This window comes from Salvia miltiorrhiza, chromosome 4 (assembly GCF_028751815.1).
Source record: "Salvia miltiorrhiza cultivar Shanhuang (shh) chromosome 4, IMPLAD_Smil_shh, whole genome shotgun sequence".
NCBI classification, from domain to species: Eukaryota; Viridiplantae; Streptophyta; class Magnoliopsida; order Lamiales; family Lamiaceae; genus Salvia; species Salvia miltiorrhiza.
Genome location: NC_080390.1, coordinates 49,343,507 through 49,484,035, shown reverse-complemented (window position 1 = coordinate 49,484,035; position 140,529 = coordinate 49,343,507). Strand labels below are relative to the sequence as shown.

Genomic DNA, 140,529 nt, shown 5'->3' with positions numbered 1-140,529 from the left:
GTGAAAAATGGAGCTGCTGGAAGTTACGCTCCGGGGTACTGTTCATCTACAGTTCAAACTGTTCATCTACAGTTGCATACTGTTCATAAACAGTTGCATCTGTCTGTTTGACTCATATAGAAATGAAAGAGCAGAAATCTCAAAGTAGGAAGTGTCGATTTTGCCCTGAATTGTATTTGCGTATGATTGGGACTATACAAAAGTAGGAATTTAATTTGGGGCTATGGTTTATAAGGTAAAATAGTAAATTTATAATTATTTTTTATTATTATTTTATATGAGAACTATAGTGAGTAAAATGGGGATAGTGAATAGAATTATCCATGTATTAATTGTGCAATAAACCCAATTATATGAACTTATGGCCCATCGTGAAACCGAAAATTTTAGAATTTTATACATATGTTCACAGTCAATAACACACCCAAATGCAACTAGACTCTAGACCCCAGTTTCTTGTTTCATTCAAAGTTTTATTAATTTATTGATGATCAAATAATTTTAAAAATATCATATAAATAAACTCGAATTTGAGATTTTAACCTTACGTTATAATCAGTTTATTACTAGATTAACATACCGTTTATCCAAAGTTTTATATCTTTTAAATGTTTATATCCATTTTTTTTATATCTTTTAAACGACTATATCCATATATTCAACTATCACATTTTACATATTCATATATTTACAGAATAACATATCAAAATTTAATAGTACTTCTCATTTTTATACATAATGCATTATCAATAAGTTTAATCCGAGAACTGAAAAAAATAATTGTCCCCTAAAAAAAATTAACAATTCAAAAAGGAAATATAGAAACATAAGTACAATCTCTTCATTAAATTTATTCCAGCTGTAAATGCCCTTTTTGTCATTAAACAGAAACACAACAAAATAAAATACTCCAAATTATTGTATACTATCGAAACTTTAGATACTAGAATTTCTTTTGCAACGCATGAGCAGGAAAACAATTCACTGTCACCTCTCACTCAAACAAAATCCCATCTAAATTCTCAATATCTCTTCTCATCTTCCAAAAAACTAATCCATCTTGAACCAAACAAAATCCCATTTACAATTTTACGAAAAGACAAGTTTTTTCGTAATGCAAAATCAACGAGAGAATATATGCCCCAAAAATTCACCTAACTTTTTTTGTGTCTACTCTGTATATACATATGTTATATATCCTGGGTCAGAAGTTAGGTGTCTATCAGCAGCTAACGGAGGAAACGGAGAGGGCGTAACGGAAGGTGTTGGCATACTGGAAAGAGAGTGTCCGGCCGTTACGGAGCGGCTTGCCGTCGTTGAGGAGGCAGTCGTCGAAGCGGAGGCGCTTGAAGACGTGTGGGTTGACGAGGCGGGCGGAGCTGAACCAGCCGCAGCTGAGGTGGATGGCGGAGATGTCGCAGCCGGAGATGCAGGTGTTGATGATCTCCACCGTGTACGTCGGAATCCCGTTTGGCAGCGGCTCCGTGGCGCCTTGGCTGATAACTATGTCTGATTTCGAGCAGTTATCACTCCATATTCTGTTTGGCTCGACACCATTTTCACTATCATGTCTCTTTCGCTTTTCTGCAAACAAGGCTCAGTTCAGTGCAAAGCAAGAATTTCACATATTAAATGTTTCTTTTTTATGGTTCCTGTCACAGTATATGATAAAAATCACTACGAAGCTCCCTGCTATTGATTACTTAGGGGGATTAATCTCAATTACCAGTATTCAGCAGCTTGCGATGAGTTATCAGAGAGATAACCATGTTCTGGCCAGTGATTAAGTTCGAGCTTTTCTTCTCGGATAAAACTGACCCGAATTCCACGAATATTTTATCTGTAACACAGTAGTCCGAGTTTTAAATGCAAATAATAATAAATACACATATATCGTATTGCAAAAACTCACAAAAACGTCTTTGCAACATCACCCAGAAATTTATTGTTCGAGCAGTATTACAGAAAATCAACAAAAAATGATTTCGGATCAAATTAAAAGACGAGAAAAGTCGCATAGATGTATTATATTAAGTAACAAAACAAGTACGGGAGAGCGTTGTCGCCGAACAAATCACAAATTCCACAGAGTTTCCAATATTAAACTCAACTCGGAAACGCTGAAATACATATATTATAATACACGCACACGAACCTGTAGTATAGATTCCAATGATTAGCAGCAAGGATGTGACCGCGAATACAGCCGTAAATGAAGAAAGCCTTCGGCGCCCCAATGATGGTGATTGTGATTCGCGATTCATTTTTCTATGATCACCAAAATCTGAACACGGCGTTGTGTTCCAGTAATGAAGAATAAGAAGAGAGTTACGTAGGGAACCGAGTCCGGCTGAGTTGACTCGGAGCTAGCTAGGCTAGCCTAAGAACAGCAGGGAGCTACCAAATCACCGCCAAAGGAAACTGTAAAATATGCACGGACAAAAACCAACTCAGCTTTACATATATGCTTCGATTAATCTTTGACCGGGAAACGCAGAGAGAGAAAAGGAGAAAATAAAGCTTTGATATGACTTGACAGCTTTGATTTTACAAGTAAAAAATTGCTGAAAAAACGATTTCATAAGCCAGAATCTCGCATCATGCACACGAATAATCCAAATCGAAAAAACGAATGATATTTTTTGTTCAAAACTTCAATTAATAATCAGTGTACTTACTGGAAAAGAAGAGTCTAGCTAGAGTTTTGACTTTGAAAAAATCATGTAGCATAAGAAAAATGGGTACTCTGATGAAAGTTGATAGAATTTTATCAGAATTTAAGCATCAATAAAGGAAAGCTTCCCGACATTGCTTTTAAGATAATCCCGGGAAAAGAGCCCCACAGCCGAATTTTTTTGCCGAACACTGCTTTCCGATTCCCAATTAATGCAACCACAAACAAAATACGAGTTCAGAAAGTAAAATATCTTTCACAAAACCGATGATAAAGTAACAAAAATCTCCAATTCCTACCAAATGTATGAAATAAAAACATTTATACAGTTATGTGAGGATGGCGACAGAGCATCGAAAACAGAACGGAAGCACAAATAGAGATTGCAGAGCTGAGACAAAAAAGGAGAAGCAGAAAATGTGAATCAGCTGGTCGCTATATGCAACTCTGATGTCTGCCTTTTTACCTTTGATTTTGGAGTTTTTCGGGGAGAGATAGAGAGAGACGAGTGTGAACAATCAGTTCCGAGAAGCGTGCATGATTCTGTATATTCGTTCATAATGCTAGTATATAGAATTTATATGAGAGACAGAGAGAGACTGAGATATGAAGAAATTGTAGAGAGAGAAAAGGTAGGGTTTTGGGGAGGGAAGGAATCGTGGGTCGTGGATGAAAATTCTTGATGATAAATGGCGAATTTAACCGCGGTAAGAAGATGTGCACGTGCTGCTCATTCACTTTTACCGGCTGTCATTATCCCCTCTTCTTTTGATTTTGATGCTAACTATATTATTCATTCATCCCTATAAACAGATTTTTATTTTTGCCTTCGTCGAGTTTAAAGTAAAATCATTGACAATTTGTGCAATTCCCGTTCTACCCTTCCCTCCACTCCTGAATATTTTATATAGCTGGTTGTGGTTTTGCAAGGTTAATAGGGGTAAGAATTTGTTCTACCAAGAGAAGAAGGTTGTTCTGGACATAAATTCCATAATTACTTTTGTTAATACACTTCATGTTCTTGCCTTATATTTTATCGTATATTTTATTATTTGAGAATCCTTTATTTTTTTATTTTTTACACCAGGCATTATTAATATTTCTCAACTGACATTTTACATAATGTATCATAAATATTAAATAGTGAGCTACGTTGCATCTCTAAATTAAAAAAAAAAAAACAACAACAACAACTTTCATAGTTTCAAATCAAAAGTTTGGACCCACCAAATTTAATAAACATATTTTTACAACAATAAACTTAGAAAAGTTAACTACACAATCGATTCTACCATATTACTACTCCTTCCGTCCCACAAAGTATGACCCAATTTTTTTTTTAGTTTGTTCCGCGAAACTTGGCCTATTTCTAAAAATGACAAAAAAATTATCCTTTATTCACCTTTTCACCTACCACACTTAACACACAAAATACTAATTTCTTAATTCTCGTGCCGAAAAGAAATGGGTCATGCTTCATGGGACGGAGGGAGTACTATTTACTCTAACTTGATTCATGTGTGTGTGTGTATATTTATGTATGTATTTAATCTAATTTAATTTAATATTATATTTAATGCATTTAATTTATGTATTAAATTGTATATATTTTTTTCAACAAGTATCCATTTAATATTGGTTTTTTTCTAGAAATTGTTTGAATTAAAAAAAAAGATTAAAAAAGGAAATTTTAGAAACTATGAAAAGAAAATAATAAAAAGTGAAATATAGATCTCAAAAAAAGAAGACAAGAGAAACATTTTAAATTTCAACTTTAAGCTAGCATAACTTATACTCTTCCATAAGAGAGTATTACTTGGGGGATGACACGAATTTTAAGAAATATTTTCTTCGTCCCTCACAAATATGCATAATTGACCACGACACGAATTTTAATAAAAAATTATTTAAAGTATTGATACTTGTTAGTGAAGAAATGGTCTTACATTCAAAGTATTATTAAGTAGATTGTAGATAAATAGTGTAAGTTATAAGGGTAAAATTGTGAAAATTGTGAGTCAGTGTCCAAAAATATAGTATACAAAAATTTGAGAAACGTACCAAAAATGAAAGATATGCATAATTATGAGAGACGGAAAGAGTATTTAGTAGATAATATGATGAATAGAGAAAGAGACCCAAAAAAAAAAAAAACGTGATAATGTATGGTAGATTATGTGTGAGGTCATGTCCCAAAAATAAAGTGGATAAACAAAAATGAGAAAAAATGATACTTCATTTGTTCCGCTAAAAGTGGCGGGCTACTTTGTTGCACGTAAAATAAGGAGGATATGTAAACATATTTTTATGAGTTAAATATTTGCTACTTATGAAAACAAACCCCTTATAATGGAACAACTAAAATGTAATACAAAACACTTTTAATGGGACATAGGAAATACTTTTTTATAGGACGTAAGAAGTATAGTTTAAATTCATTTTTATATTTATATATTAAATTAAAGATATTTTCATGATTTTTAATTTGATGTGCATATTAAATATTTTATAATTAGTTAAAATTTATAAAATCAAGAAAAAATAATGACAAAATAAAAGAATAAAATAAATATTACTCCCTCTGTCCAACTATAAGCGCCTCAAAAAATTTCGGCACGAAAAATAAAGAAAAAGTGTAAATTGATTAAAAACAGTAGGACCTATATTTTTTTAAGGGATAAATTTTCCATTTTTGAAAACATGACACTTATAATAAAACGATTCAAAATGAAATAAAGACCATTTTTCGTGGGGCATAGTGAGTAAAAGAATAAAGTCATAATTGTTGTCTTACACGCGCCAATAGCATGCAGGCAACACACACAAGGTTGGGACGCACACGACACGATTTTGTTAAAAGTTAGGTTCTATTTTTAGTCCATATTTGGTTGGGTGTTTTTGAAGGTTAGAAAGAGATTCAATTAATTAAATCTATTACTTGTTGTTTGGTTTGAGTTAATCATAATCCTTACTTGAGGATAATACAATCACTCAAAATAGAGGGGAAACAAAAGAAAGAGAATCTCGTACTAATGATTCATTTTCATTGTTAAACCAAACACTTAATAAAAGTAATTGTTATTGTTACCATTCCACTCTTTATTTAGTTTCATTCAATTTTTATTTCTCTACTTGAACCAAACGAGCACTTATTAGTACTTATCTTCTAACTTGATTTTTGGAGAGAAAAGTTTGCATTGCATGGTAACGATTGAGTATTTTTATTTTTATAATGTAGAATTTTATTAATTCAATTCTTTTAATAAGATAATAATTCAATAAAATTAGCTTACTCACCTTTTCATAATAAGTGTTCGTGGTATAATGAAATAGTAAAAAAAAAGTGATGAAAGCCACTTTTATTTTGTGAAAGAAATTGAATTAAAGTGGAGATAATTAAAATGTAAAAAGTAGTGGAGCACATTTTTTATTTTAGAAATGGGACATTTGTTGTGGGACAACTTAAAAAGAAAAGTATGAGACACTTGTTATGAGAAAGAGAAAGTAAAATTAATCAAGATTTTGGAATACTCGAAATTTAAATCCATCAAAGTAAATAAAGAATTAACTTTACTATTTTTTAAAACAATGAGTAAATCAATACTAATTTTACGAATAAATCATTATAAATCCACGAATAAATTGCTTATAATGATTGAATGATCGTTTAAATATAGGTTCAAATTATGAAAAGGAAAAAAAATATCTTAATATTAATTGAATACATTATTCGTGCATTATAATAAATTTATTGAATTTGACAATTCATGTTTCATATAAAGTCTGAATGCTTTTTGAGATGAATATACTTTAAAAAAAATAAGATTTTATTTTTCCAATCTATTAATTTTCGAAATACGAAATGAGGCATAAATATCACGTCCACTTTTAGTGCTCGTTTGGTTCAAGTAGAGGAATGAAAAAGGAATGAAATCAAATAAAGGAGTGGAATGGTAACAATAATCATTATTTTTATTGAGTGTTTGGTTTAACAATGAAAATGAATCATTAGTAAGGATTCCCTTTCTTTTGTTTCCCCTCTATTTTGAGGGGTAACAAATTGGGTGATTGGGTTACCCTCAAGTAAGGGTAATGACTTAATCATTACCCAAATCAAACAATAAGTAATGGATCTCTTTCTAACCTCTAAAAACACCCAACCAAACGTTGGCTTAGTGTACCATTTCATAATCCAGCACAACCGCTGGCCCAACACTTTGAGATCACATAGCCACTTTTTGATACTCTATTCATTTTTATTCTTTTTCTTTTAAAAGATAAATCTATGGTACTGACTACTGTGGTTTAATTTTACAAATATTAATAGGATTCAAAAGTCTTTCTCAAAAAAAAAAAGGATTCATAAGCTAACTCACAAACTCTCTCAACAAACTAACGAAGCAATAAGGTGATCTTGGGTACAAGGTTGTGCTCAAATTTTTGTGCGAAGACAAATTTTATCGAAGTTTTACAAACTTCACTATACGAGCTTCATCGGAATTGAACTCCAAAATAGCTCACATATCATAGACAGACCTAGTTCAAACTAAACTCAAATTAAATTTTTCGAACTCGGAAAAGATTTAGAAGCGAAATACATAGACAAAACTTAACAGTATAATCATGTATTGGAAATATTTACAATAGAGAAAAACACATCGTGCATAAGATTGGAAGAAATTCTACAATATACTGAAATTGATCAAATAATATTCCGAGTAACCAATCTTCATCACTATCTGATTGTTGACGAGGGTTCTCATTCTAGCTGAAAGCCTGCACAAAAGAGAATTTCACCATTTGACACAAAAGAGAATTTCATAATTTCTCCTTCCTTATTTTCACTTGAAGGATGGAAATAAGGAATGAAAAATACTTTTGTGTCAAATATTGGAAAAAAAAAATGAGACATTTAAAGACATAAATTTTTGTTATCCATCAATAAATTTATCCATCAAAGTAAACGCAGCCTGAATGTTAATTTGGTTGTAAATCTAAATTTCTTCTACAAAATGATTCATGTTGATTTTGAAAGCTTGCGTCATTCTTAGCCCATCATGCTTTATTTCTTCTCCATTAAATGGTTTGGTTGTAAATCGAGATTTCTCTACAAAATTATTTATTTTGATGTTCATTGAGGAATATTATTTGAAACTTGTAACAATTTGAAGCTCTCATCATTTTTAATCGTTCTCTCACAACTATATTGCAATTTATTAATATTCTTAACTGGAGGCTATGAGAATAAGATAGTAAAATATTAAATAATTTTAATATTTTTTTAAATAGAGAGGCTATGAAGAGTAAATTGGGGGTTGTGAATATAATTACCCTTTTAAAAAAATAAGATTTTATTTTTCGAATCTATTAATTCTCGAAACACGAAACGAGGCATAAATATTAGTTCCAATTTACCAGAAAGGAAATATCACGTCCACTTTTAGTGTCCCATTTCATAATCCAGCACAGCCGCTGGCCTAGCACTTTGAGGTCACATAGTGATACTCTATTCATTTTTATTTTTATTCTTCTTTAAAAAGATAAATCTATGGTACTGTGGTTTAATTTTTACAAATATTAATAGGATTCAAAAGTCTTTCTCAAAAAAAAAAAAAAAAGATTCATAAGCTAACTCACAAATTCGTTCAGCAAACTAACGAAGCAATGAAGTGGTCTTAGGTATAACCGTAGTACCCAAGTTTTTGTGTGAACGCAAATTTTATCGAGGTTTTACAAACTTCACTATACGAACTTCATTGGAATTGAACTCCAAATAGCTCACATATCATATACAGACCTAGTTCAAACTAAACTCAAATTAAACTTTTCGAACACAGAAAAGAATGTAGAAGCGAAATACATAGACAAACTTAACAGTATAATCATGTATTGGAAGTGTTCACAATAGAGAAAAACACATCGTGCATAAGATTGGAAGAAGTTCTACAATATACTGAAATCGATCAAATAATATTCTGAGCAACCAATCTTCATCACTATCTGATTGTTGACGAGGGTTCTCATTCTAGCTGAAAGCCTGCACAATAAAAGTTGTCATTAGTGAAACTAATCTTATACACAGCCTAATAATATCATAACTGCAAAGCTAACATAAGTTTGAATTCTGAAGTAGAATGCGCGAAAATCACATAATTGTTGTAAGAGAGCTTAGTTAGTGAGTGATAAGCAACGAATAAAAAAAATCCACATAATTTGTTAACAGCATTACCATCAGTATGAGTTCTTTGTATTGTGAGCTCAAGAAAAAGAAAAATGTGAAAATAAAAAATCCTTTCACCAACATACATTATGATTTTCCTCACTGCACAAGATAAACAATCTTCTAGCTGTTCTTTAATTACTTTTCTTTCATATAATTGATATCCAAAGTTCAAATGCAGCTTTAGAGCAAACCAAGGCAAAAAATATGAGAAATTTGCTTCAAATACGTTTATTCCTCACTGACATAACATTTGAAGTTTCTTCTCTGGCTTATAGAATTGTCAATATACTAACCAAACCTTAGTATCTTACACCATTCAAATCAAGCAAGAAAGATACTTCACCCCACCCCAGTTAGTCTATTTCAAGATAAGAAATAAAGGGGGATATAACCCTTCTTCTCTTCAAGAGATTTATTGTTGATGTGAAGTAGATTCGAAAATCACCACATCATAATCAAGAATAGATTTTCACTCTGCGATGTGAGCATTGAGATTATGCATGCATAATGTAACAATTGACTAATAATTCATTAAAGAAAAGTAAGGTCTCTGAACTCCCTCCTAAACACTATGAAAATATAGCTAAAAGGGCGAAAAGGGCCCTTCCAACATTTAAAGAATGAGAAAGCTCCCCAAGTCAAATGTGTCAAAAGTCAAAACAGGTCCGCCGTGGAGATATGAATTCTGCGTAGGTCAGCACTCTTAAACTATATACAAATACTAAACCAGACATGGAGTAATATTTCCACTTCATTATTATGATCTACATTGACAGTTCATAGAATTTCTGACACTTTAAGCAACTGTAAACCTTAAAGCTCTGTAGCTGGCACATGATTTTTGCCTGTTACATAGCAAGCACAAGAACTAGACAAACTTCAGCACATATATTATAAAAAGATACGAATTGATTGATATATAGTTCATGGTGTAACACACTCTAAATTTGCAGGACAATGTATTCATTTTTCACTCATTCTAAATAATCACACTCCGCCCCTATTTAGTTCATGGTATAACACAACCGACGACAACAGAAACCAGCAAACAGCTAATATTCAAAACGAAAGAGGCCGCAACTAATGTTGAAGCCATACTAATATACATGAAATAAGTAAAAAGCCACAATTAAACAAAGGAACTGTACCTAGGAAAAAACTCAAGCAGCGCCCACAATAATATTGTTGATCGGAATGAAAATTAACTTGACGAAGAAACCAACAAATCCCATCACGACGAACCCGATGGCTGTCCGAGTGGCTACCTTCGTGAACTCTACTCGCAAATATCAAATTTCAAAAAGTTAGGTAACGTCCTCGTTCTTTCATTCATCAAATTTCAAAAAATTAGCTAACATCAAGATAAGAGGAATCTTACCTTTGCGATCAGGCTTGTGGCATCGCTTGACGAGACGAACGCTGTCCTTGGCGAAATCTCTGAGTGGATCGAAAACTGAATCTAGAGCATCCATTTCCTTCTTCAATTCGATTTCTTTATTTCTTGGCCTAGATCTGAAATTGATGCGAATTAGGGCACGAAGTGGGGTTTTATATTGGGGATTAAAGGAAGGAAAATATTTGTCGACGAGTTATACGTATGCGGGGTTTGCAGATTGGTTGAAGTCAAACAAGTATGACGATAACTGATATCCCTTATATACCCCTGAAAAATAATAGATACTGCGGATTGGTTGGAAGTCAAAGTAGTAATTTACGCTACTACTCGTTTTCATGTTTGAAATTGCGCATTTGGAGCCCAGGATTAAATAGATTTTTTTAGATTCAATGATTAAATAGATTAATCTTTTAATTATTCTGTAAACATATACTGTCTAGCTCTAGCTTTTCTTTTTCTGCTTATAATGATATTCTACTCAAATAAATTATCGTTTTTTCTTAATAGAAAAAGGAATATATTAATCAACCCAAATACTCAGTTACAATATGTGAGAGAGCTAGAGATTTTCACTAAATAAGTATAAACAAATAATATTTTTATACAATTAAAAGGTCTAGTACAGTATAAATAACTTAAGAAATAAATATTTGACAAACTAATTGTTTATATTAAAGAAACCAATGACAATTTTCCCTCTCAAAAAAAAAAATCAATAACAATTAATTTCGATGTATACTCATTGATTGAAAAGGTTACAAAATCTTTTATTCCTATGAATTATTAAAAAAATATATTGTCAATGTACATTAATAATCTTTCTTCTATTAATTAAAAAAAATAAGTTTAGCCCACTCTAGCCTCCATATAGCTATGCCACGGATTACAATCTCCTGTAGCCAAATAGGGGAAGTATCAATCCAACACATAGGCTGGTCAAGATAAGTAGCAAATAGAGCTAAGCTGTGAGTACCTCTCGAATTTCACAAACATCGTCAAATAAAAGCTTCTTATCATCCTCTGAATTAGCCATCGTCAGTGCAACTCAAATTCTTATTTTGCAAAGTTCTATAAAATCGCAACAGCAATGCCCATTAAACCCAGCCCCTCATCTTAAAGTAGCACCAAGTAGAAACGATATTTTTTAGAATCTCTCTCGACTCATCAGCCTTATATATATAAGGTAATGCTCTGTTGAATCTTATTTGTCCATGCACCGCCGACAAATGACGTCCACTAGTACAATCATCTTCTCAAATTAACCACCATGGGATCAAATTCCATAGTACTATTAAAAATAACAAGCGTGTTCGGTTGCTCGAGATTGAATTGTTTAGTTGCCGGAGATTTGAAATTGAATTGGATCGAAATTATTTTTGTCAGAATGAATACGCCAAGAGTCATAAATCATTATCAATCATACATGTCATGACCTCAAAATTAAGTATTGAATTGTATTTACACAATTGAACAAAATATTACAAAACTAATTATATTTAATCCGATAAATTAATTTGATAAATAAAAATATAAGTTATATTTAGTGAAAACTAAGTTTTTAAATATTTTTTTAAAAAAAAAATATACTCCACCTGTGTTATAAAAATATGAGCATTTGTAAGTGACACGAATTTTAAAAAATATTCGATAGAAGCTTATTGTGACTGAAAAATAGAGATAAAAAGTAAAGAGATTGTGGCAGAATATTATACAAAAATAGAAATATTCATATTTTTATGAGACGATCATGTATGATAAAATATTATTTTTTGTGAGGCGAATGGGGTATACTTTTTAAGAGAACGTATCACCCCACACTTTTGCTTCTAGCTCGGCTTGCATCATCGAGCTTCCAGGCACGGCAGTGTGGTGGGACTCGCCGAGGGCCGGCTCGAGGCTCTCGGTCGACCCCGCTGGAGGCTCTCATGTGCAATGACCCACTACTCTCATCACCAATTAACCGCCACCACATAAAGTTGAGGTTGTTGAGAAACAACATAATTTGTTGATTAGGGGCATTTTCCGCCATTGGCGCCTCGATAAGATTTTGCCCCGCAAATCTAACGTACCTCCTTCTACTCCCCTAAGGAAAACCCTAAATACTACTAATAAACCCGCCGTCGCCGCTGCCCCACCGCCGAAATGGCGGCCTCCGCTCCGACCCCCACGTCCTTCAAACCCTCCCAGGAGCCTTCTGTGTCCAATTCGCCGAAGCTTCTTTCCAGATTCACCCTCCCTTTCCCTCACAATCCCCAAAAGCCGCCAGCCGCCCCCGCCATTTCCCTCCGCCGGCCCCTCCAAAATTTGAATGTGTTAACTTCTCCCGACAAACAAGTTCTCCAAGAGGAGGAGACGTTCGTCTCCCGGTTCGCTCCAGATGAACCTCGAAAGGGCTGCGACGTTTTGGTAGAGGCGCTAGAGCGAGAAGGGGTCACCGACGTCTTCGCCTACCCCGGCGGCGCGTCTATGGAGATCCACCAAGCGCTCACCCGTTCCAACACCATCCGGAACGTGCTCCCCCGCCACGAACAGGGCGGTGTCTTCGCCGCCGAGGGCTACGCCCGCGCTTCCGGCCGCCCGGGCGTCTGCATCGCCACCTCCGGCCCCGGAGCCACCAATCTGGTCTCTGGTCTGGCGGATGCTCTCCTCGACAGTGTCCCGTTGGTGGCGATCACAGGGCAAGTGCCGCGGCGCATGATCGGCACCGATGCCTTCCAGGAAACCCCCATTGTTGAGGTAACTAGGTCGATCACCAAACATAACTATCTTGTTTTAGACGTTGAAGATATTCCGAGAATTGTGAGAGAAGCATTTTTCATTGCGCGGTCGGGTAGGCCTGGTCCGGTTCTGATTGATGTGCCCAAGGATATTCAGCAGCAAATGGTGGTTCCGAATTGGGATCAGCCGATGAGGTTGGGTGGTTACTTATGTAGATTGCCTAAGCCCCCGAGTGAAGCGTTGCTCGAACAGATAGTTAGATTGATATTTGAGTCGAACAGGCCTGTTCTTTATGTAGGTGGTGGGTGTTTGAATTCGAGCCAAGAGCTGAGGAGATTTGTGGAGCTCACCGGGATTCCTGTTGCTAGCACACTCATGGGTCTCGGCTCTTATCCTTGTTCGGATGAAAAGTGTTCATTGCAAATGCTCGGAATGCATGGTACAGTCTACGCAAATTATTCAGTGGACAAGAGTGATTTGTTACTTGCTTTCGGTGTCAGGTTTGATGACCGTGTGACTGGAAAGTTGGAAGCCTTTGCAAGTAGAGCCAAGATTGTCCACATTGACATCGATTCTGCCGAGATTGGGAAGAACAAGCTGCCACATGTGTCTATTTGCGCTGACATTAAATTGGCTCTGCAAGGCTTGAATTTGATATTGGAAGAGAAAGGGAAAGAGGGCGAGGTTAATCCTCTCGACTTTTCAGCCTGGAGGCAAGAGCTTAAAGAGCAGAAGTCGAAATTTCCGTTGAGCTATAAGACATTCGGTGATGCCATTCCTCCTCAGTATGCAATCCAGGTTCTTGATGAACTCACCGGAGGGAATGCAATTATCAGCACCGGTGTTGGGCAGCATCAGATGTGGGCCGCACAGTTCTATAAGTACAATAAGCCACGACAGTGGTTGACATCAGGTGGTTTAGGGGCGATGGGTTTTGGACTCCCAGCTGCAATGGGAGCTGCTGTTGCAAGGCCGGATGCAGTTGTAGTGGACATAGACGGTGATGGTAGCTTTATAATGAACGTGCAAGAGTTGGCTACTATCCGGGTGGAGAACCTTCCCATTAAGATTATGTTGTTGAATAACCAGCATCTTGGTATGGTGGTCCAGTGGGAAGATCGCTTCTACAAGTCCAACCGAGCTCATACTTATCTTGGAAACCCTTCCAAAGAGTCGGAGATTTTCCCTGATATGTTGAAGTTTGCAGAGGCTTGTGATGTACCTGCTGCTCGTGTGACAAAGAAGGACGATGTCAGGGCCGCAATTCAGAAAATGTTGGAGACTCCCGGGCCGTATCTCTTGGATGTCATTGTACCACATCAAGAGCATGTCTTGCCCATGATCCCTAGTGGTGGAGCTTTCAAAGATGTGATAACAGAGGGTGATGGAAGAGCTAAATATTGATGAATGTGTAGCGAAAATTAGACCATCAGTAATGGATCCATGTTACGAGTTGGCTTGTAATGTAAGTTAGTTGTTAGTATTTTGAGTTTTGGTTCAATTTGTTGTCATCATCTTCCGTTGAATAGCACGTTAACTTTTGGTGACTGATTGAATTTGCAATACGTGGGATTGAGTATTTGAAGGATTACATAATCCAACAAGTCTGAAATTGCTTAAGTAACTAGTAATATTGTGTTCAATAATTGTTATTTTGGGGGGCCATCGCCATTTGGAGAATTTCCCACATGCTGTTGGCGTCACTTAATAATTGTTAGCCTACAATTTAATAATTAGCAGAACCACATCTAAGGGATGAATGAATTGCATCGACAAACTTATCAAGACTCCAGTTAGGCAATACACACAAAGAAACCTTCAAAGCTGAAATCGACTCTGTATGCAGATCTACCTTGGAGCTAAGGTAACACAACATTGCGTATTTTTAGTTGCTTATAATTTTCTAAAGTTATTATATGTTAGTATGGGAATTAAGATCTCTAGAGGAAATTTCTTCTGATAAAAGAATGCTAACTGTACTACTGGTTGTTCAAAGGTCCAGCTCTTTAACAGCTGAATATCTTATTCCTGCCATGAAGAAGTTTTCTAACCTTATGCATAAAGTGAGAATGTTGCTTTGAGTTACCTCAACAAAAACAAAAAAAGAAGAAGAGAATGTTGCTTTGAGCAAGTCAAGAGGATTATTTTTTCATCGTGAAAATGTCTACTTGACGCTCTCTGACTTGGTAGCTAAACTTTAATGTTCTCACAGGTTTATACAGAATAACTTCACTCATTCGCTGCTGCAGAGGAGGCTGACATGTCGAAGGATTTTCTTCTTACCAAGAGGGAGGTAACCTTTGAAGAATGAGCATGTGTATTATCGGGACTGCATAGCACAAAATCTGGCCTATAGAGTGCAAGATTCAGCTGATCTTCTCCCACAACCAATGCTGTAGCGTCAAGCAGAACATGCCATGAGTTTCTATGAGCTTCTGAAATCCAATGCATGGAGTATCGCGTCCCATTTACTTCAACCGGGTAGGAAAACAGCCCTTTGGGAGTGTGCTTGCATTTCCTTCTGAAATAATGACTAAGTTGTGAACCCTTAATCCTCAAATCCAACCAAGATTCCGGTGCCGCAATCACTCTTGATTCCTTGTAGGTTGCAAATTCTTTCACATAATCGGCCTCTTCCCCAATAATCGTCAGGTAATAGTTCCCCTTGAAAAAGGGGTAGCTTTCTCCAACCAACATCATTGCATCCTTATAGTTCTGAGTGAAGAGAACAAGATATTCCTCATCAGGTAATCCACAGTGTTTCAAAACCTTGTTTCTAGCTTGAATTTCAGGAATTGAGACGAAACTCCCTACAAAAGAGGACTTTTTGGTGAGTATGCTGAGTAATCTTGATGGCTCCAGCTGTGTATTCTCAAGATCAGGGAGGCTGCTTCCAAATGTATCTCTGGAAAATCCTCTTGGTGATTTCCGCTTGTCGTCTGGTTGGGGTTCTTCGAGTTTTTCTGTGACACAAAGATCATACAGATCAGTTTTTTCTCCTCCTTCCACGAGGGCGTTGGAGTACTCTGGGTACTTGGCCACGACATATTGTTCCACGTATTGCATTTCACTCGGAGTTATCGGTCCTGACCACCTGAGGTCCAGACCGTGGAGCGTGGATATGGCTTCAGCAACTATATGAGCCGGTATTACTCTATGAGCTTTCTGTTTCAATTTCCCAAGTACAAGTGAAATCAGATTTGTTTCTGAGATAATTTTATTGATGAACAAGGTTAAAAAAAAAAAAAGTTGTTGGTCTTACCTTAAAAACCATGCTGCTTGGTCTGCCACTTTCAGTTGGTGATTTTGCTGCACTGAATAAGGATTTTCTCATGTCTTCATCTTTGGCTACCTGAATTTCAAGAAAATAAGAGTTTTCAGAATATCAAACATGGAATAGTTTTCAAAAAGTGATGATGTTCTTACCTTGATTCCTGGAGATATAACTGCATGTTTCTCGTTATTCTTTTCCATGGTTGTGGCTGATCTTTCCCTGCCCATAAACTGATTTAGGTCAAAAGGTGGAGAGAGAAAGAGAAGAAAAGTCCGTACTGGAAAGTAGGAGATGAAACCAAAGTGAATACAGAAGATGCTGCTCTATTTTGATAAAATCATCGTCAACAACAAAGAGGGCTGGAAATATGGGAGATGCAACGATAGATGATGGATGGTGTTGCAGAGTAAGTCAAGAGCAAGATATGAAGAGTGGCAACAAAATGTAGCTGTTGTGGTGATGGGGTTCAGAGTTTTAAAATAAGAGCAGAGGCAATCTAGAGAAGGTAGAGAGTTGTATTATGCATCATTTTGTTTGCAAAATAGACATGATTCCGTCACTGGTGTTTTGGATTTTTGTTAGGATCAATGATTATATACATTAACGACGCGGGTTGCTCGAATCTTCCTAGTAGGATTGTAGTAAAATATTTAGAATCTGAAAGGGACATGCTTTGATTGAATTTTGTTTGGTTTTAAAATGTGGAGCAGAAAGGGAGTGATGGAAGGCCAGTTGAGATTGTTTACTATTGATTGAGCATTGAATGTACCAAACAACTAGGAATATTCCCAGTTCAAGTGTGAAAATTATTATACAAATACCTGTTTGTGTTTCTGATTGAATAATCAAAGTAGACCTTACATCATCAAGACCAAGTCAAGATCAACAGAGCCATGAATCTCTCTCTCTCTCTCTCTCAATGAATTGACCCAGCAATCATTTTCATCAGTAGTGTAGGCAGACAATTTCATGGCAACTACTTTTGAAAATCTTACATGACCAATCAACCTATGTTTGTGAAATATAACAAACTTTGACATGAAGATATGTGACTGACTGACTTGGTAAACGTTGAGAGAGAGAAGGAATAAAGAGAGCGAGCAATTGAGAAGACTAGCAGCTATGTACAAAATTAGCTGTTTGAGTAGAGAAACAAAGCGTTAGTCGAGTAGAATCAAGAATTGGTTGAATTCTATATGTCACATATGTTAGAGTATTTCTATACTCTATTTTTTAGTTGTCATTGTGTAGACTAAAGTGAGTCTCTTCAGGAGTTTCTCGGACTATTTCTACCAGAGTTGCTTCTTCAGTCTCTTGTCTGACAGTTTTTCTCTCTCCACGGGTTTTTAGTTTGAGATAGGCTTGGACCTTCAAGTTTGCTAAGGAGGCTTTATTCCTAGGGCTTTTATGAACCCTATTCAATGCCGCCTCAAGTAATCCCTTCGATGAGCCGCCGTCTGGAGCCTGCAGCCCGCCAAGAGCCCATACTTCCAAGAGCCCAAACTTCTTCTAGGGTTTGGCTATTTATTGGTGATGAAGAGATTTCGAACAGGCGGCTGCTTTCTTTGTTATTCTCATTATTTTGAGAGAGTATTTTCGTGCAGTAGGAGAGCATACAGTTCGTGTGTGAGTGTGCTGTTGATTCCTGCTAGTTTTCTTTGGAAGCGTGAGTTGGTTTTATGTTCGTTCATCTGTACTCCAGCTTGTTGGAGTGTTTATTGTTGTTGGTTTGAACGTGGATTGAGGTGTAGTCACGTTCTGTGAGTAAGTTCTATCTTGCTCTTATTTTGTTCACGTAGGTGAAGGTTTGGGAAGAAATAGAGGCTAGGAAGATTGAGTCTTCGCGTGTAAGTCCTTTGTATTTCTTATCTTCACTAGTGAACTGTTGGAACTGGGCGTGGCCCCCCAAACGTAGGTGTGTTATCACCGAACTGGGTAATCATTGTTGGTGTGTTGTGTTCTTTACTTTCCGCTTGATTTTCTTTTAGTATCACTGCTTACTCTATTTGTGTGTGGCCGAGACAATTGATTGTTGGATAGGTACAATTTCAACATATATATTCGACATTTGGGCAATGTATATGGTTCCTAACACTGTTTGTAACCCTACATAAATTAGATAAGGTCGAGTCTAAGAAAATGTTTGCACGTCAAAATATCAAATGCTTGTATAATAGTAAGTTTTTTTCTCTCTAAAATGATCAATGGTTCCACATACTCTCTAGGAGCGGATCCAAGTTATTAGGATTAAATTATAGTGATGATACTATTTTTCGTAAGAAAATGTAAATAATGAATAAGTCAGTATATAGTGTTGAATAATGGTTTCACTTCCTTCAGGCTTTGAATCCTGGTAAAAGTTCACTCTATCCAGGCAAACATCAATCATAAGATTTGAAAATCTTAGCTTTTTAGATTCATTCACATTCCTCACCACATTTGTCCATTTTCATTGGATCATTTCTCTTTCTCATCTTCCAATATATATGTGAGCAAGCATGTTGATCTGAGGTTCGAAATTTAAAGGGGGCGACATTTTATTGATTTATTCATATAATTATTCATTTATTTATTATTCTCATTTCTCACAAAAAATTAAAATTCTCAATAGAACCTAACCTTGGATATATAATCAAAAAATGTTAGAACTTTTATAATTAGAAAAACAGTTTGAAACTTGGCGTAACAGAGTAGTTGTGTAGCATTATTTTTTGAAAGAAACGGAAACAGCGTAGTATTATAGAATGAGATGCAAGATTTAGAGAGTAGCTTCACAACACACCGGCCACCAACCATTCCATCGCATATCCTCCCTTTTTGGACTATATCTTGATTTTACTCCCACTAATCATCACCCACCTTAACTAAGCATTTGACCATATTATTGCCCTATTTAATAGTAACATTATTATTACTATTTCTTTTTTCTTTTTTTGAGGCATATTATTATCATTATTATAAATAAATGTATTTGATGTGAATATCGACAAGCGCTGTCGAAAATGACTTTCTAACTTCTCGCTATGTCCGTCTCAGAGAAATAAATTCAGTCTCTTATCTCCAATAAATAAATATTATGAAAGAAAGATTATACAATGATCTATTTTCCAGATTGAGTTTACACACTATGATAAAAATATATTTCTACCTGATCATGGCCCCCCACAGACACAAGATGGTGGACGATACATAAATAAATAGAGAAAACAAAGTTTGGAATATGAGCTCACTTTTGTAGCAAATCCATAAATAATTAGGTAAATGGCACAATTCAACTGATTGATAGACTCCCTCCAACAAACCTTAACAGCACACCACAATCTATCTTGCACCAAAAAATGGCTTACAAAATAGAAAGAGTGATCACAAACCCATAACCCTATATCATATATATATCTACCAAAGATGTGAATGAGTCCCAACCAAAATCTGCACAAAACAAAGCCATGCTTCAAAACAAAGCAAACAAAAAGCATCCCTTCTCCCTCACTCAACACAATTCCCAACCCACCAATATATTATTGACCCTCACAACAAGACCACCAACAAAGAAAAACTATAATGAGGTGACATTGTAGCAAGCAGTGGTGCCAAAGGATAAAAAACAAAATGCCACCAGAAGTAGCACATTATCACCATCCTAGCCTCACTCCCAAAACTCCCCTGCTCGCCCGCCTCAAGCATCGCCAGCAGGGGAGGATGAAATTCGCGAAGAAGAAGATCATCCCGCTTCTACTTTTCATCTTGTGCAGTGCTTCCATCTTCCGGTTTCTGAACACCAGCACCATCTTCGCCAACTTCTCCGCATCTCTACCTTCCCAGCCCTACCCACGGGCTCCCTCCACAGACGACGACAGCAGTTTAACAGAGAAGGAGACGCGGTTCATCTTGCGCCTCCTGTCCCGGAGAGTCCCTTGCAATCTGCTGGTTTTTGGAAGTGCAGATGAGTATTCAAGCATGGCTTCTCTAAACAGCGGTGGACTCACCATCTTTGTGGAGGATTATGGCGAGAAGACGAGCAAAGAGAACAGCAACGCACGAGTTCACAAGATCGTGTACGACACAAAAGCATCAGAGGCTTACCAGCTGCTCAGAGATGCAAGAGGGAATCCAGACTGCTTGCCAGAGTCACACATGAGGTGCAGGCTGGCACTGCGGAACCTCCCACGGGAAGTGTACGACACGACGTGGGACGTGGTGGTGGTGGACGGGCCGGGTGGGGGTACGGCGGAGTCACCGGGCAGAATGGGGTCGATCTACACGGCGGGCCTACTCGCAAGAAGAGGAGGAAACAGTAGTGAAGTTATAGTGCATGATGTGGATAGAATGATTGAGAAGTGGTTCTCGTGGGAGTTCTTGTGTGAGGACAACTTGGTTTCATCCAAGGGCAGATTCTGGCATTTCCAATTACTCCCAAAAACTAATGCAACCAAATCATGAATTCGTTTTCAGAATTTAAGGGTAGGATATTGGAACATATCTTCATCAGAGTTAGTTAGCAGAGAAGGTTCAATCAATATATAAGAATATAATGTACAAGCAGGGGAAACGATTATTTTTCTTATCACAAATAATTTTTGTAATTTTGCAGCATGGATGTAAAACATAATTGGCAGCATGGATGTATATGAGACGGCAGCATGGATGTAAAACATAATTGGAAAACGGAATGGTATATATATGAAAGGATTAAGAGAGATTGTGAAGCCAGAACCAGGTACAACAAGAGAAGAACACAGTTTCTGATATTAAAATACTAATCTGTAAAGGAAGAAAATTAAAATATAAATTTACATTTATCTTAAGAAATAGTACATGTATATACAATATACAAGGGAACAAGGAAGAACCATGGTGCAACGCTGCAACTTATAATATATTTCAAATTTACCTACACCAAGAAATATCAGCATATACAGGATAAATGTACTTGAGTGGATGTAGTCAGTAGAAACAATAAATAAATTTGACACTAATATAAGGGACGAAGGATTAAATTGTTTATGTCTATGAATAAATTAGAGGCGGAGATAAATTATCTTAGTTGTAAGGAGATAAGGAAGGAATAAATCTATATGAGGCATCTATTATTGATAATTTAGTGTTAGTCTTGTTTAATTTAAATGATGAATATTCCTTCCTCCCAGCTAGCTTGATAATTTTCTTTTCGGTACCAATTTTAAAAAATTGGTGTGTTAAATGTGATAGGTGAAAAAATAAAAAGATGAATAAAGAAAAATTTTAGTAAATAAAGAAATTTAAAGATTGCGGGACGAAGGACTCGAACCCAAGACCTCAGGTCTTAAATATTAACCTTCTATCGCTAGGCCAACACACGCATATTAAAAGGAAACACTTTTGCCATATAAGAAAAGTGATCAAGTTAATTGAGACGCCCGAAAAAAATACTGATCAAGTTAGTTGGGATAGACTATAGAGGGAGTAAGATATGTGATTGAATATTTTTATCTTTCATATTAGAATTTCTTCAATCTCATCCTTTAATTTGTTTTTTTTTTTTAGAAATACCCTTTAAATAAAATATAAATGAATTAAAACTAGCTCAAATGATAGAAATTATTAAAGACATATCCCAAAGTTGAAATTCACCAACGTAAACGAATGCCTTATTGTTTTTATTAATAAAGGCTAATCCTCACAAGTGAACACTCTCACATATAAACTAGTTTTGCTTGATTGATACCCAATTGCAAGGCTAGTATTGAAGATTAAAATACTTAATCATGCAAAGTAAATATCTCCTAAATAAATAAAAATATATAGGCTAATTCATTATTTGAACTAACTTACTTGATTCAAATCTCATTAAAAAAGCTATATTGGAGAAATCCTAATAACAATGATAAATACCCAATCATATATTATCGATCGTAAAACAAACGCTCTCTAAAAATAATCTATATTCCATATTCTATTAACAATAAAAACAATTAAGCTGGATTTATAATATAATTATATTACTACAATAATCTTATAGAAATATTTTTTACAGTGCATCAACGATTCTCATATAATTACAATAAAATAGGATGAGATGAAGTCATTTATTACTCCATTATATATATCCGCACGTCACAAATGTGATTCTTGAAAAACAAAATGGCAAAGTGGGCCGGGCCCTCTTACAAATTTTGGTATTTCCCGTTCTAGGCCCAAGGTTCGTGTTCCAGTTTATCCGTACCCATTTAATTTCCAATAATTTGGACAAACGAAACGTAACAGCAAAAATCCTCACCCTTCCGTTTCTCACGCGGGTATTCTTCCTCATTTATCCTCCCAAAATCCACGCCAAAAATCCTCATTTTACCTCATTCAACTGCCATTCTTTCCCGATTGGTATGCTGTAATAACGCCACTTACTTTCATGATTGATGCTTTACTTGACTGAAACAGCTATAATTTTTGAGCTTCTGCTGTGGATCATTGTTTTTGGTTCAATTTTCGATGTGTGTATATTGATTTGTGATAGGTCTATAGCTGCTGAACTTTTCTGATCGTGCAGAAGATGGCGTCGGCAGCTCCAGGGGGATCATCAACTAGGAGAAGCGTGACGTTGACCAGGAAGAAACCTGCTGCTGAGAACGGCGGCGGCGATGGAGTAGTTGGGATTCCTCCCTCGCACCCCCGCAAATCTATATCCGTCTCCCGTTCCATGTACGCTATCCATGTCCTTCTAAGCATCAACTGGAAAATGTCCCTATTCCGCAATCGTGTGAATGAATTTTCTATCTAGATAATTTTCCATGAAGTTCTTTTAGCAGATTCCTTTAGTGTGGTGGATGGCATTAAATGGAATATTTGCGTGCTTGTGTTTTCGTTTATTTTTGTTGTGGAACTGTTATGAAACGATTCTAAACTGAATGCCGTAAAGCATATGGAAATTTATTCCGCGCCGACAAGTAAAGAACAAGTAGTTTATTGACCAGCTCATAATTGCTGAAAGCAAGAGATATCTACGTTCTAGTCAAAACATTTTCGCTCTTCCTCCTCACGATCAGGCTGAGCCTATCCGTAAAAACTGAAGTAGAGTTACTTCTACAGTTTTTAGGAGCTTGAATTTGCTCTATTTTATATATATATAAATTAATGAATTCTTCTATTTCAGCTTCAATAGTAATTACAGAAAATCCTCATGCCTTTTTAACTACCCTGGCCTTCTTGTTATCAATCCTCAATGTTGTTGTAAATATTGGCCTTTTTTTTGATAAATTACATATGTAAATAAAGAAATTTAATGACCGCACGACGGTGGACTCGAACCGAGGACCTTAGACCTTGGGCATTAACCACCTATCGCTGGGCCAACACACGCACACATATTGGCCTAATTCTTGCTCTCATTGATTGAGGCACAAGTTCTGGAAAGAGCCCGTTTCCAGAAGCTGCTTGCTCAAATTGAGCTGCCCTCTTCTTTGCTCTCTGTTATTAGAGGATAAGTTGTGCTATTGAAATTGGGAACTCTAGAGAGGTGCTAGGAAGAAAGTAAGAACTAATAGAATTATCAAAGGATGAAGAGTGGGTTTCGAACTTAAGTACAAGGAAATAAATTAAATTAAATTTTAATTAAAAAGTAGATCTATGACTTTGCAGTTGAAAGTTGAAACTATGGTGTCATCAAGCATCAAGCCGCTTCACTGATAATAAATACTGAATTTGAGCCAAATACCTATATTTTCAGGACACATGTATCCAAAGGTTCCAAATGTTCAGTTTTGTCCTCAAATTTTGGTTTTGGTCATTTAGGCTGATTTGTAAGTTATGCAAATTTTTGGGTTTGTAGAGTGGCCTTTATTTAATTGTGAAAGTTAAAGTTAAAGTGCATGGCAGTTTTATTTATGTTATAACAGTATGAAGATTAATATCACTCGGATCCAATCTCAAATAAATGACATAATAGCTTTGATTGGGTTTCTATCAATTGTGTAAACCATATACCTAAGGAATTGAGAGCTTCCACAGTACACGAGGACTGGCTGGGGTTTAATGTTAATAGTAGTAATCTAAAACATTTACTCTGAAGTCTGAACAACAGTGTAGTAGTTAGTAGCCTAGTAGGTAATCATTATGCTTTACTTATACAAATGAGGGAATTTCTGCATTTCAAGAGCTTGAAAAACCAAAGCTGTTCTTGATACTATTTGTCTTGCTTTCAACTGCCCAAGTTTTGATTTTCGAAGGTTGTGTCAGTATAGCTGCTGTGCACTTAACCAGCTGCTGTGTCAGTACATGCTGTTTCAATTTTCACTTTTCGTGTTTCATTTTGTTTCTTAGTGGTGAGCATTATGTGCAAAGACATGGCTGAAAATTGAGAGTTGAAGGATAATTTATTCACTGTTTGTTGAGTAAGTTAGCTTATTTATTCTAAAATACGGAAGGAGTGCGCATTTATGTATACATCCTAGATATGTTCTTTATCCGTATGATCATATTTCAGTAATTAAATTAATTTGTGTGCCATTGTGGAAGACGCATCAAACATGGATGTCTGCAACTAACTCCTCATGTCAAGATGTATTTCCATGATATTTGAGAGTTATTGTTCTTCAAATTTGCATCAGGGGACTGACAGGAGAGCGAACTGTGAAGCGGTTGAGGCTATCTAAAGCCTTGACAGTACCTGAAACTACCACTATAATTGAAGCTTGTCGCCGGATGGCTGCCCGTAGGGTTGATGCTTTATTGCTAACTGATTCAAATGCATTACTGTGTGGAATCCTGACAGATAAGGTAGGACATACATGCAACTGGAAGCTAGTTTAGTCTTTTTACAAGCCCATACATTGCTTGTTCTCATTTCTTTCCATGGAAGTAATGACATTTTCCATCTTTTCACTGAAGGATATAGCTATGAAAGTCATTGCTCAAGAGCTGAATCTTGAGGATACTCCTGTGTCTAAGGTTATGACTAGGAACCCAGTATTTGTGCTTTCTGATTCTCTTGCTGTTGAAGCCTTGCAAAAAATGGTTCAAGGTCTCTTTCATCTCAAGCTTCATGCTTCAACACTCTATGAATCTCGTTTTAGAACCTAAATTGGTTTGGCCTCTGCATAATATTCTTTTCCACAGGAAAGTTTAGACATTTACCAGTTGTTGAAAAGGGAGAGGTAATTGCCTTACTTGACATAGCAAAATGCTTGTATGACGCTATTGCTCGTTTGGAGAGGGCTGCTGAGAAGGGAAAGGCGATTGCAGCTGCTGTTGAAGGCGTGGAGAAACATTGGGGGACAACAGTTTCTGGTTGGTGCATCATTAAATGTTCTCTCCTTTTTCTTGCAGATTTTACTTTTGCATTTCTTGTCTTTGTTTTTCTTTTCTTTTCCAGTGGCCTTTGGTTATCTTTCATGTTATAATTATCAGTCTCTGGCCATTTTGTATGTTATAAAGAATTATGATTATTCATCTGGCAATTGCTACTGATTCAATTTTAACATGTTGATATATAGGTCCAAACACATTCATTGAGACACTTCGAGAGCGAATGTTTACACCCTCCGTGTCCACTATAATATCTGAGAACTCAAAGTAGGTAATATCTTCAATTTGCTGTTATCTCTATCCATAGCATGCATCTAATGACTATAGCAAGAGATTACAGCCGTTAAATTTTTTAACTAACCTTGTGGTTTGTTAGGATTGCTACTGTAGATCCAAGTGACACTGTGCTAGAGGCTGCAAAGAAGATGCTTGAAGTTCAAGCAAGCTCTGCCATTGTAACTGTAGAAAACAAACCACGAGGAATACTTACGTGAGTTTTCCCTTCTTTTAGAAAATGCATATTTGAATGACAAGTGCTGCATGCACAATCTACAAAATTTTGTTTCTTAAAATTTGACTACTCACTTATGTACAATACTTGTTTTAGTTCGAAAGACATGCTGATGAGGGTCATAGCTCAAGATCTTCCTCCAGGATCTACTTTAGTGGAGAAGGTAAACTTTGCCCTTCTTTCCTCTTCTTTGGTTTTTGCACCCAATATCTATTGCCTTAGCTGCTCAACCTCAGGAGTTCTTTTGCTGGAATTATTTTCTGGATTAAGGATAATTCACAATAACCCTGTTTAGTAATTTTTGTCAACGGATGGTATGTTGACATCACTCATATTTTCCTCTCCCTAAAACAATTCTCCAGGTGATGACACCTAATCCAGAGTGTGTTACAGTTGATACACCTATTGTTGATGCACTTCATACCATGCATGATGGGAAATTTTTGCACCTTCCAGTTGTTGATAAAGGTATATCTCAGCATAATATGTCGTAGAAGATTTTTGAGGATTATCAATTCCTGACCTAATATTTTACGGCAATGATACAGAAGGAGTGGCCGTAGCTGTTCTTGATGTGCTTCATATAACTCATGCTGCGATAGCCACAGTAAGTCAATCTGAATCATCCTTTCACGGATGATGTAATTAGAGATCAAATGATTTGAACTAAGAAACAGGCTGGACCTACTGAAGCTATGTCATTAGATAAAAACATAAATTTCTTTATATTTTCAACTAAAGATTATACTGCTTTGATAATCAGTGTTTCATTCATTTTGAAATTTCATTATTATTTTGAATGTTTGCTTGTAGTTTAGAAGAAGAAATTGAGTTTAGCAATCTAAACATTTTATATCATTTTTTTTTGTTATCATTGAAATCCACGTCAACTTTACTGTTGCATGAGCTTATGTTCTGATGCATTGGATAAAGTGAGAATGGTTGTCTCTGCATATTTGTTTCATCACTAGAACTAAGACAATTCACACTCGCGGTTTTATTTTGAGATCTTCAATGTGCTGCTTTTACTAAAATGCTAAAGGGTATGCAGTGGGTTAGGAACTATGAGCAGTTCCAACTATTTTAATGCTTATACTGTTGCATTATGTACTTCTGAAGATTTCATGTTCTGATTGGTTTCTTTTTCCAGGCTGGGAGTACCGCAGCAGTCAATGGTGAAGCCACAAACACCATGTTGCAGAAGTTCTGGGATTCTGCTATGGAATTAACTCCAGATGATGATGATGAAACCCACAGGTTGTGTGCTTTACTGTCGATTTACATTCTTGGTTGTTTCTAGTTTCTTACAATTTCTGATGATATTTCAGTGAGAATTCCTTGAAGATGCCTTCTGATGGAGGAGAAGTCGGTCGATCTGTTGCTTATTCTACTTCCAACTCCAGCATGTTTGCTTTCAAGATTCAAGATGGAAAAGGAAGGATGCATAGATTTTTATGTGGTATTTTTTCAATCTGTTTTCTTTTAGGGTGCATTCTCTTTGATGGAAAAAGGTGGAAAACTTTTATGTTTCACCCTTTTTCCACTCTTTTCACATGTTCTGTATGGTGGATAATGTTCCCCAAAAAGGATGGAAAAAGAATCCGCACAGCCCCTTTTTCCACTCTTTTCACATGTTCTGTATGGTTGATAATTTCCCCGGGTAGGATGGAAAAAGAATCCGTGCAGCCCATTTTCCCTCATTTCACTCCAATTCATGATAATACTATCAGGGGTAGTGATATGATAATATTTTCCTCCCTAGAGTACATGAGATGAAAAAAAGTGTTGTGATAAAATTTCCCCTCATTTTCTCATGATAAATTTACAACCAAAGAGAAATACGCCCTTAGTGTGAAAAATAGTCTTGATATCCTAGTATAGTTTTAGGTTCTCATTGTTACAACTTCAAGTTTTGCGCTCCAATAAGAATACACCACATTATATGTATATACTATATCTAGATCTTATTCACATGTTTCTTATGTATGGAGATTTCATCTATTGACACCAAATCAGTTCAAATGATTGAAAATTGTGTCTTGTACTTTTATCATCTCTATTATATATTGCACAGATACTTTTTGCATCACTTTTTGTCGCTATTTTGTGTTAGGTGCACAGAGTTTGACTGACCTTATAGCAGCAATCCTTCAGAGATTAGGAGATGAAATTGACCGTGACAACCTTCCACATATCCTGGTAGGATGTGCTCTTGACTTAACTCTGCCTGGCTGTTTTTTCTTTTTTTCTGTATTTCGAAGTCTTATGTTTTTGGATGGCCATCATTTTGTAGTATGAAGATGAAGACAAGGACAAGGTTGTACTTGCATCCGATAATGATCTTCAAGCAGCTGTAGATCATGCCAGGCTAGCTGGTTGGAAGGTCAGTTTTTATACTCTTTGATTTTGAAAGGTCAGTTTTTATACTTAAAAGGTAACTTTTGCTATCTGTATCTGGCAAAGAATTTGCATCCATCTGTGAAGTTCTCTTTTAAGCTTGTCCTTCCTGGTTTATCTGCGTGTTTGGTCCCCCTTGTGATAAACGCATGCTGTGCGTGGTCATTTGAAAAAGTAAATGATAAATTGACCAAGTAGCGTGAACAGGGATTGAAATTGCATTTAGAGTATTCCGGCACAACACGGCCTCGGATGGGATCAAAGTCAAAAAGTATGGAATATGCTCAAGCAGATGCTTGGGCTTCGGCATACAGCACTGTGGCAGCTGGGGCTGCCTTGGTTGCTGGTATAGGCGTTTTGGCATTTTTGAGGCGACCTGGAAATTGATTCCGTATACACTTTGCTCGGAGAGTTTGAAGACGAAAGGGATGAGAGTGTGTTTGTGGTAGTATACTTTAACTTAACAAGAAAAATTTGATTGTGTTTTACAATAAGCGAGGGTGATGATGACGAAGAATCGGTTGCTGTTCTTGGGGTGCATCTTGCAGCTACGAAGCTGATGGTATGTATCTTCATTTAGAAACTGGATATGTAAATGTTGCAACTGGAACTGCATACATACAGGATATATGCAACTTTTTATTTGTGCAATTCGTTGGATTGGAAAAAATAATGGATTTTTTTTACCACCACATTTGTATGCAGAGTCTGAGACTCCTTTGATAATCTGATTGATGCATTATACATGTTCTCTTCTAATATAAATTAGTAGTTGTTAGGCAGAATGTAAACTTGTAAATGACTTTGGATCTTTGTTAAAAAATACGTGAAGAAAAATACTGAAACTTGAGAAATAAAATTATCAATATTTTTTTGGTAATATACTAGCATAACAAGAGTTGATAGGCTAACAAATTTTTATGTTAATTTTTTCAATGGGAGGGTGCGTTGCACCGACCGGCAACCTCCCCTGTAATCCGTCTGTTTCTGGGGAACATAGCGACAAAATTGAAACTAAAAGTCTGAAGTGCAGCACATTTAAAATAAAATAAAATAAAATAAATATCTATGGTCACGGATCAAATATTCCCTACTGTCTTTGCGCTTAGACTTTCCACAGCATGGAGTAATATATTATAGGATTAATTAATTGTATGTAAAATATTGAATTTTCACCGATTTTTTATTTTGTATACGAACTTTAAAAAAATACCATAATAATTATTGAATTATTCATTTAATATAATTTTGCTACCAATCAAGATTCCGACTAAATTTTAACATAGTTAATAGAATAATTCGACTTTGCACAATTTTGAATAGTGGTTGTGATGTGTCATTACATACATCGTTTCATTCACTCGTCGTTTATACCACGTTATTATTCAGTTAGTCATGTCAATATTAATTTGGCCGAAATTTCGATTGATAGTAAAATTAGATTAAATCAATAATTTAATAATTATTTATAGTTCGATAAAATTAAATTAAATCAATAGCTCAGTATTTTTTGTACAATTAATCCTAAATTATAATGGTATTTGACTAAGCAATACAATGCAATAATTCATTACTGTTCCCATTTTTTTTTACCTATTTACCTACTTCTGCTTCTAGCTTCATTTTAGTGTTAAAGATAGATTGTGATTGTAGGCAATTAAATTTGTCGTCGAATTAAATCGTACAACGTGTAAATTCATGAATTAAATATTCAATTATATTTTCTATTTTATTAAATGGGATTTTATTCCTAAATTAAATAGATATATAATTAATATTTAATATAAATGAATTAATGGGCTCATGGACACCTAAAGCCCTAAGGCCCATGCATGAAGGCCCAAAGCCCATAAAGCCCATGAAGCCCATCTCTAAAATCTATAAATAGAGGTGTTGGGAGCTCATAAATGAGGACGTGAAGGAACGGAAGATCGAAGAGTATAAAGAATCCTCTCTAGTATCACAAGTTGAAGTGGAAGATTGAGGAGTTCAAAGAATTCTATCAAGTATCAAGTGAAGTCTTGCAAGAATTGAAGAGCTTCAAGCATCTTCAAGAATTCTATTCAAAGCTTCAAGTATTCTTCAAGTGTCTTCAAGAATTCTATCAAAGCTTCAAGTATCTTCAAGTGATCAAACCTTCAAATCTTCAAGTGATCAAGATCTTCAAATCTCCAAGATCGAAAGCTTCAAGGTGTTCTTACAAAATTCTAAGGACGTTCTTCTCAACTCAAATCAAATCAAGTTCAACGTTCAATCCAAAATCATGACTTAAGTCCTTTGGATTGGCGTCATCAAAACAAGTATTTCAAGAACCTTCGAGTTTGTTCAAGAATCAAATGGAAGAGAAGAATCAGAGGATTAACTAGAGATTGCAACTCGCATAAATCTATCTTCAAATCTATCAAATTATCTTTGTAACGCGTTTTGTATTTTATCAAATTGAAATACAAAAATTTGTGTTAACAAATTTTGGCACGCCCGGTGGGACCTCTCTACCTCTCATCTCTACTCTTCACCAAAAATCTTGAACAATGTCAATTCAACCAAATACAACTGCTCCAACTTCATCTAAAGGTTCTTCGGAAGGCATCGGTATGATCACGCGGAGCAAAGCAAAATTGATGCAAGAGGTGTCCAAGTCGACCTCCCGCCTTCCATCTATACATGAAGAAGATGACAACTCTGAGAGAAGCTTCATGTTTCCCACTGAAAATTATCAACTCCTTGCAAGTGTCATGATGACAAACACTTCCACCATGGAGGAACAACTCTTGAACTTGACAAAGATGGTTGAATCTCTAACCAAGCACATCCAAGAGCAAGATGCCCAGATTGCAAAGCTCAAAGGAGAAAAGGGATAAAAAGGAGATTCAAGCCACGCCAACAACGATAGGGAAGGCGAAGAAAGCGAAGAAGATGGAGAGAATAACGATGAAGAAATCTCCAAAGACAAGCCAAAGAGTGATGGAAAAAAGCCCTCAGGAAATGACACTCTCTTCTCGTCTGGTGGCCTCATTCCCATCAACCAACTCAAAGAGTTCATCGAAGCAACAATGAAGAATAACTCCGGTGGAAGCTCCAAGTCATCATTGACCTACTCCAAGCCATATACTCGGCGGATCGACGACTTGAGGATGCCTCTTGGTTATCAGCCCCCCAAATTCCAACAATTTGATGGCCAAGGAAATCCGAGACAACATGTGGCTCATTTCATTGAAACATGCAACAACGCTGGTACTTATGGAGATCATTTGGTCAAACAGTTTGTTCGCTCATTGAAAGGTAATGCCTTTGATTGGTACACCGACTTAGAATCAAACTCAATTGATAGTTGGGAACAACTGGAGCATGAGTTCCTCAACCGCTTCTATAGCACTAGAAGAACTGTCAGCATGGTGGAGCTCACAAGTTCGCGTCAATTCAAAGAAGAGCCAGTCATTGATTACATCAACCGATGGAGAAACCTTTGTCTCAACTGCAAGGACCGATTGTCTGAATCATCTGCCATCGAAATGTGTATTCAAGGGATGCATTGGGGCTTGCAATACATCTTGCGAGGAATCCAGCCAAGAACATTCGAGGAACTAGCCACTAGAGCTCATGATATGGAGTTGAGCATGATGGCAAGCGGGATCGAAGGACCACCAATCCAGGAGTCTAGCAAATTCAAGCCAGAATTCAAGAAAGGAGGAAAACCATATGACAAAGCACCAAAGAAGGAATCTATGGCGATTAAGGCAACTTCGGTGAAATTTCTAAAGAAAGAAGCTAATCAAGAAAGCAACCAGAACACTTCACGAGACAATCAGAACTCTTCCCGAGACATGGGGCAAAGAAGATCTACCTTGAAAGAAATGCAACAAAAGCAATACCCTTTCTTAGACTCTGATGTTTCAGGAATTTTTGATGACCTGCTCAAAGAAAAGCTTATCGAGTTGCCAGAAATGAAGCGACCAAATGAAGCAGGGAGGACAGATGATCCAAGTTACTGCAAATACCATCGTCTGGTTGGGCACCCCATACATGATTGCTTCATCTTTAAAGACAGGGTCATGCGTTTAGCTCGAGAAGGGAAAATATCTCTTGAAGAAGACGCTACTGCTGTAAATATGGTCTCCACCGACTTGAATGACATAATAGAAGGTATTGGAGCTCTGTATGATACATCCAATCAAGTAAATGAAGAACCTGAGCTAAATTTGGATGAAGATGATGATGCATTGGCAATCACATTCTCCAATGAAGACTTGCAGCTTGGATCTGAACCTCATAACAAGCCATTGTTCGTGAGTTGTTATACACAGGAGCAGAAAGTCAATCGAATTCTCATCGATGGAGGCTCAGCGGTCAATATTTTGCCACTAAGGACTTTGAAGCAATTGGGAATCCAAGTAGATGAGCTGTCAAAAAGTCGATTGATGATCCAAGGTTTCAATCATGAAGGGCAAAGAGCTCTTGGAACTATAAGGTTGCGATTGCTGATGCAGGACATGGATTCGACGGCGTTGCTTCATGTTATCGATGCCAAGACGTCCTATAATATGCTTCTGGGTCGACCATGGCTTCATGAAAATGGTGTTGTTCCTTCTACATTGCACCAATGCTTCAAGTACTATCAAAATGGCGCCGTAAGAAAAGTGGTTGGTGATCAAAAGCCGTTTACGGAAGCAGAATCACATTTTGCTGATGCTAAGTTCTATTTGGAAAGAACCAAAGTCTCAATGGTGAAAGATAATACATCACATGACGAGTTGAGATCTTGCCAGGAGAAAAAGAAGGAAGAATCTTTTCTAAAGATGGAAGGATTCACCATGCCTTTAACGAAGATTGATGCCAAGAAGCCAATTCTCCAACCATTTGAAGGGTTTGTCCAACCAAAGCAAAGTGGCGTCACAGAGCATGAAGATCTCTCAAACAAAGAACTCTCAAAGCACTTTGGTCCGAAGGCATATAAACTCCTCGTGAATGCTGGATACAATCCTCAAGAAAGCTCTATGTCAAGGTCTCATTTGGAAAAGACTGATAACGCAGGCCAAAACTCCAAAGCAGGTTTGGGATATACAGTGCAGAGTCCCGTTCGTATCGCCATCAAAAGAGCTGCCACTAACTATACTAGCACCCAACAAACCCTGGAATCTTCAAACATTCAAACGGTTTCTGTTTTCAAAATGATGGGTAGAAGAGAAGCTCAACGAGTATCTGTCTTTAAAAGACTTGGCAAAGGTACATCATGGAAACGAAGCAAGACAAAAGGGAGTGATGAATTGCACATAACAGAGAAATGGAGAAGTTTGATCACTCCTCGAATGAAGAGATACACCACTTTGATTATGTCATGTGGGAAAGAAATGAAAGCTCGAATGAAGACCACCATCTTCACACGAGATGCCATAGATCAAGAAGATAGAGAAAGTGTGGCTTCCTCTTACTACACTACTAATAGTGCTAGTAATCCAGTTCCTCTTCCTCATACTACTCAAAGTCAAGTGCGCCGTGAAATTGCAAGTCTCGTTAGAAGTGGCGTTATCACAACAGACGTCGCAGAGAATATAGCCTTCATACGCCAGAGAAATGAAAGCATAAAGAAGTGTTTTGATTGCAAAGATCATCGCCGAAAAGATGAAGACATTGTCACAGCAAACCATATCACCTCCTGCGAGAAAATGGTCGTTGGAGAAGAGAATTCGCACTTGAGCCCCAAAGAACTGGAAACTCTGGATGAAGAGAGACTAGAAGTCCAGCAAAAATTGGAATACTATCAAGCTCTTCCTTCAAGATCCTTCAACAAAGCAGTGCGAGCGCCATCTTTTCAAATTGGAGACATGGCCCTCGCTGCAAGGAGGCCAATTGTTATCACTCTCAACGGAAAGTTCTTGAAGTACTACTATCCTTGAAGGGTGGTAGAAGTTGAAGCATGTATATATGTGTATAGTTATTTAAAAAAAAAAAAGCCAAAAAATAGAAAAACAGAAAAAAAAAAATAGAAAAGCAGAAAAGCAAAAAAAAAAAAAAATGAAAAGCAGAAAAGCCGAAAAGATGAGTCAGATGAGAAACCAGAAATGAAGAAAAACAACAAAATGAAGCGTATGATGACAGCTCCTTGACGCACGAGCCTAAACTGCATGTTACTCCTGGCCCGCATGAGTATAAACTGTGCACGGCACCCAATCTCAAACACATGTTGATCATATGAACTACGTTTTGACTTGATCCCTTTCAAAAGGGTACGTAGGCAGCTTAGATAATTTCTAGGTTCAGTCATAAGTTGTGTTTGACTCTTTTCAATTTATATCATCAAGTTATGATTTAAGTTGATTATGTGAAGCCGAATATGTCTCAAATTGGGAAGAAAATCAAGCCATCAAAAGAAGCACAAGCATTTGGAGAAGATGTCAAAATATCCATCACAAACCAAATAAGAATCATCAAGAGAGAAATGATAGAAACTGCGGTTTGCACCAATACTAAGCAAATGGGTCTTGATCCTCCAAAGTTCTCTGAGCAGAGATCAAAAGTGACTCTGAAGTCTTCAAAATTCCGCATCATTTCCTCATCAACATGTGCAACTTTATGTTTGTCAAACTCTCTTTTGAATTATGGGATTGCACCTCGGGCAATATGAAAGGAGGCACTATCTTGCTTGAAGAACAACGTCATCTCCATCTCCCACATCTCTATCATAGCAAGCTCTTCCTTGATCAAAGCAATTCTGACGATGGCTTCATTCTCCTTGGCTTAAGCATCAAGAAGAGAAGACTCAATCTTCTCGAGTCACTGTATTCTCCCAACTTCGTGAGATGCCAAACATGACAACCTCACTCAAACCAGACTCGAACAATCCCAGGTCCGAGCGCACCCAAGACCTATCAAAGAATTGAGTCATTTGGCGTTGAGGTCATGATTTATGCTTAATTTACACTATTTTTAGGGGTTTGTATGTGCGTGTTTTAGGATAATCTTCTGGAATTTGGTGCGTTTTATGGTGTATTCTATGCTTTGCAGGAGATTTAGGCTTACCAGATGAAAAAATGCAATTTTGGATAATTTTGGATTAATTAGGCGTTTTCTAAGTGTTCTGGAATGCCAGAGCAGAAGAATCAAAAGCCAGTTCAGAGAAGCGGAGCCGACATCTCCAGAGCAGAAAAATCACCGTTCATATGCACATCAGAGAAATCAACTCGCCAGAGGAGTCTCTAGCCAGAGGAGTCGCGAGGCCAGAGATATCAATGCCAGAGGCGAGACCATTTCTCTGGCGAAGTCAGAGAAGTCATATCCAGCGAAGTCACAACCCAGATCAGAGAAGTCAATGTCAGAGGAGTCGCTTCCCCCGCTGACCATAGGAATCGAGAAGCCAGAGCAGAGGAATCACCTATTCCTCTGCCGAGAAGTGCCAGCGTCAGAGAAGTCTAAAGTCCAGAGCAGAGAGGCGCCAGCGGAGTCCCCGATGCCAGAGAAGTCAAGTCCTCAATTCCAGAGGGGTCACCATTTCTCTGGAGAAGGCCACCATTCCGCTGGCGACCCATTCCGCTGATGAAGTACCAGAGATATCACTCTTTCCTCTGGCGATACCAATCCTCTGGCGAGAGCCGCGAATTCGGCAAGAGTAGGAGATTTTACGGAGCGAGCGTCCAGCTGGAGAGTTGCCTTATTTCACACGATTCTATTACCTTTGGAATTCTATTTCCATTAGAATCCTACTTTGCATGGCAACTTCCATAGTGATCCGGAGGAAATCTGAAGCTTATAAATAGGTCCTCTTTTGACCTAAGACAGGACATCATCAGACGGCAGACACCCGAAAACCTTAGCATTCATACTTTAGTTTTTAGCTTTAGAATTTTATTGCTTTCTAGTTTTTAAGGCTTGGATCAAGATTGAAGATTCAAGTCGCTACTTCAGTTTTTATTCGATTTTTATTCAATTCAGTTTTTACAATTGCTTTCTTTTTAATTGTGTTTATGTTTTATTTCAATATGTCTAGCTAGTTTCCTTTAGCTGATTCTAGGGTTTGTAAATAGTTGATTGAATTTATGTGATTTATTTGTTAATACCTTTGTGCCTTCCAGTTTATGATTCATAATTCCTGGTGCTTAATTTCTTGTGAATTATCTGATCAATAGTTTGCATGTGTAGCTATTCGGTTTGAGACCTAGCGGAGATAACTGTTTAGCGGATTCAGGAATGTATGATATGATTTTAACCTTGAGACCTAGCGGAGATAGGTGGATCATAGGGAGCTATTCTTAGGAACTTTTGGGAGTTAGTAGATTTTCTTGAGACCTAGCGGAGATAGAGAATTTACTAATCTACGATCGTTGCTGCTCTAGCGAGAGTAATTGATTAATTAAGTGATCTCTCATCATAACTGGATTAAACTGGTACATAGGATTAATAGATTTATTGCGTAGATTTAATTAATGAATTTACTACCCTAGGATCAGTTGTCTTTCATATTTGATTTTTCCTACGATCTTTTAATTATTGCTATTTGCGTTTTAGTTTAAGTTAATTAAACCTTCATTCTTTCGTTTGCCTGAATATTACTGGAGTTTAATCAGGATTACTTAGAGTGATTCGTTATAATAGTCCCTGTGGATACGATACTCGGTTACTGATTATTTGCTACAATTGCATCGTGTTAGTTGCGATATTTGTTGCTAAGAAATTAGTGATCAACTTTTTGGCGCCGTTGCCGGGGACTATTTAGAATTGACTTTAATATTTCTGATTAGACTTAAGCATTATTTCAGGCGTTATAAATTTTTATTTTATTTTTAGTTTTTAAAATTTCTTTTCTTGTTTGTTGTCTCAGGCGTGTATGATCACGAGATCCAAAGGAAAGGAACATCTAGTACCTTTGAACTTGGAAATCGAAAAGCAATACAAAAGAGACAACCGCGAAAAGAAGAAGCAAGCAATGGCAGAACAACAGAATAACATGGACCTTCAAACTCTTGTGGAAGTCGTGACAAACCTTCAGAGGCAACTAGATGAAGAAAGAGAGCGCAACCGGGCTCCTCCATCAGAGCCACCACTGAATCACATGTATCAGCCTCGAGTTGATCAATTTCAAGGAGGCAAATGGGGACCAACTGTGCAAGCCAACACATTCGAGCTGAAGCCGGGATTGATAAACATGGTGCAAGCTGAACAGTTTAGTGGAGCGGCTTCTGAAAATCCGCATGCTCACATTACCCAGTTCCTAGATATCTGCGACACTATTAAGCAGAATGGAGTGCCACCTGATGCCATCAGAATGAAGATGTTTGGATTCTCTCTCAGGGACAGAGCGAAGGAGTGGTTCAAGAGTCTGGACAGAGGTGCTATTACTGGATGGGAGGATTTGTGTAGAGCTTTCTTAGCAAAATACTTTCCTGCCTCTAAGGCTCAGAAAATCATTGCAGAGATTTCTCACTTTTCCCAGCTAGGAGATGAGACCATTCATGATGCCTGGGAAAGATTTCGCGAGCTGCTCAGGAACTGCCCGCAACATGGTTTCACAGAGGATCAGCAAATCATTCACTTTTATAATGGTTTGACTGGTCTGACAAAAAGTATGGTGGATGCCACTGCAGGTGGATGTCTTCTCCATAGAAATACAAAGGAGGCATATCGTGTGATAGAAGAGATGGCCTCCAACAGTTATCAATGGCCGAATGACAGAAATTCCACAAGAAGAATTGCAGCTGTGAATGAGGAGAGAAATGATTTTAAGGAGAAATATGAAGCTCTTCAAAAGCAGTACGAGATGGAGAGAAAGACACTACTAGCTAAAATTCCTCAGCAGCCAAGTTTACCTGATGTGTCGCAACTGGAAGACGCTAATTATGTCCAGCGGCAGTACCAATTTAATAGATCAAACTATCAAGGACATCAGGGCGGCAATCCACCGTATCATCCAAATAATAGAAACCATCCGAATTTTTCCTATTCAAATCCCAACAATGCTTTGCAACCTCCACCTGGATTTTCTGTTTCTAGTGGGGGAGTCATCAATGAGCCAAAGAAAGATTCAATGGAAGAAATGATGAAGCAAGTATTGGTGAAGGTCACCGGGATGGAGACAAACTCGACAAACTTGGGAACCAAAATGTTCAACATGGAGCAAAATGTGTCAACACTTTCTAAACAGGTGCAGATGTTAGAGAATCAAGTTGGACAAATGGCTAACCAAGCAGCTGCACAGCACAAGCCGGGCCACTTTCCCAGCAACACTGAAATTAACCCCAAAAATCAGTGTAATGCAATTCACTTGAGAAGCGGGACCCAATATCAGAATCATCCGGAGCAGAGGGATAGGCCAGAGCAGAGGGATCATCCGGAGCAGAGGGATAGGCCAGAGCAGAGGGATCAACCAGAGCAGAGGGCTCGGTCAGAGCAGAGGAGCCAGCCAGAGCAGAGGAATCACCATTCCTCTGCAGAGCAGCGGGACAGCAAGAATGGAAAGGAGACAAATGTCGAGATTGTTGAGGAGGATGACTTGGAGACGATTGTGCGCGAGTCACCGTCAACTTCTAAGGCATCGTCGAAAACCTCTGATGCTAAGAAGCCTAATCTTACTCCTACGTTTCCCAGGCCAGAGTATAAACCTGTAGCACCCTTCCCGAATAGCCTGGCAAAGCCGAAAATGGATCAGAAGTTAGCCAAGTTCATGGAAATGTTTTCAAAGCTTAACATCAACATTCCCTTACTTGATGCTTTAAGAGATATGCCAGGTTATGCCAAGTTCCTCAAGGATGCAGTCTCCAACAAGAGGAAGTTGGGAAAATATGAGATGATTAATCTCTCCGAGGAATGCAGTGCAGTGCTACAAAGGAAGCTACCATTGAAGCAAAAGGATCCTGGCAGCTTTACTATAGCTTGTGTGATTGGAGGGCAGAATTTCTCCCGCGTTCTTTGTGACTTAGGGGCAAGCATCAATTTGATGCCTCTCTCTATTTTTAATCGGTTGGAGATCGGAAATATCAAGCCTACCTCTATTGCACTGCAGATGGCCGATCGCTCCATCACATATCCCAAGGGAGTTGTGGAAGATGTTCTAGTGCAGGTGGAGCAGTTTATCTTTCTTGCAGATTTCTTAGTGTTGGACATGCCGGAGGACAAGAATACTCCACTGATTTTGGGACGTCCATTCCTAGCTACCGGCCGTGCTCTTATTGATGTGCAGGATGGAGATCTCACTTTCCGCGTCAATGATGAAAAAATGACATTATCCATCTATGATGCGATGAAAAAACCAGCCGAGCCACAAGTTGAGGATTGTAATTCAATTGATACTGTGGTGGATTTCCCTGCAGCCGTGAATGATCCTTTGGAGGAGTGCATCACACAGTCTTTATACCCTTATTCCGATCTTGATGGGGCGTGTGATGAGATCTTAGATTATATTGCAGAGCTGGAGGCCGTAGATAGACACCCCATTGATCCTGTGCCTTACATGGATATTCGCAAACCTGTTGATGGGGGGAGAAAGTTGGTGGACAAAGAATTCCCTGCGCCAGAGGAATCAGCCAGGCCAGAGGAATCATCGCCAGCGAAATCAGGGTCAGAGGGATCCGCCAGAGCAGAGGGACCCGCCAGAGCAGAAGGGTCCGATAGAACAGCAGAATCAGACAGAGCTACGGCCACACCCAAACTTGAGCTGAAACCACTCCCTGAGCATTTGAAGTACAAATTTTTGGGTGACAATGAAACTTAACCTGTCATTGTCTCTGCTTATTTAGCTCCGTTGGAGTTGGAAAAGTTAATGCGAGTTTTAAGGAAATACAAGTCTGCTATAGGATGGTCTATTTCCGATATCAAAGGAATTAGTCCTTCTATATGCATGCATCGTATCTTGTTGGAGCAGGAATACAAGCCTAAGGTGCAACCGCAGAGACGTCTAAATCCGGCGATGCAAGAAGTGGTGAGAAAGGAGGTGCTCAAGTGGTTGGATGCCGGCATTATCTATGCCATCTCTGATAGTGAGTGGGTGAGTCCCACTCAAGTTGTCTCCAAGAAGGGAGGCATGACAGTAGTTAAAGATGAAAAAGATGAACTCATAGCTACGAGGCTGGTCACAGGATGGCGCGTGTGCATTGATTACCGAGCTTTGAATGCAGCCACACGTAAGGATCACTTTTCTTTGCCGTTTATTGATCAGATGCTTGACCGATTGGCAGGATACGAATATTACTGTTTTCTGGATGGGTACTCGGGCTACAATCAAATCATGATAGCCCCAGAGGATCAGCATAAGACCGCGTTTACTTGTCCATATGGCATCTTTGCTTTTAGGAGAATTTCTTTTGGTCTTTGCAATGCTCCTGCCACTTTCCAACGCTGCATGATGGCGATTTTCCATGGGTTGATTGAAAATATCATGGAGGTATTCATGGACGATTTCTCCGTTTTTGGATCTTCCTTTGATAATTGTCTGGACAATCTTGCTCAAGTGTTGCAGCGTTGTGAGGAGACAGCACTCGTACTCAATTGGGAAAAGTGCCACTTCATGGTCCGTGAGGGCATTGTTTTGGGGCATAGAGTCTCTGCCCAAGGTTTGGAGGTGGATCGTGCTAAGATCGTGGCCATTGAAAAGTTGCCGCCGCCCACTTCTGTGAAATCAGTGCGAAGTTTTCTTGGGCATGTGAGTCCCACTCAAGTTGTCTCCAAGAAGGGAGGCATGACAATAGTTAAAGATGAAAAAGATGAACTCATAGCTACGAGGCTGGTCACAGGATGGCGCGTGTGCATTGATTACCGAGCTTTGAATGCAGCCACACGTAAGGATCACTTTCCTTTGCCATTTATTGATCAGATGCTTGACCGATTGGCAGGATACGAATATTACTGTTTTCTGGATGGGTACTCGGGCTACAATCAAATTATGATAGCCCCAGAGGATCAGCATAAGACCGCGTTTACTTGTCCCTATGGCGTTTTTGCTTTTAGGAGGATATCTTTTGGTCTTTGCAATGCTCCTGCCACTTTCCAACGCTGCATGATGGCGATTTTCCATGGGTTGATTGAAAATATCATGGAGGTATTCATGGACGATTTCTCTATCTTTGGATCTTCCTTTGATAATTGTCTGGACAATCTTGCTCAAGTATTGCAGCGCTGTGAGGAGACAGCACTCGTGCTAAATTGGGAAAAGTGCCACTTCATGGTCCGTGAGGGTATTGTTTTGGGGCATAGAGTCTCTGCACAAGGATTGGAGGTGGATCGTGCTAAGATCGTGGCCATTGAAAAGTTGCCGCCACCTACTTCCGTGAAATCAGTGCGAAGTTTTCTTGGGCATGCAGGATTTTATAGGCGTTTCATCAAAGACTTCTCCAAACTGTCCAAGCCACTCTGTGCTTTACTAGAGAAGGATGTGAAGTTTGACTTCACCAATGAATGCCGCGCTTCTTTTGAAAAGTTGAAAGCTGCGCTAATCTCTACGCCAGTGTTGATCACGCCGGATTGGAGTGCTCCATTTGAGTTGATGTGCGATGCTAGCGATTGGGCCGTGGGAGCTGTGTTGGGGCAAAAGAGAGACAAGTTATTCAAGGTAATTTACTACACTAGTAAAACTCTGGATTCTGCTCAGAGGAATTACACAACCACGGAGAAGGAGCTGCTAGCTGTGGTGTATGCATTTGACAAGTTCCGTTCTTATTTGATTGGAACTCATTCAATTGTCTACACTGATCATGCCGCCATCCGCTACTTGTTCACAAAGAAGGACTCCAAGCCCCGTTTGATTCGATGGATCTTGTTGCTTCAAGAATTTGATATGGAGATTCGTAATCGAAAGGGGTGTGAGAATGTGGTAGCCGACCACTTATCTCGATTGGAGAATCCGATCGAAGGGGATAATCCGAAGATAGCCATCAATGAGTTTTTCCCCGATGAGCAGCTTTGGACTGCATCGCCAGAGAATTCAGTTCTTCCTCTGGCTGCATTGCCAGAGAACTCCATCATTCCTCTGGCCGCCTCGCTAAAGAAATTTGTCATCCCGCTGGCGAGGTCTGTTTTATTTAAGGATCCTTGGTATGCAAAGTATAGCAATTACTTGGTTATTGGAGCTCTTCCTGAGGGATTGTCGCACTATCAAAAGAAGAAGTTCCTCCATGATGTCAAGTTTTATTATTGGGAGGACCCTTACTTATACCGGAGGTGCGCCGATGGCTTTATTCGACGATGCGTTAGAGAGCATGAATGGCCAAAGATCATTGAGGAGTGCCATAGCTCACCGAGTGGAGGTCACTTCGCTGCCAACCGTACTGCCATGAAGGTAAATCATAGTGGATTTTATTGGCCTTCAAATTTCGCAGATTGCCATGCTTTCGTGAAGTCTTGTGATCGATGCCAGCGCATGGGCAACATTACAAAGAGGGATGAGATGCCACAGAACATCATTGTAGAGGTGGAGCTATTTGACGTGTGGGGAATTGACTTCATGGGTCCTTTCCCTCCTTCATGTGGTTTCTCCTATATATTGCTTGCGGTGGAGTATGTGTCTAGATGGGTGGAGGCGATCCCAACTACCACCAATGATTCTAAAGTAGTCATTAAATTCTTGCAAAAGAATATTTTGACTCGGTTCGGAGCACCGAGGGCGTTGCTTAGTGATGGGGGGTCGCATTTCAACAACAAGTTACTAGCAAGCGTGTTGGCAAAGTATGGAGTAAAGCACAAGGTGACGACTCCATATCATCCTCAAGCTAATGGTCAAGCAGAGTTGGCGAATAGAGAGATCAAGCAAATTCTGGAGAAGAGCATCGCCAACAAGAAGGATTGGGCGAAGCACTTAGATGATGCTCTTTGGGCATATCGCACTGCCTACAAAACTCCGATTGGTATGTCTCCCTACCAACTTGTCTTTGGCAAGCCATGTCATTTACCTGTTGAGATAGAGCACAAGGCATATTGGGCGACGAGGAGAATCAATTTGGAGTTCAAGGAGGCCGGTCATACAAGGCGAGATATGCTGACGGAGTTAGATGAGTGGAGGAATGAAGCTTACGAGAGTTCCCGGATCTACAAGGAAAGGGCGAAGAAGTTCCATGATTTGAACATTCGCACAAAGGAATTCAAGCCGGGACATGAGGTACTCTTGTATGATTCTAAGCTTCGTCTATTTCCTGGCAAGCTGCAGTCTAGATGGAGAGGTCCTTACGTGGTTCACAAGAGCAATTGGAATGGGACCTATGAGTTGCTTGCGTCGAATGGGTCTACTTTCACTGTTAATGGCCATCGCCTCAAACCATATTTCAAAGCAGAGCTGGACCGCGACGTGGAAGTGGTCAACTTCGTTGATCCGTGATTTAAGGTATCGTCGAGCTCTAAATTAAGCACTTGTTGGGAGGTAACCCAACTATTTTTTCTTTGTTTTGTTTTCCTTCCTTTTAGTTTCGTTGTGTTTTGTTTTGTTTCTTTTGTTTCTTTGTTTAGTTTGGGGGCAGGTGTTCTCTGCCAGATTTCTGGTGGTTTTAATGTTCCAGCGCGGCCATTTTCCTCACTGCACTTTTCCACGCTGCACATATCCAGCGGAGCCACTCAATTCGCTGCCCCGTTAAGCGCTGCTCTGCCAGCGATATGCTTATCCGCGCTGCTCCGCCAGAGAAGTCACTCTCACCTCTGAAACAGACCGCAAACCCTCTTCTTCACCACTTCGCCCGATGATTCAGTTTTTCATTGCCGATAATCAGGGACGTTTTCTACACTCTTAATATTTCTTTTATGCCCTGAGGACATGGCATGCTTTAAGTGTGGGGGAGTGGTGTTTTATGCGTATATTTTTTGAAAAATATTTTTCTATGCTAAGTTTTTGGTCTAGAATCTAGCTAATTTTTATGAATTTGTGGAAGAGAAGATGGTTTTCAATGTGCATTTAGGGTTTGTGAATGAATGGAGGATATTCTTGTTTTACCTTTGATATATGTTTCTTGATTGTGCAAAGAATTATGAGTTTTGTTGCAACACTTTTGTAAGTTAGTAAAACGTGATTTGTCCGGTAGATGCTAGAAGGAGTGTTGTCATTGTGATTGCCTACGATCGTATCTTATCTGTGAAATGTGAAAAATGTTGGACGAATTGCCAACTTCAAAATTGCCAGCTCTGAAACATCTGGCCTGTTCTATAATGTGATAGCTCTGAGTCTCTGCTCCTCTAGTCTAACTATGAGCATGGGAAACCACGTGAAAAGACTTTGGATTACATCCAAATGGTTTTCTTTCATGAATTATGGCTCAACTGTCGAAAATCTCAAGCACACAAAGTGTGAAAAATGGTGATATTGATTATAAAGGCGATCACATTAGGGAATTCACTTCTAGCGGAGAATTGGGTCTGATCGAATTACTTGCATTACTCTTGTGTTGTTTCTTAAACTTTGAGTTACTTGCATGACCGAGAGATGTATGTTGATTGTAAAGTTTTGAATTGACTTTGTGAATGATTGGATGGAAATAAACGTTGTTGAAATCGATCTCTTCCTAGGATTCATAGATTTTGCTTGAGGACAAGCAAAAGGCTAAGTGTGGGGGAGTTGATTTATGCTTAATTTACACTATTTTTAGGGGTTTGTATGTGCGTGTTTTAGGATAATCTTCTGGAATTTGGTGCGTTTTATGGTGTATTCTATGCTTTGCAGGAGATTTAGGCTTACCAGATGAAAAAATGCAATTTTGGAGAATTTTGGATTAATTAGGCGTTTTCTAAGTGTTCTGGAATGCCAGAGCAGAGGAATCAAAAGCCAGTCCAGAGAAGCGGAGCCGACATCTCCAGAGCAGAAAAATCACCGTTCATATGCACATCAGAGAAATCAACTCGCCAGAGAAGTCTCTAGCCAGAGGAGTCGCGAGGCCAGAGATATCAATGCCAGAGGCGAGACCATTTCTCTGGCGAAGTCAGAGAAGTCATATCCAGTGAAGTCACAACCCAGATCAGAGAAGTCATTGCAGAAGGATCGAGTCCCCGCTGCCAGAGAAGTCAATGTCAGAGGAGTCGCTTCCCCCGCTGACCAGAGGAATCACCTATTCCTCTGCCGAGAAGTGCCAGCGTCAGAGAAGTTTAAAGTCCAGAGCAGAGAGGCGCCAGCGGAGTCCCCGATGCCAGAGAAGTCAAGTCCTCAATTCCAGAGGGGTCACCATTTCTCTGGAGAAGGCCACCATTCCGCTGGCGACCCATTCCGCTGATGAAGTACCAGAGATATCACTCTTTCATCTGGAGATACCAATCCTCTGGCGATAGCAGAGAATTCGTCATTTCTCGGGCGCGACCCGTTTCCCGAGAGACATCCGTTCCTCTGGCGAGAGCCGCGAATTTGGCAAAAGTAGGAGATTTTACGGAGCGAGCGTCCAGCTGGAAAGTTGCCTTGTTTTACACGATTCTATTACCTTTGGAATTCTATTTCCATTAGAATCCTACTTTGCATGGCAACTTCCAAAGTGATCCGAAGGAAGTTTGAAGCCTATAAATAGGTCCTCTTTTGGCCTTTCAAGAACGACATCATCAGACGGCAGACACCCAAAAAACCTTAGCATTCATACTTTAGTTTTTAGCTTTAGAATTTTATTGCTTTCTAGTTTTCAAGGCTTGGATCAAGATTGAAGATTCAAGTCGCTACAATCGTTTTTCATTCGGTTTTTATTTAATTCAGTTTTTACAATTGCTTTCTCTTTAATTTTGTTTATGTTTTATTTCAATATGTCTAGCTAGTTCTTTTATTCTGAACCTAGGGTTTGTACATAGCTAATTAATTATGTGTTTTTGATTTATTGATATCAATTTGCCCTCCAACTTATGATTCATGATTCCTGGTGCTTAATCTCTTGTGAATTATCTGATCAATGATTTACATGTCTAGCTGTTCAGTTTGAGCCTTGAATGCGATAATTGTTCAGCCGATTCAGGAATGCATGATATAGTATTATCCTTGAGTCTTGAATGCGATAGGTGAACCTATAGGAAGCTATTCTTTATGTGCTATTTGGAGTTAATTTATTCCTTGGAGTCTTGAATGCGAAAAGGGGTTTATTAATCTACGTTCATAGGTGGTCGTTAGAGACGCTTGTGAATAATATAGTGATCTTTCATCAGGGTTGGATTAAAATTGGTAATTGAATCAATAGGTTGAATGCATGTAGTTGATTGGTGAAAATACATCCCTAGGGTCAGAGTTTTCCATATTTGAATTTATCTACGTATTTTCATTAGTTTCTATTTGCGTTTTAATTTACGTCAACCAATCTCTCCATTTCGTTGCCTGAATATTACTATAGTTTAATTAGGATTACTTAGAGTAATTCGTTATAATAGTCCCTGTGGATACGATACTCGAGTTGCTATTTCTGTGCTACAATTACACTGTTTAGTTGCAGTTATTGTTGTTAAGAAATTAGCGATCAACTTTTTGGCGCCGTTGCCGGGGACTGTTTAGAATTAACTTTAATATTCCTGATTAGACTTAAGCATTATTTCAGGCGTTATAAGTTTTAATTTTATTTTATTTTTAGTTTTTAAAATTTCTGTTTTTGTTTGTTGTCTCAGGCGTGTATGATCACGAGATCCAAAGGAAAGGAACATCTAGTGCCTTTGAACTTGGAAATCGAAAAGCAATACAAAAGAGACAACCGCGAAAAGAAAAAGCTAGCAATGGAAGAGAATAACATGGACCTTCCAACTCTTGTGGAAGTCGTGACAAACCTTCAGAGGCAACTAGATGAAGAAAGAGAGTGCAACCGGGCTCCTCCACCAGAGCCACCACTGAATCACATGTATCAGCCTCGAGTTGATCAATTTCAAGGAGGCAAATGGGGACCAACTGTGCAAGCCAACACATTCGAGCTGAAGCCGGGATTGATAAACATGGTGCAAGCTGAACAGTTTAGTGGAGCGGCTTCTGAAAATCCGCATGCTCACATTACCCAGTTCCTAGATATCTGCGACACTATTAAGCAGAATGGAGTGCCACCTGATGCCATCAGAATGAAGATGTTTGGATTCTCTCTCAGGGACAGAGCGAAGGAGTGGTTCAAGAGTCTGGACAGAGGTGCTATTACTGGATGGGAGGATTTGTGTAGAGCTTTCTTAGCAAAATACTTTCCTGCCTCTAAGGCTCAGAAAATCATTGCAGAGATTTCTCACTTTTCCCAGCTAGGAGATGAGACCATTCATGATGCCTGGGAAAGATTTCGCGAGCTGCTCAGGAACTGCCCGCAACATGGTTTCACAGAGGATCAGCAAATCATTCACTTTTATAATGGTTTGACTGGTCTGACAAAAAGTATGGTGGATGCCACTGCAGGTGGATGTCTTCTCCATAGAAATACAAAGGAGGCATATCGTGTGATAGAAGAGATGGCCTCCAACAGTTATCAATGGCCGAATGACAGAAATTCCACGAGAAGAATTGCAGCTGTGAATGAGGAGAGAAATGATTTTAAGGAGAAATATGAAGCTCTTCAAAAGCAGTACGAGATAGAGAGAAAGACACTACTAGCTAAAATTCCTCAGCAGCCAAGTTTACCTGATGTGTCGCAACTGGAAGACGCTAATTATGTCCAGCGGCAGTACCAACTTAATAGATCAAACTATCAAGGACATCAGGGCGGCAATCCACCGTATCATCCAAATAATAGGAACCATCCGAATTTTTCCTATTCAAATCCCAACAATGCTTTGCAACCCCCACCTGGATTTTCTGTTTCTAGTGGGGGAGTCATCAATGAGCCAAAGAAAGATTCAATGGAGGAAATGATGAAGCAAGTATTGGTGAAGGTCACCGGGATGGAGACAAACTCGGCAAACTTGGGAACCAAAATGTTCAACATGGAGCAAAATGTGTCAGCACTTTCTAAACAGGTGCAGATGTTAGAGAATCAAGTTGGACAAATGGCTAACCAAGCAGCTGCACAGCACAAGCCGGGCCACTTTCCCAGCAACACTGAAATTAATCCCAAAAATCAGTGTAATGCAATTCACTTGAGAAGCGGGACCCAGTATCAGAATCATCCGGAGCAGAGGGATAGGCCAGAGCAGAGGAGCCAGCCAGAGCAGAGGAATCACCATTCCTCTGCAGAGCAGCGGGACGGCAAGAATGGAAAGGAGACAAATGTCGAGATTGTTGAGGAGGATGACTTGGAGACGATTGTGCGCGAGTCACCGTCAACTTCTAAGGCATCGTCGAAAACCTCTGATGCTAAGAAGCCTAATCTTACTCCTACGTTTCCCAGGCCAGAGTATAAACCTGTAGCACCCTTCCCGAATAGCCTGGCAAAACCGAAAATGGATCAGAAGTTAGCCAAGTTCATGGAAATGTTTTCAAAGCTTAACATCAACATTCCCTTACTTGATGCTTTAAGAGATATGCCAGGTTATGCCAAGTTCCTCAAGGATGCAGTCTCCAACAAGAGGAAGTTGGGGAAATATGAGATGATTAATCTCTCCGAGGAATGCAGTGCAGTGCTACAAAGGAAGCTACCATTGAAGCAAAAGGATCCTGGCAGCTTTACTATAGCTTGTGTGATTGGAGGGCAGAATTTCTCCCGCGTTCTTTGTGACTTAGGGGCAAGCATCAATTTGATGCCTCTCTCTATTTTTAACCGGTTGGAGATCGGAAATATCAAGCCTACCTCTATTGCACTGCAGATGGCCGATCGCTCCATCACATATCCCAAGGGAGTTGTGGAAGATGTTCTAGTGCAGGTGGAGCAGTTTATCTTTCCTGCAGATTTCGTAGTGTTGGACATGCCGGAGGATAAGAATACTCCACTGATTTTAGGATGTCCATTCCTAGCTACCGGCCGTGCTCTTATTGATGTGCAGGATGGAGATCTCACTTTCCGCGTCAATGATGAAAAAATGACATTATCCATCTATGATGCGATGAAAAAACCAGCCGAGCCACAAGTTGAGGATTGTAATTCAATTGATACTGTGGTGGATTTCCCTGCAGCTGTAGACGATCCTTTGGAGGAGTGCATCACACAGTCATTATACCCTTATTCCAATCTAGACGAGGCGTGTGATGAAATCTTAGATTATATTACAGAACTGGAGGCTATAGAGAGACATCCCATCGATCCTGTACCTTACATGGATATTCGCAAACCTGTTGATGGGGGGAGAAAGTTGGTGGACAAAGAATTCCCTGCGCCAGATGAATCAGCCAGGCCAGAGGAATCATCGCCAGCGGAATCAGCATCGCCAGCGAAATCAGGGTCAGAGGGATCCGCCAGAGCAGAGGGACCCGCCAGAGCAGAAGGGTCCGCTAGAACAGCGGAATCAGACAGAGCTACGGCCACACCCAAACTTGAGCTGAAACCGCTCCCTGAGCATTTGAAGTACCAATTCTTGGGTGAGAATGAAACTTTTCCGGTTATTGTATCTGCCTATCTATCTCCGTTGGAGTTGGAGAAGTTGATGCGAGTTTTAAGAAAATACAAGTCAGCTATAGGATGGTCTATTTCTGACATCAGAGGAATTAGTCCTTCTATTTGCATGCATCGTATTCTATTGGAGTAAGAATACAAGCCAAAGGTGCAACCCCAGCGACGACTAAATCCAGCGATGCAAGAAGTTGTGAGGAAGGAGGTGCTGAAGTGGTTGGATGCCGGCATTATCTATGCCATCTCTGATAGTGAGTGGGTGAGTCCCACTCAAGTTGTCTCCAAGAAGGGAGGCATGACAGTAGTTAAAGATGAAAAAGATGAACTCATAGCTACGAGGCTGGTCACAGGATGGCGCGTGTGCATTGATTACCGAGCTTTGAATGCAGCCACACGTAAGGATCACTTTCCTTTGCCATTTATTGATCAGATGCTTGACCGATTGGCAGGATACGAATATTACTGTTTTCTGGATGGGTACTCGGGCTACAATCAAATTATGATAGCCCCAGAGGATCAGCATAAGACCGCGTTTACTTGTCCCTATGGCGTTTTTGCTTTTAGGAGGATATCTTTTGGTCTTTGCAATGCTCCTGCCACTTTCCAACGCTGCATGATGGCGATTTTCCATGGGTTGATTGAAAATATCATGGAGGTATTCATGGACGATTTCTCTGTCTTTGGATCTTCCTTTGATAATTGTCTGGACAATCTTGCTCAAGTATTGCAGCGCTGTGAGAAGACAGCACTCGTGCTAAATTGGGAAAAGTGCCACTTAATGGTCCGTGAGGGTATTGTTTTGGGGCATAGAGTCTCTGCACAAGGATTGGAGGTGGATCGTGCTAAGATCGTGGCCATTGAAAAGTTGCCGCTACCTACTTCCGTGAAATCAGTGCGAAGTTTTCTTGGGCATGCAGGATTTTATAGGCGTTTCATCAAAGACTTCTCCAAACTGTCCAAGCCACTTTGTGTTTTACTAGAGAAGGATGTGAAGTTTGTCTTCACCGAGGAATGCCGCGTCTCATTTGAGAAATTGAAAGCCGCGCTGATTTCTACACCAGTGTTGATCACGCCGGATTGGAGTGCTCCATTTGAGTTGATGTGTGATGCTAGCGATTGGGCCGTGGGAGCTGTGTTGGGGCAAAAGAGAGATAAGTTATTCAAGGTAATTTACTACACTAGTAAAACTTTGGATGCTGCTCAGAGGAATTACACAACCACGGAGAAGGAACTGCTAGCTGTGGTGTACGCTTTTGATAAGTTCCGTTCTTATTTGATTGGAACTCATTCAATTGTCTACACTGATCATGCCGCCATCCGCTACTTGTTCACGAAGAAAGACTCCAAGCCCCGCTTGATTCGTTGGATCTTACTGCTACAAGAGTTTGATATGGAGATCCGAGATCGGAAAGGATGTGAGAACGTGGTAGCTGACCACTTATCTCGTTTGGAGAATCCAATCGAGGGGGATGATCCAAAGATGGCCATCAATGAATTTTTTCCCGATGAGCAGATTTGGACTGCATCGCCAGAGGACTCCATCATTCCTCTGGCTGCCTCGCCAGAGAAATCAGTTAAACCAATAGATCAGCAGATTTGGGCCGTGTTATTTAAGGATCCTGGTATGCAAAGTATAGCAATTACTTGGTTATTGGACCTCTTCCCGAGGGATTGTCTGTTGGATTTGTATACTGAAAGCAAGAACGTTTTATGCTTGTATACAATGTTTCCTAAGTTCACTATCTAATCTCCTATCTGATTGTGTTCATGATTGCATATGTATGTTCTTTATCTCTATATAAGTAGATTATATGGTGTGTTGTAGATCATAGAAGACCATATAATTGGAATAACCTTAAGAGATATAATATGATCACAGCCGAAATAACTCTAGGACAAGTTATTGGTTTAGGTTGCAGTATAGATGGAAGTAGTTTGTCTTGGCTACTTGTCTATACTGGTACGTCATTACGTATTGATAGGACCACAGTTGAGATGTATTCTTCTATCTGACTTAAGTGAAGAATCAAGATCTCGGTGACTTATAAGATCTTAATACTAATAAGTATTCAGATATATATGTTAATTCGTATATCACTTTGACTTACTATGGGTGAAAGTTATATACTAACTCGAGTACTCTGTATCTTGGGTGATAGCGGTTAATATATGATATTTGATTATCTGTATTAGTACCCGTATCCGGTATAGGATAATGACATCCCCTTAAGGAGCTCAATAAGGTTTATTACGCTAAACCCTGCAGGTTGATTAAGTTCAGGCGTAATAATAAAGTTTGAGTGGTACTGCTTAAGGATTTATAAAGAGATTAATTAATTTAAGCTGTCAGAGCTCTAATTAATTAATGGATGTCGGATATTTTAAATACGGAGATTTAATAAGTCTAAATACAAGCCCCGACTCATCACCGGCAATAAAGGGGTAAGTCAGTATCGGTTCTCTAGTGGAATGAACTGATATTTATAAATTAATTATGGTCTGGGCTGACCATAGATAAATTAATTTATTTGAGGCCCATCTTTATTCCTTGTATCTGGTCCCTGGACTGGCCCAATGTCTCCTAGCCCTAGAAGGAGAGAAAGACGCCTCCTACACTAATTCTGTGCCCACACGTATTTAATTTTATTTAAATACAACTGTCAGCTCTCAGGGAAAAACACACTGATAAAATATTAGGGTTTTGAGAGCTGTGGGGCGCAGGGAAGAAAAACGTGTGGGACTTATCTCTCTCTTGGGACTTTCATAGATCGTTGTCCATCCAACGGTGAAAGCTGAGCGGGATACAGTCGAGAAGATCAGAGCTGGAGTCAGATTTTCGCAGGAAACCAAGTTCTGGCAGTCTCCGTAAAACGGCCATAACTTCCTCCACAGAACTCCGATTCAGACGAATCAGGCGGCCACGGAAAGCTCTCTCCAAGACGAAGAAGTCTTATTTCTGGGCGAAATACGATTTGAGGACGTTTGAGGCTTCAAACGAAGGCTTGAAGCTGACTGGTCTGTTCAGATGCGAATCTGCGAATTCTTCTGAATTCTTCAGGTATTTCTGAACTCCAACGTGCAGCTGTTAAATTCATAGGAGCATGTTAGGATTAATCGTTGTATGATAAATTAATAATAATCCAAGAAACGATCATCGGGCAAAGCGGAACGTTAATTCAGTTTAATATTCCTTCAATTGGTATCAGAGCCCAGGATTATTTTCTTGGCTCTATTATTAATTTATGTACGATTAATAATGTGCGTTGTTTTTACTGCTGTTGTTCTTCGTGGTCTGTTGATTCGTGGGATACGTCGTTTGACGTTGTAATCGTTTTTCACCACGAGAAAATCCGTGGTTAGATTAGGATTTCAATTGTATTTGTTTTTCCGTTGTAAATCTGTAAAACCAAGGAACGAAACGAGGATGACGACGAGAGCTGCTGCCGAGCCAGACGGGTGCCGCGCCGGGTTGCTGCTCGTGCCGGGATGCACGCCGGGAGCTGCTGCGGCGGCGCTGTCCAGCGGCTGTCGAGGAAGGGAGGCGGCGGCGCCTAGGGTTCCAAACCCTAGGTGGCCGATTTTCAAACCCTAGGGGGCCCAAACCCTATTTTCAAAGACGGGCCTGATGAAGCTGTTCGGGCCGAGTTTTTACGTTTTTGCGCCTTTTCTTTTCTGTTTTAAATGTAATAGATTAGAATTGGGATTCCACGAATGGGTCACGAAGAACTTTATTGTTTTAATTCTGTTCTTTGCATGTCGTGGTGTTAATCCTTTATGCTCTTTGCATGCTGTTTTGTCTTTGCTTGTTAATATGTGCTTATTAACTGCGCTTAGACAAGCATGCTAGGTTTATCGTTTTCTTAAGCATGTTTTTAGAATTCTGCGAGCATGTTTTACATGTTGCGTTCTAGATGAGCATGTTTAGGATTATGTGTTGAGCATGATCAAACCTTTTGAGAGAAAAAAGACTAAGCTTAATAATTTTATGGATGATTAAAAATTATTTAGATTTCCACAAGCGGTCTCTAGACAAAGTGATTGGCGATGTGAGTAAACGTCCACCCCACGTGGCTTACTTCATGTTTGTTCTTTCATAAGTTTGTCAGATGAGGTTTCTATAAAAATATTTAAATTCATTAAAGTAGTGGGAGTTATGCAGTAAACGTCCACCCCACGTGGCTTACTTGTATAATTTTCACGAGTACTTTAGAGGATGGAATTAAATAAGATAACTAAGAAATTAAATTGAATGCGGCATGGTCCGAGTGAGTATGTCAAATTCAAGAATTTAATTTCAAAGTTAAATTGTGGTTACTTCTTATTAATTTTTATTCTTAAAATTATGTAGACCTCCACATGCGGTCTCTAGACAAAGTGATTAGCAATATGAGTAAACGTCCACCCCACGTGGCTTACTTCATATTTGTTTTTCATAAGTTTGTCAGAAGAGGTTTCTATAAAAATATTTAAAACCATTAAAGTAGTGGGAGTTATGCAGTAAACGTCCACCCCACGTGGCTTACTTGTATAATTTTTCACAAGTACTTTGGAGAATGGTATTAAATAAGATAACCAAGGAAATTAAATTGAAAGCGGCATGGTCCGAGTGAGTATGCTAATTTCGAGAATTTAATTTTTAAGGTTAAAATGTGGTCATTGCTTAGATATCATATCAAGTACAATGTACAACTCCCAAAGGAGTCCCTTCTTGATGATGATATGGTCTAGTTAAGGTGCCAACTATTGATTTCTTTTGTCAAAAGGTTAAGTTGACATGGATAGAAATTAAATGACTAGGTAAATAGTCTGGTTGAGGAGTTCGTGTGTAAACGTCCACCCCACGTGGCTTGCACATGGAATTCTTTGAGCCGTTGGAGGTTTCATTAATATTGTTTTATCAAAAGGTTACAATATTATTGTTACGAATTATGTGCTTTATGTTCGTTACTTTCAGATATGTCTATGTCTCATGTTTCTTTATTCTTGCACAAAGTCTTTTAACCGGTCCACCTATAGAAAAAGGAAACGCAGTTTTGGATTTTCATCTTTATCACAAACCAACACAATTTTTTGTGTTGCTTACTACTCGACGTTCTATTTGTTCGAACAATGAGACAACTGATGGGAAAAAGGAACTGCATAAAAGGTGGCATGTGACGAATAATGTGGCTATATGCTTTATTATGAGTATAATGTCACAAACCTTGTAGCTCCAACATCAGGGCATGGACGATGCTATTAGCATCATGCTGAATCTCAAGAAAGTGTTCGGAGAGTCGAACTGAGCTGCTCATTTAAATTTGATGAGAGTAATCTTGTTATTTTTATGAGTGAGCACAACTCAGTGTATGAGCATGTCATGCAAATTTTGACGAACTTGACTTGCTCAGTGGAAGTATCGACGGTGAGGCAAAAGTCGATATTATCCTGAACTTTCTTCCCAAGTCTTTTAATTATGAACTTCCGCCTCAACGCTGTTGTGAGCAAGAAAGAATATACTCTTTTGAGTTGTTGAATGCTCTAGTTACAGCTAAGGAAGTTGTGGGAAAAAGATGTGCAAACACTTGTTATTGCCAAAGGATGGCCATCTTCTCCGTCAAAAGACGGGAAGAAGAAGGATCCAAGGGGCAAGAAAGACAAGGGAAATAGTGGGAGTAGTGGTGTGATAAGATTGAGTATTGGAGATTTCTTATTTCAATACTCAAGGCAAAGGGTTAAGGTACTTCACTTGCTATAGTAACTGAGACATGTCAGCTCGTTTTCTACTCAATTGTGAGTAGTGGATAACGAGAGAAACTGATAATGATTGTTACACCTTGCATGGCTTTTTGTAAGCTGACAAGGAAGCTGCGAAGTGATGAGATGATTGTCTGCCTAGGCAACGTGACTAGAGTCGCAGTTATTGCAATTGGAGACTTGTCTTTAAGTTCTAAAGACATAGTTTAGTTTTTTGAGAGTTCCTTATCATGTTTCAAAATTTTGAATAGATGGATCTTATGTCATTTTTGATAGTGGTGTTTCTATCATAAGAAATGACAAAGTTGTCTATTCTGGTATTTTGAACATCTCTCTTCATACTATAACTTGTCTACAAAATACCTTTATATTGCATTTACATCATCGAACAAAAGAAAGAGAAAAGTTAAGGCTAATCTCTCATGAGGATCTTACACATATATTGATACCCTAGAAATAGGTCACATCTATCTTAATAGGATCCAAAGGCCCGTGTCTAAATAAGTACATTGGATTCAATCCAGGTTGTACTATTTCGAACCTGCGAATCCTGTATAGAGGAAAAGATGGAGACCAGGTCATTCATGACAAAGGGGATAAAGGGCCAATAAATGTGTTAGGAATGATCTTTTCTGATTCATTGTCAGTGTTTGGGATTCCAACCCAGTTTACTACACCATGTAATCCCTATATAAAATGGTGTGGTGGAGAGAAGAAATAGGTCACTATTAAAAAAAAAATATGTTCGATGATGAGTTATGTATCTTTGCAATTAGTCCTAAAGAATCAAAAGGTGGTTATTAGCAATGACACACGATTCTTAGAAGTGGACTATGAGAGTAATCACTAATCCAAGTCAGATAGTGTACTTCAAGAAATTGAAGACATTAGACAGACGATTCCATCACCCAAGCCAAGTGTGCAAGAGTTTTGTACCACAAGACACTGCACGCACTGTTGACACACATGTGCCACCACAGATCCATTGTAGTGGGAGGGTTGTGGGACAACCCGATCGATTTATGTTCTTGGGAGAATCTTTGGATTCAGTCCCTAGTAGTGAATATAAGAGAATCGACCCAGATATCTACTTGGAATTAGTGGAAGACGAGAATGTAGATTTCTGGCACGCCTCAATGGAGCAATCCATTAAGAATATGGTTGTATACTAAGAAAATCTTGCTACCAGAATGCCATAAAGCCATAGGTTGCAAGTAAGTATACAAGAGAATGATAAGTCCGAATGAGCAAGGTCGTAGCTTTTAAAGCTAGACTGGTGGCGAAAGGTTATGCCCAGTGTGAAGGTATAGGTTATGATGATATTTTCGCCAGTGCCATGCTCAGAACATTCGGATCATTTTACCCATAGCAGCTCACTTAAACCATCGAGGTTACGTGAGGGAGGGAGAGAAACATCTCGTGTCAATCGCTCTCGTGTCATCGGTGATGTGGTTAATCTTGCATTTTATGTAAACAATATCCTCCTAATTGGCGACAATATGGAGCTATTGTTAAGACATAAAGTAATGGTTATCCGAACAGTCTCATATGAAAGACTAAGGAGGTACAATATACATCTTTGTGATCAAAGTAATAAGGGATCACTAGAAAAGGATGTTGGGCTTATCTCGAGTGTTTTACATTGATACTGAGAATACTCGTTGTAGTATGAATACCGCCAAGAAAGGATTGCTACCTTTTAGATATGGCGTTCCTTTATCTAAAGACTATGTCTTAAGATGCCTGTTGAGGTTGAGGAAATGAAGACAGTATTCTACGTTTCCGCAGTAGATAGCTTCATGTATGGATTACTATGTACGAGATCTTATATTTGCTATGCAATTAGCATGGTTGTAAGATATCAGTATAGTCCTAGTTAAGACACTGAACTGTGGTAAATTATATTCTCAAGTCCATGACTAGAGAATAAGGATAGTTTACCAGTTAGACAGTTTAGTTCCCTTTTTGGATTATACGGTTTCGGATTTCCAGGCTGACCGGAACAAAGAATAATTACCTCGAGCTATGTGTTTTTTCTTGGGAGGTAAAACCTTTTGGTTTGACCACTACCTCCAGGATCTAAGGGTAATTCCTAGTTTGCGTGGGAGCATCACCTTCGTGATACCTCAAGTGCAGTTGCGAACTCTAAGGAATCCAAGAACCACAAGGGGTTAAACACATGGAGAGTAAGTACCAAGTTATACGATTATTCGTAAATCGAGGTTTTTTTGTGCTCAAAGAATAAATTCTCACATATTGGAGAAACCTACTGATCTTTCACAATAGGCTTATCGCAAATGGTCATTGAAAGATGGGAATGCGATTGATGCCAGATTGATGCCACCCACTTAGGAAACTTTAAGTATAAGTGGGAGAAGTGTTAGGTGATTGGTGATTGGTAAATAGACGCATTGTATACTAAAAGTTTGCTTTAGTATAAGTGGGAGATTGTTGGATTTGTATACTGAAAGCAAGAACGTTTTATGCTTGTATACAATGTTTCCTAAGTTCACTATCTAATCTCCTATCTGATTGTGTTCATGATTGCATATGTATGTTCTTTATCTCTATATAAGTAGATTATATGGTGTGTTGTAGATCACAGAAGACCATATAATTGGAATAACCTTAAGAGATATAATATGATCACAGCCGAAATAACTCTAGGACAAGTTATTGGTTTAGGCTGCAGTATAGATGGAAGTAGTTTGTCTTGGCTACTTGTCTATACTGGTACGTCATTATGTATTGATAGGACCACAGTTGAGATGTATTCTTCTATCTGACTTAAGTGAAGAATCAAGATCTCGGTGACTTATAAGATCTTAATACTAATAAGTATTCAGATATATATGTTAATTCGTATATCACTTTGACTTACTATGGGTGAAAGTTATATACTAACTCGAGTACTCTGTATCTTGGGTGATAGCGGTTAATATATGATATTTGATTATCTGTATTAGTACCCGTATCCGGTATAGGATAATGACATCCCCTTAAGGAGCTCAATAAGGTTTATTACGCTAAACCCTGCAGGTTGATTAAGTTCAGGCGTAATAATAAAGTTTGAGTGGTACTGCTTAAGGATTTATAAAGAGATTAATTAATTTAAGCTGTCAGAGCTCTAATTAATTAATGGATGTCGGATATTTTAAATACGGAGATTTAATAAGTCTAAATACAAGCCCCGACTCATCACCGGCAATAAAGGGGTAAGTCAGTATCGGTTCTCTAGTGGAATGAACTGATATTTATAAATTAATTATGGTCTGGGCTGACCATAGATAAATTAATTTATTTGAGGCCCATCTTTATTCCTTGTATCTGGTCCCTGGACTGGCCCAATGTCTCCTAGCCCTAGAAGGAGAGAAAGACGCCTCCTACACTAATTCTGTGCCCACACGTATTTAATTTTATTTAAATACAACTGTCAGCTCTCAGGGAAAAACACACTGATAAAATATTAGGGTTTTGAGAGCTGTGGGGCGCATGGAAGAAAAACGTGTGGGACTTATCTCTCTCTTGGGACTTTCATAGATCGTTGTCCATCCAACGGTGAAAGCTGAGCGGGATACAGTCGAGAAGATCAGAGCTGGAGTCAGATTTTCGCAGGAAACCAAGTTCTGGCAGTCTCCGTAAAACGGCCATAACTTCCTCCACAGAACTCCGATTCAGACGAATCAGGCGGCCACGGAAAGCTCTCTCCAAGACGAAGAAGTCTTATTTCTGGGCGAAATACGATTTGAGAACGTTTGAGGCTTCAAACGAAGGCTTGAAGCTGACTGGTCTGTTCAGATGCGAATCTGCGAATTCTTCTGAATTCTTCAGGTATTTCTGAACTCCAACGTGCAGCTGTTAAATTCATAGGAGCATGTTAGGATTAATCTTTGTATGATAAATTAATAATAATCCAAGAAACGATCATCGGGCAAAGCGGAACGTTAATTCAGTTTAATATTCCTTCATTGTCGCACTATCAAAAGAAGAAGTTCCTCCATGATGTCAAGTTTTATTATTGGGAGGATCCTTACCTCTACCGAAGGTGCGCCGATGGCTTTATTCGGCGATGTGTTCGAGAGCATGAATGGCCAAAGATCATTGAGGAGTGTCATAGCTCCCCTAGTGGAGGTCACTTTGCTGCCAACCGCACTGCCATGAAGGTAAATCATAGTGGATTCTATTGGCCTTCAATTTTCGCAGATTGCCATGCTTTCGTGAAGTCTTGTGATCGCTGTCAACGCATGGGCAATATCACCAAGAAGGATGAGATGCCGCAAAATATCATTGTTGAAGTGGAGCTGTTTGATGTTTGGGGAATTGACTTTATGGGTCCTTTCCCTGCCTCTTGCGGTTTTTCCTACATATTGCTTGCTGTGGAGTATGTGTCTCGATGGGTGGAAGCGATCCCAACTACCACCAATGATTCCAAGGTAGTCATTAAATTCTTGCAAAAGAATATTTTAACTCGATTCGGAGCACCGAGAGCGTTGCTTAGTGATGGGGGGTCGCACTTCAACAACAAGTTACTAGCAAGCATGTTGGCAAAGTATGGAGTAAAGCACAAGGTGACGACTCCATATCATCCTCAAGCTAATGGTCAGGCGGAGTTGGCTAATCGGGAGATCAAGCAAATCTTGGAAAAAAGTGTGGCCAACAAGAAGGATTGGGCGAAACACTTGGATGATGCTCTTTGGGCTTATCGCACTGCCTACAAAACTCCGATTGGTATGTCTCCCTATCAACTCGTCTTCGGCAAGTCATGTCATTTACCTGTGGAGATTGAGCACAAGGCATATTGGGCGACGAGGAGAATCAATCTGGAGTTCAAGGAGGCTGGTCATACAAGGCGAGATTTATTGACGGAGTTAGATGAATGGAGGAATGAGGCCTACGAGAGTTCCCGGATCTACAAGGAAAGGGCGAAGAAGTTCCATGATTTGAACATTCGCACCAAGGAAATCAAGCCAGGAGATGAGGTACTTTTATACAATTCGAAATTACGTTTGTTTCCTGGTAATCTGCAATCAAGATGGACAGGGCCATATGTGGTGCATAAGAGCAATTGGAATGGGACATATGAGTTGTTTGCCGCTGATGGCACTACCTTCACTGTCAATGGTCATCGCCTCAAACCATACTTCAAGTCAAACGTGGATCGTGGTCTTGAAGTTGTCAAATTCAATGATCCATAAGTTTGAGGTATCGTCGAGCTCTAGACGTTAAATTAAGCACTTGTTGGGAGGTAACCCAATTGTTTTTCTTTGTTTTGTTTTCTTTTCTTTCAGTTTCGTTTTGTTCCTCTCTGTTTTGGTGTTTTGTTTGGGGTTTTTGTGTTTCTCTGCCAGATTTCCGGAAATCTCCATGTTCCAGCGAAATCACTCTCCTCGCTGCCCTGTCCAGTGCAGTGCGGACATATTTCCTCTGCTCTACCCAGCAAACCTCTCCTTTCGCCGCCTCCCACGATGCTTCAGTTTATTAATGCCGATAATCAGGGAAGTCTTCTATACTCTTATTTCTTTTATGCCCTGAGGACATGGCATACTTTAAGTGTGGGGGAGTGGTGTTTTGTGCTTATATTTTTCAAAAGTTGGGCGAAATTGATTTTTCTATGCGTAGTTTTTGGTCTCGAATCTGGCTAATTTTTATGAATCTGTGGAAGAGAAGATGGTTTTCGATGTGAGTTTCGGGTTTGTGAATGAATGGTGGTTATTCTTGTTTTACTCTTGATATATGTTTCTTGATTGTGCAAAGAATTTGAGTTTTGTTGCAACACTTTTGTAAGTTAGTAAAACGTGATTTGTCCGGTAGATGCTAGAAGGAGTGTTGTCATTGTGATTGCCTACGATCGTATCTTATCTGTGAAATGTGAAAAATGTTGGACGAATTGCCAACTTCAAAATTGCCAGCTCTGAAACATCTGGCATGTTCTATAATGTGATAGCTCTGAGTCTCTGCTCCTCTAGTCTAACTATGAGCATGGGAAACCACGTGAAAAGACTTTGGATTACATCCAAATGGTTTTCTTTCATGAATTATGGCTCAACTGTTGAAAATCTCAAGCACACAAAGTGTGAAAAATGGTGATATTGATTATAAAGGCGATCACATTAGGGAATTCACTTCTAGCGGAGAATTGGGTCTGATCGAATTACTTGCATTACTCTTGTGTTGTTTCTTAAACTTTGAGTTACTTGCATGACCGAGAGATGTATGTTGATTGTAAAGTTTTGAATTGACTTTGTGAATGATTGGATGGAAATAAACGTTGTTGAAATCGATCTCTTCCTAGGATTCATATAGATTTTGCTTGAGGACAAGCAAAAGGCTAAGTGTGGGGGAGTTGATTTATGCTTAATTTACACTATTTTTAGGGGTTTGTATGTGCGTGTTTTAGGATAATCTTCTGGAATTTGGTGCGTTTTATGGTGTATTCTATGCTTTGCAGGAGATTTAGGCTTACCAGATGAAAAAATGCAATTTTGGAGAATTTTGGATTAATTAGGCGTTTTCTAAGTGTTCTGGAATGCCAGAGCAGAGGAATCAAAAGCCAGTTCAGAGAAGCGGAGCCGACATCTCCAGAGCAGAAAAATCACCGTTCATATGCACATCAGAGAAATCAACTCGCCAGAGAAGTCTCTAGCCAGAGGAGTCGCGAGGCCAGAGATATCAATGCCAGAGGCGAGACCATTTCTCTGGCGAAGTCAGAGAAGTCATATCCAGCGAAGTCACAACCCAGATCAGAGAAGTCAATGTCATAGGAGTCGCTTCCCCCGCTGACCATAGGAATCGAGAAGCCAGAGCAGAGGAATCACCTATTCCTCTGCCGAGAAGTGCCAGCGTCAGAGAAGTCTAAAGTCCAGAGCAGAGAGGCGCCAGCGGAGTCCCCGATGCCAGAGAAGTCAAGTCCTCAATTCCAGAGGGGTCACCATTTCTCTGGAGAAGGCCACCATTCCGCTGGCGACCCATTCCGCTGATGAAGTACCAGAGATATCACTCTTTCCTCTGGCGATACCAATCCTCTGGCGAGAGCCGCGAATTCGGCAAGAGTAGGAGATTTTACGGAGCGAGCGTCCAGCTGGAGAGTTGCCTTATTTCACACGATTCTATTACCTTTGGAATTCTATTTCCATTAGAATCCTACTTTGCATGGCAACTTCCATAGTGATCCGGAGGAAATCTGAAGCTTATAAATAGGTCCTCTTTTGACCTAAGACAGGACATCATTAGACGGCAGACACCCGAAAACCTTAGCATTCATACTTTAGTTTTTAGCTTTAGAATTTTATTGCTTTCTAGTTTTTAAGGCTTGGATCAAGATTGAAGATTCAAGTCGCTACTTCAGTTTTTATTCGGTTTTTATTCAATTCAGTTTTTACAATTGCTTTCTTTTTAATTGTGTTTATGTTTTATTTCAATATGTCTAGCTAGTTTCCTTTAGCTGATTCTAGGGTTTGTAAATAGTTGATTGAATTTATGTGATTTATTTGTTAATACCTTTGTGCCTTCCAGTTTATGATTCATAATTCCTGGTGCTTAATTTCTTATGAATTATCTGATCAATAGTTTGCATGTGTAGCTATTCGGTTTGAGACCTAGCGGAGATAACTGTTTAGCGGATTCAGGAATGTATGATATGATTTTAACCTTGAGACCTAGCGGAGATAGGTGGATCATAGGGAGCTATTCTTAGGAACTTTTGGGAGTTAGTAGATTTTCTTGAGACCTAGCGGAGATAGAGAATTTACTAATCTACGATCGTTGCTGCTCTAGCGAGAGTAATTGATTAATTAAGTGATCTCTCATCATAACTGGATTAAACTGGTACATAGGATTAATAGATTTATTGCGTATATTTAATTAATGAATTTACTACCCTAGGATCAGTTGTCTTTCATATTTGATTTTTCCTACGATCTTTTAATTATTGCTATTTGCGTTTTAGTTTAAGTTAATTAAACCTTCATTCTTTCGTTTGCCTGAATATTACTAGAGTTTAATCAGGATTACTTAGAGTGATTCGTTATAATAGTCCTTGTGGATACGATACTCGGTTACTGATTATTTGCTACAATTGCATCGTGTTAGTTGCGATATTTGTTGCTAAGAAATTAGTGATCAGGTCAGCTATGCATCGCTAACTTCACTTCTCTAAAGTTGAAACTATTTGTGGAGTGGAAATACACGTTCACACCTTTGAGTCATCTAGCCTGCTCAAATGCGCGCAAAGAGAAGATGTAACCAGCAATCTTCAAAGGTTGGACTCACAAAGGCCCAGATCCGAGCTCACCCGAAATCTGATTAAAAGCCAATTGAACCACCTGAAGTGCAAAGTAAACATCATTCAAATAAGGTCTTAGATGAGCTGCCGCCAGATTTTTGGATAAACTCTCTGAGGATGGTCTTTAGTCGGGCTAATGGAGATGTCAAAACTGAAAGAAAAATGACAATAGATTCCGAACTTTGCAAATACTCAAAGCATCTTGTTTGGGGAAAAATTCGCCATGAAGTTGATTGATAAAACTACGCCAATCTTGAATATAACCCTCCTCGGCTCTCTCTCCAGGTCCACTCTGCCTTCGCCGAGCAGAATAACAAAAGGATAGTTATGGCTCTTCAAAGTGGATTGAAGAGTGAGTTGACATGGGCATTGAAGGCTCTCACATTGCTTTCGTTCAAAGAGAAAGATGAAGTCAAAAAGGATGCAACTCCTCTTGCCCGGATTCCTGGATTGCTTGATGCTCTACTTCAAGTTATAGATGACTGGCGTGACATAGCTCTACCAAGAGTTCTCGCAAAGACACCAAGGGCGAGACTGCTGGGTGCTAATTCTGCTGTTACTGGATTTGGGAGTGAATATGAGACTGTCAATTCCGGTGATTCTGTTCCACATCCTACTGCTGGGTCTGGTTCTTCAAATAAAGATCTGTCTGCACAAAAGAGTAGTTCGAAGTCTCGCCATTCAGGTTGGTGGTTCGAGGAAGATGGCCTCTTTAATCTTGATGATGAAGGGCGGGCAGAAAAACAGCAATGTGCTATAGCTGCTTCAAATATAATTAGAAACTTTTCTTTTATGGCTGAGAATGAACTTGCAATGGGTCAGAATCGTCACTGTCTTGAAACAATGTTCCAGTGTTTGGAAGATTATGTTACAGAGGATGAAGAACTCGTCACAAATACCCTTGAGACAATCATGAATTTGGGCCCATTGCTAGACCTTCGGATATTTAGCTCATCAAAGCCTTCGTTCATCAAAATGACAGAAAAACGTGCACTCCAGGCCATCATGGGGATGCTCGGATCTGCTGTTAGAGGCTGGCATTGTGCAGCTGCTGAACTGCTTGGCCGCATGATACTCAACCCTGACAACGAATCTTTCCTCATGCCATTTGCTCCACAGATATACAAGCGATTGGTTGATATTATTAGCTTCCCAGCTGGCGATGCTCAAGCAGCAGCTGTTGGTGCGCTATACAACCTTGCATAAGTTAACACTTAACATGGACTATCGGCTTTTAGCTCTACCCTCAACCGCTGCTAGAACGGAACCACGCAAATGAAAGTTGCTTTGGTGAAAAGAGCTGCACATCATAGTAAGAAAAAAAGGGGTTGTAAGTGTATTGCCGATGATATCTAGGCATAGAAGTTACGGAGAAGAAAGGAAGGTTACCTACGCTGCCAAAAGTTTTCGCCACACCTATTTCTAGCAAAACTGCTACTTTCGATGATGAAAAACTCGAAAATAAGGGAAAAGTTATAGAGGAAGCTTACCTCAAAGATGCTCAACCCCTCACTGCCGCTTCTCTCCTCTCTAAAAAAAAAAAAAAAAAAACAAAACGCAGATCAAGAACTAGCAAAGGGTGGTTCATGGTGGTACCTCTAATTGCCGAAAATAAAGTCACCGATCACCACTGTCCTCCAGACCGAATGTCGACGTCTTTCTCAAAGCTGCGCCGCTATGGCTTCCTTTCCGGCGAGTCAATCGCCGTTTTCCCTCACTTGCAAGCCGAAGACTACAGCTGCTTAGTGCTGATGGCAGTCGTCAAACGCTGGCGAGTCGATCGTCGTTGGTTCACCGATGATAATGTTGTTCCTTAACCAACTGTCGTTCTAAAGAAAAAATCACAAGTCACAAAGAATGCAAGAGGTTTTATACATATTGAGCGGATAAGCAGGGAAGAAGATGCATGCCGAGAATAGATATTGAACTTAAAACCTTGATTATTATTGTGGTATATAAAAGACATACCTCGACCGAAACTAGTCGAGGTCAGCACCGGACGATACTTCTAATTCGCCGGAACTACGGAATAGCACACGTCGTCGTTCGAAGCCTCTACTCGATTTCTCAAGAAGATGGGCGACGTGATTCGGCAAATACTTGAAGACTCACCACGAGAAGGAAATCATCGAAGCTCTCAATTCGGACCTCGGCAAGCACGAGCATGAAGCTTTCCTTCACGAGATTGCTGCAGTAGTATCAGCATGCAGGATGGCGCTGAAGCAATTGCATCGATGGATGAAGCCTGAAAAAAAAAAAAAAGTTAAAACTTCCATGACCACTTTTCCCTCATCAGCTGAACAAGTACCAGAAGCGCGACTACTTCGCCACCGTGAAATCAAAATCCCTCCGCAAGCCCTCCTCTCCGGACTCCGAGCACCGCCGGCTCTCGGCGGCGACGCGGTTCTCAGGCGAGCTGGCGCGGCCGAAGAGCGCGGACGTGGACGTGGACTACCACGTGCAGAGGGTGAACATAAGCTCGCTGACGTCGATGTCGGCGAAGTCGAGGAGGAGGATGTTCATGTTCGGGCCGGTGAAATTCAAGCCGGAGATAGAGCTGGGCGCCATCAAGCAGAGGCAGGCCAAGCCGGCGGAGAAGCCTACTGCCCCGGAGAAGGACGTGCCCCCGCAGCCCGAGCCCGAGCCGGAAAAGGTAGCGACGCCGACTGAAATAGAAGGGCTGTTAGTGGAAGACAAGCTACAGCTAACTCTATCAAAGATGGCGACAAGAAAGATGAAAGAAAGAGAGATGGATTTCTTTGAAGGAGATTGCTTCTACTGCTATTGCTACAAAGAAAGGAAAAAGTGAAGAGTGGTGTTGCTGTTCACAAGAGACTAGAGGCTTTATTTATATATAGGCAAGGGAAAGTTCTCACATAGCTAGCAGTGGTGCAAATGATAGCTGGCAATAGCTGAACATGGTACATTTGTGCGCATGAATTAAAAGTTGTTGCAAAGAAAAATGGTGGTACAAAAATGGTGGAGTTCCAGCTATGAAAAGCCCTCAAACAAGCTGTCAAACCTTGGGCAGACTACATTAAATGTTACGAGTACTACACTCGGGCTGGCATGCAGGAGATGGCTAAAAAAAAAAAAATAATGCTTTCATGAGGAAAAGAAAATGGCGCAAGTTGGCTAAAAGTAGAACTCCAGCAAATTCTCAAATTAAAGCTAATAAAGAGAACACAAGCACATGTATGAGAATGAAGCTAAAAGTGGAACGAGCCAGCCTAAATCAGTCTTGATATCTGAAAAGTGAAAATAAATGCAGCTTCTGGTACATGCAGAAAAGGAGTTCTCAACAAGTTAAAAATGTCGAGCTTGGACTTGAGGGACATGGCCCAAGTGGAGCATTAATTTGCAAGCCCAAGTCTAGATTGTATTAGTGCCTCCGGTTGCTTTGAAGAACTCCTAAATACGAGTATAAACTATTTACAAATTCAAAGAAATTCAAGCACTCCTAAATACGAGTATAAACTATTTAAAATTCCAAAATTCAAGTTAAGAACTCCTAAATACGAGTATAAACTATTTACAAAGTTTAAGAAATTCAAGAACTCCTAAATACGAGTATAAATACAAAGTTTAAGAAATTCAAGAACTCCTAAATACGAGTATAAACTATTTAAAATTTCAAAATCAAGAACTCCTAAATACGAGTATAAACTATTTACAAATCCAAGTCAAGAACTCCTAAATACGAGTATAAACTATTTACAAAGTTCAAGAAAATCAAGAACTCCTAAATACGAGTATAAACTATTTACAAATCCAAGTCAAGAACTCCTAAATACGAGTATAAACTATTTAAAATTTCAAAAATCAAATGAAGAACTCCTAAATACGAGTATAAACTATTTATAAATCCAAAGAAATTGAAGAACTCCTAAATACGAGTATAAACTATTTACAAAGTTCAAGAAAATCAAGAACTCCTAAATACGAGTATAAACTATTTATAAATTCAAAGAAAATGAAGCACTCCTAAATACGAGTATAAACTATTTACAAAATTCAAAGAAATTCAAGAACTCCTAAATACGAGTATAAACTATTTATAAATTCAAAAGAAATTCAAGAACTTCTAAATACAAGTATAAACTATTTATAAATTCAAAGAAAATGAAGAACTCCTAAATACGAGTATAAACTATTTACAAAATTCAAAATCAAGAACTCCGCGATAAGAGTTTAAACTATCAAGATATATTTCGAGACTCGTCTATTACCAAAGGCATTTTGTCTATAAACAAGTCTCGATGGGGCAATTTGTAGGCAATTAAATTTGTCGTCGAATTAAATCGTACCACGTGTAAATTCATGAATTAAATATTCAATTATATTTTCTATTTTATTAAATGGGATTTTATTCCTAAATTAAAGAGATATATAATTAATATTTAATATAAATGAATTAATGGGCTCATGGACACCTAAAGCCCTAAGGCCCATGCATGAAGGCCCAAAGCCCATGAAGCCCATCTCTAAAATCTATAAATAGAGGTGTTGGGAGCTCATAAATGAGGACGTGAAGGAACGGAAGATCGAAGAGTATAAAGAATCCTCTCTAGTATCACAAGTTGAAGTGGAAGATTGAGGAGTTCAAAGAATTCTATCAAGTATCAAGTGAAGTCTTGCAAGAATTGAAGAGCTTCAAGCATCTTCAAGAATTCTATTCAAAGCTTCAAGTATTCTTCAAGTGTCTTCAAGAATTCTATCAAAGCTTCAAGTATTCTTCAAGTATCTTCAAGTGATCAAACCTTCAAATCTTCAAGTGATCAAGATCTTCAAATCTCCAAGATCGAAAGCTTCAAGGTGTTCTTACAAAATTCTAAGGACGTTCTTCTCAACTCAAATCAAATCAAGTTCAACGTTCAATCCAAAATCATGACTTAAGTCCTTTGGATTGGCGTCATCAAAACAAGTATTTCAAGAACCTTCGAGTTTGTTCAAGAATCAAATGGAAGAGAAGAATCAGAGGATTAACTAGAGATTGCAACTCGCATAAATCTATCTTCAAATCTATCAAATTATCTTTGTAACGCGTTTTGTATTTTATCAAATTGAAATACAAAAATTTGTGTTAACAGTGATGAATAAATTTCAATTCATATAAACGAATAAATTGCACTTGAAATTAATGTTATCCTATAGAAAAAATAATATACGAGAAGTAAATAGGAAAACCTTTTAAATATAATAGTCGTAGTCACTTCATATGTACATAAGTGGGGTAATATTTAATGACTGAAAAAAAAATATGTACCAAAACAAAAATTAAGGGCCCAACTATGCCATATATTGAATGAATTGGGTGGACTTAATTAGGTTCGTTTGGTCAAATAATTCTAAGATGAATATTTGTGTCGGTGCATTGATCTCCTAATTTAATGTGGAATTTCATTCAGTCCGACGTGTCATTATCAACAACGTCCCAATCCTTTTAAACATAATTTTACTAAAATTTCCAGTAAATATATGATTTAGGCGCATATAATTAAGATATTAAAGCTAACGTTCTCGTGTCTGTCGTATGCCAATGAAAATATATTACTATTATTAATTTTATTACATTTTGATTGTATTACTAGCTATGAGATATACTTGCCTTTCTTGCATGCATCATATTGTATTTTAATTAATATTACACTTTATAATGTGTAAATTAGTAGAAGATGAAGCTCTAAAGTGTTTAAATCACAATCTTTGGTGCAACATCACAATCTTAATTAAAAGCACCGCCACCTTTGCTTGATTATGTAATGTTCTTCCTTTTCCAGGTATCGCGTAACTTGCCCATTTTTCACGTGGTATGTTGTGACTTATTAGGTAATATTACTGCTATATTCTAACTCAATTATTCGACATAAAAATTGTGACAGATGATTTTATGGTGCAAAATTTATGTTAAAGTATTGACCTAAAAATATTGATAATATTTGAACTCATGATCGCACAATCATGAACTCACTATACATCTCATCATTTAATATTTCATTAAGGAATTTTTCTCACTACACATACTTACACTTGTTATATCACTTATATGGATACTATGTGATTCAACATTCAACGTTAAAAACATGTATTGAGCAAATCAATGCAAGAATACATCATTCACTATTAAAATGATGACTCACATAACATATACAATATCCAACCAACGAGTGAAAATTTAAAATGCTATATTCCTTAAGTTATATGTGAAAAATGCTTTTTTTTATAAACATAAGGATTCTGTGCTCTATTCTTTGAATACCCATTGATTTGATGAGTTTGCTTGGTGTTCTATGAAAATCTTACACATTTGACCGATTTGACAGCTATCAGTCATAAAAGTCAACGATTTGACAACTATCAGTCAAAAATACATATGATCGGTGGGTAGTTAGATCATGTGTCCGCCCGGACGGACACATAATTTCACCGGGTGGACACATTATTTTACCGGTCGGACACATGATCTGGGTGGCTAGATCATATGTACGCCCGATAAAATCATTTGTACGCCGGTGAAATCATGTGTCCGCGCCCGGACGGACACATGATTTTACCGGGCGAACACATGATCTAGCCACCCACCGATCATATGTACTCTTAAGTCTTAACTGATAGTTGTCAAACCGTTGTCTTTTTTGATTGATGGCTGTTAAATCGGTCAAATGTGTAAGACTTTCACAAAAAATCAAGCAAACTCATCAACATCAAATGGTAAAATAGATACTTCACAGAATTAGGGCATAAAATGCTTAAATTTATAAAGGGAATTAACCCCCTATCATACAACTCCCTAATACGTTTACCTCTCTATCTTTTGATTTTGGGCTGTTAGCCCCTCAACATGTCATAAAGAGTGCAAAATGCCCCATGCTCTTAACGGACACTTAACACCTTTAAGTATTTTTCAATTTTTTTAATTTCTTACTATAAGCATATAATTTTTTTTGAATTTAAATTTAAATGTTTGTAATATTTTTTTAAATAAAATTATTTTTGAATACACACACACACACTTTCACTGCATTCTTGTAACAATTAAAGTTAGATGAGATTTAATATACATATATATTATAAACAAAAAAAAATAAATCATATCAATTAATATATAGTATATAAAAATAAAACATAACAAAGATAACCTTGTATTAATTAAAAACCCAAAAGCATACGCGATATATGGAAGTAGAAATAATTTGATAGACAAAGATAACCTTGTATTAATTAAGAACGCAATGAAAGTGTGTGTATTCAAAAATGATTTTATTTTAAAAAATATTACAAATATTTAAATTTAAATTCAAAAAAAATTATATGCTTATAGTAAGAAATATTAGTAAGAAATTAAAAAAAAATGAAAAATACTTAACGGTGTTAAATGTCCGTTAAGAGCAGGGAGCATTTTACACTCTTTATGATATATTGAGGGGCTAACAAACCAAAATCAAAAGATAAAGAGGTAAACGTGTTAGGGAGTTATATGATAGGAGGATTATTTGTTACTTCTCCTATTTATAATTAAACTTAGGCATTTTTTCATATATAACATAAGAAATATGACATTTTTGCCTATTAACACATATCAAATGGTCATAAATACACCCGCACTGAGCATTTAAAGTAACATTTCATTAAATTTACAATTTCTCAGTATGTACATATAACACGATTTATATTCATGCGTTTTAGCAGCATAAATTATACTCCCTCCGTCCCATTATTTATGGGACAAAACTTTTGGGCACGGAGATTAAGAATAGTAGAATTTAGGGAATTAAATGTTTAGAGTTATTGTTAATTAAATAATCATCTCCATCTCCTCAGCCTAAATTCAACCAACTGTGATGCATAGCTGACTTCCCTTTTCCGGCGACGGCATCTTCCCCAAATCCGGCGCCGGTGATTGCCCCAAAAGATCCAAATTTCAAAATCCCTAAATCCACAAAATTTCAAAAATCAAATCTCAAAACTCCAAGTTCAAAAGAAAACAAGAAAAAAAACTACTGAAAATAAAATTTAACTCTAGGAATTGTTCTCCCATGGCTACGAACTGTACAAAAGCTAGAACAATTTCAAAAATTTGCCCTCCCATGGCCACGAACTGTACGAAAGGTAGAACAATTTCATGTGCGTGTTTGTGTGTGTGTGAGAGAGAGAGCAAGCAGATCGAACAATTTCAGAAATTTCAAAATCCCAAAACCTAGTTATTGAAGAGAGGGAAATGGGCAGAGCGGTGGAGAAGAGAGAGGGGCGGTGGAGGAGAGGGAGAGGTGCGGTGGAGCGGCGGTGGAGGGGAGGGAGAGGGACGGAGCGGCTGTGGAGAAGAGAGAGAGGCGGCGGAGCGGCGGTGGAGGAGAGGGAGAGGGGCAGAGCGGCTGTGGAGGAGAGAGAGAGGCGGCGTGAGGGGATGGCGGCTTCGGCGGTGGGGGTGGTCGAAGAGGCGCGGTGGAAGCACCAGAGAGAGAAAAAAATGGAGCTCGACGGGCGGTGGTGGGCGGTGGAGGAGGCAGCTCGACGGGCGATGGTGGGCGATAATTTTGAAGAGAGAAGGGAGGCAGCTCTGTCGCCGTGCCCTCGCCGGCGTCGAGCAGTCGCCGGTGTGGGTGGTGCAGGGGCGGTGGTGCTGGAAGAGAGGCGGTGGTGGACGAGAATTTTGAAGGAAGAGAGGCGGCTGGTAGGGGTGTGAGAGAGAGAGAGAGAGGAAGTAGGAGATTTAATTAGGGTTTGGAGAATTTTTTTAGGCAGGTAATTAGTGATTAAATTAAGGCCTAAGTGAGCCCTTATTATTTCCCAAAATAGAAACGCGCCATATAGGTTGGGACAGCCCAAAAAGGAAAGTGTGCCATAAATAATGGGACGGAGGGAGTATTGAACAATCTAAGCAATCAAAACCAATTAACGTATATTGCCTGGGATGTGAACTACCAAAAGAATCATGTCACATTACCAAAATTAAACCGTGGTATCCTAATTAGTACCATAAAAAATTAACAAAGTACAATTAGAAAACGAATAAAATTGCAGGTTCGCATATTCAGTTTGAGAGCAATTATATGTAAAATAAATGATTTCCAATTAATTAATTAAAAGAAAAAATCTGGAATAAAGTGCATGGAAACAACAAACGGTCACGTACGTATATGTCGTTACTCGTTATGCATAATGACAGTCACACAAAACCGTCAACACTGTTTACAGTAACGGACACGTTTGGTTTCGCCCCATTCATCCACTCATTAATTCCTATATTTCTTTGCTCCCTCAAAAAAAAAAATTCCTATATTTCCTTCCCAATCCCTTAGTTTTGGAATATTTAGATTTCATTTTATAATGCACGCACACAGAAATCTTCATCCACATTCCTACTCATTCGCTACATACATTTATATATTTACGTTTTTGTAAGATCGAATTTGGAATCTAGCAGATATTCACGTGATTCCACTTCACTCTCTATACCTATCAAGATTGCCGTAATCTCTTCTCTTAACTGTAACCTGTCAAGTGTGAACTCACTCACTCACTCAGTCTCTCACACAAACAAGATTCATTTGTATTAATTATTGATTTCTCCATTTCTTGATACTTGATTCTTCTTCCACCACCGCCATTAACGTTTTCTGCAGAGACAAATTAAATAAATCCCACTTCTCCTCAAAATCGAGAAAAAGGGGAAGGAAATGAGAGGCGTTTTCCTGAATTTCCTCATACTCTCCTCCATTTTCCAGCAATCCCTAGAGCAGCAGCAGCAGCCAATCAAAACTGTGGTGGTTTTGGTGTTGGAGAATCGGTCATTCGATCACATGCTGGGATGGATGAAGCAATCCATCAACCCCTCAATCAACGGCGTCACCGGGCGTGAATGCAACGCCGTCTCAACCAATTCCACCGACATAATCTGCTTCTCCGACGACGCCGAGTTCGTGGATCCGGACCCGGGCCACTCCTTCGAAGACGTCGCCAAGCAGGTATTCGGATCCGCCTCCGTCCCTTCCATGTCCGGCTTCGCCGAGCAAGCTTCCACCATAGCCCAAAACCTCTCTCACACCGTCATGAAAGGCTTCCGCCCGGAAAACGTTCCGATTTACGCGGAATTGGTTAAAGAATTCGCGGTATTCGACCGGTGGTTCTCGTCGATCCCCGGCCCGACCCAGCCGAACCGGCTCTTCGCCTACTCCGCCACCTCACACGGCTCCACCAGCCACGTCAAGCGCCAGCTCGCCAGCGGGTATCCGCAGCAGACCATTTTCGAGTCGCTGCGGGAGGACCGCTTCGATTTCGGCATCTATTTCCAGAACATTCCGACGACATTGTTCTATCGGAATTTGAGGAAGCTCAAGTACGTGTCCAAGTTTCACGACTTCGATCTGCGGTTCAAGAGGGACGCCAGGGCTGGGAAATTGCCCAATTTGTGCGTGATTGAGCCTAGATACTTCGACATCATAGGGTTCCCGGCCAACGACGACCACCCCTCTCACGATGTCGCGAATGGGCAGAAGCTGGTGAAGGAGATATACGAGACGTTGAGGGGCAGCCCTCAGTGGAACCAGACGCTGTTTGTGATCACCTACGATGAGCATGGCGGTTTCTACGACCATGTCCAGACGCCCTATGTCGATATCCCCAATCCAGATGGGAACACAGGGCCTGCCCCCTTTTTCTTCAAGTTTGATAGGCTCGGTGTTCGCGTGCCTACAATCATGGTGTCTCCTTGGATCAAGAAAGGGACTGGTATGAATATCTTGTATGAATCCTTGCAAAACTGTATACATTAATTTGATTGGGTTTTGGTATGATATGTAGTGATAAGCAGGCCAAAAGGGCCGGCTAAAAATTCAGAGTTTGAACACTCGTCTATTCCAGCAACCATAAGGAATATCTTCAACCTCTCCTCCCACTTCCTCACTCATAGAGACGCTTGGGCTGGCACCTTTGAGCAAGTTTTCAGCGACCTAACATCTCCAAGAACTGATTGCCCCGGTAATCGCAACTCGCTCTACTCATGCTCATTAATTGCATATTATATGAGCTTATGATGGCATTAAACAATTTGCAGAGGTTCTGCCTGATGTGAGTCCCTTGAAGAGCAGTGGAACGGATGAAAAGAGGGGATTGTCGGAGTTTCAGAGCGAGATAGTGCAGCTGGCTGCTGTTCTCAACGGAGATCACTTCTTGAGCAGCATCCCGGATGATATAGGGAAGAAGATGAGCGTTAAGGAAGCTCATCGATACGTTAGAGGCGCCGTCTCAAGGTTCTTGAGAGCCAGCAGAGAGGCTACCAAATTGGGAGCAGACGAATCCACCATCGTCGATATGCGTTCTTCTCTAACCACGCGACACGCCTGACTTCTTTCTACATCTCCCATCTCTGTATTTATCACCATTTTCTATCTTCTTTCCAACCTTTTTTTTTATATTACTAATTCATTCATGCACAATGCTAAATTACCACTCTCTTTTATGTCCCATTTACAACTACTAGCTTTCATCGCATTTCCTTCTAATTGAGAATTAATTTACTATTACTACCAACTCTTTAAGGCACGGGACGTAGCTCCAAGTGTTGGATAAAAAAAATTACTATTATATCTAACAACATAACATAAATACTCCAATGAAAGATATTAATATTATCTCAAATCAAAAGTTAATTAAAAGTATATCAGAGTTCAATGTATCAGGAAATAAAGAAAGTTTTTCTGGGCAAGATGAAATGAAATGATATAGTACGTTTGCCACAGACGGCACATGAAGTCACATTTATAAGTAGTTATTCAATTTCTAGTTATATGTCAAAACACAATATAACTTACAAAAAATAAATACATTTTCGATTTCACTTCACTGTATTATTATATCTCTAGATTTTTGGATCTTTAGTCAAAATGCATCGAGTCATTTTAGTAATTGAGATTTGTTGTCCTAAGCTTTTGAAGTATTTCACAAATTTATTTTGTATTGCTCTGTTTTTCTCCTCGTGAGTGTATGTTTGTTGTGGAGAAACTTGTATCCTTTATTTTGATAAGTAACGCAATTTCATATACAGCGACTTTGTTTAAAATCAACACGACTCTTGCTCTCTCAACCGAAAAACCAACCAGAGATGATGTCCCCTTTGTTTAATCATTTTTTGGCAAGTGAGAGATGATGATATTGGGTCACCTTCTCCATCATATTTCCCCTGTATTTCCCATTTCAAAACCCACCCCAAAATTGTCTTGTAAATTTAGTGTTGATTGCATCAACAATATCGATAAATATTCTACTAAACCCACAATTAATTGGTCTAGTAACCTAATCTCCTTTGCAATTGCTGTGGCCCTTGTTGCTCCACTCCCATCTTCAGCAATCCCATTCCCTTCTTTCGATTCCAAATCTTCTTCAACAACCACACCTTTTTCACAGGCACAGAATTTGCCTACTGGATTGGAAAATGGGTACCTTTGCTCTCTCTCTGTCTAGATCTTTAATCCTAACTTTATACGTGCTTTATCTTGGTTCTCAGTTCTGAGTTTTGAATTAAAATCTTGGTAGTAATTTTTTTATTACTTTGATGCATAATTCTTCTGCTTGACTTAGCACATTACCTTTGGTTGCCTCCATAAGAAATTGATGATGATGGTATGCTGTAGTAGGATGAGGATTCCCAAATTCACTTGTAACTAATTAAGTTGCCCCTTTTTGAAGTACTTCATTATTTTTGTTGGAATTATGCAGAATTTCCGAATTGCACTTGGTTCCTGTTGTTTGTGGTGGTGGTTGTTGCTATAAACATATACATATATAAAATTAGTGGACTTTTGTGAATCTCATAATAAAACTGGGGTTTGAAGTTTGCTTCATCGCAATAGCATTCGATCGAAGAAGAAAAATGTGGCATGTAATATGTGTCTTGGATGCAGAAAAATCAGACCTTGCCCTTCAATAAATCCAGGGTGTGTGTCAAGCAATCCCAAGTCATCAAGTTTTTCATTTCCATGGAGGATAGAGGGCTATTCTTCGAGTGGAGCTGCCATTCAGGTCAGTCGCTCCCTTTTTTACATCACGTCTGCTGTTGGTTTAACCGAACTAGAGATCTGACTGTTGTATGGCATCAGCAATTGCAAGATGCAATCCTAAAAACTCAGAAGAATGCCAAGATCCAGCTTGTTGAAGATACACCTACCGGTAACTCACTACTCGCTTGTTATGTTACCTTGTTTAGTTAGGTAAGGCAAGTATAAACTTTGTGGGGGAATTTTGGCATAACCCAGTTATAGAATTGAGCTTGACAAAAAGTGTTATCTTTGATGTGGAATAAGAAGCCTTTGTACCTTAATGCACGTATTTGAGGATCTTTGTAACTTATCCTAGATATATAGCATTTGTGTGTTTGTATGTGCATAAATTTAAACAAGGGGAATGATGTCAATTGAGGGTTTTGACTCCAACTAATGAGGCCAATACCAGCTTTTTCTAGTTAGAACTGAAGTATGTGTTGATGAATTGGTGGGTGGTGGGAATAATGCAGGGCAGTATCTGCAGGCTGAGGTGGATGGAGGATTTGGTGGTCGGGATGTAATGGAGTTTCTGGTAAACGCAGACGTGGTTTCTTATAGAGCTATGGCGACCAAGGTGACGTACGTGTACCCCTTCACCACGGCCTTAGGGGACTCAAAAGGGCAGGAAGCAAGACTGCAACAGATCATCGACGAGTTAGGCTGGTATGCCCCAAGGTTTGATTTAATGGACTAGATATGTGTTGCAATCATGCTCCAAAATGTCTCATGATGAACATTTTCACAGGCAATTTGTATTTTGTAATCATCTGTAATCTTTTATTGTTTGAGAAAAAAAAAAATTCTCACGGAACAAATGTGCAGGAAAGTTAAAGCATCAGTGAATTCCGTTTAAACAGGATCGAGATTTGCGTAATGTTACCTCCAAAGAAAGAGATAGAGAGATGGAGAGTTTGAACCTAGATATTCACTTTTGGTTTGAAGGTAGTTGATGAGTGTGCAATCGAGTCGAGTAGTGCTAGCTCAAACTTGACTTATTTTAAGTTGAGCTCGAGTTTTATTTACCGAAAAATAAATTAGTTACTTATTCTAAGAAATTACAATATTTTTGTGATTAAAAAAAAATTACAATATTTTTACTTGCTTTCGTCATTTTCTATACAAATAAGGTTTGTTATAGAATTTAAATACTTACTAGTTATGGAAGTATACATTATATCAACTTGGTAGTTTTTTTTTTTTATAAATTAACAGTATTAAATAAAAAAATTTAAAGACCGCGCTATAGGAGACTCGAACCCAAGACCTTTGGTTTTAGGCATTAACCCCTTATTATTTGGTCAACACACGCACACCATGGTAGTTTTATCTTTTCTTATTTAAGGAGCTTGCTAATGAGTTAAAAAGTTGAATGATGCCACACTCAAGTTTCACTCATTTAGCAATTGAGTTTCACTATAATGATTTGAATAAACTTTTATCAAATTGAGATTCAAAGAATTTAAAATTTTGACATATAAAATATATGTAAATTTAAATATTAATTAGTCGATCAAATATGTTATACTCAATTTAATTATGATAGCTGGCAATGAAGTGCAATTTAATTGATAATGCACTTTCTTTTTATTTAGATAACTGAGGATTAGAGATACACAAAGAAAAAATGAGAATTATTATTCATTTTCTTTTGAGAAAGAAAAAAAAAAGCTGAATTAGCATAATTCACTATGTACTAGTAGAAAGTGTATGCATTTGCACACAATTCATGAACTTCACATTAATCAATTGTTAAAATTGAATAATTGTGATAAATTTCACAATAACTATTCTTTTGATTTTTTTTTTCTTTTGGCTTGGGAGAGGAGGAGTGGTGGGGTTAGAATCCTAGACCTCACTGTTCATCGACAGAAGTTCGCATTGCTTGGGTGTCGCCTTGATGATATAATTATTATTTTGATGGTTATAGTATAAAATTGAAGATAGTTTTTCAATTTCGTTAAAAAGAGAAGATAGATTTTTAATTAATGTAGTGATAGAAAATAAAATCATATAGATTTTTAATGTATATTTAATAAATTAATATATTGTTATAGTATTTTCGAGATCTAATTCTTCTTCTTTTAGTAAAAAAGTGAAGCGAAACTGCAAATGTACTTTTTAATGTCATTACCGAAGATGAAATAAGGTACTTATTTTTAGATAAATCTACTATAGTGATATATTCGTGTAGATTTATTTTTTTTAAAATACAAATTAATATATTCTTTTAAATAGTATATAGAAGAAGAAATTAGATATATAGATTTTTAATCTATACCTAATGAATTAATATATATATATATATATATATATATTCTTCTTTATATATTTTATTGGATAGAGATATTTATTTATAAGCCCTTGATATATATCAAATAGATTTAGTGTACAATATCTAATGAATTAATATTCTAGTTTTATTTAAAAAATTATTCTTAAAATAAAATATATAATAAAGATATAGTAGATAATTTATATTTTATGCTCAATACACTTTTTATATTAGTATAGATTAGTAGTCGCATAAAAATAAAGTCTCGTAAACCCGTGTTCTCAGGAATGAGATAAAAATTATATTCTCGATATTTCAGGGCCTGACGTAGAATTTTCCCAAGTATAGGGGTTAAATTTGCATATTTGTAAACCTTTTATTTTAGTTACCAAATCGCACCAATTTGTGAAGAGGGAAGAAAAAATTGAGACTCAAAACTTTCCACCTGAAATTTTGTATTGCGACCTGTGATTATTCATGCACATGCAATCCTATTGCGGCCATTTCGTATGATGAAAATCAGATGGCGCAGAAGAAATTTGAGATGATTTGATTGCTGCACGGTACGATCTTGTTCAGTCCTTTCTCTCCGAACTTAGGATTTACTATTAGTTATTTATTTTGGTTGATTTCGTCGGTTCCTTTCATAGATTCTTGCTTCTGTTTTCTTATTGTTGATTGTGTTTAAATGTGGGTTGATTTTGTACTTGGAAAAGATGATATTAGGGGAATGTGTTAGCTCTTTCGCTGGATATGCATATTGGGGGTGGATCTGAGGTTTCTGATTATGAACTTCTTTGAGATTTTCGTTTGTCATAATTGAGGGCCTGCATATATTATGTTACTATATATAGGTGGCGTAGTCGAAAATTGAATTGCCTTTAAAATCATTGCACGTTTTTTAATTGGTGGAACACAAGTGTATTATTATAGATTTATATTCAGACAAGTTCATTTGCTAATGAGTGACTAGAGATTGTTTCTTTCTGCATAATGTTGGAGGTCGGTAGAATTGATATTTGCAATAAGTTTATGCACTCTAGGTTTTAGAAGTTGTGAACCAACTTGAAGCAAACTAGATCATGCCAATTTTGTTTGAAGTTGTGATCATTGTAATTAAACAACATGCCCAACAGAGAGTTTCTCAACACTTGATGTGTGGTAAAGGATCCGGCATTAATTGTTACATCTTTGGCATAACATTTACACATACAAAAAGAGGAATGAAATTTAATTTTGATAATCATGCGGCTTTAAGCCTGAAATTGTCAATTTATCAAATACCTCGTATCGCATCTAGGATAACATGTATGAGTTAGGTAGTTTGGATTCATTAGTAATTGTACTGTTTTTATTTGCTTGGTGTATGTGTGCCATAAGTTTAATTAAATTGATTAGCTTTCTATTTTTGGTTAATAATGGATTAAAAAGATAAACGCATAATTTTATGAATGTTGGGTTCATCAAAGTTCAACCTGCAATTGATTTCCTTCAGAAGCAATGCAGAGTTGGTAGTAATGCTTTTTCGAGAGAGCGGCTGCTGAGACTTTGCTGCACGAGAACTTTGAGCACGTAGGGCTAATTAACTAGGCTATTATTGGGGAATAAATATGGAGGTTATGTTACTGCCTATTTGGTGAGGAATTCCTTATGTTACTGGTCGTCTACTCAATGAGGAATTGCCTAGTACTTGTATGCTCCCTTTAATTTAATAGCTAAATTTGATATGAACTTGTGGTAAACAACTTTGCATTAGTTGAAAAGGAAAAACTGGTGTGTAACTAATATAAAAGAGTGCACATTAGTAAAGCTGTGCTACTAGATCTATCAGAAGTTTTTTTCTTTGTACTTGCATATATAAAAAGCACACAAGTGAATCGTGGCCTCTGATGCTCAGAATCTTCAGAAATGACGAATGTATCATTAGGTTAATACATAGGCATTGGTAATGGATCCTACCTCCATAAAGTGTATGGTTTTGTTTAGATGAGCTGAAAATTGTAAAGAGAAATAGGTTAAGGAACTAGCCAGAGGCATTGGTGGTTTGGCTGAAAGGGATCACCAAGAACGAAGAAGCCATGTTCTTATGATATATTTTTTTATCCCTTTTTATTTACATATATTTCTTGCTTAAATCATATAGAATGAATGACATATCTCCCCACATTAGCATCCTAATTCTGGATCATCTTTTGTTGTATCCATGTAACCTAAAATTTAACTAGCAAGAAGTCGAACTCTAGATACCTACTTGTATGCATGTGTCATAGTCTATCATGGATGGTAACTGAAAGGACTGTGTAGAGGTGTGAATTCATAAATACATCTTTGCATGGAAGACTAGAATGAAATAACAAGACTTTGAGGATAGCTTAGCATATTCTGCATGAAGCTGTTAAAGTTTGTTGTGTGCGTTTAGAGTCAGTTTTCTTTCTCTTGGCAGCTGATCTTGGAAGTCTGTTTAATTAGAGGGAGGAGTTAGATCAACTTAAAATCTCAAGTTAGAGAGAGCTTCTTCTTGCCCAATCTTGTAACCTTTTTTCATCGTCATTGATCGTGAAGATTCTCAGCCGACTTCCCGTGGATGTAGGTTCATTTGAGTGGAACCACGTAAACCTTCGTCTCGTTTAAATTTCTTCATTAGAGTTATAATTATGGTTTGTTGTTATCTTGATTTGGATTTTTGACAAACATAATTTTCATACCTCAATTCCACATGATTTGTTGTCATTTCCCTTCATATTTTGCTTGTCAATGCGTGTTTGTACCCTAATATTGAGTTTTATGAAGATTTGATTCCTTGGTGTAGTTTTGGAGTGATTTCAGGAAAAATCAAGGATTAATTGAAGGACTTCGAAGACATGAGATTGAAGTACGTCTCGAGAGAAATCCGTGAGCGCAAACGACGACCAAATCCGAGTCGGGACGAGGGAGAACGGAGCAAAACGAGCGGACTGCGCAAGGAGCCCAGGGCCCCGCGGTCACGGGTGGTGACCGCGGGAGAAACACGGAATTGATGCTTTTGGTGGGGCCCAGACGCGATTTCAGCCCCCAAATACTCATTTTCCCCCCTCTTTTCATATCATCCATCATTCTTCACCTCTCAAAAACCCTAGCCTCCATTCTCTACCATTTTTCTCTCTTCGACACACAAAAACAACGCCAAAATCAAAGAAAGAAGATGAAGACTTGGAAAGGAGCTCATCAAGATTACATGATTGAAGATCAAGATTATAGGATTTGTCTATGAATCTGTATCTCTCTATATCTTTATTTATGTTTTCTTATGACTTGGAATTTATTTTTATTATGAATATGCTTGGCTAAAATCCCTTATCTTGGGGATTAGATTAGATGGATTTGTAATGGATTGATTTCTTTGTTTAATATATATCTTGATTGTGCTTATTGTTATCTTCTCATGCCCTAGATTTATCTCTTGTATGATTGGTTGGCCACCTTTTGTGCATTTCTAATTTTTGATTTGAATCGGGAGATGATAATTACAATAGATTAGGAGTTTGATACATATCATCTCAATAAATCGGGAGGTTGAGAGTTGGGTGAGGGCTTGTTGATCTTTTGTGCTTTTGGGAGTTATATGTTAGAAATTGACCGGGGATGGCAATTATGACTCGTAATCTACTGTTTTAGTCATCCGGGAGGGGACTAAAACTAGTGGGGAGATCGCCCTAGATAAGTAGGTCATATCAAGATTAATATTGATTTAGATTAAAATTCATTACAATCCATCGAAATCTAGTCCCTATGATAACTTTCCTTCAAGTCATTCCCCAATTTATTAACTAAGTTTATGTTATTGTTATTTACTTTGCTTGCTTTAATTTAGCTTTGTTTTTGCTTTCAATATCTCTTCATCTTTGGTTGTCTAAATAGGTTGAAAACAACTTATTAATAGTATTTAGAAGTTTGAATTCACCAATCCTTGTGGGATACGGCCTTGCTTCCACTTATTGCAACTACACCGTGCGCTTGCGGTGTAGCGAAAATAAAAGCGAACAAGTTTACCGCGTGTTGTGTTGGTTGTTGTCTCGCAAACATTAAGCGAAGCAAATTGTTGGATCTATTCATACTATGCATTTTCTTTTTCTGGTTTTTGGTGTACAATGTTTATATTTTTGTGCTTATGTACTTTCTGTTGATAATATCAAATATCACGATTACAAACCTAAAGGAGCCTAGAGGTAATGCTTAGTATAAATCTCATTAAGGATTTCGGAATCTTGTTATATTCTATGAGGAGGCCTTCAGAAACTTTCACCAAATTGATTCAATTGCACATTCTATAACTTACCAGTTGCAGACGCTGTAACATCCGAGTTCTTTGTTCGAGTGTTTTGTGTCGTTTACAGTGTGCTACATGCGCCAGTTATGCTGCTTCTCTGAGCTGCATGTGGTGTTGTCTCTAGGCATTTCAGACAACTATGAGACTAACAACTGCAAAATCTATTCAAATCGCTGCATTTTACGTTTGATTTTGAAATGATATCCACTTGTTATGATGCCATACGAATGAGGATCAAGTATTGAATGTGAGTCGTTGCAGCTGGATTGAATAAAACTCTATGTATGAAAAAAAAATCTCCTTTGAAATTTATATGTATTACTGAGCAGATGCATTGAATATACTTCATGCAAGAAATGAAAATTCTAGCAATTTTGTTTGTGGAAGATTGTGTACTTCACTTGAGTGATGAGTTAGAGAAGGCTAGTTCTTTCCCCTTCTTTTGAAGAATGCTGTAACAGGATCAAAAACGGGTGAATATGTATCTACATCAAGATATTGTTTCTTGCATTTTTTCTTAAATATTTGTGCAGTTCATCACTTTAACTCATTCTATCTCATCAATGTATATCCTTCTGCATTCAAACTCATCAAAGATAGGAATATGCTTCACCGATCGAAGCTGACCTCACTGCTGCTAAGCTTCAAAATGACCAAAATGCCCTCACCACGGTCGATGACAACAGCCATGACGCATGCGCATTAAAAAACATCACCAAAATAGCAAAGTAAATGTTGTTTTCACTTGTGTTGATTTCTCAAGAGTTTGAGAATCTTGTGCGTTCAACTAAAGATATTACTACCATAAAATCAGTGTAATCTATATAACTAAATTTCATTAATGCAGGCTTGCACTCATAGATTATGCAGATGTGGGTATCATCAATGCCATTCAGTCCACAAAATAAAATAGTGAATCGACTTAATTGTAGACTATTATAGAAATTATTTCAACTGACCTACCGAAAAACAAAAAGAGGTTTTCATATGCATTAGTTTTCCTTCCAAATAATTGCTTCAGTCAAATAAACTAGAAGATGTGTTGAATTTTGAATATTCTCATTGTAGAATGCAGAAGCTAGACTAGGTGAAATAACGGGTATGGCATGTCGCATCGATTTATATAAAAGTAGGTACATGGTGAAATATACGGGTCCGATATGCCGCATCGATTTATATAAAAGTAGGTACATGCATGTTGAATATATCGGTAAGAAATCGATTTTTATATAAAAATATGTGCATGGCAAAATATACAAGTACTGTATGTCGAGTTGATTTATGTAAAAGTAGGAGCATGCATGTTGAATTTATCAACAAGAAAACTTGTACTTTTTTTTGTTTTTTCTTTAAAAGGTAATCAATAATGATTCTTCACTTTCTCTTGTGATGATTCGAATCTCCAACCTATTAGTTAAAGGGAAAGGGTCTTACCAACTTAATTGTGCTTCATTGTCAAGAAAATTTGTACTTGATCGTAAAACATGTATTTGAAAATTGAGAAAATTAAGTATTCATAACATAAAATTTAAAACGCAATCCAATCAAAATTAGCTAAAATTTAATAAATGCAAATTTATATTACAAGAACCGTATTCAGTTAACATTCTAGGCTTAAATTTTAACCATGGTTAGGGTTTTAACCCAGACACCTCCAAAACTCTCCCCCTCTAAAAAAGGTGGGCTTTCAGTTCACCACCTTAATTAGAGGAAATTCCCAGTTATTTTTAATGCACAATTTATCAACAAAATATTAATTTCCTTTTCCAATTTCTCTGTCAAGGCGTTTTGATTATCCTATTTCAGTGTTCCTTAATTCTGAAATTCAACATTGTTCAATGCATACTCTGTTGATCTGAGCACTGAAACACCCTTGAAAACCTATTTAGCTCTCTTTCTTTCTTTTTAGCTTTACAAATTCTTTGAAAATCTTTTATTTAGTTCCTTTTCAGTGGAGAATTTCATCAAACGGCCCCTCGAAAAAATTGCTTTACGTAGAGAGGAGGTAATGCAGTGTATAATTTCTCTGTTTTTCAGCATTGATGGTTATTTGATTGTTTCATGTTGTAATTTGTACACAAGGTCATGCTTTCTGAGTTTACGGCAATTTGCATGTTGCTGATGATTTTGGAAAAATGGGTTTTATTTAAATCAATGCGTTGGTGAGCTTGCATGTTCTGATCATGGCTGATGATTTTCGAGTTGATTATAGTAATGTCCAATTCTGAATTGTGTGCGTGTAAAGGTTTATGTGTATGTATTTCTGCCTGACTTTTTCATAGCTAATCCATTTTATATGCATAAACCTATTTGCCTTACTTTGTCTCTTTGGGTTCAAAAGTGATTGAAGTCGGCACCATCTGATAATTTGAAGTGTTTTTTATCTGGAGAGTTTGCTTCTTGTGTTTCTCTTTTGGGTTTTGGTGATGAGGGGAACAGCTTCTAATGTTTTTGCTTGAATGTCAATGAAGGGATTCAAGTTTTTTTTGCACACTCGCTAAAAATCAGACTGCTAATAACAAGGTTGATATGGTTGTGACTTGTGAGTTGTTGACTATTCCTTTCGAGCAAATGCACCTAAGGTTTTGTAGATCTGCAGCAGCGATGAGATCTAGATATATATTGCATTGTTCGAAGTAAGGAGTTGCTTTTGGCTCTGTAGTTTTTCCGTGAATAATTTATCATTGAGGTCAAAGTAAAGGATAGTCAGTTCTGGAGGAGATTAAAATTCACTAATACCAGTTCAACCAAAACAAGATAATTATTAGATCAAGGATAGCATGATTTGATAAATACTAGTTAGAATTGCTTAAAACAAGGTGGTGATATTTTCTGCCGTTTTTACTTTTGATTCAAGTGCATATGTTGTAGAAGGGGTTTTCACGCCAAGATGGGTTTCGTAGATTTAACAAAGTTCGGTATTACCGTTATTCTATTTGTCGTTTTGTGTATGGTCGGATACATTAAATTCTGACTTTACAAATACCAATAAAAAATACATCCTTAAGTGACAGTAGCATTTATTTGCAACTACACTTTTATTTCCTGACTTAGAATGCATGTCACGGCTTAGGCGCGTGTCTAATATGCAATGGGAGACAAGACTTTGTTTTCTAGATCTACGGTGCTCATTTGGATTTTATTATTGACAACTTACCTTTTGTGCACCTTATTTTCGTTTATGTTTTTGACAGCTTCAATGAAATCACTTACTGTGTTTGCAGATAAATATTTTGGTAATCTTATATCCAAAATATGTACGTTAATTCTCTCTAATATCCATGCTTTTTTTCAATAATTATTTTAACATTTGCGATTCCTCTCTAATTCCTATGGAATTAACAAGAATTCCTTGAGTAATACTGAATGCATCTGCTTGTTTCTGTGACATTTTATCCTACTAAGCATGCACATGTTCAAGTTATGTACGTAGTACTAATCTATTGATAGGTCCTATCATTTTCTTTTATATGTATAAAACTAGACTTTACTGACTTCTAAAGTTGGAAAGTTAGCTTTCTTCAGGGATTGTGGTTTCAGAAATGAATGCATGCTGATATTCTTCTGTCCAATTCTGATATTTCTCAAAAAGATTGTAGTCACGTTCCTATAGTTCTATTTCTCTGCTTAGTCCATATCGTGACACATTAACTAACTGTATTGGCTTTTTATTCGTTCTTATATTTTTTTTAGCACATGAAAATTTGACATCTATATCTTGTGACATTCATATCAAGTGGTATATGTGGCAGTTCATATGTTTGCTATTTCCTTGACATTCTTGTTGGTCTTTATTATGATCTCTTAGAAGTATGCAAGCATGAAGAAGAAGTTTCTTTCAAGAGAAAATCCACATATTTGAAATGGAAATTTGAGTTCTTGACTATTTATCATTCAACTACCAATGTCAAATGATGCACCTGCTGCATTTTTCAGTGAACTGTATTTTCTGTTGATTTTCGTTCTTTTCCCCTTTCATTGTTTCTTTTTGTGCTAATTCAATAGCTTCCCTTCATAAATCTCCAGAAAAATATTACTTGTTCAACACTGTGCATTCCATGTTCTGGGTGCAATATGCTATGCACAGTTCTGCACACAGTTCGCACAATTCTGCACAAAGTTCTTCTAATTGCTGCATTACTTGTGATGAACATCTAAATTCTGTTATAGTCTAATTTTGTTAATACGCTGTTCCATCTAATGATGTTTCTAAAAAATCTTTCATTTATAGGTTTTCAGAGCTGAAGACTGATATATCATATATCTGAAAATGGAGTGCAATAAAGATGAAGCTGTCAGGGCTAAAGGAATTGCAGAGAATAAGCTACTAGAGAGAGATATTGCTGGAGCTAAAATGTTCGGTTTAAAGGCTCAAAGCCTCTTCCCTGAGCTTGATGGTCTGTCTCAGTTCCTTGAGATCATTGATGTCTATGTAGCCCATGAGAAGAAAATAAATGGAGTATCAGACTATTATGGCATTTTTGGGTTAGATCCATTTTGTGATGAAGAGATTTTAAGGAAACAATACAAAAGAATGGCACTCTTTCTTCATCCTGATAAAAACAAGTCTGTTGGGGCTGAGGGAGCATTCCAAATAATGTCTGAGGCATGGAGTGTATTGTCAGATAAAGATAAGAGAAGTGAATATGACCTGAAAGTGAACCTACGATCTTCAAATCAGACTGCCAGCTTCAATACATCAAATGTAAAGTATACAACTCCTGCTACTGATCCACAGCGGGCAGCTACTAGATCAAATTTTCAGCAGTCACCAGTAACATCCATGCAGTTCCAGACCATATATGATCCTCTGCTTCCAAGAAATACAGCCCCACCCTCTGGGAATCATAGTCAGATTCACAAGTTTCGAAAAAATCCACTCCCAGCCTTTGCTGCTCAGTATATTCCTACTCCAAGCCCACCCTTCCATAATTCAAATGTTCCTTCCAGAAACCAGATGACCTCCAGCTCTTGCTCGTTTAGACCAGACACATTTTGGACATTGTGCAATAGGTGCAATGTACAGTATGAGTACAAGAACATATATCTGAATCAAACTCTTCTTTGTCGTCGCTGTCAGCGGCCCTTTTTGGCGAAAGCTATATCTGATCCACCAGTACATAACCGCAGTTCACACCCTCGCCCCTTCCCAAATCAACAACAACAAGAAATGCCCACTGCTGCACCACCATCAGCTTCAAGATCCTCTCATGCTCCTTTGTCCCATGCATCTAAGAAGTATGCGAAAAGAAGGCATGAAGTGCCAATAAACATGGGGAGGGAAAATGACCCTCCTATGAACTATAGCTGCAGTGTGCCAGAAAATGTGGAAACAGCTTCAGCTTCTTATACTGCTTCTCCTGGAGTAAACAAAGAGAGGCCAGTCAAAAGGAGACGTTTAGATGGCCAAAAGTGTGATGGTAGCAAGGAAGGAAGCCAAGGGACAGCAGGAAGTGGGGTATATATGAAGAAGGCTTCTGCAGATGTGAAGGGGAAATTTGGGGCTGAGCAGTCCAGAAGTGTGGAGTTATCTCAGAGAAACATACGTGCTATGCTCATAGGGAAGGCTAAGGCAGAGATCCGCCGCCAGCTAAATGAATGGGAGAAACAAAAACTGACCGCTTCACTTTTGAATGGACAGGATACGAGCAATATCGTGCATGCTTTGAGCAACAATTCCATAAATAATCCACAGACAAAAAATCAACTGAAGTTGGGGCCTTCGGAATCATCCACTTTCAAAGAGACTGTTGCGGATGCAAATTCTGATGATTTTGTGTCAATGAGTGTTCCAGATGCGAATTTCCACAATTTTGACGAGGACAGGATAGAGAACTCATTCAGTAATAACCAGGTATGGGCTGCATATGATGATGATGATGGCATGCCTCGTTATTATGCTATGGTTCACCATGTCATATCCAGGAGCCCATTCAAGATGCAAATCAGCTGGTTGAATTCTAAATCCTGTTCTGAATTTGGATCCCTTGACTGGGTAGCTTCTGGCTTCACCAAGACTACTGGGAATTTTAGGGCTGGTAAGTATGTAGTCAGTGAAAGATTAAACTCTTTCTCTCATCCTGTTAAGTGGGTAAAGGGATTAAGAGGAGTGATCCATATTTTGCCAACAAAGGGGGATGTTTGGGCATTGTACAGGAACTGGGCTGCTGATTGGGATGAGAACACAGCAGATGAAACAATACATAAATATAATCTGGTAGTGGTACTTCGAGACTATAATGAAGATACAGGTGTTTTAGTTGCTCCTCTTATTAAAGTGGCTGGCTTCACTTCAGTGTTTAACCAGCTTCCAGACCAGAGAGGGATCCAGATCATTCCAAGGGAAGAGATGTTTAGATTCTCTCATCAGGTCCCTTTTCACTTACTGAATGGTCTAGAAGCTGAAAATGCTCCTAAGAATTGCTATGAACTGGATCCTGCTGCTCTCCCTTTGGAACTTCTAAAGACGATTACGATTACAGATGCTCAATCAGCCGAGAGAATAGTTGCTGATCTTGGGATGCTTAGAGCAACAGGCCTTGGTAACGAGATGGTGACAGAATCATGTCCAACAAAAGCCCATACAAATCAGAGAAGCGGTGTTGAAGATCCCAAGTATATTTTTACATATAGTAGGAGAAACAAAGGAAAGAAGATAGGAGGGGATGTTGGTCAACCGTGACAGTTAACACCTTGGATAAATTTTAGGTAGTTCTTTTTCCAATTTCTGAATTATACCTTTTCTTAGATAGAAGTAAGTGTTCTCACCAGCATTACAATTATAAAATTTTCTAAGGAAACTGTGTAAGCACACTGAGAATGATCAAATGTTTCAGCTCATAACAGCTGTGCAGATATAGTGAAAGTTAACTGATTTCTAGTGTCTGGTTATATGAGTTTGCGTCTTTCTATACACGTTTCGTGTGTAATCTTAGCAGATGTTTTTTTGGTGAAATATGTTTCTTGATTTAGATTTTAGTAATGGTTAACTTGAAATCATTACACCTACTTTACATTTCTTAGTTGCAGCACACATGCTTAAGTTATGACTGACCCTTAATTGACAAGCAAACCTTTCCCAATTTTGCTGTACTGGAACTTAAAAGATCCAGATCTTAATCAATCTGTTTCAGCTCATTCCTCCTAACTTAGAATATACCCCTGCGTGCTATCCTAGATATTATTAAATACTTAATGGTTTCTTTTTCTTGTTAATTGATGGACTCTTAATAAAATTGCATTATACACCGTTACACTTTCTGGGTTCTTCCCTTGTTTTGTCTCAACAAGAAAAAAAAGGAATATCACACCAAACTACAGTATAAGGTTGAATGTGCAGAACTAGATTCTGTTATCAATCAATGTTACATTGTATAATGAATTTTGTTTTACTTAGTTCTCTTTCTTGGAAACCACTTAATTTGCAATTGCATCTCAGAACCTTAACATATGCTAAGGACTGTATATGATGTGGTCATGGTTAATTAAATATGATTATGGAAGATTAGTAACTCATTAAAAAAACACAAATGCTTCTCTGAATATGCTGCTTGATATGGTTTTGATACCTTTTCACAGAGGGTACAGTATGGCTGCAGCTAATAATATGGGAAGTTTGCTGATGTGATCAGGACTTAATGGACTAGGCAGCAGTAAATTACTTGAAAGTAATTGGAGAAGAGTATGAAAGTTTCTCTCTGTAGCATATTTACTTTATTGGGTAAATATCTGCAAGATATTTTTCTCATATTTATCAGTATCTACCTTGCTTTCTTCCAGGCATAACTCGAGTTTTGTAAGGTTAACCAGAAACTTGACTACATCCTATAGTGAAGGAAGTGATGATGATATGCAGATATGGAGCTCTTCGAGTATGGCTCTGTGGATGAAGTACAGTTGTTGGTTTGCAGTCAGCAGGGGTCTATGAGTTAATGCAATGATACAGGATGAATTTGATTATTTGTTAGAAAACATCTAGAACCAGTTTTGTTGACTATAATAGACGGACCAGTTTACAGAAATCAATTGAAACTTGAGGTATATATAAAGGAGCTGGGGTTTATGATTCAAAAGTTTCCACATATAATTTTGTAAGTGAAGTACAGACCGTTAGCAACTTGGCTCTAAGATGAAAATGATTTCAGAATATGAGTCAGATTAAATTTTGTAGTATAGTTGGTTTCGGTACTAGTATTTTGAAACTTCAGCTAACTATAGCATATGGTGCAGAACTCAGTTCAAACGTGGGGTGAGTCAGAAGGTCCTCCAGATTCTCCTGGTCACATATGTCCAACTTGCTAGGCGAAGATCTCTGAGTGCTTGGATGGTGATCCGTTAATTGTTCATCTGCCTCGCTGATTGCTGCCCCATGTGGACGCTATTCTATAATGGTAACGAGTAATTTAACGATCTTTTTCCTGTTACACTTTGACCCGGATGCTTTTTCGTTGTCTATTATATAATTTAACTTCATTTAGGTTGCTATTCTAGCATTGTAATGAATTGTTGCCCCTTTTGCTCTTTGATCCCATCATCCCAATGATATTGGCTGTGTATTACAAATAAACTTCATTATGGTCATCTAACCATTCTAGTCGACATTCCTGAGTGAAACTTCGTCTCATACAAATTTTGACTGATGAATCATTTCCATGCAAAGGGCTGAAACAGTTATGTCACAAAATGCTCAGATTGATTTGAGCTTCTTAGCGTGAGGAAAAATGGATCCCTTATATTGCAGCAAAACCTGGTTGCCACTATGGACCCATCTAGACATTGTGCAACTCCTCCTAGATCTACATTTGCATGCACTTTTTCCTAACGACCGCTACTTGCATAGCCATAGTTAAAATTGCCTCCAAATTAGGAACAAACTCCAGCAGTTGGGTGGAGAAATGTAATATTTTCTTGCGAAAGAAGCCTTTTCTTGTGTGCAGCCTTACCTGAATATACTGAGCACCCTGATAAATCATTTCTTAATGCATTGGGTAGACGAACTATAATCCTTTCATGTTTTAAACCATCCTCTCTCATAATATCATTTTTTTTTATGTGATATGTTTGGTGCGTGTATTCTGCATATGTATCTTTTTCTTTAACGCTCTCTCTCTCTCTCTCTCATGTGTTTTTTAGTAATACTATTTTTCTATTAAACAACACATGGCAAGTTATTTTGTTTCTACGAGAGTGTTTCAACCACATAGCAAGAATATATTGTATCAATGTACATAAATACTTGCATGAATTGAAGTTTATATTATCTGTCTAATCAATATATGATAAAAATATTTAAGTTGGTTGAGATAATTCTTTTATTTGATTATATATATGTCATGAGAAATTTTCATTTCGGAATATTATCACTATGTTTCTCAAGGTCATTATGTAATTACCTTTGCCTAACGAAAAATTAAAATTTAAGTTATAAATATGTAAAGTAGAGTTTAGTGTTAATTATTTAAGTAAATATATGTATATCAAATCAACTAATCCTATAATTTCTTGTAAGTTAATGACATTATAGACTATAGTTGAGTCTTAAAGGCCGTGATGAGGTCAAGTGAGAACAATAAGTATAAACATAAGGAGTAAAGGCACTCAGAACGAGTGTACGAGGGATTGAGAGTATAACGGGGTGAAGTTCATGTAATCTGAATTGCCAATTATTTATTATTATTATTATTATTATTATTATTATTATTATTATTATTATTATTATTTATTTATTTATTTATTTATTTATTTATTTTCTGAAAAACTCATGTTTCTCTTTGCCAAAATTAAAAAGTCGTTACAAAAAACATCAAAATTCATGATTTATTTGTAATTAACTCAAAATAAAAATGTGCTTATAAGAAATTAGTTCTTCAATATAGTTTGATATGCTGAAATAAGTAAATGAAACTGAACGGAACCGAATGGGCTACCCCTTCATACTCTCATGAGGACTTGCTCTAATAATCGGCTACCAAAAGAAGTTTCTTTCAGTCAGGGCTTTTCTGCTTAATCAGTGTTGACAGTTCTTCAAGACGGTATCTTGGTAAGTATTTCTTGCTTTTTGTTGCTTGTTTATTGCTGGAGATGATAAAGTAGTTTTTCTGCAGGTTTCTTGATACAGGAAATCTAGACTTTTCTATTTGATATAACAGCAAAGTCGAACGTACTAATGTAACAATATTCTAGACTTTCCTATTTGATATTAGCCAGTTCAAAGTTTGACAGGGGGGGGGGGGGGGTGATATTAGCCTACATTCTTCAAAGTCCTATATATTGTCAAGAGGTTTTTTGTCTTCACACCATGGTAATATGAGAATGTCACTCCAAAAACGAGTGATGATGAAATGGGGTGCAAGAGAAATGATTCAAGAGTAAAATGATTGAAAAACTCAGCAATAGGATATCTTGAAAAGTTATAATGAACTCAGCTTCCCATTAGCTGCATCAGGTAACTTTGTGAGTTACCGGATCTGAAATGTCTTCAACTTTTAGTTTCTTTCAATTCCTGCAAAATCGACTTATGTTACTTTACCGGTTATCAGGACTAATAATATTATTTGATTAGGTTGTTATGGAGGATAAGGTGCTCTATTCCTTCCATGCTTTTAGGTATGCAATATAGCATTTTTTTCGAGTTTTCCGAGAAAGTGGTGAAGTTGGATATAATGAAGGTTGGTTCTTGATTTATTCAGTTGACACCAATGTCCAGGTAGCTTTTTGTGTTGCTGAGGTTGTTTGTATTAGGAGACTGTATGAGATTCTCTTCATCTCATAGTGCAGATTATTTCTGTATTTCTTTACTCGGCTTTGATGGTTTGGGTAATGATGTTAAATTGTATGCGTGAATGCTTATTTCTTCATATCAAATCTCAAGGGCTTGCTTCATTATGGATTCCTAGTGGGCGATGTAACCAAGATTTTGGTTTTGCCCATGCCTTTCAAATCTACTTCTCAAATACACACATTTTTACATTGTTTATAATTTTCTTCCTGCGGCAAAATTGAAATAATTGTACCACTTCAAAACTGTAAAATGGCGCCGTTAAAACAAAACTACGCCATTTTGTATGCCCTCACTAGCAATTTTGACTGCCAAGCTTCAGCACTAATCCATATAGTATATTGTTTTATAAAATTCAGGTGAAACTGCAATTTTTATTTTCTAGTTTTAAATTTTGTGTCCTAATTTCTATTGATGATTACTTTCAACCTCATGAGTTTAAGAGAGAGAAAAAGAAAAATAGACATTAAAATTGTATTAGTATTGATTTTGTGTGAAAGGGAATAATTTGCATGGTGTTACATTGAGGTTACTTTTTGGTCATATCCATACGAAAGAGTTGATTTTTTACTATTGATTCTTAAAATGTTGGGATATCGAAAAATAAATAGACGGAAACAAAGATAAAGGATATTTAACGTAAATTAACTAAAATATGCAAAATATTTGATTAATTAAAAAATACTAGCATTTGCATCTCATACAATGAATGAGAAACGTTTTCATATTATCATATTTATAAATATAATAAAAAGTAAATTTTAACTGAAAATATTTGAGCTGAATATTAAAAAAATAAAGAAGAATTTAAAATAATAAAAATTGATATTATGAAAAAATAAAAAAAATAAGTTAAATTTAAAAATAGAATTATTCAAAAAAAGATGTGAGGTTAGAATTTTTAAAATTTTAAATCAAATATTTAGATAAAGTATACTCAAATTAAAGCACTTCTCGTGATTTTTAATTTGATATATATATATATATATATATATATATATATATATATATATATATTAAATATTTTATAATTAATAAGAGTATAGTATAGATTAAAAAAAACAATCGGGTTGCAACTGAAACACAGTATTGGGCGATGAAGATCCCGGATCCAAGTCGGCCCGCTTCCCGACACCCTACACTACAGTCTACAGAGCTCCAACTCCATTTGCATTTCCATTTCTATTTCTCTCCCAACTCTCTCTCTAATTACTAAACAAATCGAAAAAAATGGCAGCAATAACCCGATTATCTAGAAGACTATTGGCCCGCAGGCTCTCCACCTCGGTTCCGGGCCGGGCTTTCTCAGCTCAATCGGCTGAAAAAGTGACTCCACCGGCTCCGCTCATCAGGGAGTCACCGGATCGAGTGAAATGGGACTACCGGGGCCAGAGAAAGACCATACCTTTGGGGCAGTGGGCCCCCAAGATCGCCGTAGACGCTTACGTCGCGCCCAACGTCGTCTTGGCCGGCCAAGTGGTCGTCTGGGACGGCGCTTCCGTATGGAACGGCGCCGTTCTGCGCGGCGACCTTAACAAGATTTCCGTTGGCTTCTGTTCCAATGTGCAGGAGCGCTGCGTTGTACACGCCGCTTGGTCTTCTCCTACAGGTCACTTTCATTGCTTTACATTCTGATTCTGATGAAATTGTGGTTAGTTACGATTCAATTGCTTGGCTATTTTCGATTCTCTTTCTTCGGAATTAGGTATCTATAGTTAACGGGCGAAATTGTCGGTAGAATTTTTGGCTGCGCTAAATTGAATTGTATGTACATTTGTGGAATAACTAAATATATGATGACAAGGATATAACACATGATGTTTTATTCTGATTTTCAATAGTTCAATGATAGATTTTCTCATGTGAGATATGCGCTGTTTCAACTGGGGGCTGATTCAATGGAGTGAACATACAACGTTTCCAAGCTGGGTAATAAAATAAAGAGCTCACTTAGTGGTTACTCTGCCCAATTGCTACTGTTATCAAGCTTCAATTTACTGTAGCATGAGTGTGGACTTTGACTTTCCCTTACTTTTGGCGTTTTACGATAGTTGAAACCTTAATCCACAGGGGATCTAGCACGATACTCAGGATTGAATCCCTCTTTCATCTTTGTTGCTGAGGTTGTAGGCTATTTTGTGAAGAATAAAAATGGAGCTCATGTGAATGAAGGGTCACTTTTTAGATGGTAAGCTCATGAAGGGCAAAGCATAAGCCCGAACCACCGGTTTATGCTTGAGTCAAAATATTATGCGTGACAGAAATTTAGAGGAATTGGGAAATTGTGCATGGTTATGGCGCTGGCCTTTGACTTGCAAAAAGTCACCTCCATTGAGTACAAAACTTACAACCTTAGCAGAACCAAAAAATTTGTTAAAAAGTAACTTAAACAGAACTGCTGAAAAACACATCTAATAACCTAATCTCATACCAAAAGTGTAAAAAATAAAATAAAATAGAAGAATTCAGCTACCCATTTGAATTTTTTCTTCCCTTCGTTATTCGCTTACTGGAGTCTTGAATCCCAGCTACCATTTTCACTGGTTAAGAGAGGAATTCAGCTTCTAAATTTTAGAATATTCTTCATGTGACTTGCTTTTTCATTACATTTTGAGAACTCTGCCTAATGTTTTCAATAAATATTTAGCTCTAGTCTTTTAATTGTTCTTTTGTCCTTTAAGAGCAAACGACATGCTATTATAATGTAAGAGCTATCACTGCTTACCTTTTATCGTTGTGTAATCGAGTTTTCACCTCATGTTTTTATGTAGCATTTCTCTTACTGTTTATTTATGCGTCCTCATTAAAAATCTAAAGAACAGGATTGCCTGTTGGAGACCTTTCGAGGCCTGGGGCCTTGCGCTGCCTCGAGAACTATTATATGCTTGTCTTTGTGCCTTCACTTGTAAAACACCATTTCTTTGCAAATGTGTTTTACATTGTGTGTATCTTATGTAGAAGAATTGCTTATGAATGTGACCATGCTGGCATGTTGTATATTTTCTACTGATGGATTGCCGCATCTCATCATTATTGCACCTATCTGCATCTGCTTGAGCCAGTTCTAAGCTGACATGATTGGTTTTAGCCTAAATTTTCTTAGAGGAGTAGCTGCTTTCTCCTAGCCTTTGCATTCCCCCTTGGGCTTATTTACTCTTTAGCTCAACAATTTTTCGACTATGTGACCTATCAACCAGATTTCTCCGCATAGTACACTCTGATGATCTCAATTGTTGTTAAAAGGTCATCGCTGACCTTCAGATGTCTTAAGAATTGTAGGGCAGGGAATATACTAGTTTTATTATGATCCACAAAGTCAAATCAGCATCAACAGAACTTTACAAGCTGATGGTGCTATATAATATCATTTAGTTGATTGAAATATTCAGTGTTTTTGAATAATACCTTGTTTTCATCGTTAATCTAATTTATGCCTTCACAAGAATAAGTGGATGCAATGAAGATAACTAAGTGCGCCAAATGGGACGACTTAGTACACTGCTTTGTTCCTCATATCTTAGTGTAATATTTGAGCATGGTTTTGTATTCATTTCTATATGCTTGAACTTGTCTGTCACAAGTTTATAGTGAAACATATGGCGTGAGATCTCTAGCTGAAATATATTGCATGTTTGACAGGGTTGCCAGCCGAAACACTAATTGAGAGGTTTGTTACAATTGGCGCATACAGTCTCTTGCGCTCCTGCACAATTGAGCCCGAATGCATTGTTGGGCAGCACTCCATTCTCATGGAAGGTTCCATGATGGAAACACATTCCATCCTTGAGGCTGGATCCGTGGTTCCTCCGGGAAGGAGAATACCAAGTGGGGAACTCTGGGCAGGAAATCCTGCAAAGTTTGTGAGGGCTTTGACTCATGAGGAGACACTCGAGATCCCTAAACTTGCTGTCGCAATAAACGACCTGAGCAGAAGCTACTGCTCCGAGTTTTTGCCCTATTCAACTGTATATTTGGAAGTTGAGAAGTTGAAGAAATCTCTAGGTATTTCCATCTAAAGTGTGTGATGTTATGTTGCTCTTTTTTTGCAAGAAATAAGCAACCATGAGACTGATGCGAGGCGTTCAACCGTTCCTGCGTAGTGTCTTTCGTTTAGCATGCCACCATCAAAGAAAATGGTTTATTGACTTGTTTGATTTTTGCCAGTTATGCACTTCATATCATCTTCTTCCTATAATGCTTGTAGCTTTTTAAAATTTGAATTTCCTTTTCTTTCCCATGATTTATGTGTCGCAATTGTTGAATTCAAGGTTGGGCAACTTAGTCCAACTAATTGTATTATTACGTGTATTCCTAATGGGGTGGATTTTGATGGTTGCTTGCCATCCGATAATAATAACGCATAATAGTAAACCACGTTTATGAAAAGATAGTATTCACAATCAATGTTTTTTTATGATGATATCAATATCAAGTAAAAATATGTTTTTGTTCTTCCTAAATCGGTATTAATAGCTAATAATATAGAGTTAATCACTGTTTTTTTACACAATAGAGTTAATTACTTTTAAATACACTAATGTTAGTCCAATTTTAATTTGCCGCCTGAAGTGAAAAATTGGCCATATTAATTGAAAGACATCGTTTTGATTCTCACATCACTTTTTTTTTTTGACAAATCAACTTTGATTTTGGGTAATTTAATTTCATATAAATTTCTAAGTTGATTTGACAAATTAAATTTTAGCCAAAGTTGGTGAGTTTAGCGACTTTTAATCCTATTATACATTATGTAAAGAATTAGTCACACTTTTGGTTTTGGAGTTGGGATTCAGCAATGACGACTAAATTACCTCACAATAAATAACATAAATGTAGAATGAGTTTTATTTGTACCTGAATTAAAAGAATTAGATACACATATGATATGATGACCATTTATTTATTTAGTAAAATAAATTTATGTGAGGTGAAGAATTAATCTGTGATAATTAACTTTTTTCCGAAATCCTTAATTAACATTTTATGTCAAGATCGCCGTGGATGCTACGTCGTCTTGGCCGGCATGGAAGGTTCCGGATCCGAGACACTCGAGATCCCTTAAACGACCTGAGCTGTATATTTAGAAGTTGAAGAAATCTCAAGTGTGTCATGTAATGCTGCTCTTCCTTTTCGAAGTAATAACCACTCATTCAACTGTTCTACTCATTATTTTGTTTAGGTCACCAGTCCTTTCATCCTTTCATCTTTCAAATGTAATGATGCTTATGGGTTGCAATTGTTGAATTTTATTATACTGTTGTATTCATTATAGGGTGTTTTCATAATTCTTTTTTGTTCTATTCTTTGAACAAATACACAAAATAGAGGGGTTTTGAGGTGCAAATACACCATCGTAATTTAATTTCCATGAGTTACAGATGATGCCTGGAGTTGCATAGCAAATAAAAATTGTGCGACATCATGGAAATCTTTTTCTATACGCTTTCATCAATTATCATCTAAAATATGCAGCCAACAATTCCGATACAAAGGGGATACAGGAGCACTGAAGGTAGTATTGTCACACCATCTTAGATCTACAATAAAACTGAGAAATGAATTAGAAAATTGTTTGCATTTCTACATAAAAAGATTAAATGTAAAGACTTTACACATAGTAGACTTGTCTCAGTCATATAATGCTCTTCCACAGTTACTATAAAACCATTTATGGACCTCGACATCAAGAAGACAACCTTCCACCTACGCCACGACCATCTAGCGAAGACCGGATGATATATTTATCTAATGTTGTGGTAGCGGCGGACAGTACGTCATGACTAAGTAAACAGCACTGTAGACATGCTGACTGCAGTGGACAAGATCGCCTTCTTCATTGTCTTGGTCATACAAGTTCAAATTCCCACGACAAATTTCCCCAGCGCAGTAAGTACCCCCAAAAGCAACCCCAGGAAAGTTCTTCAGAAAAGGTGAGCTATCGATACCAGCAAGTCCAAAGAATGAGTCGCCCCGGCCACAACAAGTAAAGATAATGCCACCAAAGACGTTACTTTTGTCAAAATGATCAACATCGCTCACATGGTTGTTTCCGCAGTCACAACCTAGCTTCAGATGCCTCAGGTTATTTGAAAGTTTGGTGCAAGATGACAAAGCAGCTCCTGAATCTGAGATATAAAAACGGAAGGGGTCTCCAGTTTTGATACCAACAGAATTCACAATCAGATATTCTTCATCCCCTCTGGAAAAAAACAAAAACGCTAAATTTGTTTACAATTGAAGACAACGAGTATACAAGCTTTTAATATTTCAAGCACATTAAAGAATGCACTTTATGCTAAAGCTCAGTCTCCCTGGACATGCAAGCTAATAAGTTCACTTAGGAAATTTAGAAGAGAAGTTCCTCAGTTCCAAATGATTAAGCCTTCTATAAGACAAACTACAAAATAAATGTGGTCAAACATGGTCACACAATCCTCTACCAGCCTATAAGAGTGTCGAATGTATGCTTCTTATCTTTTCATTCTTTAAGATGTTTCTACCATGTTATTAATATGTTACATTACACATTATTATTTACATAAAGTTTGTTGACAGATGTAGTTTTGCACCCTTCAGTAAATTAATATACAATGCTATGTATGCTATAAGATCTCCAGGGCTGAAGATAATTAGACCATATATTTTAGATCATCTTTTTTTACTCTTGTCTATATGGCCAACTTTTTCAGCAGAGGTAAATACTTGCTAAAGATTCTTATTCAGGAGAGGGAAAGGTGACTTAGAGCTTTACCTTTAAAAATTCATACATGAAAATTAACTATTGTCAGAGAGTAATTCATCCGGTATTCCTAACATTTCTACTAATAATAGTACTTTGCTCCTAGTAAGTTGAACGGAAGAGAAAATCTATAAATAGATGGGGAGCAAATAGCATAGAATGTGTATTACCCCCGCACTTCATGGAATTCAAGAAATTGCATCCGTCTTACTCTTTCCATCCCAAATGAGCATTTTCTTCTTTTGGTTACTCCAATATAGAAAGCTGGATACTGTATACGATCTCCTAGCTGCACAATTATATTAAAAAAAAAGAAGAAATAAAAAAGAAGTTACGAAAGATTTGATAGAAAATTGCTATCCTTACTGCTTCAAAGCAGAAAGTGTATCGTATAGGAAAAATGAAAACTTGATATAGACAAGACGAGACACTCTGCGTAGCATCTACTAAAAGCAACAGAGCTGATGAAAGATAGTAACAATGACTGTTAACTAATAAAAGAAAAGTTATTGCCTCCAGAAAGAAAGGAAAAAAAGAAAAAGAAAATCAATATTATATTCTTTGGGTCATCGTTCGTTGTTAATTAAAAGCTTCAGTAATGAACTACATGATTCTGATGTTAAGTACAAATTGTGAGTTTCTACCCTTAACTCCATCTACAAAGAAAATGTAGACCAACCACTTTCAGTAGTATAAACGTACAAAAGGAGATTCAAGCAGTTTCTAGCTAGCTTTACCTACTGCACAAAACTCTGACAGTTAATTTAATGGACGCCTTCTTTCATATTCAGTAACAACTTTTCAATTGAGAAACAAAACAACATAACGACAAAGTTGGGAGTAGACTACAGATACCTCATCATAGATTTCCTCTAAAATTGCTTGGCCGTCAAGATGCCCACGAACTGTTTCTCTAGATGCAGTGAGCCAGGTAGAATTTTGCCGACTTTTAACAGAAGCTGCTTTGTAGGTGGGACCGATTGGTGATATGCCAGTTGACAACATGACATGGAATTTAGTTTCTCCAATATCTGCAAATAGTAATACATTCAAACAATAGTGATATTGGAAACTGATGGAAATTTAACAGGGACAATAATTTTGTTAATATTGTGTTTGAGATTCTTGAAAATATTTTTTTCTCACAAGGCCAAAATGAAGGATGAACTCACCCAAAGGCTTGTTCGCATCCCTTGCAAATACTAGGGCAACTGCTGCACAACCGGAGTTCGGTGAATTGGTAATAGTGTTTCTATTATCACTTCTATACAGAAATTGACAGCCTCCACCACCAACAATGAATGTATCCTCAGACAAGGCATATTCTAAGAACAATAACCAATAAAAAAGTGTTACTCATACACTCTGATTAGGTTGAAACATCAAAATTCAAGTTCCCTGAAACTTAATACACATTAGATGCACTTTATTGCACGAGTTTCCTTTTGAATTCAGATACAGATATATATTATGAAAAATTCAGTGTCCAAGAACGACCAGTCACAGGTTACTCACCAAGTGTTTGAAGAACTGGGTTGATGTCTGTTTCCCGATCCTAACACATCATTTAGTTATAATGTCAGACACATATTGCAATATGAGATCTATCAAAGTACATAACAATGTATCTGACCTCACAATGTTATAAATAATTCCTGCCTACTGCATGCATGTATCTCACTTCACCTCCCATTCATAATCTATTAAGACTTTAAGAGTGCCTAGTTTTTCTTTTGGCACAAGTTTCTGCGACCATGCTTTTTTGCTGACACAAAACTTAAAAAGGAAATTAAATGGTATTGAAACTAGGAGGAGTCCAAAGAGCTTGCACCAAGCTAGAAAAATTAAATGATTTAAGCACCCATCAACATCTGTACTGGGAAAAGTATATCACTTAGAAGCACCAGTCAGAAGAAAATAGATGAACAAAAGCAAAGTCCAGAACTTCAACTCACAGAAAACAATATTATTCCAGCAGGAGATGCAGGATCTGAGACAGTTGATGTAGCTCCTTTGATATCCATCACAAAGTCATCAATAAGAATGCCCTGAGGTCCCTAACATTGTAAGCATTTTAGAACATATTTATCCATAGGCATACTGAAGTTTCTCCCCTGAATTCATTTTAGACATATCTATCATTAAATAATTTAGGTGGAGATAGCTATATTACCTTATTCCTGAACAACAGAGGAACTATATGGACCTTTAGTCCTGGTAAAAATCCAATTGTCATTGAAATGCCCCCTTTTTCTTCGAGCAATTCAGCACCATGATCCTCCTCCTCTGTTATTTCCCATTGAACCTAGAACAAAACCTAAAATAAATACTAGAAGTAATAAGAGAAAAACCATTTATCTCCATATTCATATCGAATATGAAGACACCTAACTCCACAATTGAACAACTGAAGAAGCAATGTCGCATAAAATAGCAATTTCATAGGGGAGAAAACCCATTTTTTTTAGATCCGTATCTGTGTAAGAATGTAAATAATTAAGTTTTATGGCTTGTTACCTCTACAAACTGATCTGTGAGCACATTCCTGCCAATAACTCCTTCGCACACATTGACAATTACAGGAATCCTGGTACCAAATTTCCCTTCAATCTGCAAAAATAGACCTTTTTTAACTATCTAGTCAGAAAATAGGCAGATTAAACCCCCCTAAACATATACAGATTTAAGGCTAGAGTGAGGGGCCATACCATTTGGAAAGCAGCTTGCAAGCAAAAGTAGGGACCAATAGACACCATCACGAAATGAGGGCGAATTGGTTCAAGTAAGACTTTGTCCATAACCTCATTCACAGCATTCTGCACCGTAACAGCTAAAAAAATTGTAGTGGATACTGGGGAACCAAGACAATGAAACTGATGGAATAAAACACACAAAATGAGCTTAGTTCCTTTAACTGTATGCCATGGGCCTCTAAAGTCTAAATACTTCTCACATCATAGTTCCTTTCATTCATAGTTACTTTTAATGTAGTGATCTTTATAGCTTCTTTCATTACGTGAACTTCCCAAAATCATTCCAGCTAAATCTAGAGTCTAGACCTATTATTGCAGTACGCAAGATGCATATGAGACTAAAGCCTAAATTCCAAGCGCAAAATCTTCAGTTTGCCATAATTCATAGGAACCAGACAAGCTACAATGCAAGATCACTTCTTTGGTACGCCAATAAAACTAGAAGCAGAAAAAGATTAAAGAGCAACTATCAAGCTCGGAGAAAAAAGAGTAAAATAAGTTGGGACCTCAAGAGTAGGGTTAAAAGATACGGCGGAGCAAAGCTTCGGAACGGAGAGGACGCGGTGGCAGAGAGAGTTCCAGGAGCGACTAACGCACGCCGCCGATGCAAAGGATAGCGCCGGCAACCGAGTGAGTATGTTCTGCATGAGATCGTCCCCTAAATCGTCGATTGTAGCCACAATATTTTGGCTGCCGCTTCCTGTTTTCTCCTTCGCTTTCGACATTTTCTTCAGTGATGGAAAGGATTGAAGTTCGTCCATGGCAGAAATAAAGAGGGCTCAAAATTGTGAACGGCGGATACAAAGGGAAAATTTTGGAGATGCTTTCTTTCGAACACGTGTTATCAAAATTCCAACAGCTGATTGGTACCAACAAAATTAAATTGGTTATATTAGATTAGGATCATATCTGATCATATTATATGAATGAAATACTATACATTATACATATATTTTTGGTACATAATGTGTATTGAACAAATAATATACTATAAAATACTATTAATTTTTAGGTAAATATTATTTTAACAAATCATCAACTATATTGTAAATTATTTTTTAAAAATTAAAATTATGAACTTTACCAATTTTGTTTTATTTCCCATACACTTTTTACTCTAAAATATTAATGTGGCTTGTTGAATGTCATATGTAAAATTGTGTGCTTACACCGACGTGGCCTGGGCGGCCACTGCTGCCAATACTAGTAGGAGATCCAGAATCACCATCTTATTGCAGTGCTTCAAAAGTTGAAAACAATGCCACCAATTATATTAATACTAGCATCCGACATTGGAACAAGACCCTCATTGTCCTGATTCCAAAGACAAAGAGGCCAAAAGAGTTGAAAAACTTTCGCCCTATTAGCCTTTGCAACACGTCTTACAAGATTGTTGCGAAAGTTCTTGCCAATAGGCTTCGTTCAGCGCTTCACGGGGTCATCGATGAATCTCAAAGTGCCTTTATTCCGGGCCGACTTATTTCTGATAACATCATTTTGGGGTATGAGTGCATGCACTGGATTAGAAATAAGAAACATGGGCATGATAGTTTTGCAGCTGCAAAGTTGGACATGAGTAAAGCGTCTGACAGAGTTGAATGGAAATTTCTTCGTGCTATGTTGGTGATTCTCAGATTTCCACTTCCCCTGATTGATCTCGTTATGCAGTGTATTGGCACAGTGGAGTTTTCTTTTGTCATCAACAGTAAAGTTTATGGCTCGATCATCCCATCTCGGGGACTTCGTCAAGGCTGCCCTTTGTCCCATTTCCTGTTTGTCGTTTGCGCACATGGCTTTTCGTCTCTTCTCCGACACTTTGAGAATCAAGGTCTTTTGAGTGGCATCACTATGGCTCGTCATTGCCCTTCCATTGTCAACCTTTTTTTTTTGCAGACGACAGCCTTATTTTTTTAAAGGCTAACGAGCAAACTGCTGATCACCTTGGGAACGTTTTTAAGATCTATGAGAAGGCTTCTGGTCAGATTATCAATTATGAAAAGTCGGCTATATCTTTTAGCCCTAATGCAACTGAAGATGTTATCGAGAAGGTCACTGCCTCTTTGGGTATTATCGAAACTGCTGGCCATGCGGTTTACTTGGGACTTCCGACCTTCATTCCTCGACAAAAGAAACTTCACTTTGATTATCTGAGAGACCGGGTTGCAAAGAAATTCCGTTCATGGGATCATAAGTTATTTTCTGCAGGAGGAAAAGAGACGCTCATTAAATCAGTGATTCAATCAATTCCCACGTACACAATGTCTTGTTTTCGCATTCCGGTGGGTGTTTGCTCGGATATTGAAAGAGAGTGTGCTCGGTTTTGGTGGGGTGATACGGCTGATGCTCGAAAGCTTTATTGGGCGAAATGGTCTCATCTCTGCCAGCCCAAAGCGTCGGGAGGGCTTGGTTTCCGTCAACTTATCCCTTTTAATCAAGCCTTGTTGGCCAAATAAGTTTGGCGATTGATTAAAAATCCTACGTCTCTCTTGGCCCGTGTTCTTAAATCAAGGTATTTCAAAAATTGTGATATTATGGACGCTTCTCTTTCGCCTAATTGTTCTTTTGTGCGGAGATCTATTTGTTGGGGGCGTGAGCTTATTGATAATGGCTTACGTTGGAAAGTTGGAAGGGGTGATAAGATCAAAGCCTTTTCCGATCGTTGGATACCGGGTAGGGGTGCTTGGCCCACTGCCGGGATCATGAGTTCTCTTGCTCCGAAGACAGTTTCGGAGTTCATTGGTTCAGTTGGGACGTGGAATAAGGACAAGCTTGCAGCCTCCTTTCCACATTTCATTGTGGACGCCATATGTTCGATTGAGTTACCCAAAGAAGTTAAGGAAGACACCTGCTTTTGGGGGTTTGACGAGAAAGGAAAGTATGGTGTTAAATCGGGTTATCTTTGTGCTACCCATTTTTACAGCTCTCATGAGAATTCGTCAAGCTCAGGGTCAGAGAAATGGTGGAAGTTTTTATGGGCTCTCGATCTCCCACCTAAGGTGCTCCATTTTGCTTGGAGAGCCTTACATGATTTGATTGCTATGAATGTGAACCTTGCCAATCATCATGTCCCTACACATGCTATTTATTTTTGGTGTAACAGGGATTGGAGAACTACCTGTCATGGGCTTTTGTGGTGTTCGAGAGTTAGAGAGTACTGGAAGCAAACGGTTTTTTGGGAAGATATTAAACATCTGCAACGTCTTACTCTGATGGATATTTGCCGAGCTGTGACATGCAAGCGGGGGCAGAAAGGTCTGGAACTTTGGCTTTTCCTTCTTTGGATGACTTGGAATTTTTTATGTGACCTCAAACATGGTAAGCGTAAGGCCACAAATTCTCTCAACTTGATCGAAGGACAACGGTTTTTGGAGGCTTTTCAGCAAGTCCGAGACCGTGTTTTGATTGAGCATCGGTTGCTGCCAAAGGAGGGTACTCGTCACTGGTACCCGCCGCCTCTGGGGGTTCTTCGTGTTGATGTGGATGTGGCGTTTCAGGAGGCGGGCAGTCGTGTTGGAGTGGGCTTCATCCTTCGAAATTCTGGAGGTTCTATCATTGCCGCGGGGTGTCAAAAAATCGGCTTCTCAGATACGGTGTTATTGGGTGAACTTCATGCTTTGTTGCTGGCGGTGGGTTTTTGCTTGGAAATAGATTCGGGGCCGGTGGTTATGTTTTCAGATTCTCTTCTCGCTATACATGTTCTTCAAGATAACCATCACGGGTCGGACTCTCTTTGTGACGATCTCTATGAGGCATTTGCTCATGCCCGTCAGTCCTTTGTTCTTGATTTCTTTCACGCTCGTCGTGAAGCTAATCGTGCAGCTCACGAGCTTGCCCGTTTTTCGTTGTCTACTTCTGATGTAATTATCTAGAAGGCCGACTTTCCAAGTTGGCTTCTTGATATTGTTGCTTCGGATTTGCGTTTATAATATGCTCTACTTTTCCCTAAAAAAAATTATATTAATAACGCGTTTCAAAAAGAAAAATTATCAAAATAACGAATTTGAATGTTCATGCTTAGAGCAACAGCATCTGTTGGGTCATGCGAGTAGCTCAAGTCAATTGCATTGATGACATCGCAAACACCTATGACATGTCAATTATATGTCAATCAGCTATGACATGTCATTGTTTTATTTTTTTAATAATCTTATTTATTTATAATTAATTTTTTTTAAAAAAATCACCTACCCTACCCCCCATCCCCAAACACCCCTCAAACCTACCCCCTTCCCCAACCCCTCGACCACCACCTCCCAAACCCCGGCCTACAAACACCCCCCAAATCTACCCCCTTCCCCAAACCCTCTTCACCTCTTCCATCTACCCCCATCCCCAAACATCCAGAGCCGCTGCCCGCCCAAAATCGAAAGAAGGAGAGAGCTGTGGTTGTTGCCGTCTCTGGGGACAATTTGGGGTGGCAATTTGCAGAGGGATTTGGGGGTGACGATTTGAAGGAGGGAGGCCGCGATTTGGACTGGCGATTTGAAGGAAGGGAGGATTTGCAGAGCGCCGGTGGGTGGCTTTCTGCTGCGTCGCTGGCTTTCTCCCACCCCCAAATCAAAACCCTAGGACCGAGAATCAGGCGAGAGAGAGATGATCGGCGGCGGTTGTTTTTTTCCGGCGAAGAAGGTGTCTACGAGAGAGAGAGATTTCTGAAAAAAAAAATCTTTTTTTTAATTGTTGTCGAAAATCAAAACGACGTCGTATTGTTTTAAAAGAAACGACGCCGTTTTCTTACGCCGCCGACTATGCCACGTTGTAATTACGGTAGTTCATGTTAGCTTCAAATTTGGGGGATTTTTTAATTTTGGGAACATTAAGAACAAATTCTTTATTCATGTATTCCTACGCCGATTTTTAAATTGGTGAGAATATCGCAAAATTTCGAAAAACTTTTGAATTTTATGGCAAGTAACCCTTAAATTTATATACTTTGTCATAATAATTAATTATCCGTCTCAACAGAGACCCGAATATTACATAATAAACATTAATATACACAAATAAGATATTAATGAATTAGAAAAAGATAAATCACGTAGGCGTGTTGATAAATGTCTGTACCTGTCAAGAATGTATATGTTACTCATAACCAACTAATTTGAATAACAAAACACTTAAAATTAGAGAAAGTTTCACGAAGACGTGTCAATAAATATTCGTATCCGTCTAAAATGTATATACTCGTACACATCCCAAATTTGATTAATTACATGAACCCGCTAATTAGTTTTTTTTCGTCTCAATTCTATACAGTAATTATACCGGCTAACTTAAATCCGGCTGTTTTAAATGAATTATACAAATTCTATATATCATTTTGTTGAGCCTCTGAATTAGGAAATATTCTGCAAAATCACCAATGTGTATCATTTTGTTTAGATTTTCAGTTGAAAAATTCTACTGAAAAACTATTGTGGTTGCACAAAATTTATCATTTTATATAGATTTTTGAATTGATGAAGTCTTATGAAAAATCAATATGATATTTAAAATGAAATGGATCAAATATTGTTGTATTTTTTTTTATAATAATATTGTAAATATATATCCCATCACGTTTATTTTAGAGAAATTATTTATATTTCAAAAAGACATATATATTGTAGTGCTGGAATGAATGAAAACATATTAATTTACAATAAAAAAATTTCTTAAGGAATTTTGTGATACTATACTATTCAATAAAATATAAAAGAACCAAAAATATCAATCAATGAAAAGCGTAAAGGGGAAAGAATATATGCAATAATAATAATAATAATAATAATAATAATAATAATAATAATAATAATAATAATAATAATAATAATAATAATAATAATAGAGAGGAGAGAAAAATATTTTATTTTGAAACCTCTAACTTGTATAGCTTTTTTTATTTTAAATCTATTATTTATATATTATATATCAAAATAAAGCTCTCGTCATGATCTTTAAATTTGATATGTATATTGAATATTTTATTATTAATTAAAAATTATGCTTTTAGGAAAAAAGAGAAAAAAATTAGAATAAAAAGAAAAAGAAATAAAGAAAATATTAATTATGAAAATTTTCTATGTTTAGTTTGAGATTTCCATGTTTAAATTTATTTGAAGAGCTCTAGAATTGCAGGAAAATAAAATAAAAGTCTCACATTAATCCATATAATAGGACCATGAATCAAGGAGAGACTAAGAATCATTAATGGTATTATATAATGATGATTAGAAAAGAGGTTGATTCTAGTGAGATTGTTTTTTTTGTGAGATGTGAGATTAATGAATAAGCCGATATATAGTGATGAATAAGACAGTATGTAATGTTGAATAACGATATTTTAAAAAAATTGTAAAATTTTCGTTCGCTCCAGAATTCGAACCCATGTAAAATTTTCCCTCCTATAAATAAATATCAGCTATATGATGCATTAAATCAACGTCTATAATTAAATCAATCTACTAGACTACTATCTCACATATATGAGTGATCCCATTGGATCCATTTACTATTAGAAAAACTCTAAAGACTCATCAATATTATAACCAAACATATGTAATCTTTCATCTACGTGACCCAACAATTGCTACTATTTCTTAATCATTTTTCACTGTCTTTTTGAGCTTATGCAACAAAATGGGTCAATGGATTCTCGTATAATTAAAAGGGGTAGAGAGGTTTTCAATCCAATATTCCAATATAATTAGGATAATTAAGTAGGTCGATCTTCTTCCAAAAGTACCTATGTATACAAACAAATTTTCCTCTGGAAACCCAACAATCACTGACTGACAAATTATTTCAGGAAAAATCCCTCCTCACTCACACTCACATTTTAGACCAGAATCTGAATAGTTGCGACCCTATGTATTCTGTATGTTAATATATAATTATTTACTTTCTATCAACTCAACTTTCAAGAAGGTTTTAATAATTCCATTTTTATGCATTTCAAATACCCAGTCCTAATTGTATAGACGTGGATGAATGGCCATTTCAAGAAACTGGAAACAAGACATGATAGATGAAGAGAATCCAGGCAAGTCTCTCTCTCTCTCTCTGTGTGTGTGTGTTGTTTTGATAATGAAGTCATTTTACACGCTTCTGTTGTTTGGTATTGTCAACGGATTCTTTTATACGAGAACATAATCAGAGAAACGAAGATAAAAGGCCATTTTCCCCCTCTCCTCCGACATCTTTCATTAAATGATGCAAAAATGGTTGTTGGTTTTTGGAAATTCGAAGTGCATTATATATACAAAACAGTATTTGACATAGTTGGCTTGCTATTTTAAAATTTAATTGTAGGTTTGAGAGTGGCATTATGCAGCGGAGAAGAAGGTGGTAAAAAATGTATAATATCAAGGCATCTTCTTCCTGTGTTGCTCAGGTATATACTTTTAACACAATTTTATACGCTGACAATCAAATTTCAAACACAAGTATGTTTTTCATATTACCAGAGTTATTCTTGCCACATTTTCTACACTGCAGGAGCTTGATAAAAGAAAAAGTTAAGCTACTAATTTTCATGCAAATAAGTGTTATACATCCCATGTAGATATTTTAATTATATGCCTTTTAATATGTGTGTTTCCATAAGAAAATGGCTAATCATTTTAGTATCAATTATGTCAAGGGTTGAAAATCAATCCGATCAAAATTAAATTATTCAATTTTTAAAAAAATATATCAATTGATCCAAACTAAAATTGTCCTTCTAATCGACCTGATTTTGAACCGTACTTAATTTTGATTTTTGAATTTGACATTATTTTTTATTTTAAAATTTTAGAATCATGTCACCAAACTCAACTCAAATATTGATCATAAGAGCTTGTTTGGTACGAGTAATTAGGGTGTATAATATATTTATGACACTAAACTTGTTTGGTAACAAGTAATACGAAACACACTACCTTTATAAATTAAAAGCTCGAAAATATTATATTTGAAGGATTCTGTATACCAGCTACGGAGGTGGTATACGTAATACTACAAATTTTAATTATAACTATTATTAACTTTATATAATCTTAATTAATACATCGTACATAACAACATATTATATTTAATAGATATTTTAATACTATATTTTACCAAATACAATATTAATATGACATAGTAAAAGACATCTTATTTGAACATATCACACCTTATTCTATACCGCGTACCAAATAAGCCCTAAAAATAGTCACAAACATCTTAAAAGTTTTGAGAGGATGGACCTTCGTAGGATTTTTAGAATGAATAATAATAATATCAATAATATATACTAAATTATAAAATTAATAAACTTTCCATTCGAATTTTTTAAATGCAAAATCGATACAACCAAAAAAAATTAAATTGTTAAAATTAGAATCGATTCGAGGCCAAAATAATTCAAAATTGAATCAAATCGATCAAATACCAATTATTCAGTTCGATTCCGAATCACTTTTGCCACACCTTTAAATTATGTAATGCACATATGCCTTCTCAAAAAAGTATAAATAAATAAATTATGTAATGTGTAGTTTTGCTTAATTACCAGTTAATTATTTCATATATGTTTATATAATAATTCAAATATATAACAATTTGTTTCCATTAGAGTTTTCACACATTTTATCTTTCTTTTTTTTAAGTTAAAAATATATAAATTATCTCTGGATATTTGATTTCATATTGGTTGGACTTGGAGTGTATGCTTTTTACCAATTGAGATATTGTTCATCTTTGCATATTTAATCTATGAAGGGATTATTATTAATATATATAATTATTCTGTAAATTCATTTTATATAATAATTTTTTTTTATTAACAAGTCATATATGATACTTCAGTCTCCTAACACAACAAACAAGATGGTTGTGACATGAATTATTTGTCTTAAAGTCGCACTTCTAGATTACACTTACGCTATATATGTGGAGTACTTTTTTGTGGAACGTACACGGTAAAATTATATTTTTGGGATTCTCAAAAAAAGAAAAATTACTACTATATTTTTTGGGGAACCCACAAGAAAGTTTCATATTTAAATTATATTTTTGGTAAATTTATTTTATACATATAACAACAAATTAAATTTAAATAAAACAATCTTATACATTTAAAAAATAAAAATTGGTAGGCGAGTGACGTCTTTGAAGCCCGCCCTCTCTGAGCTTCTTTGAGTTCATTCATTCCACAAGCATTCAAGCTTTAGGGTTTTCATAGTTCTCTCTCTAAAATTCAATTAGTGCTTTGGGTAATTCAGGCTTCAACTAAACATGGACGGCGAGGAATTGACTGAACAAGAAACCGCGCTTTATGATCGCCAAATTCGCGTTTGGGGCGCCGATGCTCAACGGAGGTACTACACGTTTGGGCTCTTGAACGTGCTTTTGTGTGTGGCTTTTTTCTCAAGTTATGCATGTACTGATATTGTGGGAATTACTGGTTGTTAGGCTAAGCAAGTCCCACATACTCGTTAGTGGACTGAAGGGCTCTGTAGTTGAGGTATTAATCTCATGTTAGACACCAAGTTCCCATTTTTATGTTTTTAAAAATTGTGTCTTCTGTAGTGAAACCGATAAATTCATGTTTTCCGTCGCTGCCCGTTTGCAGTTTTGCAAGAATATTGTGCTTGCCGGGGTAGGTAGTGTGACATTGAACGATGATCGAGTGGTGACGGAGGAATTATTATCTGCTAATTTTTTGGTTCCTTCTGACCCAAATGTATACACGGGGAAATCGCTTGCTGAGCTCTGTAGTGATTCCTTGAAGGACTTTAACCCCATGGTTCGTGTAGAAGTTCAACAAGGTGGGCTTCTTTTTCAGTGCTTTCTTCGGCTTGTAGTCTTACAATTTTATATATATATAAATTAATGATTTGGAAGCATTCAACAAGGCAGGATTCTAGCTTCTGGCTTTCCTCAATCCTTCTCTCAGATAGTGTTTTATAAGCTTGGTACTGTTATATTTCTGTGACCAATGCCTAATTTGTGGATAAGATATTCTGGAAGAACTTGTTTAATAGATAATGTTGAATCATATATCCATATTCTGCCTGACTATGCATAGACTAGACTGTGAGAGCTCTAGGTTGATGTGACCTTAACTCTTGTCCGGTAGTCTTTTACAATTTTCATGAAGTATTCACATGCATTCAGCGAAACTTGCCCAGTATGGCTGGGGAAGATCTGAACTTTTAAGACAGCTGAAGGCCAATATGTTTCGCTTTATTTGTGTCTCGGTTTATTACTATTGACGGTGAGATAAGTGCAGGTGAATTATCCAACTTTGGTGTAGATTTCTTCCACAAGTTTGATGCTGTGGTTATCAGTTCCTGCTCTCTTTCTACAAAAGTATAGCTACCTTCTCTTTCTGGCTGGCCATTTTCTTGGCTTGTGTACATATAGAATGGTATTGTCTATTTTGTTTGTAAGGCCTTTTGATGTATTTGCTGCAGAGATCAGTTAATGAGAAGTGCCGCAAATCGTTAAAACGTATTGCATTTTACACAGTGGATTGCAGAGACTCGTGTGGGGAAATATTTGTTGACTTGCAGGATTACATCTACACCAAGGTTATATGTTAGGAACTTTTGATTATTCTTGTGTTGTCTGCGTCAGGCATTTGGATTTATTATTTGGTATCGTTTTGTGTCTTCCCAGACTCTCTTTCTGTTTGAATCATTTCCAAAGCTAAAATATTTCTGCATATAAATTGAATTATCTGATTAAACTACAGGTGTTAAATGGGTTATTGTGGTTGTTCGTCTGAAGATAAGGCTGTCACATCCTTTGACTTTTGGAGTTTGATTTGCTTTTCTTCTCCTTTACAGAAAAAAGAGGATGAAGCCATTGAATGCCATATAGAATATCCAACTTTAGAGGTATATGAACAAATCTCTGAGAAGCAATACAGAGAAACTTCTACACACTTTAGAAACTTCACCAATTAAGTTCCTTGCCAACATTAACTGCTGCAGGGAAATGTGCATTATTTGAACTGTTGGTTACTTGTCCTGAAGATCCATGCATGTTTTGTGGAGTATTATTCGCTCGGTTCTGTTATACATTATGTTTATGCTTAAATAGGTGGATTGATAAAGCCACAAGTAAGAAATTTTGCTAATGAGTCTCCAACATTATATTATTTGATACAAGGATGACCTAATCATGATGAGTATGTTTGTTAATGAAGATGGCCATAAGGAAAATGTTACTAATGAATTAGCAGCAGCCTTATATCATACAGGAGGTTGCAAATTAGTGTTGTATTGTCAAGTTAAGGATGATTAACGGTGGATGAATGAGTTGGGAAGTCTTACACCACATTTGATTCTGATGAAACTTATGCTAGCTGACTAGTTAGACTGCGCCTAAGGATTTCCGAGTTTGATTGTTTTGATGTGCCTTCTGAATGATGAGCTTTCACCATAAAGCCTGAGAGCATGTAAGAAGCATCCATCTCATTGCAAGTCTATTTGAGCTTAACATGGTTATACCATTAATTTATACTGGTTGGAAGTAGGGAGGGACTTCCAGCTTCATAATGACCAGAATAAATAGCTGTACTAGGATAGGTGGACGGGAAATATCACATTTTCCATCAATATATATAATTATATATACATTCTAATGGTAAAGGAAAAATTGAGTAACAATGCAGTATGAGTTTTTATATAATAGATGAAAAACAAGTAATCTTCTTACAAACTATCAACTGTTTACTTTAGTGTGTGTGGCTTTGTTTTCTACTACTTCTATAAAAGAGGGGTGAAAATGTTTTGCTGAAGGTGCCTGGATGTCATGGCTTAACTTATAATGTTGGTGCATCATCTAACTATTTTTCTTCTTTTATTAAGTACTTATTCAGATCCTCTGCCAGGAAATTTCATGTATTGAAATCATATCGGATTAACTCTGAAATTTCTTCTGAACTGAACATGCTTATGCTCCCCCGTCTTTCATGCCTATCAAGTTTCTGATTTAGTTAGTTGTCATCTAATTAAGTTTTTTTCTCAATTTTCTTTTCTCTCAGGAAGCTATTTCTGCCCCGTGGAAATCTCTTCCGAGGAGGGTTTCTAAGTTATACTTAGCCCTGAGAGGTACATGCTTTTCACATGTTTCTATGGGGAAGACCCAGAATGGTTGTTTTCCCCGTCCATCATCATAGTCTTGTGCAATATTGCCTCGATTAGACTTAGTGTGTGCTGCGTACATGCACAACACATCAGTGTATGTATGTCTGCATATATTTAAGTTTGCGATGACATAAATCACCTTCTAGTCATAATTGCAAGAAAATTGGAACAATTTGACTTTCAGTGATAGAGAAGTTTGAGGAGCTTGAAGGCCGAAGTCCTAGGGAAACTTCTGCTGCAGACTTGCCTAAGGTTCAAAGGCTGAGGAAGGAACTTTGTGATGCTCAGGTAAATCTCATTCAAATTATTACGTTGCTATCCACATGCGTATCCTAGCCTGCTTTTGAATTGTAACAATGCCCACATTACCCAGCAGTCACATGATGAATCTCAAATTCCGGATGCTCTGCTTGAGAGATTATTGAAAGGCAGAACTGAATTTCCGCCTGTTTGTGCCATCATCGGAGGCATCCTTGGACAAGTAAGACGCATTTCAACTGTTTGTCTCCTTGTGCTTGACCATCAACCAAGTTATGATTGTTGAATTTGAATGGATTCATGGTTGCAGGAAGTTATCAAAGCAATATCAGGCAAAGGTGATCCTCTTAAAAACTTCTTCTTCTATGACGCAATGGATGGCAAGGGCATAATAGAAGACATCTGTAAACCATAGCCCTAAGTGAAGACGGTGATCTTCGTCCAAGTTTCATCCAACGACTATTAGGATAACTGAATTGATCTTAGGATGATCTAGCTAATAGTTTATTGTTCCATGTGTTTTTTGGCTGCTGCTATGTGATTGCCTAATTTATGTAGTTTGAACTTTATGTTAACGCCAATTGGAGATATAATTTACTTGATTCATAAACAATTTACTTCTTGACTACTTATCAAATGTCATAATTTCAGCTGCTGATCCAACTTTATATTGAGACAAAGTGGTGAACATCAGTCTGTTTTTGCTTATTTTCCAACCCATAAGATGGGTGGGTCCAACACCAACAAAACTACGAATATTGAAAGGGTCTGTTTTACTCATTATAGACCCTATTTATACTTATATAAAATAAATTATTATAAATGTACTATTTAACCTATAGTTTATAATCCTCAAACTAAATACACTATAGCCTATAGTCTTTGAATAATGTAATTTTATTATTTCATACTTCCTCCGTCCACGAAATGAGTACTCATTTGGGGGTGGCACGGGTTTTAAGAAATTGATTAAGTGTGTGTAAGTGGAATAAGAGACCCACTTTTATTGTGAGTGAGATGTGTGGGGTACACTTACCAAAAAAGGTAATGGGTACTCATTTGGTTGACGGACCAAAAAGGAAATATGGGTACTCATTTCGTGGACGGAGGGAGTATTTGTTTTTAGAATCATGTTATGCAATTTTGTCAATGCGAGGGCCATCGATTATTGATGTTGCTATGCCTCCGGCTGAATGATTAGCGCTCGTAGCCACGGAAAAACAAAGATAAAACAACCCTAAAATCAAATCTAAATCTAACGCAAGAACAACTCTGAATTGAAGTTCAATTTCACTTCTCTATTTCGGCAAAATTCAAATTCAATTTGAATAAAATCCTGAAATGGGTTTGCAGAAAGCAGGATTAAATTAATAATTAAAAAAGAAAAGGAATTTGCAATCATAACGTGCATCGAATGCAGTTCGAGATTGACGAGAGAGGACCAAAAATGGATACAGAATGTGTTTTGTTTGATAGATTCTTGGCGAGAACGTGCGAGAACGTAACCAGGGGGCTTAGTCCACTGGCCACCGGGTCCTCACTTAAGTGAAGTGACTTGGGTTCGATCCCTCTTGGGAGCGAATTGGAGATTGGAGATATAAGGTGGACTTTGGTGAATGGAGAGATAAGGTGATTCTTGGAGTGAATTGGAGATTGGAGATATAAGGTGGACTTTGGTGAATGGAGAGATAAGGTGATTCTTGGAGTGGATAGGGAACTAATTACTAACATCTAACATAACTTTGCCCGATCAAAAAAAAAAATTCTTGGCGAGAACGTGTGAGTAAGCTATCTATGGGAACATTAAGATGGTGAATTTTGTATTTTTGTTAGGTTCAGTAACACTTAGGAGGAGTCATTGTTTGGATTTTCTATTCAAGGGACCAACTTTCTCTTTTCTCAAGTCCAAAATCGTAGCTAATCAGTTAAAAAAGATATGATGAGAGAAACAAACAGAATCATTTAGAAGATAAAAGCAAACCCAAATTGTCGCAACTAGTAATTCCTTACGTAAGAGAGAGAGAGAGATGCAGTTATCTATAGTTTAAATTTGAAAAGGAGAAATCCAAGGGCGTGGGTAGTTCAATCCATAATAAAACCATTAATTAAAGTAAAATGAAAATGAGAAGAAGAAACATGGCAAACCCCACCATGAAAAAAACAGCAAAAGTGGAATCCCAAGTTGATGTAAGGAACCTAGCATTAATCCAACAGCTGAATGAAGTAGAGTATATTTGGAAATCTCAAGAAAAATCGAGGCCTCGATCCTCTTTCGATCATCTCTTCCAAAATTCACCCCGAACGCTCATGTCTCGTCTTCAACACAGAAAGCCTGCTTTGAGGATCAACAAGTGCAGTAATAATGCAGTTGAAGAAATACTCATGGACAGAAGGGCTGCCATCATCAGCGGAAGATTTAAAGGGAGGAAACTTTTTACAGCGGAGGAATCCAGTGAAACGGTGAACTATGAAACAAGAGGGCTGTCAAAGACCAAGACCAAGACTCTGCTGAAAAAGGCTACTTTGGGTTTGGGTCTAGTCTTGATTGTTTTGGCACTTGTTGTGCTCTTTTGCAATGCCAACAATGTAGACGACTTCATCCTATTCCCAACATAGACTACAAATGCATTTTACTATGTTTTCCTTACTTGTATTAATAATAACATTCAATTATGTTGCATGCTAGGTTGGATTACCAGTTTTCACATATTTATTATCAGCATTAAGAAAAGTCTACTTTTCTTGATGAATTTTCAACTTTGTAAATTTTTTGGTAGGAGATTGCATCTTCACCTTTTACATAAGCTGCCATTTGATGAAAAAAGCTATTTTTAGCCTCTCTTTTTTTGTGGTTCGTTCAGTCTTCTTGTGTAGGACTAATAAGTTTTAGCAATAACCAGGAAAAGCTGACATGCTCATCAAAATAAGAGGAATTAAACGCAAAAAGAAGTAGAAACAAAAAAGCATGTGTATTAAAGCTGAAATGCAGTATTATAAAGTTTATAACCAATAGATGGTGTAAGTTAAGATCCCTGAGCCGTCAAAAGAGATAACTCAACTTCTAGAATACAAATATGATAATAAAACAGACAAGGAAGTAAAATGAGTCGATGCAGTAAAAATGTTGAGCGTTGAAACGGAGTGAAATAATTTAAGCCATCATCTCTATCAGAAGTAGCGAACCAACTCCCTCCCTCTACTTCTTGGAAGAAGAAGAAGCATCCTTCTTGGCAGCAGGAGCAGGAGCAGCCGCAGCAGAGTTGAGCTCGTCCCACGCATCAATCCAGGTGACCATCGCATCAGCAAGCTTCTGGAAGTAGGGATCAATGGGGCCGAGCTTCTCTTTCACCATCTTTGACAGCTCAATGTAGCATTTCTGCACGGTGGTGCATTCCTTGGGGAGAACAACAGATTGGAAGAAGGGGATGATCTCCTCTTGCCAGTAGATTCCTTTGTATTCCTTCTTCAGATTCACAAATGGGTTGCTAGCCTTGCTGTGCCAGATATACGGCAGCCCCGTCTTCACCCCCAGACCCAAATGGTCCGTGATAACCTGCAAATATGTCGAACACATTCCACATTTAGACGATTTCTCCAAATTGAGTTAAATTTATTTCCTAGTTCCAAATGTATGTAAGATAATAAGTATGAGAATACACCTTAGTGCACCAGCCAGCCCACATGTCGTCGTATCTCCCGATAGGCTGGCCATCGCCCATGAGCCCAAAATACATGGCAGCGCCAATGAGCTCCCTGTCGAATGCAAGGTTCATTCCGCACATGGGGAAAAGGGTTCCCTTGGGAATTGTCAAGACAGCATCGACATACCTGTCAAGGAAAACAGATAATGATCAATAATCAAAGATGCGATTTTTTTATTTTATCAAGAAATGCACCTCACCTGGTGTTGCGCTCACGAGGTTTGACAAGCTGAGTTGGGGCGTCATAGTCGGGGATGTTGAGCCAGAGTCCATGGGAGACGGCAGTAGGCGCTCCTTCCCTCAGGCTGAAGGGATAGCCACGGACGAAGTCGGCACCTTCTCTATAGGGATCGTACAATGTGTTGAAGAAGAATGGCGTGGCTGGAGTCAGCAGATTGTGTATGTGTTGAGCCAATGCATTGATCTCTTGTCCAGTTGGATCCTTGGCCACCTATATAGTAATTCATTCCAATTCAGAAATACTACTATTTACTTCAATTTTAATAACAATTGTTCAATAACTAAATTCATTCTCTCACTTCATCCTTTCAACTAAACAAATAGATTGGTTTCTTGCTCACTAACAGTGGATCAAATGTATAGCAAATTAGCAATTGATTACGTCAGCACTGGTGATGTTAATCTTTAATCATAGAGATATAAACTGATTCAACTCCGCCATTAACGCTAATCGTCATGTTCAGACTCACATACCAAGATAAGTAAACCAAAACGTACATTGGAAAACATACATGTCAAACAAAGAAAGACTACATTTTGTACCTTTTATTTCAAAAAGGTCTTGTTTAACAACTTTCAAATATGGCAAATCGGATTACCCCAAATCTTTTCCATTATAGTAGTATTAAAGAATAGATTTTGATATTTCATTTAGCTTTATACTATAAAACAATGAAAAATGAAATATCTTGTGGGCCAAAACACACAAAAATCTGAGCAAAAGATGCCACGAAAAATATCTTGTGGTCACGAAAAAACTACCAATCAGCTAACGAAAGATGCCACGTGTCAGGATCGAAGACACGGGCCACCGTTTCTCAGTGTGCCGCGATGTATTGAATCGCAAACCCCACAAACACTTTTTTCTCGCAATCAACAAAGATTTTCTTCTTCGCATATTCTCATAGACCGTTGACTTCCCCAATCCCCAAACCGAAGACTCATACAGAAGCTCGCTCACACACAACTCAGATCCAATCTAAAAAAATATCAAAATTGCAATGGAGGAAGAAGAGAGAGACTCACGAAGCAATCGTCGTCAATGGTGAAGATGTACTTCTTCTTGGAGACGAGGAATCCGAAGCAGCGGCAGGCGGAGTCCTTGAAGGAGATGCAGGAGGCCTTGGGGCCCAAGATCCGGTTGATGTCGTTGCGGTTGTAGAGCTCGTAGTCGAATCCCTCAGGCACGTGGATGGTCTTGGAGGGGTCGCCGTCCTGGACGATGATGAGATGGTACTGCTCGAAGAAGGGCCGCCACATCTCCAGGAAGTCCAGGTTGCGGATCGTCGGGATCACGATGTCCAGCTCATCTTTCAGCGGCGCCACCACCTTCGTCGCTGGCTTCGTCGACATCTTCCCTCCTTATGAATGTGTAGTTGGGTGGGGGATCTTGATTCTTTATTTATAGTGGTGGGAGAGAGAAAGAAGAGAGAGAGATTGGTATGAAGTGTGATGTGGTGGAGAAACAAGTTACCTTCTGCGTGAGTGGGGATTGACTTACCATGTGAGATGCACCCCTCTTTTTTGCCTTATTATTCATTTTTCCATTTCTATATCAGATTCTTATAATTGGATATCACATTATATTACGTGTTGTTACTTCCGTATCATGTTTGTATATTTATTATACAATTTGCGTGGATTTTCAAAAATCAAATTCGACTCGCTCTAGATTTGAAACATAATGTGTCCTTTGAGCATTACACTCTCTGTCTCATTAATAATGATTAATTATTGTTCAATACGATTGTTAAGAGAAAAAAAATGATTAATTGATAAAATTAATAGAAAATGGTGTTTTGAGAGAATGTGATTTCATTTTTTTAAAACACATTATTATCAATGACATACATAAAAAAGGAAAATGTACCATTAACAATGAGAGAGGGAGAAATATGTTAAAGTCTATTGTTGAAAGTGTCTTCTAGATTTGACTATTAGTTCAAATTTTAGGTGTAAATATTTAATTTTCTCCATAATACAATTAATTAAATAAATTGATTAGCGAAATTGTGTATGCCATACTATTACATTATTTGGTAGTTATAATCGTCGTGTTACCATCTTACTAATAAAACTATGAAACTATTCTAAAAAAAACACTATGAAACTGAAATGGCGGTTCGTTGAAATTGATGTTTAATTCAATTGGTGTAGTATGTCAGTAGAGGTGGTCTTGGGTACACCCGGGTGTACCGTACAACCGAGTTATACCTTCACTTAAACTTTGACTCACACCCTGATTTGAACTCATATCATGACTCAACCCATATAAATAAGACTACTATTCTAGGTACGGATCAATCCGATTGTACTATGTGTTAGAAGATTTGTGGTATTATCTATGTGCATGTAAATAAATGTTCACCTACTCATTACATTAACGCATAGTTTAATGTCCTCCTCCTCTTCCTCTTCTTCATTTTTTTTCTATTATTGCCACATAGCAAGTATATATTGCCCTATATTCATGTTATGTATGCACTATGCACATTTATTTTTATCTCATGTTATTATATTCGTCGAGGCTTTATTAATATAATCAGAAATAAAAGACAAAATTAATAAATACTAGTATTATACTACATATAAAGAACTGTGTGTACTTTGAGTGGCAATGTGGATATTATTTGTAATTACCTTATTATCGATGCTTTTTTTTTTTTTTTTATCGGATAAAGTTATGTTAGATGTTAACAATTAGTTCTCCAAACATTCCAAGAAATCACCAAGCCCACCTTATCTCTCCAATCACCAAATTCGCTCCCAAAGGGAATCGAACCCGGGTCTCTCCAATTACCTTATTATCGATGCTACTTTTGAGTTTTGGGTGCGTGTACTTATAATGTAGATACATACATAATTTTTTACTTTTGTTTTTAAATAACACACTTGATAATTAACACATCTAATAATTGGGTTTTCCAAATGTGTATAATATAATATTCTATTTGGAACATAGAAAATTGAATTGGACTTTTCTTATATCAGATATGCAGAGTGTCCGTGTGACTGTGTGCTTGATATGCATAATCTTCTAAATAAAAAAATATATTGTGTCCAAATTCATAGTAAATAGACAACGAGATTGATCATGGGTGTGGCTAATTATAAAATTATTATATATGATTAATATATAGATAAGTAGTAATGATGTTGGAAGTTGGAACATGATGTCGAAAATTACTTATGGAAAAGGATCAACCTAAGATGGGAGGTGCGGAGAGATGGAATTATCCCGTATATAATTACTATCTTATTTCGTGTATCATGTTGTATTTTAAAATTTTATAATGATTTTCAATTATATTAAAATATTCCTAAACACAGTATGAGATAAAGATTGAAACACTACAAAATATTCCCAACACACTATATACCAATTATTATGATATAGTGATTTTATCTCAGGATGGCTTAGTTAACTTGCGAAAGAATTAGTTTAGATTATTTTGTATCAAAATCACATGGGTTGCTTTAATTTGTTTCCATATTTTTGAAACATTATTGAATTTGTTTCCCCTCTTGTAATAATTTTAGAAATGAGTAAGTCAAGAGATGATCATATTTTTGAATATGGATCGATATGGGATTATTACTATATTTGAGGAGCGAACCATGTTAGGTGATGGTCTAATTGTAGTGGTGCCCAAATTTATAATTTATAAATAAATGTCGTGCAATTCAACTACTTTGAATCTTTTATTATTCCTTATAATGCATGTCATCAATGCCCGTTATTTTTTCGAAAAATAAGAAATAAATAAATGCCAGTTATTATATCATTAATTCTCAAAAAATATAATGAAATAAACATGCCAGAATAGCAATAACAAAATCTACCTGCAGTAGGAGATTGGGTTAAGGGTTTGCCAAATTTATGTAGAACAACACCTCGTAAGTTAGAAGAATTAACGTTATATATATAAGAAAAACATTATAATTTCTCGATAGTATTATAAGATTATGGGAAATGGCGTAGATAAGCCCTCCTAGATGTAGCCCTTATAGCGTATACCTCCCAATTCTCACTGTCTGTGCAACTAAACCCCCCAACTAAAGAAAAAGGGTGCAAATACCCCCCTCGCCCTAACCTCCGTTTTCTCACCGTTAGTCAGCATTATTATTTTAACTAAAAATTTAAAGATACAAAAATACGCTAGAATACAATGAAATGTATAGCCCCAATTAACTAGAAACCCTTGTACACTGAAGAAGTTGAAGATCTGCTGTCCAAAACCCCCAATTCCATCTTCCTCAGGAAAATGGCGCAATCAGCGAAACCAATCTCAAGCCCAGTTCCAAATGCGTGGTACCCCCACTCTCTCCATTCTTCTGCTCGCCTTCGGCCTCGTCATCACCGCCTCTTTCTTCATTTATGAAGCAACTTCCTCTAGGAAAAATCGCAATCTTGCAAAGGAATTGACTACTGGTGCAATTGCATCGATTTTCTTGGGTTTCAGATCTCTGTTCTTGCTGCTCTTTTCTGGTGTCTATGTTTGAGTCTGTAACATCAAAAAGTAGGACAATGTATGAGGTTTTACATACTCACGATCTTTCTTCACATTCTAAACATGCTGAGCTTGGTTTCAAGTTTTGATTAATAATTTGTGTGGCTCAATTCTCTCGGAGGCATTATTCACTCTTTTTCTTGAGTTGGCTGTATTCAAGAAGGTGAAGAAGGTGGGTCCCACAGAAAATTTAGTTAAGATAATAATGCTGACTAACGGTGAGAAAACGGAGGTTAGGGCGAGGGGGGTATTTGCACCCTCTTTCTTGAGTTGGGGGGTTTAGTTGCACAGACAGTGAGAATGGAGAGGTATACGCTATAATGGCTACACCTAGGAGGGCTTATCTGCACATTTTCCCTAAGATTATTTGTAGGATGTAAACAACGTGACCGCTAGGGATGCGCACATTAAATACCTGAAATTCGAATATTCAATTCAAAGTAAACGCAAATTTAAAATTTGGTTCACATTTTTTAATCGGATTAAATTTTAGGCAAATTTCGGATTGTCGGATCAAATTGATATATTTAAAATACGAATAAATCTGAAATCCAAATTATATTTATAATTTATATAATATATATGTATATATAATTTATAATTATTAGTATTTTCTTGATTGATCGTATGAATGATTTATTACCTAGGATTTTAATCCAATCATAATTGTCTAATTTGTTAGTTTAGTATATATTTAGAATTTTTATGATTTTTGAAATCTTTTGAGTTTTATTTTTAATTTGTTTTTCGAATTTCGGATTTTCAGTTCAGATCGAATTTGATCCGAAAATTTTAGATTTTCAAATTTAGATTTTTGAATAATATGGTTTGTATCAAATTTCATTTTCTTTAAAATTCAAATTTTCAAATCGAATCGAATTAAGCAAAAAAAATCGAGCTGAAATCCAAAGGCTCCCCCCTAGTGACAGTTATTGTAAACATAAAGTACAAATTTTGTCTATGTGCCTTTTAACATACTATTTGTGATGATAATTAACTAATTCGAAGTTACTAAAATCAACGAAGTTTGTTCAAAAATCAAAGATATCTATTTAGCCAATAAATTTACCTAATTCCGGAAGCCCACTAACTTATAGATCTACACAGACTCACCACGTACACATACTTTTTTTACTTAAAAAGAAAGGGGGAGCAGTGAAGATTGAATCTAATACTCCCTCCGTCCATAAAAGAACTTTCTAGAAGGGAGTAACACGAGTTTAAAAAAAAAATATTTAGTGTATTAATAGTGAAGAAAAAATTGTTGAGTGTATTGAGAATGGTGAAAAGTTGTTTTAATTAGTATTGAGAGTGATGGGATATAGTCCAAAAATAGGTAGGAAATTCTTTTGTGGACGTCCCAAAAATGAAAACTAGGAAGTTCTTTCGTGGACGGAGGGAGTATCTCTCTTAATCTTGTATTTCCTCCGTCCTGACTATCTTGATTTTTTGAGATATTGTTTTTGAGCACGATAATTAAGAAAACAATGTAAAGAATAAAACTTACTTAAAAACGAAAGTGTCTCAAGATAGGTGAGACAGAGGTAGTATAAATATTGTTTTCATTCGAATATTATAAAGTGCTTATATGGAATTTTTAGAGCTATAGGAATTAAGAGATATGTTCGAGCACAATATTAATGAACATGCCCTGTAGCTTTTTGGGCATAGTAAACCAATTCTAGCATAGAAATATTTGACATTGAACATGCACGATACTGTGATACATGAGTTTGTAATATTCTTTATGGCAAAAATCGATAATGCCCTTAGAATTCTTTCACTTTTGCCAATTTAATTCAATCACTTGTCGGGCTAAAATTTATTATTTTCTTATACTAATAAATAAAATTAACTAAATAATTATATGTATATCACTGATAAAAGTATGAAATATATATAGTCTCAAACACAAAACAGTAAAATTATATTTTCGAATTAACTCACAAATTTATCAACAAGCTTAATCATGAGAATTGTAACTCGAGTATTATCAAGTTTAAATTTGACTTTTTTTAAAATTAATGTATTTCACTAAATAAGTTCGAACAAGCTTTTAGGTAATCGAGCTTCAAATAATTTGACCCAGCATTCTATGTGTGTATGAGGTGAAACCAAGCCCCTAGCATGCCCCGACGATATTTGTTGGTGCAAAATTTTCATCATCATCATCATCATCATCATCATCATCATCATCATCATCATTATTATTATTATTATTATTATTATTATTATTATTATTATTATTATTATTATTATTATTATTATTATTATTATTATTATTATCTTCCATTTTATATATTTATATAAATATAGTCACATCCGTTGAGACTTGTTTCTAGAAACGTTAATATAATCTATCATGAAATCATGCATGTTGATTCTTAAAATTCTAGCTTGTGTGCATGTGTTTTTGTTTTTGTTTTTGGGAGTTGATCTTGGGAAAAATAATCCCTCCACTCTAAAAAAGACTCGTAATAATACAGGAAAGTGTTGAAATGTCTGAGTATTAAAGGAGGCATGTGACCACTAGTTTTGGTCTTTTTTTCGTACCCATTAAGTTAGGCAAACTATCAAATAGCATTAGACTTAATTAATTAATAGTTAATAGAAACGCATGCATTAACTTGAAGTTACACTGCCCCTTTTAATCCTTTATTAACTACTGTTGCATAGAATTGACTCAAAGGACACCGTATTCTTCACTTTACTTGTAAAATGCGATACTCTATATACGCATTTATTCATGTATATATATATATATATATATAGGGGAAGACTAAAATAAGAACGCTTCTTAAAATATAAATTAGGAACCATTTTCATCCCTTAGATCATCAAGATATACGGTTGATTCATCACCTTGTTGGATAAATTCATGGTCCTGAGTTCGAATCCCAAAGGTAGCAAAAAAATATTTTTCTCAATTCGTACCTTTATACAGTTTATTCATGCGTGTTATACATAAAATTCATGCATTTTTACTGGTTCGTAATTATTAAAATAAGGGTGGTTTATTGAATATCCGCTCCCTATATATATATATATCTAAGTTTTTTTTCTTTCTTTCTTTTTTGGAGTGCATTCCCTCCGGCAAGTCTCTTATAAAAGCATCTTTTAAATTTAAGTTGTAAGGCAAAGGGCCAAAATTAACTTTGACAAAAACAATATACATTGACACATATGTGATTATAAGATATAGTGTTATAAAAGTGTACTTTTGTAAATTCTCTCTCACTAAATTGGCGAAAGGGGAGTTTCACTTAAGTTTTCTAGATGTATGTATACTACGCGATGATGTGATGTTTTATTGGGCAATAAATTCATTTTAAAATAAGGTTATTAGCGCCTAAATACATCAATTTTGATGGTAGTTTGATTTTGCACATAAACTTTAAAAAGTGTAAAAAAATACATGAACTTTAATTTTATAGCAATTTTATCACAAATTCAAATATTATATATTCGAACTCCATAAAAATCTTACGATTTACAGGTTTAGATATGTCTTATACGATATCTTTTAGAGATGTCCTATACGATGTTATTTTTTAAAACGTCTGATGAATACACGTCGATATTTCACCACGTCAACTTTAATTTGAGCAAAAAATGAATTTGTGATATCGTATAGGACATCTCTCAAAGATATCGCATAAGACATCTCTAAAATCGTAAATCGTAAGAATTTTATAGAGTTCGAATATATAATATTTGAATTTGTGATAAAATTGCTTCAACATTAAATTCGTTATTTTTTTACACCTTTTAAAATTCATGTGCAAAACCAAACCACCCCCAAAGTTAGTATATTTAGACACCAATAACCCTTTAAAATATGAACTACGAATTATGAAACTCATGTGATGTATTTTATGAGTAACATAATGAATTTACTGTGAAAAGTGATTAATTCAAAAAAAAATGTCTGTATGAGATTTAAACTTATGACCATGAATTCATTTAATAAAGCGATGAATTCTCTACAGATCTTCGTGATCTAAAGGATAAGAATGGTTCCTACTTTATATTTTAAAATAAAATTTTATTTTAGCCTAATTATATATTTATATTCAATTGGTAAAATGCATAAATCTTGTCGTCTAGTAATAATTTTTAATTCAAGCCCTAATGTCGTTAAAAAATTTAGAAAATAATAAATGCATTAAAAGTGCTAAAAAAAAATTACACATGCCTGACCAGCTAATTCATTTTATGCCTAAACTAGCTAGGGTCTCCGAATCGGAATTGCTTGATTTACTCAAGTCCTATATGAATCCATCAGTTGAAAATTTGGATTTTACTCTCTACACCTTATAAAACTTCAGCTGCAATACACAATTTCAAAAATTGAGATGATATAAACTATTTCAAGTATTAGTAGAGGATTGCAAATTTGATTATTATGAACTAAGTACTATGATTTCGTACTAGTACATAGTACATAGTTTCAAAAGGAAGCTCATTTTGCAGGGATGAGATCCAGTGTCCCATAATTTTATGTGTGTCACTGTGTCCCATGCTTATATATATTATTTTAAAAATATTTTTTATAAAAAAATTATTATAATACTATGAATTAAATTTAATTTTTATTTTAAAAAATTATATTTTTTAAAAAGTATATACCATGACTTTGAATTTATCAACCTATTATTAACTAATAAAAGTGAAATTAAATGATAAAAAATAATTATATACCCTAGGTTTATGGAATAAACCCTAATTAATAATCACAAAATTAAACTAAAGCACACAAAGTTATTGAAGAAAAAATATATAAGAAAATAAATAAAATTGAAAGTAGGGCACAAAGTGGGATATAAAATGTGGTACACTGAATTTCATTCCCATTTTGCGTGCTACAAATTAATTTATTCAATGTCATGTCAATGTATGCATAATATTTTCACTGTGTTCATTGTCGAGCTTATTATTATTATTGGCCCATTCTCCGTTTAACATTTAGAAAATATTTAGTGAGTGTCATATTCTTAGATACTAAAAATTTTGTATCTAATTAAATAGAAGTAAAATTATGAGATAGTATAAGATGATTAATTATACTAGTCAAAATTGGAGAACAATTCTACATAGCCCACTTATATTAATTTGAAATTTAAGCATGTGGGCTCTATTTAGGCCCAATAGGCTTTAATTATCTGCTTATGAGCGTTGGATAATTTTATGCCCTATATATATATTTTTTCCTCTCTTCATGATCTGCAAATTTAATTAAAATAAAAACAAAATTTTATTAGATACTATTTCTTGTCTTATAGTCCTTTTACTATTTTGACTTTTGAGGCACTAGAAAAATAAGATAAAGCCCACCCCAAATAGTGAACTTATTAAGTAACAATGGTTGAAGGGAAACGTTTCAAGATAATAGTGGGAGAATAAAAATAAGTTGACTTATTAGAAAAGTAAATCATATAAAAAAAATGAGTAATTTGAAAAGTGATGCATATAGAAAAATGAAGGAACCGTTGGTTTTAGAGCAAAATAGTTGGTTTTCAGTCCAAAACTATAGAATTTTTTAAAAAGTATACTTAATTATATAATTGGCTGTTTGCTGCCGATTTTGGCTACCCCGACCTAACCTAAGCCCATAACCGGCTCCTTCCATTTCCGGATCCTAATTCCGATCCGAGCCATAACCCGGTGATCTTAATTTGTGATCATAATTTAGTAATCACAATTTACTATTTCTGTTAAAGATTCTATGATATAATCAATTTTTATTTTTCAAAATATGTAATACTATATTCTTTGACGTAATGGTATAAATTTTCGGGCAACACCTTTTTTTATTGGGAAATAGATAATTTTATACTTAAGGGAAGACAAGACTTGTACCACCTTATAAGGAGTGTATAAATATATTATCATTCAAATCAAATACTAAGATATATATATGGTCCCCACTTTAAGTGATAAGTTTATACTTCATTATATTATTCTTTTATTTAGAGGGATAAAAAACAAACACACCCTAAAAAGAAACATTTAGTGATAGAATAAGTATCTGGACATAATTTAGTAATCACAATTGTTTTTATAAAATTTTTGGTCGGAAAAAAAAATATTAATTCGTCAATAAATAATAATCCACTTATAAATAGTTTGACTTCATTATGTTTGAATAATTCAAATTCTCGTATGTAAAAAAAAAACTCTCTCGATCCTTCAAAACAAACTCTAGATCACAAAATCTAAAATGTCTCAACTTTAGCGGACAAAATGCAATTATCCATAATGTGTTTGTGTGTAAAATTGACGAGCACTATTGTATATCTATGGCTTCAATAATTTTTATTTTATGTAAACATATCAAGTTACATATTTTGAAAAATAAAAATTGATTATATATATCATAGAATCTTTAAAAGAAATTAGTAAGACCAATAATACGTTGATACATTAGATGGATAAAACATATTAATTGGACGGAACTCATCATACGTTATTAATTTGGAAGAAGAAGCAGATCATGTGATCGGAAATTGAAACGAATAATACAACTTTCCAACTCGTAAATTACATTCTCTTAGCTAATTATTTTGCAATATTCCAATAGTACTTATTCACCAACAATAAACATGATGATAAATATTCTAATTGATTTGCTAATTTCCAAATTCCAAGCATCGCTTCTTTAATTTGGGATTTGCTTTATCTTAATTAACCAAATTGAGAATGTGATACCTATTCCATGTATAAATTAAATTTGCTAACACTCAGTTGAATAGTACAATTCTAGGCGTCGAACATACACTTGCATCGTTTAAATGGTTTCGATCTCATATTCTATATTTAATTGTTTTGGTAATAGCCCACTGGCCACCGGGTCCTCACTTAAGTGAAGTGACCCGAGTTCGATCCCTCTTGGGAGCGAATTGGAGATTGGAGATATAAGGTGGATTTTGGTGAATGGAGAGATAAGGTGGTGGTTCTTGGAGTGGATGGGGAACTAATTACTAACATCTAACATGACTTTGTCCGATCAAAAAAAAAAAAAAAAAATACAAAGAGATTAATCTAAACTTATTCAACATGCATATATACAATAATATTCCGTAATCTTAAATGATGTTAGCTTTAGTATTGACTAGTATAATTTTATGAAAAAAAAAAATCTGTAATATTTAATTGTGTCATGTGCACTACTAATTAAGTTGATAGTTCATGCATGAAATAATGTTTTTTGTATTAATGAAATTATTTGAATGATTGATATCATTATTATTATTATTATTATTATTATTATTATTATTATTATTATTATTATTATTATTATTATTATTATTATTATTATTATTATTATTATTATTATTATTTTACTTGGGGGAGTTGGGGGGGAGCAGTGGGGTCAAAATAGCGTCAAAAATCCTTGTAGTTTGGCATGTTTCGTATTTTTTTCATGATCTAAAAATCTCTCACTAAAATCCTTGACCTTTAATCCTGATTCTTAATTTTCCCTTAAATTAATTCTCCCCCAAACTTATGCTGACATGACAATAGGAAATCCACGTAAGCTTAATTTTCCAGCGAGACAAATGACAATGTTTAATTAATAACGCAAATCGTCGTCATTTTATATATTATTTGGGGATTTAATGAAATCAAAGTGAAAAATTGAGTACGAACTGAAATCCCTTGTGAAATTAGGGTTCTTCACCCAAAAAACCCCAAACCACTATAAGTCATTGAAGACAAAAATTTGCCATGTCTTCCTCATCATCCTCGCGTGGAAACTTTAGTCTTGATGCTCGAGTGGTATGTGGTCACGGGCTCCCAACTTCAATGCATATTTTGCACACTGACAAGAATCCAGAGCGTCAATTTTATACATGCCCTCGTACTTCGGTAATTTTTCAATTTTCATTAATGTTTATAGTGTTCGTATGTAGTGGAATCAACCCCATTAACTGCTTCAAATCTACCCATATGACGCACAAACATAGCAAATTCTTCACTGTAAGAAGCAAAAAAGTAAAACCTAAATTAGCAACTAACCATCGAAAACATGCATTACACAAGATGTTTCACAATAAACCAACATGCAATACAACACTAACCATCAACTAAAGCAAAAAAATCAAATCCAAAAAACACTCTTTCAGTGCACCCTTACGGATTAGACATCGCCGGCGATGATGAAGACACTTGCAACACAGCTTTCAACGGAAACAATGCGTGCTTCTTCTTCCTCAGACGACGATGAAACACAAGGGTGGAAGGAGACGACTGTTCAATTTTTGCCTTTAAAAATATTTCTTCAAATTTCATTGTATAATAGAGTTATTTAATTCAGGATCAAAACGACGACGCTTTGGGCTTCATTTAATGACTTAGCATAAGTGTGCCACGTAGGGAGACACGTCATGTAATTAGTGGTCGGAAAACATCATTAGGGAAAAATTAATAATCGAAGCAGCAGTCATAGATTTTAACGCGAAATTTTTAAGTCAGGGGAAAAATGAGAATTGCACTAATTTTCATAGATTTTGGCGCCATTTATCCTAAATTATTGTGTGCGTCGACATTTTTATTATTATTACTTTGGAGAAGTGGAGCGATAGGATTCGAACCTTAAATCTGGTTACCTATAAATTGAAATCACCAGCTAGCTAGAATGTCTGTTTGAGAACAAAAATTATAATGCATGGACAATTTTAATCACTCTTTAAATATTATATCGTGTTGTTATGCAACCATAGTACAAAATTGAATCGTTATGATTAGTTGGGATCCACCAATTAATGTGCGCTGATATTGTACCATGATATGTCTGTCTTTTTATTCCAACAACTGTGACATTCATGCTTTTGTCCATGTTGCATATGCATTCAAGATATTATATTTGCTATTTTCTTTTTAGATCATAGATTGCATGTGGACTTTTCCAATCATTTTCAATATCTGTGATCCCACAATCTATTATTAATTCCACTTATTATAAAATTAAGTACGCGGCCCTAATACCATAAAGGTGCATTTGATGTATTATTAATTCCACTTATTCAACAATTAAGTACGCGGCCCTAATACCATAAAGGTGCATTTGATGATTTTACGGAGGTGATTGATAAGATTGATAGAGTTGAAAATTGATTCAATATTTAATTTAATTTAATTTAATTTTAACATGATAAATAATTATATAATTGAATGATTATAGTGTGGATTGAGTTATTCATTATCGATTGAATTATAAAATTTAATATTTGATTAAATTAAATTATTTTATTTTATCAATCATGTCTTATCCCTGGAATCAAATATTTTCTAATAGTTGTCTCAAAAACTAAATTTATCATTAATACATACTACACACACACATGTATAGGATTTTATATTTTTAGGTTAAATATCATTTTATAAACCCTAAATTATTTTTTATATTATCAATTATATTTTGAGCTATCGAAAATACTTTTTAATCATGAACTATTGATATTATATTAATTGTACCCTCCAATCATTTTTCAATTTCGAAAAAATGGTCGTGGCTCGCCGAATAACACTGTGTATCTAAATTTGTTCCTTTTTCACTTACATTTATGTCAAAAAATGACTGGTTCTATTGTTAGAAAGAAGGGTTGTTGAAGATTTCTTTTTTCAATTAATAAGGCAGAAAATGTCTTCGTTTTTTGCCATTTAAGTTAAAAAAGAATAATTTTAAATATATCGTGTCATCTAGCGAATCACGTCAAATTTCAGAGCTAAAAAATGGACAGACAGTATAATCGACACAAAAAATTGATAGTTTATGATTTAAAAGAATATTTCAAATAATTAGTAGATTATTTGCATTCCCACTTTTCCCTCAAGGTGCATTCATCGATTTTCGAAACTAGTGTCGCTTCCGACATGAACTGAGAAGGATGTTGGACAAGTATATTTTTATGGGACTGAGGGAGTATAAAAATGCCAAAGTATCTTTTCTCAATGAAGATACATATATGAATAATGCATATTTTTGTTTTTTGTTTTTTTTTTGCGTTTTTTTTTTCTTTCCAAAAGATTCAAAGTTCTGAAATTATAATTAGATTTTGAACTTTGATTTGGTTAAAATATGGTGCATAAACCTAATTTACATTGTCGTATAATAAAGTTCAAACTATATATGGATATTCTTAAACGTACATAACACAAGATTCGAAGCTTTATCTTACAAAAAACGAAATCAAAGTTTCAAGAACTCTAGCTACACCAAATAAAAAACTTAGGGCCAGTCTTGCATGCGGCGGTCGCACTCCAGTGCGACGGGTCCGCCCCGACCCGACCCGACCCGTGCCCAGACCCAAAATCCCGAATCCTAAATTATTACATTTGTTTATAATAATTATTACTTTTAATAAGCATGATGGTGAATCAAGGACCAACACCTAATCTACAAAGCGATAAATACGGACTATACCTAGTGTGAGTGATCGGAGAAGGCAAAGTAAACAATCGGAAAACTCAGAACGGAAGAAAAGTAGCTGTTGTATTCGAAAGTAAGAGATAGCGTAACCTACAGTGCACGAGCTCAAGCTTATTTATAGATTACATGGGAGGGTAAAACAATAAAATCGGCATACACGCATGCGCCTTGCGTGGTCGAGGGTATGATGGTAAATTCATTTTTACAAGGGAGACTTCCCCGTACTTCTGGTGATTCCTCTGGCGAAAGTGGCTTCTCTGGCGAGAATGACTTCTCTGATGAAAGTGGCTCCTCTGGCGAAGGTAGCTTCTCTGGCGAGTGTGACTTCTCTGTCGAGTGTGACTTCTCTGTCGAGTGTGACTTCTCTGGCGAGCGTGACTTCTCTGGCGAGAATGGTTCCTCTGGCGAGTATGATTCCTCTGGCGAGGATGACTTTTCTGGCGAGATTGGTTCCTCTGGCGAGTATGATTCCTCTGGCGAGGATGGTTCCTCTGGCGAGTACGCTTCTTTTACCGAGTACGATTCTTTTGATGAAATCTACCCCGCTGCTCCCCGTGACTCCACTGGCAAAGAGATTCCTCCGCTCTACACATATTACTCATCATCACATGAATATACATTTGTTCGCACAAATGTATACTTATATAAATATAGGTATTTACCTTCATTTAATATAAAGTATATTTTCTAAACCCTAAATTCTATAAACTAATTAAACCCTAAACCCTGTAAACTAAACCCTAAGCCTGAACACTAAACCCTAAACCCTGTAAACTAAACCCTAAGCCTGAACACTAAACCCTAATAGAAATATTTACTTTTAATAAGCATAAGATATACATTTGGTCGCACAAATGTATACTTATATTAATATAAATATTTACCTTCATTCAATATAAAACATTATACATATCAATATACATTTATATGAACAAATGTATATATTATGTTTATAAAAAGTAACAATTATTATACACAAATGTAATAATTAGGAGTATGGGTCAAACCCACGCGGGTCAGGGTTCCGGGTTAGGAGGGCGGGTTTGCTACTCCCCCCTGGTCTGACTAGTTCACTCTGGCACGATGCGACTAGTCAGAGGATTCGCCCGCGTGGATGACGTCATTAGCATTAAATGCCCGCCCTTTCTACAGTGCTTTTTCCGTATCCCGGGTTACTTTTTAACCTTTGCGTCTTTTCGTCTCTCCGTAGAAATTCTTAGCCATTGATTAATTCCCGTATGCCACGCGTCATTCATCCCGTATGGTGGTAGTTGCCCGCGTACATTACTTAGTCAGTTTCGAAATTTTGCTTCCCACTATTCATCTTCTCCACTTTTTCCCTAATTCCTTCATCTGTGATTTCCGGCGATTCTCTCCCTGTTCCGGCGTATTTTCTCGCGACCCCTCCGCTCCAGTTTTTACTGTCAATCTTTTCCTGACCTAGGTAACTCGCGTATCCTCTTCTCCCGATATTTTGTGTTTAGTGTAAGTAGTTTTGAAATTTGTTGGTGCTCTGATTGAGCGTGCTAGAAACCCTAGGTTTTGCATATTCTGATAATGGCCTCCACTTCCGCTCCTCAACCCTCGCGATCGTCTTCTCCTTCTCCCCATGCTTCTTCATCTTCTTCTTCCCAGCCCCAAGGTATCGAAAACCTTCCTTCCCCCTCTGCCTCTCACGATTCCCAAGCTACTCCGAGTCCTTCCAGACCTAAAAAGAAAACCAGAAAGACACCCCAACCCCCCAAGTCTATTCCTGAGTCCCGCCTTAGCGTTGTGGAGATGGAAAAGATGAAGGCTAAATGTCGTAACCCCACAGACCTAAAGTTTGAACCTTTTTCTAAGGCCTCAACACCCCCTGAGAAAATGCGTAATCATAAAATGGTGGTCATTTGGAAGGCCCAGATTGATGCTGGCCTAAGGCTTCCTCCCCCTGCTCCTTTGGCTGAGGTTTGCAACCATTACCACATCCCCTTTTATCAAGTCACCCCCTCTGCTATCCGTAGACTATACGCTTTCCACATTCTGTGCCGAACTCACGGTGTTGGAGACACTGCCAAGTTATTTTTTCAAACCCAGTCGCTCCGTATGCAGGGCAGCCCTTTATACAGTTTCGCTGGCCTCCAGAAGTATCCCACCACCTTCCTTTCCTCCTTAAATTCTTATGACAAAGATTTTTTGTTTCAATACTGTTACGTGCGCACTCTTGTTGGCTCCTGGCGCAATTACGGCGTTGCGGAGCTGGAATGGCATAACCCTCGTACCACCTATAAACCTGCTTCTCCGGGTCCCCCCTCCATATTTGACTTGGGGGTTATAACTCACCTCAATGCCCTGAACGCCGCCGAGCCCCTCCCTTGTAGATATCTTGCCGAGAACAATTCGGCTTTGGCATATAACGGCCTATTTCCCCTATATCCAAAGAAATCGATAGGTAAAAAATATGAGTTAGAAAATATATTAATTTTTGTTACCCTGATTCTAACGGTGTAGAATTTTTATTTGCAGACATGTCTTGGAGGAAACAGTGCGGGGTTAATTTGGATGTCGTTGTTTCTCCCGCTCGCAGCGGGGAACATGGCTCGGGAGGCTTTGCTTCCCGAACGGACCCCTCAGAACAACCCACTGGGTCCGGGATGGTCATCACTCTCCCTGTGGCAGAGGTCCCAGAGAGAAACGTGGAAGCCTCACGCACATTTGATGCAGAGGAGGTTGATGCAGGCAGGCTTGTTCACAGGCGCAGACGCCCTAGTACTGGTGGTGCATCCGGTGCTGGTGAGGAAGATGTCCAGATTGTGGACATTACTGGTGAGGTTCCTTCTCCCGACTCAGCCTAGGACATCGCCACTCCCGAGCTCTCGAAGAAGCGGAAGAGGGGCTCTCTGATCTCCGTGGGTGAGAAGGAGAAACAAGAAAGCCTGAAGAAGGCCGGCAAGTCCGCGGATCCAGCAAAGAAGTCTGCTGGTGGTTCAAAAGTCCTCCCTTCTGCTGGGGGAAAGGGCAAGGGCAAGGCTGTGGTTCCCCCTGCTGATGAGCCAGAGGATACTATTCCTGACCCGATTTCAAGTTTGTCGGGGCAGGCATTTATTGATGCTTTGTCTGTCTGTGTTCATTCGAAGGATAAGGAGAAAACAGAGAACTTGACACGGGGGGCTCTGGCAAGTCAACTTGGCAAGTTGGCTCTTCAGGTACCTTGCAGCTTGTATTCTTATCTAAAAATTTAAGTTACTAACCTCTTGACTGTTCTGGTGGAACCCATTTCTCTGAAGAAAATCATTCCTTTGGTGAAGAATACTTCTTTGTTCTGACATGACCCATTCTATTTTCTTGCAGGTGGAATCTCAGCTCTGGGGAGCTATCCAGCGCATCCACGATTATGATGCGTTGGAGAAAGAGAGAGAGAAAGAGCAGGCTGCAATAGCCAAGCGTGATGACGACGTCGCCGGGGTAGTGGAACGTCTGAGCGGAGCTGAGGCGGAAATTGCTGAGTTGAAGGCCAAGTTGGCCCAAGTAGAGGTGGAAAAGTCGTCCCTGACCTCCGAACTGGCAAGGGTGACGAGGGAGAGTCACGAGAGTCTTATCAGATTCAAGGCGTGGTACGAAAAAGACTACAGGGAGGCCAGGCGTGTCTGGAGGAAAACATTTGTGGAGGCTCAGAACCGTGCTTATGTCCTGGGGGCGCGAGACCAGCGTTTGGAGTACTTCTTGTCCCCTCAAGGCCAACACTTCTTGGAGGTGATGTTGGAGGGCACCTTGGAGGCCTCCAAGCGGACTCCCGAGTATCTGGAGGACTTCGGGCCCCTCTTTGCTTACGTGATAAAGCAATCCGCCACGAAGGCATTAGAGATGGCGGAGGCGTCTCCTGAACAGCTTGCTACCCTGGACCTGCGAGCCCTGATGGAGAACCTTAAGGATGAGGACATAAACAAACTGATGGGGATCCCTGAGAATTCCCCGGGGAAGCCGGGGTGGTGGTATCCAGTGTTGGAGAAGGCCCTTCCTTATTTTGCCTTTGGGGTTGGGTCCGACTCGTTGCCCTCTGCTCCTATGTATATGCCTGCCTTCTCTGCTTCCCTGGTGGGCTTCGTGAACCGGCTACGGGATCCCACTGGCAATAGCACCCGGACGTTTGCTCAATACAGTATGGTGCCTCCCCTGCCCTCTGACTTGGCGGCCTCAGCTTTTGAAGACTCGGCTTCCTCTTACTCCGCAGTGGATCAGCTTTTTACCCTGTATAGAGACGAAGAAACATATGTACAAGAAGCTGTGAAGCGGTTGGACGTGGATTCCCGTCTCCCGAAGATGAAGGAAACTGGCATGCTGCCGGTGTTTACAGAGGGAGCCTCTGCTAGCCAGGTCCCCGCACTTGCCACCTTTGCTCCTGCTGAAGATTCATCTACTCCTCCCTCTTGATGTCCCCAATCTTCCCCCTGACTTATCAAAAAAATTTTGTAACCCCTTAGTTTGTAAAGAACTCAATACTTACTTTTGATTTTTGGTGTACAACTCTGCCTCCTGCGCATGTTTAAATGAAATTTCTTCCCTGCTTGTGCTTCTTTCTTTCCTTCGTACTTCGTATTATTTTTGTTATCCGCTGATGTTGAGTTTGCCTTCCCGGATCCCCAACTGTGGTATATATTTTTGGTATTGGTGTTGATTTCTGTCTTTGTTGAAATTTGAGTGACTCCTCTGACGAGGATTTTGGCTGACTCATCTGGCGAGGATTTTGATGACTCCTCTGGCGAGGATTTTGGTTGACTCCTCTGACGAGGATTTTGATTACTCCTCTGGCGAGGATTTGATGACTCCTTTGGCGAGGATTTTGATGACTCCTCTGGCGAGGATTTTGGTTGACTCCTCTGGCGAGGATTTTGATAACTGCTTCCCGTTCAAGCCTTCCTTTGCTGCTTCCCATCCAAGCACTCCTTTGCTGCTTCCCATCCAAGCTTGAACACTCTGCGCGGAGCATGGAAGACCCAGGGGGGCGCAACCAACTTTCGCGGCTTACGATTAAATAGTAACCCTCTGCGCGGAGTTTGGATCATCCGGGGGATGCATCCGACTTTCGCGGCTTACGATTGAATAGTAACCCTCTGCGCGAAGTTTGGATCATCCGGGGGATGCATCCGACTTTCGCGGCTTACGATTGAATAGTAACCCTCTGCGCGGAGTTTGGATCATCCGGGGGATGCATCCGACTTTCGTGGCTTACGATTGAATAGTAACCCTCTGCGCGGAGTTTGGATCATCCGGGGGATGCATCCGACTTTTGCGGCTTACGATTGAATAGTAACCCTCTGCGCGAATTTTGGATCATCCGGGGGATGCATCCGACTTTCGCGGCTTACGATTGAATAGTAACCCTCTGCGCGGAGTTTGGATCATCCGGGGGATGCATCCGACTTTCGCGGCTTACGATTGAATAGTAACCCTCTGCGCGGAGTTTGGATCATCCGGGGGATGCATCCGACTTTCGTGGCTTACGATTGAATAGTAACCCTCTGCGCGGAGTTTGGATCATCCGAGGGATGCATCCGACTTTCGCGGCTTACGATTGAATAGT

General features: G+C 37.4%; 16 protein-coding genes, 1 long non-coding RNA gene and 2 other non-coding genes across 27 annotated transcripts; 12 read left to right on the top strand and 7 right to left on the bottom strand.

Annotated features, from left to right (window-relative positions):
* Positions 1 to 898: 898 nt before the first annotated feature.
* Positions 899 to 3,432, bottom strand: LOC131020179 (protein TAPETUM DETERMINANT 1-like). Its single transcript, XM_057948871.1, has 4 exons — positions 3,141 to 3,432; positions 2,156 to 2,421; positions 1,727 to 1,840; positions 899 to 1,584 (listed from the first exon to the last, which is right to left on the bottom strand). The coding sequence occupies exons 2-4, from the start codon at positions 2,262 to 2,264 to the stop codon at positions 1,223 to 1,225; spliced, it is 585 nt and encodes a 194-aa protein (XP_057804854.1). The 5' UTR covers positions 2,265 to 2,421; positions 3,141 to 3,432; the 3' UTR covers positions 899 to 1,222.
* Positions 3,433 to 8,518: 5,086 nt separating this feature from the next.
* On the bottom strand, positions 8,519 to 10,503 carry LOC131020178 (protein transport protein Sec61 subunit gamma-1). Its single transcript, XM_057948870.1, has 3 exons — positions 10,276 to 10,503; positions 10,046 to 10,173; positions 8,519 to 8,711 (listed from the first exon to the last, which is right to left on the bottom strand). Exons 1-2 carry the CDS (start codon positions 10,367 to 10,369, stop codon positions 10,058 to 10,060), a joined length of 210 nt encoding a protein of 69 aa, XP_057804853.1. The 5' UTR covers positions 10,370 to 10,503; the 3' UTR covers positions 8,519 to 8,711; positions 10,046 to 10,057.
* Positions 10,504 to 12,117: 1,614 nt separating this feature from the next.
* LOC131020176 (acetolactate synthase 1, chloroplastic-like) lies at positions 12,118 to 16,892 on the top strand. Its single transcript, XM_057948866.1, has 3 exons — positions 12,118 to 14,476; positions 15,224 to 16,157; positions 16,525 to 16,892. The coding sequence occupies exon 1, from the start codon at positions 12,436 to 12,438 to the stop codon at positions 14,413 to 14,415; it is 1,980 nt and encodes a 659-aa protein (XP_057804849.1). The 5' UTR covers positions 12,118 to 12,435; the 3' UTR covers positions 14,416 to 14,476; positions 15,224 to 16,157; positions 16,525 to 16,892.
* LOC131020177 (uncharacterized) lies at positions 14,998 to 16,734 on the bottom strand. 3 transcript variants are annotated; one of them, XM_057948869.1, is made up of 4 exons: positions 16,596 to 16,734; positions 16,438 to 16,504; positions 16,274 to 16,363; positions 14,998 to 16,176 (listed from the first exon to the last, which is right to left on the bottom strand). In XM_057948869.1, exons 2-4 carry the CDS (start codon positions 16,483 to 16,485, stop codon positions 15,241 to 15,243), a joined length of 1,074 nt encoding a protein of 357 aa, XP_057804852.1. In that variant the 5' UTR covers positions 16,486 to 16,504; positions 16,596 to 16,734; the 3' UTR covers positions 14,998 to 15,240. The 3 variants fall into 3 exon arrangements, with proteins under 3 accessions (XP_057804852.1, XP_057804850.1, XP_057804851.1); XM_057948867.1 differs by having other exon boundaries at positions 16,438 to 16,515; positions 16,596 to 16,729; XM_057948868.1 differs by lacking the exon at positions 16,596 to 16,734 and having other exon boundaries at positions 16,438 to 16,569.
* A 3,002-nt stretch (positions 16,893 to 19,894) lies between the features above and the next one.
* On the top strand, positions 19,895 to 20,725 carry LOC131023554 (glucuronoxylan 4-O-methyltransferase 2). The gene has a single exon (XM_057953099.1). It carries the CDS (start codon positions 19,895 to 19,897, stop codon positions 20,723 to 20,725), a length of 831 nt encoding a protein of 276 aa, XP_057809082.1.
* Positions 20,726 to 22,400: 1,675 nt separating this feature from the next.
* LOC131020175 (CBS domain-containing protein CBSCBSPB5-like) lies at positions 22,401 to 29,161 on the top strand. 2 transcript variants are annotated; one of them, XM_057948864.1, is made up of 15 exons: positions 22,401 to 22,642; positions 22,776 to 22,960; positions 24,865 to 25,033; positions 25,145 to 25,277; positions 25,373 to 25,543; positions 25,750 to 25,828; positions 25,938 to 26,051; positions 26,169 to 26,235; positions 26,435 to 26,540; positions 26,621 to 26,679; positions 27,223 to 27,329; positions 27,401 to 27,531; positions 28,186 to 28,271; positions 28,366 to 28,455; positions 28,677 to 29,161. In XM_057948864.1, exons 2-15 carry the CDS (start codon positions 22,812 to 22,814, stop codon positions 28,854 to 28,856), a joined length of 1,641 nt encoding a protein of 546 aa, XP_057804847.1. In that variant the 5' UTR covers positions 22,401 to 22,642; positions 22,776 to 22,811; the 3' UTR covers positions 28,857 to 29,161. The 2 variants fall into 2 exon arrangements, with proteins under 2 accessions (XP_057804847.1, XP_057804848.1); XM_057948865.1 differs by having other exon boundaries at positions 22,488 to 22,642; positions 22,809 to 22,960.
* An 8,699-nt stretch (positions 29,162 to 37,860) lies between these two features.
* On the bottom strand, positions 37,861 to 37,967 carry LOC131024041 (small nucleolar RNA R71). The gene has a single exon (XR_009101636.1). It is a non-coding gene; the product is annotated as a small nucleolar RNA R71 (small nucleolar RNA).
* Positions 37,968 to 47,558: 9,591 nt separating this feature from the next.
* On the bottom strand, positions 47,559 to 47,665 carry LOC131024040 (small nucleolar RNA R71). Its single transcript, XR_009101635.1, has one exon. It is a non-coding gene; the product is annotated as a small nucleolar RNA R71 (small nucleolar RNA).
* A 16,456-nt stretch (positions 47,666 to 64,121) lies between these two features.
* On the top strand, positions 64,122 to 65,049 carry LOC131023553 (armadillo repeat-containing protein LFR-like; the record flags this gene model as incomplete). The annotated part of the gene is made up of 1 exon (XM_057953098.1): positions 64,122 to 65,049. A coding segment is annotated over one exon (927 nt), but the record flags the coding sequence as incomplete, so codon positions are not given.
* Positions 65,050 to 73,134: 8,085 nt separating this feature from the next.
* Positions 73,135 to 75,293, top strand: LOC131020173 (non-specific phospholipase C6). Its single transcript, XM_057948861.1, has 3 exons — positions 73,135 to 74,570; positions 74,643 to 74,819; positions 74,896 to 75,293. Exons 1-3 carry the CDS (start codon positions 73,520 to 73,522, stop codon positions 75,183 to 75,185), a joined length of 1,518 nt encoding a protein of 505 aa, XP_057804844.1. The 5' UTR covers positions 73,135 to 73,519; the 3' UTR covers positions 75,186 to 75,293.
* A 346-nt stretch (positions 75,294 to 75,639) lies between these two features.
* LOC131020174 (thylakoid lumenal 17.9 kDa protein, chloroplastic) lies at positions 75,640 to 77,735 on the top strand. The gene is made up of 4 exons (XM_057948862.1): positions 75,640 to 76,276; positions 76,742 to 76,859; positions 76,937 to 77,006; positions 77,350 to 77,735. The coding sequence occupies exons 1-4, from the start codon at positions 75,984 to 75,986 to the stop codon at positions 77,571 to 77,573; spliced, it is 705 nt and encodes a 234-aa protein (XP_057804845.1). The 5' UTR covers positions 75,640 to 75,983; the 3' UTR covers positions 77,574 to 77,735.
* A 1,727-nt stretch (positions 77,736 to 79,462) lies between these two features.
* Positions 79,463 to 82,565, top strand: LOC131020172 (uncharacterized). Its single transcript, XR_009100631.1, has 2 exons — positions 79,463 to 79,714; positions 81,961 to 82,565. It is a non-coding gene; the product is annotated as an uncharacterized LOC131020172 (long non-coding RNA).
* A 2,574-nt stretch (positions 82,566 to 85,139) lies between these two features.
* On the top strand, positions 85,140 to 94,338 carry LOC131020170 (uncharacterized). Of its 4 annotated transcripts, XM_057948859.1 has the most exons (6): positions 85,140 to 85,462; positions 87,689 to 90,165; positions 91,036 to 91,138; positions 91,237 to 91,494; positions 91,687 to 93,901; positions 94,019 to 94,338. In XM_057948859.1, exon 2 carries the CDS (start codon positions 87,728 to 87,730, stop codon positions 90,137 to 90,139), a length of 2,412 nt encoding a protein of 803 aa, XP_057804842.1. In that variant the 5' UTR covers positions 85,140 to 85,462; positions 87,689 to 87,727; the 3' UTR covers positions 90,140 to 90,165; positions 91,036 to 91,138; positions 91,237 to 91,494; positions 91,687 to 93,901; positions 94,019 to 94,338. The 4 variants fall into 4 exon arrangements, with proteins under 4 accessions (XP_057804842.1, XP_057804843.1, XP_057804840.1 ...); XM_057948860.1 differs by having other exon boundaries at positions 91,237 to 91,328; positions 91,687 to 94,338; XM_057948857.1 differs by having other exon boundaries at positions 91,687 to 94,338.
* Positions 94,339 to 95,297: 959 nt separating this feature from the next.
* LOC131020169 (gamma carbonic anhydrase-like 2, mitochondrial) lies at positions 95,298 to 98,620 on the top strand. The gene is made up of 2 exons (XM_057948856.1): positions 95,298 to 95,843; positions 97,874 to 98,620. Exons 1-2 carry the CDS (start codon positions 95,465 to 95,467, stop codon positions 98,248 to 98,250), a joined length of 756 nt encoding a protein of 251 aa, XP_057804839.1. The 5' UTR covers positions 95,298 to 95,464; the 3' UTR covers positions 98,251 to 98,620.
* A 1,170-nt stretch (positions 98,621 to 99,790) lies between these two features.
* On the bottom strand, positions 99,791 to 104,617 carry LOC131020168 (F-box/LRR-repeat protein At5g63520). Of its 2 annotated transcripts, none has more exons than XM_057948854.1 (10): positions 104,233 to 104,617; positions 103,682 to 103,789; positions 103,491 to 103,583; positions 103,147 to 103,278; positions 102,929 to 103,030; positions 102,489 to 102,528; positions 102,146 to 102,298; positions 101,829 to 102,004; positions 101,144 to 101,262; positions 99,791 to 100,433 (listed from the first exon to the last, which is right to left on the bottom strand). In XM_057948854.1, the coding sequence occupies exons 1-10, from the start codon at positions 104,485 to 104,487 to the stop codon at positions 99,980 to 99,982; spliced, it is 1,632 nt and encodes a 543-aa protein (XP_057804837.1). In that variant the 5' UTR covers positions 104,488 to 104,617; the 3' UTR covers positions 99,791 to 99,979. The 2 variants fall into 2 exon arrangements, with proteins under 2 accessions (XP_057804837.1, XP_057804838.1); XM_057948855.1 differs by having other exon boundaries at positions 102,929 to 103,021; positions 104,233 to 104,612.
* A 621-nt stretch (positions 104,618 to 105,238) lies between these two features.
* On the top strand, positions 105,239 to 106,179 carry LOC131023552 (uncharacterized). The gene is made up of 2 exons (XM_057953097.1): positions 105,239 to 105,554; positions 105,620 to 106,179. The coding sequence occupies exons 1-2, from the start codon at positions 105,239 to 105,241 to the stop codon at positions 106,177 to 106,179; spliced, it is 876 nt and encodes a 291-aa protein (XP_057809080.1).
* Positions 106,180 to 112,789: 6,610 nt separating this feature from the next.
* LOC131020166 (SUMO-activating enzyme subunit 1A) lies at positions 112,790 to 116,698 on the top strand. Of its 2 annotated transcripts, XM_057948852.1 has the most exons (10): positions 112,790 to 113,049; positions 113,144 to 113,195; positions 113,304 to 113,499; positions 113,964 to 114,043; positions 114,148 to 114,264; positions 114,523 to 114,573; positions 115,725 to 115,791; positions 116,012 to 116,115; positions 116,204 to 116,308; positions 116,396 to 116,698. In XM_057948852.1, the coding sequence occupies exons 1-10, from the start codon at positions 112,967 to 112,969 to the stop codon at positions 116,498 to 116,500; spliced, it is 960 nt and encodes a 319-aa protein (XP_057804835.1). In that variant the 5' UTR covers positions 112,790 to 112,966; the 3' UTR covers positions 116,501 to 116,698. The 2 variants fall into 2 exon arrangements, with proteins under 2 accessions (XP_057804835.1, XP_057804836.1); XM_057948853.1 differs by lacking the exon at positions 114,523 to 114,573 and having other exon boundaries at positions 112,825 to 113,049.
* A 2,337-nt stretch (positions 116,699 to 119,035) lies between these two features.
* Positions 119,036 to 121,675, bottom strand: LOC131020165 (UDP-arabinopyranose mutase 1-like). Its single transcript, XM_057948851.1, has 4 exons — positions 121,053 to 121,675; positions 119,987 to 120,237; positions 119,745 to 119,913; positions 119,036 to 119,638 (listed from the first exon to the last, which is right to left on the bottom strand). Exons 1-4 carry the CDS (start codon positions 121,377 to 121,379, stop codon positions 119,282 to 119,284), a joined length of 1,104 nt encoding a protein of 367 aa, XP_057804834.1. The 5' UTR covers positions 121,380 to 121,675; the 3' UTR covers positions 119,036 to 119,281.
* Positions 121,676 to 124,228: 2,553 nt separating this feature from the next.
* LOC131020164 (uncharacterized) lies at positions 124,229 to 124,619 on the top strand. The gene is given in 2 exon segments (XM_057948850.1): positions 124,229 to 124,342; positions 124,344 to 124,619. Coding segments are annotated over 2 exon segments (237 nt in total). The 5' UTR covers positions 124,229 to 124,291; the 3' UTR covers positions 124,530 to 124,619.
* Positions 124,620 to 140,529: the final 15,910 nt, after the last annotated feature.

Excerpts from the sequence above, each read along its gene's own strand:
- LOC131020179 (XM_057948871.1), bottom strand. The coding sequence starts at position 2,264 with ATGAATCGCGAATCACAATCACCATCATTGGGGCGCCGAAGGCTTTCT. Across the intron at positions 1,841-2,155 it reads CATTGGAATCTATACTACAG|ATAAAATATTCGTGGAATTC; the intron begins GTTCGTGTGCGT and ends ACTGTGTTACAG. Across the intron at positions 1,585-1,726 it reads TCGCAAGCTGCTGAATACTG|AAAAGCGAAAGAGACATGAT; the intron begins GTAATTGAGATT and ends CCTTGTTTGCAG.
- LOC131020178 (XM_057948870.1), bottom strand. The coding sequence starts at position 10,369 with ATGGATGCTCTAGATTCAGTTTTCGATCCACTCAGAGATTTCGCCAAG. Across the intron at positions 10,174-10,275 it reads CCACAAGCCTGATCGCAAAG|AGTTCACGAAGGTAGCCACT; the intron begins GTAAGATTCCTC and ends ATTTGCGAGTAG.
- LOC131020176 (XM_057948866.1), top strand. The coding sequence starts at position 12,436 with ATGGCGGCCTCCGCTCCGACCCCCACGTCCTTCAAACCCTCCCAGGAG.
- LOC131020177 (XM_057948867.1), bottom strand. The coding sequence starts at position 16,512 with ATGGGCAGGGAAAGATCAGCCACAACCATGGAAAAGAATAACGAGAAA. Across the intron at positions 16,364-16,437 it reads TTATATCTCCAGGAATCAAG|GTAGCCAAAGATGAAGACAT; the intron begins GTAAGAACATCA and ends CTTGAAATTCAG. Across the intron at positions 16,177-16,273 it reads CAAGCAGCATGGTTTTTAAG|AAAGCTCATAGAGTAATACC; the intron begins GTAAGACCAACA and ends AAATTGAAACAG.
- LOC131023554 (XM_057953099.1), top strand. The coding sequence starts at position 19,895 with ATGCCACCAGAAGTAGCACATTATCACCATCCTAGCCTCACTCCCAAA.
- LOC131020175 (XM_057948864.1), top strand. The coding sequence starts at position 22,812 with ATGGCGTCGGCAGCTCCAGGGGGATCATCAACTAGGAGAAGCGTGACG. Across the intron at positions 22,961-24,864 it reads ATATCCGTCTCCCGTTCCAT|GGGACTGACAGGAGAGCGAA; the intron begins GTACGCTATCCA and ends AATTTGCATCAG. Across the intron at positions 26,680-27,222 it reads CTCATGCTGCGATAGCCACA|GCTGGGAGTACCGCAGCAGT; the intron begins GTAAGTCAATCT and ends TTCTTTTTCCAG.
- LOC131020173 (XM_057948861.1), top strand. The coding sequence starts at position 73,520 with ATGAGAGGCGTTTTCCTGAATTTCCTCATACTCTCCTCCATTTTCCAG. Across the intron at positions 74,571-74,642 it reads TTGGATCAAGAAAGGGACTG|TGATAAGCAGGCCAAAAGGG; the intron begins GTATGAATATCT and ends TATGATATGTAG. Across the intron at positions 74,820-74,895 it reads TCCAAGAACTGATTGCCCCG|AGGTTCTGCCTGATGTGAGT; the intron begins GTAATCGCAACT and ends AACAATTTGCAG.
- LOC131020174 (XM_057948862.1), top strand. The coding sequence starts at position 75,984 with ATGATGATATTGGGTCACCTTCTCCATCATATTTCCCCTGTATTTCCC. Across the intron at positions 76,277-76,741 it reads CCTACTGGATTGGAAAATGG|AAAAATCAGACCTTGCCCTT; the intron begins GTACCTTTGCTC and ends TCTTGGATGCAG. Across the intron at positions 76,860-76,936 it reads CGAGTGGAGCTGCCATTCAG|CAATTGCAAGATGCAATCCT; the intron begins GTCAGTCGCTCC and ends GTATGGCATCAG.
- LOC131020170 (XM_057948860.1), top strand. The coding sequence starts at position 87,728 with ATGGAGTGCAATAAAGATGAAGCTGTCAGGGCTAAAGGAATTGCAGAG.
- LOC131020169 (XM_057948856.1), top strand. The coding sequence starts at position 95,465 with ATGGCAGCAATAACCCGATTATCTAGAAGACTATTGGCCCGCAGGCTC. Across the intron at positions 95,844-97,873 it reads CGCTTGGTCTTCTCCTACAG|GGTTGCCAGCCGAAACACTA; the intron begins GTCACTTTCATT and ends CATGTTTGACAG.
- LOC131020168 (XM_057948854.1), bottom strand. The coding sequence starts at position 104,487 with ATGGACGAACTTCAATCCTTTCCATCACTGAAGAAAATGTCGAAAGCG. Across the intron at positions 103,279-103,490 it reads TCACAGATCAGTTTGTAGAG|GTTCAATGGGAAATAACAGA; the intron begins GTAACAAGCCAT and ends GTTTTGTTCTAG. Across the intron at positions 100,434-101,143 it reads GAATTCCATGAAGTGCGGGG|AGGGGATGAAGAATATCTGA; the intron begins GTAATACACATT and ends GTTTTTTTCCAG.
- LOC131023552 (XM_057953097.1), top strand. The coding sequence starts at position 105,239 with ATGCACTGGATTAGAAATAAGAAACATGGGCATGATAGTTTTGCAGCT. Across the intron at positions 105,555-105,619 it reads CCGACACTTTGAGAATCAAG|ACGACAGCCTTATTTTTTTA; the intron begins GTCTTTTGAGTG and ends TTTTTTTTGCAG.
- LOC131020166 (XM_057948852.1), top strand. The coding sequence starts at position 112,967 with ATGGACGGCGAGGAATTGACTGAACAAGAAACCGCGCTTTATGATCGC. Across the intron at positions 115,792-116,011 it reads GTTATACTTAGCCCTGAGAG|TGATAGAGAAGTTTGAGGAG; the intron begins GTACATGCTTTT and ends TTTGACTTTCAG. Across the intron at positions 116,309-116,395 it reads TCGGAGGCATCCTTGGACAA|GAAGTTATCAAAGCAATATC; the intron begins GTAAGACGCATT and ends TCATGGTTGCAG.
- LOC131020165 (XM_057948851.1), bottom strand. The coding sequence starts at position 121,379 with ATGTCGACGAAGCCAGCGACGAAGGTGGTGGCGCCGCTGAAAGATGAG. Across the intron at positions 119,914-119,986 it reads CCTCGTGAGCGCAACACCAG|GTATGTCGATGCTGTCTTGA; the intron begins GTGAGGTGCATT and ends TTTCCTTGACAG. Across the intron at positions 119,639-119,744 it reads GGGCTGGCTGGTGCACTAAG|GTTATCACGGACCATTTGGG; the intron begins GTGTATTCTCAT and ends ACATATTTGCAG.